General features: G+C 40.9%; 5 protein-coding genes across 5 annotated transcripts; 2 read left to right on the top strand and 3 right to left on the bottom strand.

The window, feature by feature from the left end:
- Window positions 1-12,739: 12,739 nt before the first annotated feature.
- Window positions 12,740-27,023, bottom strand: smad2 (SMAD family member 2). Its single transcript, XM_083983563.1, has 11 exons — window positions 26,878-27,023; window positions 23,686-24,213; window positions 18,595-18,684; window positions 17,706-17,899; window positions 17,275-17,409; window positions 16,993-17,067; window positions 16,819-16,872; window positions 16,469-16,681; window positions 16,087-16,224; window positions 14,566-14,710; window positions 12,740-13,134 (listed from the first exon to the last, which is right to left on the bottom strand). The coding sequence occupies exons 2-11, from the start codon at window positions 23,940-23,942 to the stop codon at window positions 13,011-13,013; spliced, it is 1,425 nt and encodes a 474-aa protein (XP_083839689.1). The 5' UTR covers window positions 23,943-24,213; window positions 26,878-27,023; the 3' UTR covers window positions 12,740-13,010.
- Window positions 27,024-28,836: 1,813 nt separating this feature from the next.
- Window positions 28,837-30,177, top strand: LOC310994382 (N-acetyllactosaminide beta-1,3-N-acetylglucosaminyltransferase 2; the record flags this gene model as incomplete). Its single annotated transcript, XM_083983047.1, has 1 exon — window positions 28,837-30,177. The coding sequence occupies one exon, from the start codon at window positions 28,837-28,839 to the stop codon at window positions 30,175-30,177; it is 1,341 nt and encodes a 446-aa protein (XP_083839173.1).
- Window positions 30,178-32,514: 2,337 nt separating this feature from the next.
- Window positions 32,515-35,467, top strand: LOC310995113 (heat shock protein 30-like; the record flags this gene model as incomplete). Its single annotated transcript, XM_083984042.1, has 2 exons — window positions 32,515-32,561; window positions 34,921-35,467. The coding sequence occupies 2 exons, from the start codon at window positions 32,515-32,517 to the stop codon at window positions 35,465-35,467; spliced, it is 594 nt and encodes a 197-aa protein (XP_083840168.1).
- A 2,543-nt stretch (window positions 35,468-38,010) lies between these two features.
- Window positions 38,011-38,601, bottom strand: LOC310995112 (heat shock protein 30-like; the record flags this gene model as incomplete). Its single annotated transcript, XM_083984041.1, has 1 exon — window positions 38,011-38,601. One exon carries the CDS (start codon window positions 38,599-38,601, stop codon window positions 38,011-38,013), a length of 591 nt encoding a protein of 196 aa, XP_083840167.1.
- A 23,172-nt stretch (window positions 38,602-61,773) lies between these two features.
- Window positions 61,774-125,734, bottom strand: epha5 (EPH receptor A5; the record flags this gene model as incomplete). The annotated part of the gene is made up of 19 exons (XM_083982888.1): window positions 61,774-61,885; window positions 62,816-62,980; window positions 64,364-64,557; window positions 68,459-68,608; window positions 69,815-69,956; window positions 70,041-70,108; window positions 74,087-74,148; window positions 75,269-75,454; window positions 76,591-76,716; window positions 78,151-78,218; window positions 81,724-81,826; window positions 82,007-82,076; window positions 82,317-82,406; window positions 83,359-83,483; window positions 90,880-91,218; window positions 91,309-91,464; window positions 108,868-109,588; window positions 119,123-119,187; window positions 125,635-125,734. 19 exons carry the CDS (start codon window positions 125,732-125,734, stop codon window positions 61,774-61,776), a joined length of 3,042 nt encoding a protein of 1,013 aa, XP_083839014.1.
- Window positions 125,735-144,179: the final 18,445 nt, after the last annotated feature.

Genomic DNA, 144,179 nt, shown 5'->3' with positions numbered 1-144,179 from the left:
AAAGTGTGTACTTTTCTTATTTAATTAATTAAAACAATCGTCAATGAACTTTAAATTAGTCCAGCATAAAATAATCATTTCCACCGTGTGTGTGTGTGGTTGGTGTGTGCATGCGTGTATGTGTTAATAATTAGCAGGCAGTAAAGCGGCTATGTTAATTGCATTCAGGATCCTGCCTGGGGAGAGAGAGAGGGGAGGAAGAGCAAGAAAGAGAGAGGGTGAGGGTGAGAGAGGAAAAGAAAGTACAAGGGAGAGGAAGACAGAGAGAGAGAGAGTCTATCTCTCATCTCTTGTTCCTGAAATAGAGAATTCCCATGTATTCTGAGATAAAATGGAGCGTGGAGCCCTCAGGAGCAGGAAAACACACATACATACCAGTCTGTCTCACACACTCTCTGTCTTTCACTCACTCACACACACATGCACAGCCCCTGGGAGGATGGAGCTAACCTTAATTAGCCTAACACTGTGGTGAAATTGATTGAAATGCAGAACATCAATTATTAAGCCTAACTGTTTTCATAACCCCGCACACACCCCGCCATGTAGCACATGCAGGGGGAGGGGAGGAATAACAGGGAGGTGGAGGTGTGTGTGATGATAAGAAAGGACAGGTGTGAATATACATTTGTGTCTGTGCATGTGTGTTGGTGCGTTTACGTGCAACAGTAGTATCTGGCTAAGAGGACTAACTGGAAACATGAGAATATAACCCCCCCCCAGTGTATACACTGTAGATTTTACAGATACACATGTAAACAAATGTAACTCTTTTGGCAATACACACTGAAGCAGCTCATGTAATCAAACACAATTACTTTCCTAGGGAGAGGGAGTAAGAAGGAAAAATGAAAAGAATGAGGGAGGAAAGGATACGACAGAGCAGAGAAAAGACTGGCAAAGTGATACATCTTTTGGGGGGGAAAAAATAGAAAACAAAAGTTTGTCAAACAACAGGTTGACAAGGAAAGATGATCTTTGCCATTGCATAGGGACACACTGAGGAGAAGAGCCAGCACTAACAAAAAGGCTGTAAATCGCCTTCAAACCGTGCAGAACGCAGCTGCAAGGCTCATAACTGGATCTAAGAAAAGCGATCATATCACTCCAATTTTATATTCCTTACATTGGTTACCAGTTAATTTTAGGATTCATTTTAAGATTTTAGTACTTGTTTTTAGAGCCCTCCATGAACAAGCTCCCTCATACATCACTGAGCTACTGAGACCCTATCCCCCCTCACGTTCACTAAGGTCATCAGATCAGAAACTCTTGATGGTCCCCCGCACCCGTTTTAAAACACGAGGTGACTGCTCTTTCCAGGCCTGTGCCCCTCGCCTTTGGAATGCTCTACCATCGACCTTGCGCAGCATAGAGTCCATTGAAGGTTTCAAGAAAGAACTTAAAACCTATCTTTTTAGACAGGCTTTCAACTGATGTTGACGTTGTGGGGCCTCTGTAAAGTTACCTGTAATTGTGCTGTTATGTATATTTTTGTTGTGATCTCTGTACTGTATTTTATTGCATTTTATCCTTGTTGTAAAGCACTTTGTGATTTTATCTATGAAAAGTGCTATATAAATTAAACTTACTTACTTACACTAATGTTGTTAGCTACACCTGTGCTTTTCCTGCTATGACCTGTCGAAATGTCCACCGTGAAAATTAAAACCATCAATAAACATGAATTTTAATTTTGCAAAGTAAAGTGTTTTCATATTTCCAGCTAAGCCTATAGCCCATCAATATAGTGAGTATAGACCCTTTCAGAGAGTATAAACAAAGACAGGTGTGGCTCATTAGAAAACGCTCTGCTACACTAAATTGAATGGAGCCTTAATTAGTATCCTTGGTAACACCTGTATTTGTTTATACTCTCTGAAACGGTCTATACAAAACGCAGGCTCAGTACTGTAAAACCTCAGAGAGTGGCCTGTTTCTGAAATGACCCCAGCTGTTCTTCAGTGACCTTTTGAACCCAACTCCAGTGCAGGTCATTAGAAGGTGACGGTGATGTCACTTTAACCACAAGCACACTTCCTGCTGGTTCATCTTAATGGCCGTGGTTGGAGGAATCATTTTTGGTAAAATGTAGAAGTCACAAGTGAGCAATAAAAAAAAAAAAGTGTTTGCACTCCACTTCCAAATGATTCGTGGCAAACCCATCTCAAACCACATGAGTCTAAAAAAAGCCCAACATATGGCCATTAGCCTCAGAGATCGGGTTAGTCAGAAGCTTCACTCTTTTTGATTCCTCCATTTCGAACAGTAAGCAGCTGAATGGTACTGAAGTGAATTAGTTGTGGGATACTTAGTGGCTTTAACAGGGACACCTCCAGGTCTAAGCCATTGATTACGCTCCTTTAATATTTCACCATTAAACTCAGAAGCATAATTTTCAGTAGGAACCAATAGGTTTGTTTTTTGTGTGACATTTTTTTAGTTTGTTCAATGCATTTTGGTCAAGGGTCAGTCATTTCCAATGCAAAGAGCACTAGATCATTGGCACTGTAAACAGGATTAAGATGGTTTATCAAAAAAGCGCAATATGGGGCGCTCACCCAGTAGAGTGCAGCACATGTGGGCATAGACCTTACCACAGCGGCCCGTGTCTGAATCCAACTTAAGGCCCTCTGCTGCCTTCTCTCTCTCTCTCTCATCACCATTAAGGCATTAAAAGCTCAAAAATATATATTAAAAAATATATATAATATAATATATATATATAATATATATATATATATATATATATATATATATATATATATATATATATATATATATATATATATATATATATATATATATATATATATTATTATTATATATAATATAATAAAGATAGCACAATATTCTGTCTATCAAAGAGAAAGAGAAATTCACATTTTATGACCTCTTAATATCTGTCAGTCAGGAGAGTTGGTTTAAGCTAACCTGTGTCACAATGAAACTGCACCAAACATGTAACCCAATAACATTGATCGTAGCACTCTGTTTTTTGCTCCTGTGAAGCGAACCTCATTAGCAACAGCCATAATCTGCCTGATAGGTTTAATCACCACAGTTGGAACACATACACATGCACTGGGGTGTCTGCAGCAATCAGGATTACACGGTATGTAGGCACACACTTATTACACAACTTGCACACATCCTCATCAAATTCTTTACATTTCTGTAATACACACAAAAACCTTTGGTTCACTTTTGCATGTTAGGGTTACATTCTATTCATCAAAATGAGAAAAAAAAATCTAAATTTGGTCAAATGCTACAAATATAAGCTGAAGTGCTGTTCTGTGCTGCGGGGTCGCACCACAGAGCAGTGGACAAGAGGAATGTAGGGTTTGATGTCAAAGAAAGAAGCACAGGAGTCTCAATATTTTGTCTTTCAACTTAATGCCAGAGGTAAAGATGAATCAAACAATCTGCCAACTTTGTCTGATAAAGGCAGTTTTTGAGCATACACACTTCATTTCTTGGGAAAATCTAATGTCTACTCTTCACAGACAAAGATAAACATGCTCTGAAGGCATCCACACACTGCTCATAGAAGAATCTAAAGTTGTCCCTAAATTCTCAGTCAATGGCATCTCATTGATCATCCAATCATTAAACAGCAGAAATACAATCCATGCTTGGTTAAGTTACAGTACTTACACTGACCCCAGCCCATCCAACACTTTTTAGATAATTTACTATACCGTGACTAGGAGCAAATATCAACACCAGGCAGGTGTCCAAATCACTTTTCACTCATCACAGTGACCCAGGGTCAGAAATCTGAAGTGTTGTTACAGCAGCACAACACCAGCAGCCTGAGAGTGAAGCATCGAGTTCAGCCATCGTTAATCTTATTGTGTTCACCTGTGTGCCTTTCCTACCGTGACATGTCCATCAGGAAAACAGTCCTGATAAGAACTTTAATCAGCTGTAATAGGTAAACTCACCTGTGCTTGTGTGTGTGTGTACAAAGCCTTTAATTAGGAGAGCTACGGAAAGCTTTTCCCCACTGGTCCACATAAATAAAGCTGGCAAGATGGATGGTTCATTCACATAACACCTTTTTTGTCCAGCTCTCACAGTAGTAAAACTGGTATTGTGCATTTCATTGATAAACCTAAGACTCCCAGCATCCTCTACTGTGCCCTCTCTTCATATGACCACAGCATGCCCTCTCTCCCTGACTCAATGACTCCCTGACCTCCAGTCTATCTTTGCCCCCATGCTGCATCGCCACGACCCACTGACTCAGTGGAAAACTCATTTAGGCCTAATTACATGGGCCCGGCTTCTGCCTCTCTCTTACTTTCATTCACTCAAGAGGCACTTTCTTTTTTTCACCCCTTCTCTTTTCTCCTTTGCTCTCTCACTGTCCTTTTCTCTTTGCTCTCTCATTTCTTCTCTCCTTGTGCTCCAGTTACCAGATCAAGGTAGCCCTGCACTACCAGCCAGCCAGAACACACACACACACACACATACACAGGACATCCAACACTCTACTCTGGACAAGAGGCCACAGGTACACACAAACAAAAGCTTTTAGATGCTGTATTGTTATTTCCTCAAGGTCAGCCATAGGTTAGAGACCAGTCTTAATTAGCTGACATAACTTATACATGATTACCCCTCTTAAGGCCCTATAGCAAGCAAACACACACACACACACACAAAATGTGCCTTTCTAAGACCTAAAGCCAAGTAGTAAAGAGGGATTGTCCACACACATATCTCCTGCCCCCTTAGCATGACCCTCTTAAACCTGTCCTGGAAAGAAACACACCAACAGTACAGAATACACACATGCATGCATGCATGCACGCGCACACACAGCAGCATGTCTAAGGTTTAGAATCGAGAGGTCACGTAGGTGAAATGTAAGGAAGCCTGGGAGGAACCTTACCCCAGGACGTCAGACAGCACAAAAACAACGTCAGAAACAAAAGTCATATTAATGATAGATGACAGTCAGGGTCAGCAGGCAGGTCGTATGTCAGGACCTGCGTCGCTGTTTCACCAGGAATCGAAATGGCAGACAGTGAGAGTTAAGTGTGTCTCCAAAACTACTCCCCTGTGTGACAGGTAGGAATTTAACCTATTCTTAATTATAATGGCAGATAGAGAGATGGACAGACATAGATAACAGATATATTTTAAAAAACTGAAAATAAAATTGATATCTAATACTATATATACAATAATGTGGTAATAACCATACCAACATGAACAAATAATAGATAACAGCAGTTCCCAATAATATATCTTCTGAGAATGTTGCCCTGTTCATCTTCAACTCAGAAACCAATGAAATCCCATAATTACACTCTAATAATCTACTCTTAATGCGATATGGTATTGACAGAAAAATTGTGTTCTTCGGGAGCAGATGCTTACCAGTAAAGAGATTTGAACCTGCAATCACTCTCTTGGATCAGACAACCTCATCTTCATATAGAAATCCATAATACTCTGTGGCCTTAAATGCTCATGTATGCTATGCTGTTGTTGACTGTAATTTACCAACCTGAATTACTCTCATAGTTATTGGAAAGCATTTTGCATTTGCAGCCATTGCTCGAGATGGAACGGTTACAGCACGTCCAATCGATATCCAGCCCATAAAGCAGACGCCACAGTCACAGGAATTAACATGCTCGTGTCTATAAACCATTCAGAAATATAAACCGAAATCTGCTTTGCAACCACAAGAGATAAAAAATGACTGCCACCATTACCAGTCTATATTACACTTCCAGAAAGTTTAGGTACACTCAGGATATGGTATTAATTTGTTTGGGAAATGCTTACTGCTCTGCACTGTAATAGGGCTCTGGGGAACGGATGAGATCCAAGGCCAAACCATAAGGAAGCTGGGCAGGCATCAACAACAACAACAACTTAATGATGCACTGGTAATGGAGCACAAGTGAGTCACTTAGAAGGAGTACTCACTGGCAGGCAAAAACACACAGACCCAGTAGGTGTGTACCAATGAACAAGCATATGCCGCAGGAACACGTCCACACAAACAATCCAGGGACTGCTCGCGAAAATGAGCAATTTTGCTAAATTTGGTGCATTTGCATCATGATGATATCAATTAATGTGCTTTTTCTCGACAAATGAAGTGAATGAACAACAGCCATATGCACATACAATCTCTTAACTCTCAAAGACTCTTCACTCTAAGTACACCAAACCTTTTAACTGCAAAGGTTTTTAATGTGTTTTAATGTCTCTGAGATGTTTAACTGTGAGTCCATCATTTTGCTAAGTAGCCTGCTGCACTGTGCACAGAAAGGAGGGTTAAGGGTTTCACTTGCTGAAAGTAAACAAATCTAAATAATTCAAGAGGAGAAATTAAGATTTGTTATTTATTTGTTATTCATCAATTACTGTCTCGGGGTTGTGATCCGATCCGAGTTGGGGGTGTACGGCAAAGGAAAAACTGAGGCGTAATAGACTGGCAATTATGCTTCTATTAAAAGTGGAATTACAGCAATATTGTTTTTTATCAGACCCCTATCGTTGAGTTTTGATTTTTACAAAAAACAGCAACAATCAAAAATACTTTGACCAAGTGAAAAATAAATAACCTTTTAAATACAGGTTACAATAAGTGTCAACCTGGCAAAGAGGAATTTACCCCAAAAAAAGATAAGAAACTGTCTTCAAAAGAATATAACATTGATATAAAAGAGTAAAAGTATTGGATCTGTAACAATCTGAAGTCAGGTTACAGGGGCAATAAAAGAAGCAGGCTACATTCATTTTTTAGGATATAAAGTTTGTTCCTTGTGTTTACATCACATCTGAAACATTTGATATAGAATAAATTATATATAGCCTAATATGTTAAGTTGAAAAAAACAACAACAACAAACCCTGATATGCAGGAGAGTTTAAAATGAAACCGTTTGTTCATTATGCTTGATAAAAAAAACATATGTGTATATCAACACATTAACAGATTATAATAATCCTGCTGGCTATTTGAATTAATATCACTGACACTCACACAAATATTGTTGAATCTTTCTGCTTCATGAATACAGGGTTGTTTTCTCACTACGCTGAGGCCTTGCATTAGTGTGCTTCTATCGCCCTCTAGTGACTGTTCAAATGCATTGCACTACACTGTCCTCCCATGGACGTAACATGAACATCTTCCCTTTCTAGTTTGAGATGACAGGAGTAGCCCTGTGATCATTTCAAAATTGGGCATCCATAATGTATCTATCAAATGTAGGCCTATGCAAATCAGGCAGGGATACTTTGAAAACAAAGGACCTAACACTAATATATTGTAAATAAAAGTGTTTTTTCCCTTGTGTATTTCGAAAAGAAACATTAGAGCTGTGTGAAATCACATCTGACCCAGACATTTTGTGCCTCTCATTAAGCTTGAGTGCCAATTATGAGTGGGACAAACTGGGGTTATTTCAAGTCCAGTGGTGGTGGACATTGAAGTCAAGAAGTGTTTGTTGAAATTTGCTGCTTTTTCACTTTGTGTGTGTGTGTGTGTGTGTGTGTGTGTGTGTGTGTGTGTGTGTGTGTGTGTGTGTGTGTGTGTGTGTTAAAGTGAGAGAGAGAGAGAGAGAGAGAGAGAGAGAGAGAGAGAGAGAGAGAGAGAGAGAGAGAGAGAGAGAGTTGTTTTGGCCTTACCTCATTTAGAAAGTGTGGTAAAGTTAGGCAGCTAGCAAGCAGGAGCACAACAAACAGGCAGCCACCCCACGGGCGTCGTGTCCTCCCAAGTTTTGCTGTTAACTCACTCACAAGAAGAGAAAAACTTCACGTTATTGCTTGAAGAAACAAATTAAGTCACAACCAGAAGAAAATAGTCGTGTTTGTGGTCAGGTAAGGTTACAGCTAGCTTAATATGAAATGAGCGCGAATTGTGTGCTACACTGCTTCCTGCCGAACTAAGAACTAAGCCCCGCCCCTCTACCTGCGCGCCAAAAGAAAAAAATGTCGGAACAGTTGGCAGCGTTTACTTGAAGTCTTTTTAATGATTTTTTTTTAAAATTATCTTTAAATTTTGATTTTAGCAATATTAATAATTACATTTTAAATTCATAAAAAAAAGGACAGTAATGACTAATGGTGAGTTTTCTGTAATGCAGTTCCAATCGGTTCCAATAGACTAATTTATATTATTTATTTACAAAGATTTATATACCTCAGTGAAGTTAGTTTTAAGTTGAATATTCAACAGACATTTGCTCCCAGTAGCCTACAGTGCCAGTAGGCACCATGGATCTATAATAAGACCATGCTCTGCACACTCCAACATTTCAAGTGCAGGCTACAGTACCTACACACACGGAGATGGCTAGGCTACAGCTTGTACCGACTTCCTGTTTTAAAAATAAAAATGTGGGATTATTGAGAAGCTATTGAGCTAAAAAGCTAATAGGCTATTTACGTATTAAAGAAATATGAACAGATGTAAAATGTAAAAACAAGAGTTGTAGCCTATCTCATGCAGCCAGTGGAGTAACATGATCCAACACTGTCCAAAATCTGTCCATCATTTTTATTAGTTTTTATATGTAAATATTAGCATTTTAGCTCAATAGCTTCCACAGCCTTGTGATCAATTGACTCAAAATCAGTTTGGGATCATAAACAGGACAACACAAACAGGACACAATATTCAGTTGAATTAAAACAGCTTTATTAGTGTACACTGTAAGAAGTTGTATGTATATGTAGAATAGTTGGAAAGTCTATGAAGATCATCATCAGTGTTTGAAGAAGACAGAAATCCTAACAGCTTGTCGTCTAATGGAATATGCTCTGCTGATAGCAAGAAAAAGCGTGTATGGTAAAATAAAAGAAAATCTATACAAGAACACCACTAGTGACATGTAGAAACTTCACTTTCTCCAAAAAGCCACCCTCTTGGAAATTCAGAGATAGGCTTTTTATGGGGCTACACAATTGTCATCACAAAAAGAAAAAAAAATACATTATGTGATCTGTAAATAGGAATGTGGACCATCAGTATGTGTGGATGTAGCTTAAATGAAACCTAATTTGGTCTCATGTTCCATCTCCAAAACACAGAATCTTTAGAAAGTGAGAGAAAGGTGGTTGGTTTTGGGGTACAATGTTAGGTGGCACTCATTTAAAGAAAACAAGTAGATACAAAGGCTTTTGCTGGACCCTGGCAAAGTATTGAGAAGAACAGTATGTCTAGCCATCAGAAAGTACACCATGTATATTTCTTAATGGGGAAATATGTCTGAGTAGTTAGTCCAAACAATCTGATGCCGCTGCATAGAACAAACATGTAGGTTAGCATTGACACAACAACCGTAAAGGAGTCACTACATTTTTGTTTTCGCTTTTGTGTGACCTTGGCAACACAAAGTCAACTTTTTCCCTAATAAATGGGGAAAACAAAACAATAGACCAGCTAAAAGACAGGACAGACAGGTGGACAGATAGATAGATACACATACAGAGAGACAACATCACTGCATTTGGCTGGTTTTGTTTGGTTACGAGTATGGTATTGTGTTCCTAAAAAAAAAAAAAACCGGTATAGTTGATGATTGCCTGGGTCTAACCAACCAAAAGACAGCTTGTTCTGCAGGGCCATCATTAGCTTTTGAGATTTTTCAAAAGTGTCAATCTATAACTTCACGTTATCCAACATGTGCGCGTTCATTGCACATTTTGTTTTCTGAAGGATCTACAATATGTATAATTTAACATCAGGAATTCTGGACTCCTCGTCTCAGCCCTTGTTTGATAAATGAATCCTTCATTATGCCTTCATTTGGTCTTCGACAACAGATTTCCCAATGTACATTTCCCCCACATGTTGCAGTAGTGAGCGATGAAAATAGAATATGTGAACGTGTTTACATGCACCAGCATCACTGTGCACCAAGTTGTTTTTTGTTTTGTCACAGTTTGGAGAAAATTAAACAAGATATCTGGAATGTGGCAGTATGAGTCAAGATGGTGGTGCAAGTATACACCTCGTCCCATTTACACATATTTACATGTACGACTTACAATCCCATTTTTTTCCTTGGTAACATTCTGCTTATGTATTCAGTGCTAGGGTACACATGAGAAACACACTTACAGTACAGAAGCCTCATCTGGGATATAATATCATAATACCTGTGTGCATGTAAACACACTCACTGTAAATTAACAGTGTACAACCATACTGAGAAATGAACCAGTTGTGGTGCTGGAATTGGCAGCAGCTTTTACACTATGTACTGGAATGTCATAAGTTGCTCAAATAAGACAGAAATCAACAAAATCACTTTCTAGAGTCAGAGATTTTGAGCTTAATACCAACTGCTGCGATACTGAAAAGTCAATACTATATTGCCCAGGTGATGGATTAAATCCTAACATCTCCAAAATATCAGAATTCTGGTTATTAAAACAGCTTCTATAATAAGCATGTTCTTCATTAAGATTTACAATGAATCAAATCTCCAAAGGACATTGGCAAGTTTTAACATTACCATTAAGCCAATAAAATGCAATACGAAGTGTAGCTATTAGGTTTTCATCAGCAGTTTTTTTTCTTTTGATAGAGTGGATCTGCAGTGTACAGGCCATACTGCAAAATACATGCATTCAGTCTTTGGGACAGCACTATCGTAATTCGGGTCACACCACTAGAGCTGAAGAATTAGTAACAGTAAGGCAGAGAAATGTCTTTTTCAACAGTTTAACAGCTGATAAGATTCCTTTTGAAGAAAAGAGGATGGTTAACCATGATGACTTGACCGGTCATTCAGCCCATTCAGCACACACACCTGGCACTGAAGAACTGTTTTCAGTGGTAAATGTTATATCCTATGCTACATACTTCACAAATCATCATCAAGCTGTGATCATTTCAAACAAAGGGCATATTCTAAAAAAATATTGAATTCTAATAAAAGGAAGAAAGCTTTTGAAGATTTTAAATATATTTATATATAAAAAAATACATGAAAATACAAAAATGTAGCTAAAAGAACGTGTAAGGAAAATAATAACTGTGTAGTATAACTAGCTTGTCAAATACTTAAAGCTTAAATACTTTGAGTTGAAAAGATTTGGACTCTAAAATACCCATTGTAGGTACCAGCTGGCGTTTAGATCAGGGCAAGGAATCTCATTAAAATCAAATGAATGAACTCACAATAAGCCAATTCAGACAATATGAGGACGAAATCTTAATAGCGAATATCCTAAAAATATGAAAGATTTTCTTTTAATTCTCTTAATTTCAAGTGGGATTTGAAACATTCCTATCTGTACATCTCAAAACATATCTTGCTGTATTTTACATCAAAGGCATCTCTCTTATGGGTGCATGGTTTCGGGCAGTGCAAGTACAGTATAGGGGCAGTTTTTAAAGTCCCAGACTGCAGGACTTTTCCTATTAAAAAAGAAATTAATAGTAATCATTAATGGAGAAACTGTGCATCAGTTCAAGCAAGTAATCAATAGAGACTTGCACAGTTTCCACACTGGCGGAACATTAAGTGATAACTTTGTCTTTTGTCTGTTAAACAGCAGGGGGTGACACTGAAGCATAGATTCTTAGGTTTACGCTGAGTCCTAATCATGTATAATGCTGACATAGGACTCCCCTTCATATTCAAGATATCATTTTTTCAGAAATGCAGAAAATGTAGGAGAGGGAGCAAGAAGGAAACGGAGACAGTGCATCGTGTTGGGCCTCAAGAATGAAATGTACTGTGGGAAAAACTCCTTTTGCACCTGTTACCGTCAAAAGATTTACACTGTGTGAAGTTCCAAAGAGGTGACGTGTCACACACTGTTACTCCAAGGTTTCCCTAGCTTACTCATTCCAGTTATCTGTGCTGTCTAGCAACTCACCACACTTTAAAATAAAAACTCCTCACAGAAGGATAAAATAAAAAAAAACATCTTAGTTCTGATCCACACTCAAACACCTGCCCCACTGCACACTCATCGTTGAATAGGACCAATCGACATTAAGCACAAAAAAGGAAATCATTTTTTGCCATGTCAAAACAATTGTGTTAAAATAGCTAGTTAAGATGCATTAACTGCAAAAGAGTGTCCCCTTTTCAGTATAATATACGTGTGCATGTGAACAATGTGAAGATGGGGTTCGTAATTTTAAAAACAAACATCGGCTTTGTTCTCCCAAAGAGCCGAAGACCGTGCAGTCCGTCGTAGTCGGGCCTGTGGTCACAACAACAACAACAACAACATAGGACTGATGGGGAGAGAAGCAGGAAAGGTGGAGATAAATCTGGACTGGAGGTTTTGGTCACCGAAACCAAGAAATGCTAAGAAATTCATATCCAGGCGTGAAGCTGACTTTGGTTGGGCACGTTGCCTGGAGTGGCAGTACTACCGTTAGTCAACCTTCTGTAAAAGCAAATACTGATGCCGAGTCAAAGCTTGTGCTGTGGCAGGTAGGTAGTGAAGAGCCAAGGTGGACTAGTGGTTGAAGAGACTGTCCTGTAACTAAAAAGGTCTCATGTTCAATCCCAGAAACAGCCATTGCTTTGTCGTTAAGAAGGACACTACAGCACCGTCTTGCTTCAGTCAAATACCAAAATCATGAATGCAGTCTGGTCCATTCTATCACTCTCTGGTCATGTTGATATTGCAGGGTGATTTCTATTATTATTATTATTATCATTATTATTATTATCATCATTATTAGGTCCATGATTACTGGAATGTCAGCCTGACATTGATCCAACGGAGCCAAAGGTAATCAGGTCCAGTGTGACATCACGGTTAACATTCCACTACTGTCCATTAGTCATGTCATACTCTCATCCTCCAGGTCCATTGTGTGTGTGTGTGTGTGTGTGTGTGTGTGTTTGTGTGTGTGTCTTTTTGTGTTTTTTTGTTTTGTTTTCAAAAAGTTGTTAGTACATCAGTTTAAGACCGCATGGTTGTCTCCTTTAGGACACACTGTTCGAACGTTGTGTAATGTCTGTTTGACTTTTGCGTCCGCATCAGCAGGACCTTGTTTATGACATACTGGAGCAGCGCACTGAGGGTGATCCCATCTGGGTCAGCACCTTATCCAACCACTGGAGGGGGCCGTTGAGATGCAGCTCGATCCAACAGGGGGTGCTGGTTACTGTCTGACGCCTGAAAAGAGTAAAGGACATCATAAGGATAAAGGCAAACTTCCCACTGTGGTTAAAAGTGGCACGGCATGTGGTATGAGCTGGACCTTTATATATCATAATATTAGTCAAAATCCTGGTAATGTGTACAGATGTGAATGTGAATGTGAATGTTGAATGCGAGCAGTGGAACACTTTTTAAAAAGAGATTTACAGCGAATAATTCATAAAGTAAATGGGAGCTTGCATTGTCCAGGTCTGACCACACGATCAAATACAGCTGACTCCTCTGTGGTCCTGCCAGGCTTGGCCTGAGCTCCACAAACAGCAGAGACAGTGACTGTTAACCAGACGGGCTACACAGCAGCTTAACCCTGGCCACTGAGGACAAGCCAAAACACCCCCACAAACACTGCTGTCTGGCTCCTGGGAGGGTACAACACAAAAATCCAAGCCAGAAGCAGAACAGATGTTTGGTTGGATGGATGGCTGGACGGCCACAGAGACAGAGATACAGACAAATGCCCTGTAATCTCGCACATTTTGCAACAAAAGCAGGAGTATAATAGAGATTAGGGTTTAATTTTGTCTGTGGAGGGGAAGTGAGAATCCAAAACCTGTAAGCAAAAAAATACAAACTAATCTCTTGAGCATCATGGATCATGTACTCTTGTCAAGGATATCTTTTCATTGCTTTCTCAAAACTGAAACTGCTGTCAAATGCAGTTTCACAGGTGAACTTGTAAGAATGAGGTTTAAGCAATTTTACCATTTTCTCACCGGGTTCTACTTAAGTTCAGTCCATTTAGCTGAAGGCATGTGACAGGAGCCCATGAGTCAGTGTTCAGAGCAGATGACACAGATGCTCTCTACACCAGGCAGCATTTGGAGAGTCTCCAGGCTTTGCTCAGATCTGGACACAGTGGCTTAAGCTTAGCCAGTCCAGGTTTTTTAAATATTATGATGAGAATGTTGCTGACATTCAGAGAAACCAGCAAACCTAACCCGACGCACCTTTCAGCGTATTGTAGGTGTGTTACGAGGATGTTGAAATACTTAACAGCTGACCAAAGAAAGTACACACCTAATTCATTCATAATTCATTCATTTGAGACAGAGCAATTTGAGGATATAGTGTGTATAGAGGAGGAGGCTCGTATTACCCGTTTTACACCATTTAATTTAAAATAATTCTAATTTACTACAGGAGAATCAATAGTCGTTCTCTTCAAATCTATTTTGGTACAACCCTGACCAGACACCGTCAATAACGGCCACTGCACAGAGAGCAAGTAGTCATTATGTCATCAAGCTTCTGGCATGACCCTGGTTCACAAGGACACAAAAATGAATTTCGCTGCACCACGTCCTGGTCTGACCAGACTCCTGCAACCATCCATTCATGGTGGGATGATTGTGAAGGAGAAAATGATGTGCTTCGAGCGCAACACACCTGTACTCTGCTCCCCAGCCCTTGACGAAGCTCATCCTGATGGTGCACATCCTGGTTAGCTGGTAGACCGCCTCGAACCCCTGATTGACTGACTGGGCCAGCAATGCGGCAAACTCTTGGTTGTTAAAAATCTTCAGATTGCAGCCTGGAGAAAAAGAAAATCGAACATAGAGTGCATTTAGAGAGTGCTTAGATCCCTTCAATTTAAAAAAAAAAAAGTTGTTGTGTTGCAGCCCCATGGCAAAAGGAAAAAAAAAATCCACTCAATATCCCATAACGAAAAAGGGGAAAGAAACTGAATTTAACAAGTGTTCAATAAAATATTAATAAAAGGAGAGATTAAATTTCACTTTTACATGACACACACTAGTTTACATAAAATTTCACAGTCCCAACAGACTAAAATCGTCTTGTACTAGGCTACATGTTTAGTTCAGCTCTAAATGTGGGTTTTTTAACGTGGGACTCAACTGAGATTTCCTCATTTTAGAGCCAGCCTCAAGTAACTGCAGTATTTTGGCACCACCGTGTTGGCTTCATCTTCCCCCTTGGTGCAGATTGATGAGGGAAATTTAGATTTTTCTTTTCGGATTGTAGCATAGGGTTGAAACGTATCAAAATGTGAAACTAGAACTACCACCTCACAGGTGTGTATGCCCCTGCCAACAAGCCAAGTTGTTGTTGCTATTGTTGCTGGAAATATTGTCAAAATCTCCCTTCCGTTCTGAGTTACAGCATTGAATTATGACCAGAGGTGTTTTTGCAGAACATAATGGGGTCACAGTGAAGCTGACTGATGACCATTTGGATAAAAGAATATCATAATTTCATCTTCAGTTGTGGCTAAAAAAACATTTTTTTAGAAATTCTCCTAGAGGGGACCAAGCAAGTCTGGTCACTTTTTGGCTGTTTTATCAACAGGAGGAGGGTGGACAATAAAAACACAAGTAACTAAATACTTTAAAAAAAGCCTAACAAATAAAAGTACCTAGGAATTATTTTACAGCCTCACTGTGTCTTTGAAGATAACTTAAAAGCAGAGCCATTGTGAATCTTAAGGTGTGGATGTATTGTATGCTGGTGATAATTTTCCACATGCCCCCGAGAAGTCCAAGATTCTTGTGTTTCCTTTCAGTATGGTTCTGTGCCTCAGTAATGATACTGTACTGTTCACAGTGCTCATTTGGCCAGAAATGAAATGCTTAAAGTTACATGGGTACAGATGAGTCAGCATGTGTGGGTGAGAGTCTTAGAAAAACTGTCACATTGTGGAGGGCATTAGTGCTTTCTACAGAGCAGACCTCACTCAGGACTATTTTCATCAGAAAGGAAAACCATTATGTAGCAAGAGGTATGAACGTTTGTTTGGCGATTCTGTCTATTGTTCCTCGTAGGAATCCTGGCTGATAAAAGTTTCAGAGGAAGTCAATCCATCAGCCCTAAGAATAAAACTAATCAGCGAACCCAACAAGAGGCTTTGTGGAAGATGCTTTGCAAGAAACATAAGGTGTGTGTATAAACCTGGTGGTATCTTGCAGACTGTGGCAGGATGCCAGCCGTATCGCTGGTTGCAATTGGGACTCTGGACAAAAATGGCACTGTCGCTGAGGCACTCGGCGAACACCTCCCCTCCGATGTAATACAACCTCACACCGCGACCTGCGGAGTGTGAGACAGGAAATAATGTGACGATAAGGGGACGAACAGAAAGGGAGGAAGACATAAATTGTGAAGGGGGGGTTACAAAAGGGACTAAACAAGTATGTTTGCTCTAACAAATCAGTGTAAAGAATCAGAGAAAAACAACACTGGAAACCACTGAAACTGTTGCACTGTGCAAATCCTTTGAACCTTTTGTGATGATAACTGATAAACTGCACATTCACCATTTGCACCATTTTACCTATATGTCTCCTTGTCATTTCAACGGTTGCGTTCCTGTTGACATTACTGAGAAGCCCTAGACAGAAACGTTCAGAGTTGGAGGGGTCGGTGAAGCCGTCCACTGTCAGAGACGGCTGCGAGGCGTGGAACGTCTCTCCGACCCGCTGGTTCAGCTCATAGTAGGCTATAGAGCACCAGAAGGCTGGTTCACTGTAGGTGACTGGCTGAAGGTCTGGAGAGAAAAAAAATAAAGGAAGTATTTTACATTTCCTATGATTAGAACTCCTACAATGAATCAACCAACTTATCACTTCTCCTAACTTTCCAGGGACTTGCAATGAAAACCGATTACGCATAAATCAGTCTTACCCAGGCTGTGACTGACAGGCGACAGGGTGCTTGGTGACATTTCTGCTGGTGAGCCTTGGAGGGGAAAAAAAAGAAACAAGAAATATCACAAAAGTGTTGCGTTATTATCTGAGCCCTTAAGTACATCTGTGTCAGGTCAGTGGCAGCCTGTGCATTATCACAACTCAAAACTACCTGATTCCATACTTTGATTCATCTGCTGGTCGCTGGTCTCTCCATCCTCACTGATGTAGCCAGGTGGAGGAGTCTCTGTGCACACAAACATGAGAAATTGTGGTATATTATGAGACGGAACTGAGACTTATGCATGTAGGATCTCGTGTACATAGGAAAACAACCACCAGGCCGGCAATCTTACCTATAATTAACCCAATCAATCTAATATAATCAATACATCCAACTGGTTTACATGAAAGATAATGGAAGTCAAGTCAAGTGCCTGCCCAGCATACAGACCTGGTATATAGTTATTAGGAGGGTCTATGCCAGCTGGGAAGTTGGTATTTTCAGGGATGGAGTTTGTAAAGTCATCTAGAGGCGGAAGCTCTGTCAGAATCTCTGTATGGCGTGGCACCAACACTGGAGGCAGCACTAGAGAAAGAAGGAGTGTCATTGACAAAGACAAATAAAATTTGTTGCACGAATCAAATTTGTATAATTAAAAACAAGCAAATGTGCACAAAGGTTCTGCATCTTCCTCACACACAAAACAACAAAGAAAACTGAAATGCAAGCTTAAACTTGAATACATCAAGACTGATTCCTATAGCCCAAACTGAATGAAAGCAGTCACCAAACTCATTACTCACATCGACGCTCAGTAAAAACCCAATCACGAATACACACATACACTCTCTCTCATACACACAATTCTCAAGGATCATTACCGGGCGTCTCCACTCTCTGGTAATGGTAGGGATTGACACACACTTCATCCTTCTTGAGGTTGAAGGCGTACTGGCAGGTGTCGATGGCCCTCAGCTCGTGGTGGCTGTGAAGGTCGGGCCATCTCCAAAGGCGGCAGTAGATGACGTGGGGCAGGCCCTTGCGGTGGGACACCTGAAGACGGCCGTCCAGTGACCTGCGAGGGTTGGTAGAGAAGGACGGCTCACAGCTCAGTGACGTGCGCGAGTCTTGACAACAGACTAGAAGCTGAGAGGGATACTTGGTGAACCACTGTGCTTTCTCTTGGATGCAGTTTTGGCAGTGTAATAAGTATACAAAGGCTAAATAAATACAAAAGGGACTAGGGAGTAAACAAGAAACCCATTGGACTGCAAGGACGCTGATTATGTTTTATAGCTAAAAACCTTGTTTTATGAGGTTTCTCAGCACAGTTTGGAAACAGCCACTGCACAGTCTCTAAAACTCGTAAAAACAAAAAACACTTATCGTCCTTGTCCTCGCTGAATTATAACTGAGTGGCTGCCAATTGCGGAACAGAAATGTTTAAGGTAGTAAAAGAGGAAGTATCGCTATTAAAAAATCAAAGCACTTAAGTAAAGATCAGTTTAATGGTGGTCACTGCCCAATAGCACACAGGCAAGGAACATCATTTGTGTTTAATGTGATATTTTGCTGATTACATCTACTTCTAACAGCTGAATCCGGTCATTACATATCATTATCACACTGTTGTACTGAGAAAGGCAATAAAACAAACAGCCGGACAAATGCATTACCGTTTTCACTGTGTAACTTTTGCAGCAGTGAAGAGATGTACTGTAGAACAATTATCCTCTAATTGTGTATTTGTGTACATGTGAGTGTATTCACCTGCTGTGGTCATGGTATCCGTACATGCCTGCAGAGTCCCACTGCTCTATCGTGTGGCCTGAGCCTAGACCCCATAGATCTGAGCAATTGCTACAGACACACAAACACACGCACGCACGCACGCACGCACACACACACACACACACAAAAGACATGCGTACACACAAAAGCAGGCACAGGACAAGTGCAAACAAAAAAAAGGAACAAAAATAAAAAGCAAACAGATGGTAAACATGAGATGTCTTATTCCAAATTAGTAGGATGAAATCACAGATATTTACAGCTGGTCTCTTATTGACATGAAGAAAGGCTATTAGATTGGCCTTCTCTGTCTTCAATAAGAGACTATAACTGGATGATAGGTGATCATATGACAACTCCAAATCTGACAGTGATGTGGTGCAATCAGGTGATGCAGGGAGCTAGACGGGATTCAATTGCAGCAGCCTGTTAAAACTTTTAGATGAAAGGTGATAGCAGGGTGACATAATCTTTGATTTCTGCTCTCCCACCCACATCTGATCTTACTCACATCGTGGAGAGATGAAAAACGACACCTCTAATCATTTTACTACTTTTTTTTTTTTTGGACTTTGAAGTCGAGCAAAGCTTTTGACTGCAAAGCCTGACTGCACCTGATATTTAATCTACACATACATATGATTCACATTTCTGTGTATTATTGCTCAACCATGAGGAGGAGGTGTGATGTGAAGCAAACGTGTCACACGGGGGTCACACGATATGTGCATCTACACAACAACAACAACAACAACATGTGAATGGAGAAATAAAGAAATTCAATAGACCACACAAGATGTGTCAGGACATGACAACAGAAAGAAACAGGTACAAAACAAATGTGTGTATGTAAATGCCATGTGTGTGTGTGCAACTGAAGGAAACATACATCCTGACTGTTGCTAACTGGAGGAGAGGAGAGGAGAGGAGAGGAGAGGAGAGGAGAGGAGAGGAGAGGAGAGGAGAGGAGAGGAGAGGAGAGGAGAGGAGAGGAGAGGAGAGGAGAGAGGGAGATTCTGTTGTCTGATTCGTGCAAAGTGGTTGCCAGACTTGTCTGTACAAGACCCTTTATCTGGATACTTATCATTCTACCGAAAGAGTTTCTACAAATACAAGTTCCAAGTATCCTATCTCCAGACACAGCTAATGCCTCGTCTTCCTCCCTCCTCACTTAAAAAGGTCACCAGAACAATCACTCCAGTGTGTCTGTCAAAAGCGTTCTCTCAGAGTGAGACTTGTCTACTTATCTCCTCACCTGTAAATCACTCTGGATGAAAAGCTTGAATTTGTAAATTAGATTTGTTTAGTTATCTGTTAAACTGGGTTACACACGCAAAACATCATGAGGATATTTTCACTTCAGAGCTGCAAACTGTATCGTACACTTCTTGTCATCCAGATTACCTAGGCGTGCTATCTCTAGATGAGCTGTTGCACTCTTCCTCTATCACACTTCCTAACCTCCACCCGGGCAGAGATCTACAAAGCCCTACACCTGCTATCTCCTGACAACCCTCCAGACGCTGCTCTGACATCCTCCACCCCTCCTCAACGAAAACAAGAACTACAAGAGCAAGAGCAATTTATCTCGGATTTTTATCAACCTTTGCGCCTCTGTGTTCAAAGGGAAGTGAGCTATACATCAAATTGCCTAGAGTGCCCTCGACCAAAAAACTGTCAAATAATACATCTAGATGTACGACTTCCTCTAATATCCAGCCGTTTTAGCCAAACCATCACTTCTTGAAAGACAAAAATCGCAGACAGCCATATTTTCATTTAACTCCAATACCACCGTTTGTCAAGCGATTAACATAAGACGAGCTACATTTCTCTTGTAATAACCACCAGTGTTTTATTGTGATTGATGGCATAAAGATAACATTCAAGAGAAAGAAAACATTAAGCTCTACAGCTACAAACCCTGATAAAAAAACAACTCTTCCTCTTCATCTCGGGACAGCAGCGGTGTGAGCGAATGTCTAACAAGAACTAAACCACCATCGCCTTATCAGCGCAGCGCCACTTCAGAAGCTATCTGGTCTACATTCCTCAGAGTGAAGAACCAGACACGGCATCAGATTCTCTCCTCTCGGATTATTCTTCTCCTGCTCTTTTTTCGCCTTTTTGTCACTTTTACTCCAGCTCTCCATCCCTCTCTCAGCTACACTCTTAACTTCCCCAATATTTTCTCACCAATCCCTGCATCTTACGGTGAAACTTTATTTTACCACCACTACATATGCTGCAGTGTCATCTCAGAAAGAATATCTACAATGGGTTCACACATTTTTGTTTATGTGTATTCTACTCCTGCCTGCTTCATACTTTATTTACAAAGGTTTAGAGCGCCTACATGTATCGTGAGCCAGCGCTGATGCTCTCACCGGTTCAAGGCTAGAACTTAAACATAGAGGCGAATTATGAAGCGTGTTGCAGCAGAGTGTAAATGTAGACGGCGTGCATTCAGACAATGTGATTAGATTTGTCTGCCCTCAGCACAAAGTGCATTTTGCTAAGAAAGTAACCACCCACCAGGAAACCTTGACGTCCAACATCAATAGTCACGGAGGATGAGTCCTTCCATGTTTAAAGAAAAGTAAACATGTCCTGAGATTTAGTACCTCCTCTGCAAAACCCAACAACTTCTCACCATGTCACAATGCTGATGCAAAACTCATCCACTCGGATGAATGTTCCCATCTTTCATCACCAAACCCAGGTGTCATGATCAGGAATAGGATCCTTAAATGAAAGATCAGGGTTCAAGACACCCAGCTATCCAGTTCAAGTGTCTTTGAAAAGGACACCAAATGCAGCTGACTTGTGGCTGACATGAGTGTGAGCGACTTTTCTCTCTGTGGGGGGGGATGAATTCTATTATTGATACTTTATAATTAAAGGAAGCCCAGACAGACACAGAGAAAGGGTGGATTACATAGAAAATTTGAGAGGGGAAGCTCATCAAATGTTCACAGAGCAGGCCTCAGTGATCTCCCCCGTTCTGCCGATCCTCGGTACACTGACTGACGTTAATCACGGGCTTTTCATGGGGCTTCCCTTGTCTTTGCCACTTTGGTCACGATAAGGTTTCACCTGGTCTGGTGACTTGGCTCATGTAACTTATCATGCGACACAGGAGAAATCTATACTGACAGACACGTGAACCACTCAGTATCTACAGCACAGCACTGGTGGATTTTGGTGCAGAGCAAACTTTCTTCAGAAAAATACTCCACAAAAACAAATTTAGTGAGTTTCTTCTTGTACAAAAATGAAGATGTACTGCGACCTCAGGCCAAGCTTCTCTTTGTTTTAATAGAGTCTTTACAGATGTGATAGATTTCTTTCCTCCTTTTTCAGAACATTTGCCAACACTTACAGATAATCAGAAGCCACTCTTTATATTAAATGGTATCTTGTAAGACATTCTCCAGTGTTTGTATTTTTGAAGTATTATCTCTTCTTTTTCTATTGCTTTGTCTTAGGTCTCTACTTCAATTTTTTTGGAAACACTGTGTACCTTAAACGTCTGTTTGATGGTGGGGGTTGGTGTATGCCCCAAAGCTCGGGGCAAACATGCTATTTAATGCGATGTTCAACCGTTCTTGGCCAACAGCCACCGAAACCCCTTCAGACTGCCTCGTTTCTTTGTCTCCTTTAAGATTTTGTAGGATGATTTTTACATCCAAATAGAGACGCACCATGAGCATTTCATAACCGATTCAGGCACAAAGAACTTCATTAAACAGAGTGGCTAATGCCAAGTACCAACCCAACCACTTAATTAGTCACTCATGCTGTTGCCAGGAGGTACAGTACACACACCTGTGCCATCAAAAGACACATCTTATAATTGTTGTATTCCATTCTACATTTTCCTTTGGCGCAAGGTCTTTATTTTGCCAAGGAACTTATTTTTGAAATATCATAATATCCTGATAAACTCCATTTGAAGACAGGCACAGATACTGATGGTGCAGACTACTGGCGCATCTCCGCACTTAAAACTAATTCAATACGCCCACTGTTGGAGTGTTATAAGCTCTCGAGTCGACTAATTGAATTCCTTTTGATCAAATTCCTCTGATCTTAATCTAATTGGCACTTTCTAACAAGTTGTGTCAACCTATCTAATCAATGTTACAGGATAAAAGGTGACGCTGAGACTTTTTGTAGCTGCAAAAGACGACGGCGTCGACACGATCAGAGCCCCCGTCACACCTGCAGTGACTGCTTGGAGCGGTGCGAATGATCAACCAACGCTTCGCAGTGTAAATGTATACATTCAACACAAAACAAGTTTGGCTGGCATCATGTGTTCAACATCTGTTTCCGCCAATGAGGTTTCACTTCTCTCGCCATTTTAACCTATGGCACAACGGAATAGGGAAGCAGACCCATTGTTGCACAACAGAGACTGCAAGCCTGCGGGTGCCTGTTACCCCTCAGCTTACTTTCATGTGTGTTGACACACCTCACTGTGCTAATCTGTATTGGTTGTATTGTGGTGAACCAGTGCATAAGAACAGCGGATGTGTGAATATGAGCACAGCCTGAGGTGTGCTTAAGCTGAAAGTCGATGAATAGAATCATTCTGATCGCCACTTCATCATTTACGATTCATAAACGAAAACATTTCCCATTTGTGGGTCCAAGTTTCTCAAATGTGAAGCTTTGCTTCTTTTGTTTTAAATAATTACAATTCATAATATGAACTTCTGTTTTGGGCTGTTGTTAGAAACACAAAGATATTATCTTGGGGGTTTCTGATATTTCCAAAAACTTCACTGATAAATAGCCGTATCGGTTCTGTTAAACCATTGGTGTAATCGGCAGAGTAATCTAAACTGTGTGGATGTGTAGTATAAGTATGATGCGTATCTATTCATCTGACCTCATTATGATGTTTATTGCCTTTAGTGAGTTTACACAACTTTGTTACCTATGCAGACACATGGTTGTTACTACCCCTGCAACAGTGGTCATGGTATGTCTGTGTGTGGTACAGAGCGAAGCTAGAGAAACACAGAAGAGAGGTTTTTTTGCGTGCATGTGTCCTCATCTCACCTGGGTATGGTGACACACTTTGTGTTGCTGTTCTGCGTGCTGATGGCTTTCTCGAGCTCGTCCAGCTGCCCCGTCTTCTTCAGCTTCTTCACCAGGCTCTTCACAGCTTTTTCGCACCATTTCTCCTCCTGTCCGCCCCCGTTCTGCTCCCCTACTCCTCCTATCCCCCCTCCCGCTCCCCCGCTACCTGCTGGAGTCTTTTTCCATCCTAGGAGACGTTTCACTACCGGGGGAGTGAAGGGAAGGATGGAGGACATGGTGGCCTGTGTATGAACCCTAAGTATGTTGTGATCCCTTTCTTAATCTACTGTGATGAGAAAAAGGGGGGGACGGGAGAAGAAGGGTAACACAGGTGATGGGATGTTGACGTAATTCCAACTGGAGATTCAAAAAAATAAGCTATACGTTGAATATAAACCTGTATTTCTGAGTAAAGTCTAATTAGCGCTACAGTATAGATCTTGAGGACTCTTTAGAAATATCAGATGGAAACCACAAATCATAGGAGAGAAGCACATCCAAAGAAACCTAAGAAATGAGGGGGAAAAGAGACAGCACGCATTAACACTTGTGAGTGAGAGAAGACAGATGACAAGATACAAAGAAACATTCATTTCTGTAATGGTGAGACCACTCGTGCCCACACATCTCGTTTCATGAACTGTTTTTCTTTCCAGAGCCGTGACTATGATATCTATCATTGCCCCCCGCGGCTAAGCCTCCTACTACTGTATGTACCGAGCTGTATGTCAGCCAGGCTGGCAGCCATAGCATTATAAAGTGGAAAGTTTTAAGAATTAACCGATTGTGTTTTATATTGAACGTTTGCTGGGCCATTTCTGATTAATATAGCCTACTCTACTACTGGTGCACACACTTGCTGTGCACCTGTGCCTCTAAACCTTAATATTGAAAAATAAGCTCTTCTGTTTGCACAAGTAGGTTTGTGTTATCTTGCAAAACCACTTCCAAACAGTAAGTCTTCAGATCCGGTGACACAAAGACTTATGTTAAGGGGGGTGCAGATGCAGATTGCACAAGTCATCTTACTGATAGTGTGCAACAACTGTTTACATATTTAACATCATGCCATGGCAAAGTGTTTAAATCTCAAAATTACAAGTCAATATTAAATGAACATGATTCTAGTTTCCTGCGCACTTTGAAAATGGTTAAAGGAAGCACATGTATTCTTACAAAATGTGATAGAGATTAAACAGCATTTTACCATACACCAGTCTCGGGTCATAGGTCATTTAAGGTGCTTAACCTCACGAACTCTATTCTTACAGCTATGGCTCTTCATAAATCACATATGTTTGAATGTTCAAGGTATCCCAGACATTGTGCTTTTGAATAATTCACTTCAAAGAGTGGAGGGTGTAGATTTCTTTATTCTTTTGTAGATCTTTAACAAACTAACAGAGGACAACATAGGATGTATAGGCTTCACATGTTCAAAAATCCTTTACTTCTGACAGGAGATAAATTTACATCTATGGTAGGAAATCTATGTCAATATCTAATACTAAACTAATCCTATATTAAATTTATCCTATTATTGAAACCACTGTTCACCCTGAGCAGTGTCAAACTGTGTTAAACCCTGGTCAGGAGCTTAAGGCCTTACCAGATGAAACGTGCTGCCCTATTCACACCCACGGCAGATCATGTAAGTTTCACAGATCAGTCCTGTAAACTATCAATCACTTCAGCAAGCGAGCAATTCACTGTTTTTTTTTTTTATAATTCCATCAAGTGTAGTGATGATATACAGAATTCAAAGGCCACAAAACACTTCACAGTCAGTTTTTTAGTGCATGTAATATTATAGTACTAGCCTATATTATGATTCTCATGTTATTGCCAGGATCCATTTCCCAGCCTAATGAGGAAACACACATGCTCAGACAGAGCAAATTAAGAAAGAGGCCCAGACAAAGTGCCCTGACTAAATCATTAAGTTAAATCTGAAAACTTCTTCTGCACCCAATCCCCTCAAAACAAAACACAAACATTTTTTTGTAAAGTGCAGATTAGTGCTGCGGATTTATCGATCACTTAGACATCAATAAATACAGCGAGAACCACTCAGTGATGCAGGTTTTTCAACTGAGCTGCCAGGGAGGAAGGGATAACTATCCTCAGCATGTTACCCTGAAAGTCCAAGCTCCTTCTAAGAATTAATTTCACAGGCTTAACCCTTGGACTGCTTACTATTAGTGCAAGTGTATGAATGGCTTTTAAAGTGAGTCAGACCATTCCTGAAAATAATTAACTACAGTCTTAGACCCTGCAGTTCATTGATATTGTCTAAACACCCAAACATGCTTCCCATTAGAGAACATCATACACTACAAAAATAATAGCTTTGGGGAGAGAGGCTTTTGATGTCAGCAGGAGAGTCAGAGTCTGGGATAAATAAATAAAAAGTATGCCTGAATCAAATATTGTAAGTTATTTAATATCTTGAATGGACTCCTTGAAAGGTGTCTCTTTGGCAAAATAAAGGATTCCTAAAATTCACAATTCTGGTTGCTACTTTCACTAAAGCTTGATATGTTGTAACAAACTCTTAAAACAGCAAAAGCTGGTGGATTGGTGCAGAGAGGAGGGAGGGGGGACGAGGGTCCTAGCTATGTGGGAGCCTTTCAAAGTGAACAGAAAGTCTTAATGTAAGGAACAAAAAGCACAAAACGTGCTGATATGGCCACAACGCATGTATCCAGTCGATGTGCTGACCACGGCTATCAGGGCCTTGTGGGCAAAATATCAACCTTATTTAGTCTGAGCCGTCTTGTCTTTTTTGTGAGAAACTGGGCTGTTTGGGTTACTTCTTCTACGAAACCATACACATAACAAACGCACGGTTGGAAGAATAAGCTAACGCTACGAACTGCGATTCACACTTAACAGCCAGTGGCTGTAGACTTGACAAGGCACAAAAAGCCACTTGGTTTCGCCGCCTAATGTCATTTGCTGTGATATACGGGTACAGTAAAAGATATTCAGGTTTCTTTTGTCTCGAAATGACTGATAGTCCCCCCTCCTTCTCCTCTCCTCCTCCTCCCCTCGCCTCCAAAAAATCCGCTAGCAAGCTTGCTACTTTGTGTCACAGACAAATAAATAGGTCTGTTGCATGTTTTCTCGCTTGCAAATCAAATCTGTTTCATTGTTAAAAACACAACTTACCGCACGAGGAGGTGAAGGGACACCGAACGGTCACTCGGGTACCTGTCAGAAAAGCCTGTCTGTTCATTATAAATGCATCCAGAGAGACTTTAAACTGTATTTTCCACATCCGAGCCGCCGGGATGATGATGGCCCCTCATTCAAAGCTCAACCAAACATGTATAGCAAAACATAAACGGCAACGCGACGCCACCACGCCCCGCCTCCTCTCTGCCCTCCTATTGGCCGAGCCCCGGGATTGAGCCGATAACCTGTTGCCAGACGGGCGTCCTATTGGCTCGAGGTCACGTCCGTCATACGTTGTTACGTACGAAGGTATGTCGGTGATGTTTATCAGTGGGTACCTTGATTGTCCTTTCAAAATTGCATAATACAGTAGTCAATAGAACTGATAGAACAGAGTAGAATAGAATAAAGACACATGCAGCCTTATAATAGACGGGAAATGAAAAGGGAGCATCACTCATTTTGTTACAACGTTTCCTACTTGTAGCTATAGTGTATTGTGCTGTAGGCTATAGTTTAATACCCCCATCTCTGTGCGGTTTCTCAAACTATGCACATTTTGAATATTAAAATTGAAGATATTAGCGGTAGGCTATAGGGTTGTCAAGGATAACTAAACTAAAGGCTGACTATTAAAACACATTTTAAAACCTGTGTTTTAAAGATGTTTTCATTCATAATTTATTCAATAATTGGCTAAATTTAAAGGATACTGACGCCAAATGCCAAATAAATGGGAAAGTTGTCATCGCCCATCATAAATCAAATGAAGTAGGCTGCTTAAGTAGGCCGATCCTACATGCTGTTCTCATGTTTCTAATGACACTGAACTGCTAAAACGGATGGCCATAAGTTTGCGTTTGCATCATTCTTTCATAAGTCATTTGACCGCATCATGCAAATACACAGATGTCCACCTGCAGCACCTGCATGCAAACAAAGTGTCTGTCAGTGCAGACTGCCAATCTGTGGCAGCAGCAGAAGTAGCTGCGTGGGTCGATCCCGTGACTGTTTTCCTCGTCGTCCATCATATTGTCAAGGAGGCAGGAGCGCATGCCCTGTGCTGTGCGCACAGTGCCTCACCTGAGACCTGTTGCTCAGCTGCGGATGATACTTCGAGAACGTCCGCTGTGGATCTAAACGATGCTTCACTTCCTCGCTCATCGTTTAATGGACATAACTGAGTAGCTTTTTGACCTGCTATGCTACAGTATGACCAGCCTGTAACCAAGCCGGATGAAAGAACAAAAACAAAGAGTGGACACCACAAGCCAGTGTGTGTTTTATCTCAGCCGGCTTAAACAACGAGAGGAGTTCACTCACTTGTAAGTAAATCTTATACTTTGGCCTTTATTCATTGTCTGAAAAGGTCTAAACAGCTGACTTGTGTAAGAATGACTGCCAGTAGAGTCCACAATAGCATATAATGTTACAACTTTATGCTGGATGGCCTATGAGGGAAAACAGACACTTCAGATATATTAGCATTATCCAGCTGTGATTGTCCATTTTTACACAGTGGTTTTAAGTTATTGAAAACACTTCTCCCCAAAAAAGAAAGAAAGAAAAAATAGGTGAAGTCCTAACCACAAATGTAGCAGTATTTACCCAACTTTTAAGGGTGAGGGAAAGAGGGAGTTAATATGCATATTACATGTTCCACAGTGTGTCTACAGGGGCTGTGTGCCTAGCGGCAGGTAGATGCAGGATGATGCTGTGAGCATGTAGACAAGAACAGATAATAACCCCCACAGGACCATCACCAAGGAGACAGAAACTCCACAGGGAGTGGAGTGCAGTGTTTGCCATAAAGAATTAGGTAGACTCATGCCACTGCAGTGGTCTGAATTCAAGGAGGAATATGTTTTCTCCAGTATGCGTTTAAAAAAAATCTTCACATCTGTTATTTTTTCTCTTTGTACAGGTGTGTGTCTGACTTGTACACTGCAGGCAATGGGCAGGTGTTGCAAATGCAACAGGAGACTGCTGTGCATGTGCCTGCTGCCTTGCATGATGACCGGCCACCTTCTGATTTATATCATGGTGTCCATATTCGTCACCATCTCCTACACTCCTCCTAAAATAACCGTCCACTACGTTGCCCCTGGGATCTCTCCTAACTCTTCTGCTTCACCCTCTCACCCACTTGGCCCTTTCTGGAACCTCCGTCTGGTGGACAGCGCGCTGTGGAACCGGTTGCAGCATGCTTGGGATCGTCAGCACAATCCAATACTGCGAGGGAACACGACGGGGGTGACGAGGAAGTCGGGAACTGAGCTTAATTTAGAGATCGAGGATGAATGCCTCTCCAACTGCATGTCAAACAAGTGTTCACTCCCTCGTACGCAAGATTCAAACGGCCTGCCTGAACAACTGATATCATTTATCAGGTCAATGCACTGCAGAGAGTATCCACTCCTGATCAATCAGCCTGGTATGTGTAGGGACAACAACAGATCCTTTGTTTTGGGCACTCCCATGCTTCTCATAGCTGTTAAATCTCAAGTGGGGAACTTTGAAAACAGGCAGGCCATCCGTGAGACGTGGGGACACAGTGGTCTGGTGAAGGGGTTTTATTCTAAGGAAGCACCAGTGCGCACAGTGTTTTTACTTGGAAGGCAGGACTCGAGTACAGGTCCTCATCCAGACCTCAATAACCTCCTTGATCTTGAGAACCAGAAATACAGGGATATCTTACAGTGGGATTTTAGAGATAGTTTCTTTAACCTGACTCTAAAGGACTTGCTGTTCTGGCACTGGCTCGAGGAGTACTGCCCCACTGCCATCTTCGTGTTCAAAGGCGATGATGATGTCTTTGTTCGAACAAATGTCCTATTGGATTACCTGCAAAGGGAGCTGGAGGAGCACAATGAGTTGAGAGAGCGGACAAATGAAACTGACATGAATTTATTTATCGGGGATGTAATCAATAACGCAATGCCAAACCGTGAACCGTCCACTAAATACTACATACCTGAACGTTTCTACAAAGGTGGTTACCCACCGTACGCAGGTGGAGGAGGGGTGGTGTATTCCGGCTCACTTGCGTTAAGACTGAGAGAGGTGTCTCAGAGGGTGCGCCTTTTCCCAATAGACGATGTGTATCTAGGAATGTGCCTGCACAGACTAGGGCTTGCTCCAAGACATCACCCGGGTTTTTTAACCTTTGATCTCCCGGAGGCAACCAGGAACAATCCCTGTGCTTATAAATCTGTTCTGCTGGTTCACAGGCGGAGTCCTAAGGAGATGCTGGCACTATGGAATCAGCTCCAGAATTTCCCCCATCGTTGCTGAGACTCATTTGACTGCCAAATAGGGATTCATTGAGGACAGAATGAATGCTGCCACCAAACACCATTGAAAAAAAAAGAAGAAGAAAGACATACACAAAGTGAATGCATCTTTTTGTCAAACAGGTAGTCCCCTATGAGTTTTGTGTAATGTAGCTTTCCTCCAAAGAGTTATGTAACTCTGAGGGGAAGACTGATCTACCTCAATGGGTAATTTTATTTGAAGGGGTTTGCACAGTTTGTTTTTAGTCAAAACTGATATTAATTGAACCAATTAAAAAACAAAAACCTTATAAAGAAAATATAGTAACATATACATATTCATCAGAAAGTTTGAAGAGAATGCTTTAAAAGATTTTGGAGATATGTTTGAAATCAAAAGTTCCAGATAACAGTCAAATACAAAATGTCCCACGTCTTCTTGTCTAACATTTAAAATATAACAGATCCTGGTGAAATTGATCATTTTCACAATGAAAGTAAGTTTGGTAATAATACATAGCAGTGCCTGGCTTTGACTGTGGTCATCTCTCAGCCAGGGAAGGTGTCATTTTTAGAAAGCGTGGTTGCTGTTGTTTGCACCTCACGAGTCCTGCTGTGTGCATGTGTTGTCATGGCAAAAAAGGGACACACCTACTGTACAGGGAGGTACCACTGACTTGGTTTGGAGGTGTTTATGTCTGTCTCTCTGTTGACAGATTCTGTCAGCTCAACGTCGTCAACGCATCCTGAGTTATATATGAAGATTTACAGGTCTGTAGTCGACACCAAAATGAAGTGAATTCAGTTTTTTCCCAGCGCACATTCTGATTATAGAAGTGAGGCCCTTCAGATGTGACTAATTGGTTTTCACTGTTGTGTAAACATGTTATGCAGTGAATGATTTTGTCTTCAAATTGGGGTGAGGTATTGTTGTGGATGAACATGAATGTTATTTGTTCCTGCCCTCAAGGATTGCTATTAAAATGTAAATAAACATGGATGAATAAATGTTTGTCGCTAAATACATACTTTTATTGAATGTAAGTATTTACTTATGGAGTTATAGTCAAATTAGACTTTGGTTTTGACAACAAAACAGAATGCGTTGTCAACCTCCAATTTAGAGAGGCAGACGTGAAGGTAAAGCCTTATGCAAATATGCATAAATTACCAGCAATATAGGCACAGCTGAGTGATCAGATGTAAGTGAATATTTATTAAGTGCATTTATTAAGTCTGGTGTTAGGAGGGTTTGTGTGGCCAGTAGTGTAAGTAGATGGAGCATTGTATGATACAAAGAGGAAGTCTACACTTGTCCGTGTGAGTGTTTACTGTAGTGTACTAGAGGCCCACCAGTAGACACTGAACAGCCAATTTGCATGTGGGTTTTTAAACAAATGTGATGATGAGGTTTTTGAGCTAGGCAATATAAAACATATTGTAATGACTTGTTCTGAGGAACAGAATAAACTATTCTATATAAACTGTGGTTATAGGAGCATAAACCGCTTATATTTGGTATACCTAACCTTTTGAGATTTATTTAACATAAAGGAAGCAAAAACAGTATAGGCTTAAGTAATTGTAAATTATGGAAGAATTCTCTTCTCTTCTCTTCTCTTCTCTTCTCTTCTCTTCTCTTCTCTTCTCTTCTCTTCTCTTCTCTTTATTGTATTAAAGTCTCGTCTTGTCTGGTCTCCACCATTGATTTTGGTACTAATAGGCAGACAGTGGCTTTGAAGTAATGCAGTTGTAAAAGAAGTGAAGTCTATCCGAGGACAACAGGAAGAAGATTACTGAGCTGCTGAACCCTAATGAGGTGGAGTGGACAGATGGAGGAAAGGTAAACTCAATTTTAATGTAGTAATAATCAAATTACCTACAAATTACATGGCAAAGCTGCTCTAAACAGTTTTAATACAACCATTTCTGCCACTACTACTACTGCTACTAATAGTAGATGCTACAATTAGACATGGATTGTTTGTACTACAATTTTTCTCACGAATATATCAAGCATTGCTTTATAATACACGAGGCACTGATTACTGTATTGTGGTTGAGTTGACACTTTAAAAATAATAATATGGGCTTGAGTGACATCAACAGGGAGGGTTCCTGAAGACAGGAGAGCAATCCAGTGACATCATCAGTGCTGAGTATCAGCTCCACCCAGTGGAGAGCTGTGGTAACAACAGGAAAGTTCCTGAAGACTCTGGAGCTCCTCCAGTTAGAGGATAAAAGCTGGGACAGTCCCACTGCTGAGACACTAACAACACAAGCAACACAGAGGACAAGAGACACTTTAACAGTGTTTGATCTGACAACAAGAGGACTCAACAACAGACACACACTGAAGATGCTGTGCTCTCATGGATTCCAGTCTGCCCTCAGTCCAAGGTCAAGGTCAAGGTCAAGGTTTCTTTATTAATACCAGCTGGTAAATTTGTTGTGCAGACAGGCACTCAGCAGTCCCAGTACAAAAAACAGCCGCACACACACAAATCACAAATATAAAAGACAACATAATCAAAATACATGGTCAAAGTCATAGGAGTAGAAATAGAAAAGTGCTTCTACATAGAAAAGTGCTTCTACATGTCCCTAGGGTCAACTAAGTTCAATATGAACAAGATCACCTTGTGGCTTTACTATTCAGCATTACAATTGCTGTGGGTATGAAGCTACTTCTGTACCGTTTTGTCCTGCCCTTAGGGGCCACAAAACGACAGCCAGAGCGAAGGAGCTGGAACTCGCCATGCAAGGGATGTGAGCAGTCATTACGAATAGCGCTGGCTTTACGCTGCAGCTGTGTGTCATAGAGGGCTGCCATGGTAGGTTGAGGCTCACCAATTATCCTACCAGCCCATTTGATAATCTGGTTCAGGGAATTTTTGTCCTGCAATGACAGATTACCAAACCAGGACACCAGGGCAAAAGATAACACAGACTCGATAAAAGCTCGATAAAATAGCCTGAGCAAAGTTTTGTCAATGTAAAACCTGGACAATTTCCGAAGATAAAACAGACGCTGGTGTCCCCTCTTACACACTGCTTCACAATTCTTGTTGAAAGACAGTTTAGAATCGATTACAGTCCCCAGATATTTATAGCTTTCCACACATTCCACAGATTGGCCCTTAATGACTGTGGGATCACAATTTGGAGTCTGTGCCCTAAAATCAATAGTCATGTCCTTTGTCTTGGATGTGTTGAGCACCAAAAAAGAAAGATCACACCAACTAATAAAATCCTGCAAGACTGGGCCATGGCTGGATTCATTGTTATGCAACAAACTCACAATGACTGTGTCGTCTGCAAATTTTAAAATGTGCCTGTTTTCATAGACACTCCTGCACATGTTTGTGTAGAGAATAAAAAGTAAAGGGGAGAGAACACATCCCTGAGGTGAGCCAGTAGAGGAACATAGTGACTCAGATAAGATACCATTCACTTTGACTCTTTGTGTTCTATCTGTTAAGAAATCTAAAATCCAACCCACCAAATTCTGGCTCAGCTGAAAGTGCTCGATAAGCCTTGTGGCTAAAATGTGAGGTTGGATGGTGTTAAAAGCTGACGAAAAATCAATAAAAGTCAGTTTAACATGGGTTTTGTTTCCCTCCAGATGTTTAAATAAAAGATTCAGCAGGGTAAGTATGGCGTCATCAACACCTCTATGGGCCCTGTAAGCAAACTGCATAGGGTCAAGTGCATATGCTGTTCTCCCTAGCAGTTCTGATTTGACAAGTTTTTCGAATACTTTCATTAAAAGAGAGGTGAGGGCGATCGGTCTAAAATCATTCAGAGTTTTAGGTCTGCTGACTTTAGGGACAGGGATAATCTCTGCTTGTTTCCATAACCTGGGCACCTTTTGCTGACTCAATGACACATTGAAAATGTGATGAACAATAGGACTCAATTGTTTTGCACATGACTTCAGTAAAATACCACTGATTTTATCGGGTCCAGGGCTTTTATTGGTTTTTAGAGAGAGGAGACACTTTTCCACTTCTCGCTGTTCTAGTGCAAAGTGTTGATCATTTTTAAGACTATCTCTCAGACTCCTCCCTTCCTCACTGAAGTCGAACTGGTCAAATCTTAGATAGAATTTATTCAGAGCACTGGCCAAGTCACAATTTGACCCAAAACCATCAATAGTAATGTGAGTGCTCTTTGTTTGTTTTATGCCTGCCATTGTCTTAATACCAGACCAGGCCGCAGAAAGGTTATTCTCTGCTAGTTTGCTCTCTACTTTGGCTTTGTATCTCTGTTTAGCCCGTAGGATTTCAGTTCTCAGCTCTCTTTTAGCTACTTGTTGTTCAGCAGGTCCCCCGGAGTTGAAGGAGAGCTTCTTCTGCTGTAGGTGAGCCCTGACTTCCTTGGACATCCATGGCTTGTTATTAGGGTACACCTTGATAGTTTTTGTGGGAATGATCATATTCTCACAGAAAGTCACATAAGAACAAACCACATCAGTGAGTTCATCAATGTCTGTACAAGAGTCTTTAAACATATCCCAATCAGTGCAATCAAAGCACCCTTGGAGACAAGAAGTCGATTCCTCCGACCAAATTCTGACCTCTTTAGTCTGAATTTTTTCACTTTTTAGTACAGTTTTATATGCCGGGAGAAGAAGCACACAGTTGTGGTCAGCAGAGCCTAGTGGAGGCAGCCGAAGTGATTTATAGGCTCCCTTAACTGTACCATAACAGAGGTCTAATGTCTTGTCCTTCCTGGTTGTGCACGTAACATACTGTCCAGTCAGCTTCTACTGGCCTGTACGCTGCAGTCTGTGGCCAGAGGTCAGACCTCTGCTCCAGCAGCAGCATCTACTGCAGAGAAACCTACAGGAGCTGATGGACAAACTTCAACACAACATCCTGGAGGAGAGCAGTGTGGCCGTGCAGCCAGTCTCCTACCAGCTGGACAAAGAGGGAGAGCACTTGAAGCTGAGCCTGGACACTGGAGGCTTTTCCCCAGAGGAGCTGTCTGTCAGGCAGGTGGGCAGGAAGCTGAGAGTCAGCGGGAAGACAGAGAAGAAGCAGGAGGACGGGAAAGGCTCCTACTCTTACAGACTCCAGGAGTTCAGACAGGAGTTTGATCTGCCTGAAGGCCTGAACCCTGAAGCCGTCACCTGCTGCCTGGCTCCAGACGGGAAGCTCCACATCCAGGCAGCCACAGCTCCATGTGCTGAGGAGGCTGAGAGAGAGCTGACTATCAAGAGGAGCCAGGAGGAGGACACACAGCAGACACAAGACAGCAGCTCAGAGACACACAACAGCTCACAGGACAAAGATCAACACACGGACTGATCACAGTGTTGATGTGTCAATGAGAAATATTTTATATGGATGACTGATGATCATATGTTTGTATGTTTGTATTTGACCATGATTAAATAAATGTTTTAGAAACTAAAGGTGATTTCTTTGGGTCTTTTACACATTTTTTTTCTTCATTGTTTTATCCTTTAATTTTCTTTTGACACAGACATGATCAGGTAAATCCTGCAAATAAGAAGAAAAAGCTGATGGGAAGGGATCTGATAAAAATCTTATAAAATATTAACTTAAAGCAGAAGTAAGTGATATATTTGTGTTAATATAAGTCTTAAATAGTTATATCTTCCGACAGCAATCACTTACATAGAGTGTTTGGTCTGAATCACGGGTCTGTCAGTCACTCTGCTCTGCTCTGAGCCGAGGAGAAAACATTTATCGTATCCTACAGTTTTTATCCAATGAGGAGAGAGAACGGCATGCAGGGCTGTGTGTGCAGCCAAGGGACGCCGTGAATGTGGTGACGTAGCGACGAGGACTGTTATGGTGCGTTCAAGGAAACTCGTTTTTTTCCGACCTGTGAAGTCGTACCAGTTCGATCTGGTACATAGACTGTACAAAAAGACGTACTGGTACGATTTCACGGGTCGGAAGTTACGAGTGGCCGTTATAGTGACTTTCACCGGTAAAACAGGTCGGAAAAACACGAGTGGGTTGCCTGGAACGCTACAAAGTCGTAAGTTGTGACTTGAAGCTGTAATTTATGATTTCAAAAGCCTGCCTGGAACGCAGCATTAGCGAAAACGACCGGATCACTCACTTCTGCTTTAAAGACTTACTGTAATAAAATATGAGACAAGCATACATAATCTAAAACAAGATTATTTCAAAAAAAAATATTTAAATAATTAATTGATTTTTGAAGGATAATCAGTAAATATATTAAAACTTCAACATTCATTGTTTAATTTCCATTCTTTATATTTGAAAACTTTTATACAAATACCAGTCTCTATTGCACATATTGTTCAATTTAAATCAGCTATAGCTGTTCCCTTTTGAGAGAATCTTAAAAGATAAATGAATTTTTAATATTTTTTAAGAATAATGAATACATACCTTTAATATGTTTTACATAATGTTGTATACATGTTGTATCACAAACAGCTCTTGTCTGGCTAAACAAACAGCAACGTATAGAACTTGAAAGTGTAGAGGACACGTTTTAATGTTAGACCGCAGTAAGTGTGACATTTAATTCTAAGTTTGACGTGGATTTGATAGTGAATCATCATGAAGGTTTTTGTGACTGGACACTTGGGATAATGTCACATTTGATGTCACAGATGACACTCAGTTCCTGTTTTAGTTTATGAGCTCCTGGGTCGTGTTTTGAAGTTACACCACAGTGTGTTCATCATAGACTTTGTAGTGGTCAAGTCACTGCTCTTGAATGTAATGCTGTGTAAATCAGTTTACATGGCTCAGACCATTTTCTCTCAGATGAGGTTTGTGTTTTAAAAGTCAAAAACAACTAGTTTGATAATTCTCCAATACATGAACTGATAGTGAAATGACTCAGTTACCTTGTTACTTTCACAGTTGATTTGACCAACTGTATTCAGTAGATATAATGTTGCATTTTTTCTAAGAAAAAAAGATAAATAACCGTCATCTTATATTATTTATCTCACACTTGCTCATGAGGAATATGTGCAAAACACATTAAAAAAAGACAATCAGAGTGGACATACACACCCCATCATTTAACTCATAAAAAAAAGCAATTTCTTTCATACTGAATATTATTCCAACAACAAAAAAAGGTGGGAAGTTTTCCTTCCCATCAGCTCTTTTTTCTTATTTGCAGAATTTACCTGCACATGTCTGTGTCAAAAGAAAATTAAAGCAGAAGTGAGTGATATATTTGTGTTAATATAAGTCTTAAATAGTTATATCTTCCGACAGCAATCACTTACATAGAGTGTTTGGACTGAAACACGGGTCTCTCAGTCCCTCTGCTCTGCTCTGAGCCGAAGAGAAAACATTTATCGTATCCTACAGTTTTTATCCAATGAGGAGAGAGAACGGCATGCAGGGCTGTGTGTGCAGCCAAGGAACGCCGTGAATGTGGTGACGTAGCGACGAGGACTGTTATGGTGCGTTCAAGGAAACTCGTATTTTTCCGACCGTGAAGTGGTACCAGTTCGATCTGGTACGAGTTCACCGGTCGGAAGTTACGAGTGGCCGTTATAGTGACTTTCACCGGTAAAACAGGTCGGAAAAACACGAGTGGGTTGCCTGGAACGCTACAAAGTCGTAAGTTGTGACTTGAAGTTGTAATTTACGATTTCAAAAGCCTGCCTGGAACGCAGCATTAGCGAAAACGACCGGATCACTCACTTCTGCTTTAAAGGAAAAACAATGAAGAAAAAAAAAAACATGCGTAAAAGACCTGAAGAAATCACCTTTAGTTTCTAAAACATTTATTTAATCATGTTCAGATACAAACATACAAACATATGATCATCATTCATCCATTTAAAATATTTCTCCTTGACACAACAACACTGTGATCAGTCCACGTGTTGATCTTTGTCCTGTGAGCTGTTGTGTGTCTCTGAGCTGCTGTCTTGTGTCTGCTGTGTGTCCTCCTCCTGGCTCCTCTTGATAGTCAGCTCTCTCTCAGCCTCCTCAGCACATGGAGCTGTGGCTGCCTGGATGTGGAGCTTCCCGTCTGGAGCCAGGCAGCAGGTGACGGCTTCAGGGTTCAGGCCTTCAGGCAGATCAAACTCCTGTCTGAACTCCTGGAGTCTGTAAGAGTAGGAGCCTTTCCCGTCCTCCTGCTTCTTCTCTGTCTTCCCGCTGACTCTCAGCTTCCTGCCCACCTGCCTGACAGACAGCTCCTCTGGGGAAAAGCCTCCAGTGTCCAGGCTCAGCTTCAAGTGCTCTCCCTCTTTGTCCAGCTGGTAGGAGACTGGCTGCACGGCCACACTGCTCTCCTCCAGGATGTTGTGTTGAAGTTTGTCCATCAGCTCCTGTAGGTTTCTCTGCAGTAGATGCTGCTGCTGGAGCAGAGGTCTGACCTCTGGCCACAGACTGCAGCGTACAGGCCAGTAGAAGCTGACTGGACTGAGGGCAGACTGGAATCCATGAGAGCACAGCATCTTCAGTGTGTGTCTGTTGTTGAGTCCTCTTGTTGTCAGATCAAACACTGTTAAAGTGTCTCTTGTCCTCTGTGTTGCTTGTGTTGTTAGTGTCTCAGCAGTGGGACTGTCCCAGCTTTTATCCTCTAACTGGAGGAGCTCCAGAGTCTTCAGGAACTTTCCTGTTGTTACCACAGCTCTCCACTGGGTGGAGCTGATACTCAGGACGGATGACGTCACTCAGTCGTTCTCGTGTGTTCAGGAAGTTTCCTCTGTCAGACTCTCATGTAAACTCTGTTACTGTCTATAATAATTTTTATCTGTTTTGATATGAAATTAATTATGAAACTTGACCACAAGTATCAAGCTGTTCCTCTCTAAAGTGTCTTTGGGAAATTGTCCATCATATACCGTAATAACAATCATTTTTCAAAGTTAATCTGCTTATGACTCTTCCAAAGATACCTGCTGTCAGTACTCTTCGATGCATTTCTATGCATTTTTCTGTATTTATTTGTTTGTTGTGTACAGTAACTGAAAAGTTCCTGTAATTACACCCCAATAATAATAATAAAATAATTACAAATTTGGATTTATGTAGAATTTTAAGTAACACACATTAATATTTCAGGGCGAAAGTGTTCATAAATGTTTGAATTATACAAACACAAAGCCCTTCGTTTTGTCTGATCCTGTCCTGTAATGTGCAGATCTGTCCAGCAGATGGCACGATTACCTTCCATTTCCTTCACTCTTAGCAGCCTCACTTCTCCTGCAGTCACTTGTAACTTTCCAGCTATCTCAGCACTTTGCCACTAGTTGTCATCCTAGTTCATAAAACTTAGACACTAATGCACGAAGAAGCCTCACTATTCATTGTCATTCTGAGTTACACAAAGCTTCTAATGAATGGGGTAACCGCTAATTTTTCAATTAATCAATCTATTAATAAACTACTCTTTCATGATATCACATTTTTTGTGACAAAAGCTGAATTTAGTTGAACTTGACGGCTCAATCTTAGCTGGGATTGCAGTACCGTGTACTAATAACGTGCTGTCACTGAAAATATGATCTCATTCACTTGTTAATAATAATTGAACCCGCTCATCTGCCAGATATCTCTTTCACTTATCTAGACGGTGCACAGAGAAGACTGATTCAGGGGACTGTGCAGAGAAGTAGGGCAAGACGAACAACACAGAAAGCTGGATTTAAACCCACAGACTTCTTTTCAACATATACCAGCACTCAAAAAAAAAAAAAAAAAAAAGATAGAAAAAAATATCAAGGCAGGATGATGAAACCTGGACGGGCAAACACAGCGCTTTGCTGCTCGGGGATGTCGTGTCAAGGCTAGTGTCAGTATTTTTGACACATAAAGAGAATGTATGAGTTTTTTTGGGGGGGAGAAAGAGAGAGATAATTTCAGGCGTTCACCTTTGGATGAACTCCCCAAAGTGAAGGCATGATAGAAGTGAGGAGGAGGAGGAGGAGAACGGAAGCTACCGAAACCAGAGGAAGGATGAGGAGGAGGATAAGGAGGAGAAGCAAGGCTCAGCTCCATGTAAATCATCTGCATTGTTCTCCTAATGCTGCTTGTAGGCACACACACACACACACACACACACACACACACACTTTCAGAAGCTGTCGAAACAGCCTCTTTCTCTCTCACACACACAAACACACATGAAGACTCAAAGAGAATCTCAGCCACAAACTTCCTTGTTCCTGTCTTAGTTTGTCCCTCATGGTGATGGTTTTTAATGCGGCATAATCCCCCTCTTTCCCCAGAACACATAAAAGAGATATCCTTCTATCTGTGTAAGTGGTTCTGACGGCCACCGGCTCATCACAAACACACAGGCACACATAGACACACACACGTAGAGCCTCCAGCTCATCAACATGCAGTTATTCCTTTGGCGCTGGATCGCAGGTTGTTAATTGGCTGCCAAGCAGAATGTGTCTGTTTCTCCCTCTCTCTCTCTCTCTCTCTCTCTCTCTCTCTCTCTCTCTCTCTCTCTCTCTCTCTCTCTCTCTCTCTCTCTCTCTCTCTCTCTCTCTCCCTCTCTCTCTCTGTGTGTGTGTGCGTGTGTGTGTGTACTGCAGAACCGGGGTTGCTTAGACATTCCCGTCACGTCTCTGAGCCTCGATTAAGACGTTGCTCTAGTTTCGAACAGACAGACATGTGGGGAGGAGGGGAAGAAGAGGCGTAGAGAGAGGGGAGAGAGAGGATACAGCAGGAGGGTGGGAGGGGGAGGAGGGGGAAGGGGGGGGGGGGGATGAGAGAACGCGGGAGAGAAAGAGAGGTGATGAGGCGGGACTCAAGAAAGAGGGGGAAAAGTGAAGGGCGAGTGAGAGAGAGGTAGTGAAATGCTGCAGTGGTTGTGATAACTCTCCTGTAACTGCCACAGAGTCGCAGGAGGTGCTCAAGTTGTGTCCATCTTCTGCACAAGACAGTGTGACTGCATTTTGTCATCAACCTCACAAACGAGGAGCATCTACTATTAATAAGTCAACACTATGTTTACATCAAAACATGGAAGCAAGAAAACCACAAATCCCTGCTCTACTTCCATTTTTGGTGAATTCAGCGACAATTTCTCTATGTTCTAAATTTGCCATGGTCCTAATGCAATGGCTACACAGAGTGGTGGCATAGGAGCACCAATGACAGCATCAGTAGTGTCAAAATTCCTCCATATGGCATCTGTTTGCGTTGATACGACCAAGCGCTCTATAGCAGCTGTAGGGATTATGACCCTATAGTTCATTGGCTGCTAAAGCAGAAGAGCTATACGACAGCGACTGGCTTTCTGATTCACCTCTTGATCATCATCGTGATGCGATGGTGAGTGGAGTGTAAAAATACTGCAGGTAGTGAGCTCAGTAAACCTGTGTCTCAGAGTGAGCTCTGTTGAGTGTTTTCTTATTTAAAGAGTGGGAATGCTACCCTCAATATGTCAGACTGTTGAGACTGAAAACCTACAGTGTTTACTCACCCAAACATATGTTGTTCTAAAAATATTTGCAGGCACAACTGCTTACACACACACACACACACACACACACACACACACACACACACACACACACACACACACACACACACACACACACACACACACACACACACACACACACACACACACACACACACACACACACACACACACACACACACACACACACACACACACAACATTAAATATAAGTGTTTCATGAAAACAGTGATGATGATGGGATAGTATACCTTCTAGAGTAACACTTTCAGAGAGACAAGTTTAAAAAAAAAATTCTGTCTTGTTGAGATTCATGGAATACTTGGGAATACAATAAAAACAAACAGGGTGAAAAGAAAAATAAATCTAATGAGTAAAAATATGACATATGAGTGATGAACAAAACTGTTTGTACAGCTTACTGGAAATTAAAAATAAAGTGTCTTTACATAAAAATGTTCTGGAGGAAGATATCACATAAACCGCTGCATAAAGTGGAGTGAGAGAGGAGGTCAGGGTGGTTGGGCAGCTCATCAAAAGGTCAGACTTAAAAACAACAGATCACAGTTTGCTCCCTGTTTCCTACCAGCAGCAGATGTCAGCCACTTTAACCTTGGTCGCCATTGTTACCTGACTAAATAATTTGGTACGGTTTGGTAATAACTGACAAATGCTGCCACCGTGCTCATAGAGGCATCAGATTAGAAAAGGGAACAGTGATACTGTATTTCTTTTATACACGGATGCCCATGAACTTTGAATAATTTTGTTTTCAGCCACATTCCCCCCTTTATTCTTATAATAAATGTTAATTGTGGTTTAATTTCCACAGTGATATCTTTGGAAGAAATTGTTCAATAAAGTTTTGAGAAGATATGCACTTTATCTATAATAATTTCATGAAAAAAGGGTGAAAAAAATATTTCATTCCAACTGTAAGGGCAACCGTGTATATGAATTGTTGCATCACAGCCATCATTGTCTGTAAACCTGCATAATGAAGCTTCGCCTAAATTCAATCAGACTCCATCCATTCATAATTCTCTCCCTCTTCCCCCTCTCCTTGTAATCAGCTGAGTGCCGATCAGATCTCGCCATGATTACAACCAGTCAATCAAGTCGTCTTTATGACGCCTTAAAATCTGCTCTCCTCTCTCCTGCTGCCAGTTGTTATTATTTAAGTGTATTTGCTGCGACCCTCCATCACCCACTTCACCTCCACTCTTCATATGGCTGAACTCATCATCACTACTCATCACAATCAGATCTCCAGCTCTCCTCTTCTTATCTTGAGACAACCACCAGTGTCCAGACCCCGTGGGGTTTCCTGTATGATATCCATCCCAATATTTTCACAGCTTCCTCTCCTTTTCTCACATGATGACATCATGATGGGGTGCATTTATCACTTTGCCCTTTACTGTTTTGCACATGGCAATAAAACGTTATTCATTAACACAAATGAGTATGATTGATGTGGTTATGTCCTCCTGACTCATATCCGCTCAAGTTTGGATACAGTATGTCACCAACCCTCAAAGTCAACAACAGACATGAAATCTTCAGAAAAGCAATCCTTTTTTATATTCAGCCTCTGGATCCGTGCGTTCTGGGTTCTGTTCCTTTTCTATTTCTTCTATCTGAATGGATGATATTTGAGTAATGGATCCAGCATATGCAACAGGTGCTGAATGATGCAATGCTTTGTAATGCTGCCGATGAACATTGCATTTTTGGGCTCACAGGCCTCATGGCGTTAATAACTATTTGCCAGACCAAAATTTATTCCCCAGAAAAAAGTTGAGATAAGTGTAAATGATGACATAAACATTGTATTCTTAATTATCTAGCAGGCCCTTGTGTTGCTGTGTTGAGGAACAATGAGGACATCATTAAAGAAAAACTTTTGAAATAGAAATTCAGAGTTGGGAAAAAATACTTTCACAACCAGTAGCCCCTCCTCTTTTATAGCTTCATAAGAGAGAGAGGGGCACAGAGATGAAGTGCAGGGGGGAAAGTAAAAAAATAAGAATATCGAATAGAAAAAGAATCTTGGAATGAGAATATATGAAAAAGAGAAGAAAGAGTGGGCAAAACATAGACATAGACACAAACACACACACACACACACACACACACACACACACACACACACACACACACACACACACACACACACACACACACACACACACACACACTCACACTCACCCTCACTCCCTCACAGGGAGGGAGAGGAGTGATAATTTGAAGGTTACAGAGTCTGAACTCTTGGTTTATGCCCTAATGAAGCCATGAGAGACTGTTCAACATTTCTAGGTCGCACATATGCACTGAGTCACACAACACACAAAACTTGATGTTCCCAATACTGTACACACACACACACACATATACATATACACACAGATTTCTACTGCGTATCGCCGGTTACGCAATCATGCCAGAAAGAGAGAGGGAGAGGTAGGGAAAGAGAGAGAAGGAGGACAGGAACCCTAGGCTTATCAGACACCAGCAGACACACACACACAAACACGCGCACACACAGCTGTCTGTCACACATCGACATCGGCCATGTTGCTCTTTCCCAGCGGCAGCATCCAAATGGCTTGTTTCGATCTGGTGCTGACAAGTCATCATCTCTATGGATAGACGGATTCCAACTACAGAAAGTGTTGATTGTTTGTGCTCAGCTGCTTCGTCGCAGATGTAAACACAGAGCTGATAGTCGAGCGGCATGAGGTCAACGGCAGCACCAGCTTTCAAAAATCTTAGCCAATTAAAACCGACTATTAACAAGGAATGAACTGAGAGAAATCAAATCACACTCTCCTGCCTAATTGGCTCATTTGTTTCCTTTTTTTTCTTCTTCTTAACTTTCTGTTCTTCACTTAAAGGTCAGAGGGTTAATTAGGGTAGAACCTGCTGGCTTGGCTCTTTTGTTCACCGGCTACATGTGTGTTTTTCTCTGCTTTGGTGACCTTGATTATTTTCCGTGTCAGTTAAAGTGACTGTACTTTTGTGTTTTGCCTCTGACACTGTGCCTTTTGGTGTGTGTGTGTGGTGCACTATGGACTAAGTGATCTCAAGGTGCTATCATGTTTGTTTGATGGAGGATAATCAAAAAGGTAATAGAAACCAGCCTGCTCTCATCACTATTGATTCATTTGCAACACACACACACACATGCACACGCACACACACTAAAGCCCCTGGTCTCTAAAGAGGAGATGTCTGATACTCCCACATCAGCTATCAACCACCTTTCATGTTTTAATGGGCCTGTTTAACCTAATCCACACTCGCCTCTCCATCCCTCAGCCCCACCCCCCTGCAATTCTTGACATCAGTGGCAGTAAAAATCCATAAAATGAGTCCTTCACTAGAAAGTGTTTGTTTGATGAAAATCAAACCAATAATCCCACAAAAAGACCCATCCTCCACCACCACAAGCCTCCTCCATTGTCTAAATCCATGAATCTGAGGCTTAGCCAAACCACAAAGAGGTGATGGAGACAGAGAGGGAGAAACACAGAACAAGACTTCCACTACAAATTAAACTATGGCAACAGCTCTGGATAATAAGCAGAATTTAGCAAAAATGTTTTACGAGCTGTTGTTGATGGGTCTGAGCAAATGTCAGAGTTTCTTGGTGAGAAAAAATATGACTCAGGTTTCTCACTGTAGTAAATAAACAAACAGAAACACATTAATGGATCACAACCCAGTCTCCACTGCGGTGATGGAGGAAAAAAAAAAATCCCAGCCAGTGATTAATTTGGAGACTGTGGCTATTTTGAGCCCTCCCTTTATTCACAGATCCAGGAGCTGAGATGACCTGTTGTGTTATTGAATTTAATGTGGAATGAACACTGGGTAACAGGTGCTTTCATTTAATTTGTGTAAAAAAAGAAAACCCTGTTTGTTTGGGTAATTTCCAACACTGCATGGTTTGATGCTACTGTCCTTTGATTGATAAAATTAGCTTTTCATTAATTTGGATGAACTGACTTTTGATAATTGTTCCACAGTCGCAGACTTCCTTTCCCTCCAAGCTGAATGTTAATGTTTTAGTCCATATATTGTAACACTTTGCTTCCCACAGTCTAGCTGACAAAACACCCTGACGACACAAACATGTTTATTTACATTTTACATCTATACATTTTGCATGTTTCATCTGTTCACGTGACGATATAAAGCGCCTGTTATGTTCGCCTTTTCAAAGCGTATCATTTATTTTTACACGAGCATCATGTTTCCCTGCTCCTTGTGCGCCTTTGTTCCCTACATGCGTGTGCCTTTGTTCTCGGTAATGTGTATTGTTTGTCCGTGTATCTGTATGACAATGATTAGCTGTGATGGATGATAGTGACCCAATAATTGTGACAAGGACACAACATTAACATTGGAGCAGGGACAATGGCAGTGCAGCTGCGTGGCCACTGCATTATTCAGACAGGATGGATGGATGGAGAAGAAGGGGAAGGGGAGAAAATGGGGGAGTGGGAACAAGAGGGGGCAGGAAGGAAGGATGGGATGAGTTGGGATGGGAGTGGAGCTACGTATGGAGCGATTTATGGAAAGAGGTAGAGATGGGGAGGGTGGGAAGGGGGGAAAGAGGTAGGGTAGATAAATGCATATGGGTAGGGGGTGAAAAGGAGGAAGCACAGGTGTAAAGGTTTGGGGTGTATACTACGAAAAACAAAAGAGGTGGATACTGTATATCTGCAAGGGCTGTGTGGTATGTGAGAGCTATCAGAGGAAAAGGCGTCATATGCATATAATGTATAAAGGAGCCTACAGTATATCTGAATTCAGCAGCGAGGACTCATCATATGAAGCTGATAAATCAGTGCATCTATAAAAGATTGATATGTAAACAAGTTTGAAAAAAATTGTATACTTCCTTGCCCATAAAATAATTACAATATTATGCAAATAATATATAATTAATATTACAAAAAAACTGTACACCATGTAATTACACCAATCAAACAACACTTCATGTTGGTGTCGTATTTGTGGGGTCTGTTTTTACACAGAGACAATAGAAATATCTGTGCATTTCATATTTATAAAAACACATCAGTTCTAATTGTGTGTCATTGTCAAATTCTCTCGCAGAAAAAGGACTCGGTGTGTTAGTGTGATAAGCTACGGCCACTGTGGCAACTCATTATTCTACCTATTCACCAGCGGTGGGCCGACACATCAGGGGAAGATGTATTAAGACCACCACACACACACACGCATAATACCCACTCCCAGCCACCCTCCTCCCCTCCCATTGAAACTATTAGTGGAAACACTATGGGGACACATACATAAAGGGCTCTCATTGCCAGACTACTGATCTGTACTGATCTGTAATCACCGCTGTCTTTTAACAAGGAATAAGGTAAACAGGGCCCCGAGGAGCGGTTTATTGATCGTAAAGCAGTACCTGTCCACTCCATCTCAGCAGCGGCAAGAAAAGTTTGAAGTGAATGCAGAATATTATATTTACAGTGCTGTCTGGCCTTCAGTTTTATGTGTTTTCCCTTAGTTTAAATGGTCAAAAGAGCCAAAAGTTTACTTGCTCTTTGGGGGAGAATTTGAAGTAGTCTGAAATGGCAAACATTGACTTTTTTTTAAAATTTATTTATTTATTTTGTTTGTTATTTTGGTGTTATGGACAGAGATAGAAGACTTTTGGCCAAGGAGGCCAGGAGGTTCAATATTGCAGCTCCTGTTTTTGGTCCTATCATGTTCTATTTTAAGTTTTGCTCTGTGTTAAAATTTGTTCCGTCTTGCCTTTGGTGTCAGAGAGCTGATAAAATATGCATGGTTTGGACTTTTCACCTTTCCGATTTTTATTCCTTGTATAAATCAAAGGAAAATGGAGCCTTTTATGGTTGGAGCTCATCCATGTTTGATGTGCAGCCAGGAGGGAGACCTAGATAATAGAAGCTATCAGAGACATACAGCGCTCTGAGTGTGTGTGTATACGTGCGTGGGCGCGCGTGTGTTGTGTGTGCGTGAATATGTGTGTTTGCACTTTTCCAGATTCTGTTTCATTCCCTGGCATTAATGGACTTGAAGGTATTACGACATACACTTTCAAAAGGTCTGACACTGAGCTAAATGGGTCCACATATGCATGCACACACATCCACATGTGTGTACTTTATGACCGTATTAAAATTTTTTGACTGCAACAACATGAGAGAGAATCAGCCTCTGTACCGAATGAGGTCAAGCTGTCGAGAATTTCTTTCACTGTGTCAGACAGATGTTAAAAAGCAGACAGACATTGGAATATCTTCTGAAACGTGCTTGTCTCGACCTTATACATCATTCATTCATTCCTTATCCATTCAGACAAATTCATCCATTCAAAGTAATTCAAACATTCATTGATTTTTTTTTTTTTTTTTGCCAGGGAAGACTACAAAATAAGACAAAAATACCTCTAGGGGGAACGTCACTGAAGGAGACGCACAAAGTGATCAAACTACAACCAAGTGATTCATCATCGTAGCTGTAGATGATGACTGATCATCGGCAGGGATTATCGTTATAGAAACTTCACTCATATTTCCCCACGTGCATCTTGTCGTGGCCTGTGGCAGCTCGATCTCACTGTGGGAGAAAATCAATAGTCGTTTTAGAAACATGACTTAATAATGACTTACATACATAATGAGCACCACTGCTGGAGAGAAGGTCAGCCCAAGAAACCTTTCCTTTGAGATTTATGTTCTTTTGAAACTATTTTGCATTAGCTAAATACATTGTGCCACCTTGGGTTTTTTTTTTCTCACATATCCTCTGCAAACTATTAGATTCTCAATCAGGTAAGACACAAGTGACACATATTAGCTATACCATTTATCCTTATGTGGGAGGGCTGTAGTCAATCCTAGCTGACACTGGATGAGGTCAGGTACACAATCGACAAGGTGTCCATCTAGGGCTGTCATAAAGACACAAACAACCACACACACACACATACACATTTATGGCCACTGAAGAATTGCCAGTTTATCTAGCCTTCGTGTTTTTGGACGGGGAGAACATGCAAAATCCACCTCAGGTCCACGGTTCAAACCCTGTGACGAGACACGCTGTAATGATGAGTTAAGGCTGACAGTTGTCTTCCTCCTCAAACCTTCATTTCCTTCCTTACAATCTCTGATTGAGGTAACAAGGTAGTAAAGGATATTGTCTTCTGTCCTCAAGATTTCTGATGGCATCAAAAATAATTGAGGTGAATGGAATTGCATTTGCGCTGCTCAAAGCATTGAACATTTATATTTGAAAAATTATATTTGAAAAAGACGTGCGGGCCTGTTACGCAATTGAAACAGCATTAATATTAGAAAGGTACTCAGAGCACAGACCTCAAGGCCATTGTGAAATAACTTACACCAAACTTCACAGACAAAATTGAATTCATAGGGAATAATCCAGATGGGCCCCAAAACTTAAAATGGTTATTCTCTGGCCCGTACCTAACGCTCCACCAAGTTTGGAACAAATCAGGACAGTGCTTTTTGTCAAGCAAGCAAGCAAACTATCAAAAACATAAGCTCCTTGGCAGCAGCAATAATACTATTTCCATTATATTGATGTGGTGGCAGGCTTCCAGATGAGGACGTCTCAAATCATAACAGTGAAAGTATCTGCATGGTGGGAAAGTACTTGTTGCAATCATATAGAAAAAGTCAGTATTGACGTCAAGTACAAGATGAAACATAAACCAGTCCTGAGGTGTTAAAGTGAAACACTTAGTATGCTCAGCCCTCCTCATGCATTCACATTACCACTTTGTGCATCGGCTGGTGAACGTATGCCAGAATTCAAATTCATCGTATAGGCATAAAAATGCAAGGAGAAGGGTTTAAATGAAAGATATTTCATTATAAATATACATGTATGATGCATTACTACATGTATGTGATATCAATAAATATGCAACAGACAGACACAGACACAGAAGCACACACACACGCACGTGCACACACACCCACTTATATTGAAATACAATATCCAGGTGATGCATTGCAGTCATTAGTTTGCAATGCAGAGCGCAGTGAATATTAAGACAAATGTGCTGCTTTTCACAGACACCATGACATTCTCACAGCCATTAACTCCAGTTTATACATATCAGAGAAAAACCACACATTTCACTTTGCTACAAAAAAGTGGGGGAATCGCCAACGTTACATTTTTCTGCTCGACTGCGAGATGACGAATTTTGATCGAGCTCAACATTTCATCTCATCATCTCCACTCTCAACACTTTCTGGGGTTCACAAACCTTAGTATGAAATTAACTGAATTACACTGAACTGACTGGACTGTAATGAACAGACATTAACCTATTACACTCAACCAAATTTAACTGAATTAATTGAATATGCAGATTTAAATCTCAAGACAATGAATGAATAAGTTAAATACTTAAAAGGGTGGTTCATTTTTCAATAGGCCCCCTGCCCAAAAAAGCAAAAAGCGGAAAAAAAAGAAAAAAAAAAGCAGTTACCTGATCAAACTGTAAGAAAACATCTGGCCTGCTTTCCCTCAGGACTTGGACTGTCTTAGTGATTTTCCTCCCTCACATGCTGAGACATGTTACTGCACTGCTACTCTGCTGCTGAACTGATTTAACAGTTAATAAATAGCACATTACATTAATTTGTGACACTACTCATCACATTATGTTTGCATTACGCAATAAAACAATTGTGCTAGTGTAATTTCTGGTTATTAGCTCCATTAATTTTGCAGCTGTCAAAGGAAAGAAGTCCTTTGTGTTATCAATGTGAATAATAAAGCATGAAGAACTGAGCTATTGAATTTGAACAGTAACTGGTTGGTATATGATTATTTCAATAGGAGTGCATCTTTATCACAGCAAAAAGTAAAGTGTTCATTTGTAACATGTTATCCCTAGCGCTGTTACACACGTTTTGCACACATGCACGCGCAAATGTATCCATGCGCGGCGGGGCTGATTATGGAGAATGTATGGCAAGCAGACGCTGTGGAGGATAATTCCCTTCCAGCTCTCAGTGGGTAATGTCAAAATAATTATCAGAAGAGACAGCTCAGTGGGCAGGCGGCACCTCTTCATTATGGAGCAAGGTTGAGGGGGCTAACAACCTCCAAATGTGGCTCTGCACACCATGCAAGGTCTGATGTGAAACTCTTCAAATCTTTTTTTTGCTTTTATCCTGAGTTTTTGCTGCTCTTTTTCTTCTTCTCTCCTCATCCATGATCCCTTCACGCAAAGTATTATGTCGCAGCAGTAGAGCTCGCTGTCTTCGACATCTCAGGGAGCGTTCGCTGCAAGAGTGAATATCTGTTTTTTTAACAAGGTAAAGTCAGTGCTGCTGAAACACAAGCCTGACGAGGTAAATAAATGTTTTATATGCAATCAGGGCGTTTAGTATTATATTTTAAATAGATATATTATATCTTTTGGAGATGCATCTGCTATACTATATACATTGAAGTCAAGGACTAGTTTTCTCATGTTCTTTTTCTCTGTTTTAAAGAATAGTAGCTTAATATTTATGTTATTGGTTAACAAATGACAGGCTGCATCATGTAATAGCAGTATATTCAAATATGATACACATTACATATCCTTTTTTTTAGAGAGAGACTGGACTTTGAATCTGTCCTTACATGTTAGCGATGATTATCACTTTTTTTTTTTTACATCATAGGATATGTATTTTCATAAGGTCGTTGCAGTTGATTTCATCACCAAACATAGAACATGGGTTTCAAGAGAATCATGAATGAACTGGTGTCGAATAAAGATGCTTGATTTTTCTTGTATGGAGAAAATGGGAACAAAGGGCGTGTGACCTCAGTGAAGTCTATGTGTATGTGTCAGAGTGACAGACCTCAATTGACCAGAGAAATGGTTTACTGTATGGTGTGTATGTGTGTGTGTTGTAGTTGTTATTAATATATTACCTCCCCGTGTCTTAGGTTAACTGCATTTTCATCTCACCTTGACCGACCTTCCACACACACAAGAATGGATGCACCTACACAAACTTAAACACACACATAGAACCATTGCACCAGAGGGATTTCACATTAGGGACATTTCTGCTCACATGATTGACTGCTTCGAATAAAGGACCTTGGAAAAACATCTGGGCAAGTGACAAATATGTCCCTCTGGCTGCCTCTCTACGAAGGAGAGAGAGAGAGAGAGAGAGAGAGAGAGAGAGAGAGAGAGAGAGAGAGAGAGAGAAACCTATGTGTGTGTTGTGTTATCTCAAGTGTTACACAAAGACCTGCCAGACTGCTACCGCTGGCGAGGTTTCTCTCTCTCTCTCTCTCTCTCTCTCTCTCTCTCTCTCTCTCCCTCCCTTCCTATGTGTGTGTGTGTACATGTGTGTCCTTGCCAGCCACTTGACATCACACAGCCCTCTCATGGCAGGCTTCTCGGATCAGTAGCAGAATGGATAAGGCTATTTACCAGCAGCTTATTTGGTCCGGGTCAGACCTCTCGTAGCACTTTAATGGGTGTTGAGGGTGGCCTCTATGTGGAGAGAAAACAGCTTTATCTGTCCATATACACCTGGAGCTCACATCTGCATGAAGTGATTTAAAATAAATTACAAACTAGGAGGTCAGGAAGAAACATAATTCAAGGCAAACATGAGGAAAATGTCTGTTTGTTTTTTATCTTAAAAATGAAAAAGATATGAAAATTACATAAATAACAGTATCACATCCTGAAACCAGCAGGTCATAAGCATAGATTGTTCAGATATATTCATATGTTCAAAGACAGTCAGTTAATCAGCTACATAAACATGTTCTGAATCTTAATTTACATACTTCTATACTACACTCACATGTGGTATAGCTATTACATAGGCCTTCACTACATGCTATTTTGATGATCAAAAGATTTTACTGTGACTGTCATTTGGCAAGATATCTGCCATCCTCTCTGTGCATGTAATTTAAAAATAAATGTTTTGTTTTCCTGTGTGTACCACCTCTTTCATGCTACCCGCACCAGCGGTGTCCCCCTCCTCTGCTGCCATTTTCACAATGAGTCTCTCCCTTTCTGCTACACAGATTGTGACTGAGAGGTGTCCAGCGTTTCACTCTCAACTTTTTGAGTGCACCATGTACTTATAGTTTAGTAGTTTTAAGGTTACTTCAAGATAAACAGTGTGTATTGTTATGTACTGTAAATGAGATTTTAATTAAAGGCAATAAAAATCAAATAGCTTTTTTTAACAGCAGTAAACACAATATACAAGCAGGATACTTGTTCAAGCGTCACTAGGGATGGCGCCTTCTTAGAAAACACTACAAAGGTGTATAGTGACCATAACCCTGCATTATAACATTGCCATTTGGAGGAAAATCTCTACCTTTTATGACAATCTTTAGAAAAACTGCATACAAATACAATATAAATCACTCCTAAAACAAACATCCATGCACAAAAACTACAGTGCAGTCCAAACAAAGAGGCAGAGAAATGCATGCACACAGACATATGCCTCCACTCTCACATGCTTATACAAAAACCCATACATTCCCAGTCACCCACACATTTGCACCTAAACTGACAGCTAAGGTTCTGCTGAAGGTCATTCATAATGATTAAAGAGGCGTCTCTGCAATGATTTTCAAATGACCCTTGGGATGCCTCGACCACTGACACCTCTTCAAAAGAAAATTACTTTATTGTGCCCTGGGATACCTGACTTTAGACTGACACAGTGACAGTCTAATAGACAGCGAGAGCGTAAAGAGTGGCAGACTGGGAGAGAGATGTAAAAGGCAAACAGAAGGCCAGACAGGAAGCTCTAATAGAGTCATAAACTCAATGGCACACAGATATGGAGATGTTCAGTACAAGCGTGTAACAGTGGAGCAGACGGAGCCGGTCAAATCAGAGAGAGGAAAACAAGAAGGCGGGGATGTGAAGACATGCATGCATACATACAGAGAGACAGCCAGGTTAGCCTGAAGCCAGAAACCTGTCCATCCATCCAAGAACAATTCCAGTCAGCACCAGTGGGAGTATGGCCCCAGTGCAATCTGAACACACACACATACCCTCACACACACACACACACACACACCCTGCAGCTCCTTTCACCAAGCCGCTGATACAGAGGTTTTGGTAATAGCCGTGCTGATGGTGTGATGGCTAATTTCACCTTCATACACTTTATGTGTGTGTTGGTGGAGTAATCACCTTGAGCCACGCAGGCAGTGGATTCCCCCAGAGATCAGATAGGCTTGATTTGACATCATCACACACACGCACACACAGACACACTCTCATTCGGTTATGATATTTACATACAAACTACTGTGGAGACAGAAGAACTGAGCCTTCAGTCACCTTCACACATGTTTCAAGGTTATTGAGAGATGATGAAAAGATGTGAATTAGGTTTTCCTTATGCATTGCACATGGGATTAGGCAGATGATTTTCTACTGTAAAAGAAGAAATCCTAATGAATGTTCATTACATCCTTTGTGTTATCCGTAAACAAAATCAGGCAGATTAGGCAGTTTATAATACACTAATTGCTAGCAAGACTCTATCATTATTCTTTTGTATGAATGCAGCCACACAATAATATGAGCTGCTGACATCAGCAGCTTATTTCTCTGCATCTGACAGACACATCATTGCTGGGGTTTGCATCATCTGGTTTTAATACATCGTGCATTTTACAGCGCCTCACTGCTCATTATCACTGTAACCCAGCAATGAACTGTAGTCTACTTGTGCATAGCCACGATGCACCACTGACAATGAGTTTTACCAGATAGCTCAGCACAAGAATGGGGACAGTGTTATTTAGGGTGACTTTCTTTTCTTTCCTCCCCTGATCAAAAACCGAGCAGTGTTCATGTAGCCCATCCATCTGTCTCCGTCTACCCCTCCCTCGCTCAGTGCAAAGAGAAAAACGCTAACTAGCTCCCTTGTTACCCAGACAATTGGTATCTCAACCAATAAACTCTGTCTAATTGCGCGGCTGTCTTTTAGCAATTAAACTGTTTGGCTAAAGTAGCTCATTACATAGAACTAACAAGGGACATAAACATAGACAAAACAAACAAATTCTTACAAAGTACTTTACAATAAAGTTCACAGCCTGTTCTATGTTCTGTTAACTGGTGAAGACAAACAGCAACAGTATAAAGCTTCAGCGCACACACAGCTGTAGACAAAACATTTAATTGCTCACTGACATATTATATAGCGTACTCTTCAAATTAGAAAGCTGTTTTAGTTCTTGACAATTGTCACATCTTAGGTAAACTAAAAACACACATGGCATTGTTGTTGACCAGCCATGCTAGTGGCGCTTCATGTCAACATGCAAACACATAATGATTATGATGCCGAAAGTTAGCAGATTTAAGTGTGTTAGCATCCTTATATAATGCTAATTATAATTAACACAAGAGATACAGGGTGTGAGTGCTGTTTTATGAAATGTTGAGAGCAGCAAGTCTGTTTGAGAGCGGGTGTCCGCGGCAGGGTATCCAAGTCAAGTTGAGTTAGTAGACTATGTTAATATGCCTTAAAATACTTGTAATAAAGCTAGTGAAAAAAGCTACGGCTCCAAAAGGGGAAAACGCATCAGTCACTTCTTGCAATGCTTGAGGCATGGTCAACGGTAGAACTTAAGTGTATTTCCAGATGGAAAAGAGTGAGAGCTTTTGTTATTGGACCACAGAGTGCAGGTAGGGGGAATAATGGACCAGAAGCCTAGTAAAAAGCAATTCACATTTAAGCTCTAAAAACATCAGGAAGAAAGACAACTTTAATAATTAGCTATTACCAATTAGCGACCAATACAGCTGTGACAAATTGTTCTTATGAATAGTAATAATATAAATAAATTAAAGTTGACAAATTAAATATTTAACCTTAGCTCTTGAGGAATGTTTTAACTAAAATTTCATGCAACCCTTTCAAACTGTCCAAATGTCAGCTTCAATGAAGTGCAGGGAGAAAAGTAAAGTAAGTAAACAACAATCCATCCATTGGCTGAGATGTTTCCATGTGGAACGCATAAATGGAATAATGATGAACAGTCTATTACCATTGCTTACGTCATCTATGGTCAAAACCTGCTTCCGGTTTTGCTGGTTTGGTGGAATTGTACGTTTACGTTTCCATGGTTCTGAGTCGTTGTCATAGTTGCGGTAAACGCATGGATCTATGAACACGCTGGCTTTTAACCATAGAAAAAGCTTTTAACACGGATGTCAATTTGTGTGATGATCCATGCGTTTTACAGATTTTCATTGAAAAAAAAAGAAAAGAAATCCATGCATTTACCGCGACTACCGAAACCATGGAAACATAAACATAAAATTCCACCGGAAGAGCAAAACCGGCAAAACAGGCTTACGTTTTTGACGTTCGGAAAAAGGTGGATAGGCAAAATGCTAACATGCTAAAAATGTTACATACATTGTGTGCATTCACTGGCACTGCCACTATGGTTACCAGCCAATAATGAGACACATGATTGATTTTTGAAGTTTTATTGCAAAAATATAGAATTTGATAACACACTACAAAAACATCAACACAAACATAATACATGACGGTCTCAAAGACAAACCAATAGCACATCAATAGCTAAGTATTTTTACTGTGCTTTCAATGAATCACAAAACAGTTATTCAATTGTTTAAAACCTTATGAGTGAGTTACCAGTAAAATGATCATTGTCTTTGACCTGGGGAGAACCAAATAACTGCATACCTGCTTCAGTATGTTAACACTTTGAGGAAAACTGAACATTTCCCCCCCTAAGACCACATGTGTCATATCCCAATGTACCTATTTTCCACTTCCTGAGAAGTTAACTATATAGTTGCAAAGTGGGCGGGGCCAGAGTTACAGTAACAGAAAAGTATTTCCCACTGCTAAGTTGCGTTTGAAAGTTTATTCTGAAAATGGTTTATTTGCCTCACTGTGGTTTGTCAAATGGCACACAATATTACAATACCCACACAGCCCATTAGCTGTTAATATGACAAAAATGGTGGCTACAGATGTGAATCGAACCTACTCCAAACAACATGGGGCAACCAGGAACAAGACTGTTGATGTACAGTCATTTAACATTAACTTTATCTGCACAGTTGCTCTTTGAACTGATAATTCTAGTGGAGGAAAAACAAAACAAAACAAAAAAAAAACCCAACAACATGTGATCTACGGTATATATCTCAAACTACTGGTCAGAAATAATATCACTGACAAAAACATTGGGATTAGTGTATTATGGTGGCCCCAGATATAACCTCATCCACTTTTCTGACTTCTTTCTGAGGTTTTCAAAGACAACAGGAAACCTTTTTAATTTTGTCATGATTAAGTGTCTTAAAACCACTGAAATGTCAGTGCAACCTTTTATTGTTGTTATATCCCCAAGAATTTGTGTATGCAAATACAGTTATTTTTTGCTAATAATATCAGGTATTAGGTATTGCTATGTATGCAGTGCTTTCATGGGGCAGATTTCAACAAACCCCAATGTGTAAAAGGCGCAAGAACTTTCTGCGTATTCTGGTGTAAACCAAAGAGTTGACCCTCTTCTAAAAGTCAATTTCAAAGAACAAAGTTGTTGGTTCAAATGTCACACCAAATATGTTATAATGTAATTTGACTTTACAAAATTGGTTCCTACAGACACACTTTACGTAATGGCTGATGGAGTTCCAACTGACAGTTATTGTGGAGAAACAACACATCTATAAATTGTTGCTGGTTGGCTGTACTTTGTTTTTTCCAGCTGAATGAGAGTTGCTTCAAAGGACATGGCCAGGATAAAATCACACCATTTGCAAAACTGAAACTTTCTGATACTTGTTTCCAATTTTTTTTTTTTTTTGCTCATTGTGGTACTGCTGAAACGCCACAAATACTGTCCAGACAAAATATTAGACTGAAGTTTGTTGACATCGAGGGCTAGTGCCATTGACCTCTGAAATTATATGATCTGCTCTCTGTCCCAAAAGATTCCTGTAAAACCATGTGCTTGCGTTCTGAAGGTGAATAGTTGTGCCGTACACAAGGAAATGGTGCTCTACATCAGTGATGCCCTAGTTTTCCATGTATATATACTGTATATATATAGATATATGTATATATTTATAGTTTTGATTTGTTTCTAAAAATATTACCAATGCCTTGTGCTTAACTGTCAAATTATACATTATGGGAAGCATTGAGAATATGTAGTGATATAATCAACATCAGGGCACACATGATTATAGCAAGTATATAGTAAATTATTAAGAAAAACTTTGACACTAAAAAGTCAGTCATCTATAGACATTTTAGTTCAACAAAAGGGCAACAGATTTCTCATAAAGTGCAAATTAAATTAGTTCCAACATACACATTGTCTGACATTCTTCTTATTGCCTGTAGATATTGTTGGCAAAAAGTAAATACATACTGTAGAAAGTTGGGCACAAGAGGGGCATAGCATTTTGGCGGGGAAGGAAATAACGGTGCTCGGAAGATGAGAGGCACTTATAAGGGTGTACTTTTCACCAATTGTTCATGCCACAGGCATAGGATTTTAGGTCAAAAGTTTAACTGAAATGGGCGGTTGTAAAAAGCCAATAAAATCACATTTGGGAGGGATCAAAACACTGTGAAACTTCATCAAATGCCTGTGGTACTCATACGACTGAGGAAACTTTAATTGAAAACATGCTGGGTAGTAAATTAAAAGCACCCTGTCCAATTACTTTTCAATGTACATGCCTTATATTGTCTACTATAAAAAGTGCACCACATTACTGATGCATTCCCCCCAAAAATTACAGTTCTGCATAGCCGCAATAGTCCACATGTACACGTTTCACTGCTGAAAAAAAATCTGTTGCATTAAAAGTAAGAACTGCTTGAATAATAAAAAAAAGTATGCAATGGTTTCAAAAAAAAGAAAAAGAAAAACAATACAAAAACATGGATCTAATGTTCCAAATGGCAACTGTTCTTCAATATAGAATATTAATGTACAAGGTAGAGCAAAGCCTCCAAAGTGATAAATGTAGACTATAGAGACTATGCAGACATTTATCTGACAAGCAAACTTTCACTCTGATGGAACACTTTCATTTTTAGAAAACACATGCTCATGTTGAATATCAAGTGTGACCTTTCCCCACTAGCATTCTTTTATAAAACCAGTCAAGAAGAATGATCTTGATCTTGACACCATGCGGGAAAAGCTTGAGCACCACGTGAGACGACTTTCTACCAGCAAAGAACCAGATCTTCCACTTTGACTCTACTCGAACTCAGAGGGAGGTCTGAGTGCTTAAAAGACAAGCATGTTCTCTCTAAAAAAGTGAATACCCCTTTAAAACCTTACATTCTTCTTGTGTGCTTTTCTATGCTTTTCATACAGTCAGGTGATACCACCTCTTATAAAACTAACTTTACAATCTCATTTCATGTCCACTCTTAACGTCACTGCACGAGCAATACACTGTGTAATAACCAAGAAAAATATTAGCATGTCATCTGAAAGGAGGATATATACGTATATGTCTACTGTTAGAACTCAGTTCCTGCTTTAGAACACAATGGTGAAAAGGGTCAAGTTTTAGCAATAAAGCACTGAGTAGTAATGTGTAACATATCATACCAAAGAGAAAAGCAAGGGCCTGATCATTGACATCATTGTAGAACTTTAAACCATACCATACACCAGAGGTTCAGATATCAATCCCTGTGCGTACTTCTCATTCTTTTAGAGAGGCCCAAATCAAAATGAAAATATTTTTAGGTCTTGCACCAAAACTTGGGAGATGAAACACAATCACCAACATTAAATATGGATATCTGATCTGTCTGCATACCCATTCGGACCTTCTTCGTTGGAGACAGATGTGCTGGTTGCCCCCACTTGACAGTGGCCCATGCCTACAGTAAGTAGCAGGAATGCTGATTTAGAATATTTGTCACTATTTACTAATGTATACTACTCTGAGATGCTTGATCAATACCAAATTGTCCACATGATGGTGGACAGAAGAACGATGCTCCCTGCTTTAAATATATAATACATTATATACATGAAAGACATGTAGGCAGAGCTGCTCAGTAGTCCGAGAGAGTATAATGACGAAACACAAACTGTCTACATCATTTTTGCTCATTTTGTTAAACAATTATAAATAAATAAATGATTATCAAGTTGATCAATATTGCCTCCTTATTCTCAGCAGTCCTGTTAAGAGTGAGGTTTATTGTAGTGTGACAGATGTGTGGGGCAGGCAGACTCTGCAGCATGGTGAACTGGACAGGTTGTTGAGGGTTCTCTGCGGTACCTGAAGGTTGTTGGTTCTAAGTGAAGGCTCCATGAAGATCTGAGTGCACTCTTGTGTGAAGGCTGCGTTGGATCCTGGTAGAGGTTTCGGTAGAATCTGAGTGAAGGTTCCATTAGAATATCAGTAAACAGTCTCACTAGTATCAGAGCAGTCTTTTCCAAGAGGAATCTGAGAAGCAGTTTCATCTGGATCGACTAAATTCTCCTGGAATGAAACTCCTTGGATTGAGAATTGAATCAATCCTACCAAATGTGCCTTTGAACACAGTGTGATATTTCCATTAGAACCTGCGTGACTGTCGTAAGTGTGGATGACTGATGTTGTCTGTTAGAAGGTGGGTGAAAGTTCGTCAGGATCTTAGTGAAAGTTCTCCTGTATCTGGTTGGAGGATGCAGTAATGTCTTAAAAAAGGTTCCAGTTGAATCTCAGTAAACAGTTCAGTTCGACAGTGAAGCTGTGTTACTGATCTGTGTTGCTCGAACCTACATGAAGGTTCCTCAACACTAACACTTCCATTGAGACATAAGTGAAATATCAAGTACATGAGGGAATGGTCTGGGTGAGTTCTGTTGGAACTCATTGAGATGTCTGTGGAGATTGGTACAGATTTACAGAAAAGAAATTACAGAAAGCTGAGTCTCATACAATCTGCAGCTTCATTCAGAGGCAGAAGCTGGTTTTTAAGGACCAGAATGGTTCTATTGCCACATTCTATCCATATTTAACAGCATTTACATATCAAACCATGACAGGTTGATGCTGCGACTGAGCATTGTATTCTCTGTAGTGCTATACATTCAGCCAGAAGGACAGATGTAGAGAATATCTCAGGCCTTTTTTCCTTGCATCTCTTCACTCTTTTCTTAAAGGCTCAGTAAGACCCCAGTATAAATTTCAGCCTCTATATACAATGAAGGTTGTATTATGTAGTCTTCTCTTGCATTGCTTTTAAAGACAATGAAGTATATGATGTTGCGTTTGGACCTTCCGTGAGTTGTGTAGCTGGATCCCACCTGTCTTGTGGCATGTAGACCTGCTTTAGTCCGGAGAACAAAGACCAAAGCACATCAACATGGCAAAGCAAAAATTGAAACTAATGACGATTTTAGTCTTGAGCCATTAATACATGTTTACACTGCCTGAGAGTGGTGTTCAATTCAATGATGCCTGACAGAACTGTACTTCCAGAGAAAACTGCCGTAGAATAAGCCAGTCCTGTTCAGATCCGCTGGGCTCAGATCTCCTGAGGCAGGCTGAAACGTTTCAGTTCGAGCCTGCTGCATGAATCTCCCATGTTTGTGATACAGCCAAAAAGTGCTGGTTGCTCCCAGAGCCAGATCTGCAGTCCATGTTTCATGCCTGATCCGAGGGAAATCAAACAGTGCACGAGATCTCAGAATCCCCAAGATTCAGATGAATGGAATAATTAGAATGAAAAGTCTTCACTTGAGTTTAATGTCGTTCATGTCATTTATCCAACCGTTTTCTTCCCTTTGTGTAGCACCACTCAGTTCAGTTCAGTTTGGTTTAAGCGCTGCAATGTCAAATATCCCGCGTGACACCACAACCAAACTCCACACAAAAGAACCACAAAAATGTGGATCCTCCAGTTTAGATCCATAAACACTGGGTGTCTTTGTCCGTAGAAAGTGCTAAGCCGCTCTAGGTCCAACAGTAAATCGCCACATACTAGGTCCATATATCGTGTGCATGTGTATGTCTGTGTGTGTGTATGTCAGTGCATATGTCTGTGTGTGTGTGTGTGTGTGTGTGTGTGTGTGTGTGTGTGTGCATGCCTGTACAAATGCGTCAGATGTTTACAGTAGAGTTGGTGTTGTTCATATGGACTCTCATCTCCTGAATGCTCGTGATGATTTTTTTCTGATGTCCAGCCAGATTGACGCCTACTCTCCGCAAATCCCTGAAAAACATCAAAGAAACAACAAAGCCTTATTTATTTGGTCATATGTTGTCCGCTAATGTATGGCCAGTGTTTCTCTGTAAAGCCCTTTTGTATCCTAAGCCCCAGATCTTATAGGCAGATTATTGCAATTTGAGTCATATGATCAGAGAATGACCATGAACAAATGTGTGTTAACAAGATAAAAGGTTATAATATGTCTTCTGAGAAGTAGGCCTACTATGTCTTTAGGTCAGATTGGAGGCTATAGTGAGTTTCTATGGAAAAATGATGCAATAGACTACAGTGAGGCCAGCTAGCTTGTTAGTATGCTAACGGCGGTAACAAAACATTAAATGGCCTCGCCCCTGGTGATTAGTGAAGAAATTATGTTAGATTCTGAAGTCATGAGGTTTCTTGTAGACTGTAAATAGAAGAAAATGGCTGTTGATGCTAATGTTAGCAATGTAGCAATTGCCAAAATGGACAAATACCTCTTTGAACAGGTCGCTCCACCCAAAGTATATGTATGGAAGACGTTCTACTGAAGAAATTATCCACATAAAAATGATAACACTGAGTGTCTGTGTCTTATCCTGAGTAATTAAGTGAGTCATTTTGCTGTTGTTGTTGCTTTTTGATTTTTTTTTTTAATTCATTTCGAACATGTAGCAAAAAAGATTAAATGCCAATAATTGAAAAACAATTTAATAAAACAAAAATACAAACAACTTAATTTCTAATAATATAAAATGTCGTAAAGGAGTAGGAAGAAGTTAAAACAATCTTGCATTGCTATTAGCTCTATGTACAAACTAAATTCCATTATACAGTAGTCTTAGCGTCAGAGCAGACATCTTAGAGATAGAAAAAATGAGAAAAAACAAAGTTATCTGTGTTGATAGGTTAATGTCATAGTGCTTGTGTATGTCTGCATGTGATTGGACTTACTCTGACGTCATCTGAGCCACTGTTTCCAGTGAAGAGTAACCTCCCTCCATGAAAAGCTCAGTGTAACGACCCATCTTGATGGAGTCGAGCCATTCCCCCACAGTCTGAGTCCGAGTGCTGCAGTCCCCATCTACACTGGCGTGCTCCACTAACAGGTTGGAAACCCTGTTACATGGAGATAGAGAAATAGAACAGTACAGAAAAGAGGAGAACAAATGAGAAATTTAATGTATCATTGTCTGCTTTAATTTGATCCCTGATTTTTTGCTTGTTATGCATAATTATCATAAATATAAAGGAATGGGATTCACTATGGATTCATTCGACTGCATTTTGAAGCTCAGCGCTTAGCTCCTGACAGCTACCAGTGAGGCTTCATAATGCTAGTTATGCACCATCACGCAAAGCTGAAAATGCTGTCCACTCAAAACCCTTTGTCATTCAGCTCACACTTCATGCTAAAAAATAGAGCTCTCCATGCTATCAAAAAGAAATGTTCATGCTAGCTAACGACATTCTCCACGCCATAGCTAGAATGGACTGTCGTGTGGGACAAGAGCTGTTGGTGTCCCCTTTAATCTGGCTAACTGTCATATGTTATTGCATGGTATGTTAGATATGGCAATGATTCATTAAGTGCGGCTCCTGTGTGTGTTTGTGGGTGTGTGTAAGTGGAAAAGAGAGAGGCGAACAAAATATCTCACATTATTTCATTATCTCTGCAAAGAAAATAAGGTAATGAGGGAGTCTGACTAAATGTGTGCTTCAGAGCACTTAAAGCAATTTCAGGCCATTATACACTAATGCAATGCATGTACATACTGGGGAAATACTAACTGAATGTTCAAATGTTACGATAATCAAAGGACACCCCACTGAATACAATTCAGACTAATGTGTAAGCTGAAGAAATTCAAACCACTTTCATTTACTTCGCTGCCCCTCTTTGCTGGCATGCAGCAGTCAGACATGACGTCCATCCTGATTTAATTATGGGTCTTCACAGTGAACGATGATGAGTCTATTAGCTGGCAGTGCAGCCTTTTATGTATACACTTAAGAAAGAACAGGTCAATTAAAACACAATGCATTTTCAAGACTGAAAAAAAAAATGTCACTGAAGGCTTCATACAGTATCCTTGGGCCAGATTACTGTACATGTCTACAACAAAATTAATTTAAGACAATGTTCATATTCATGTGCAACTATTGGCCATCAATTGCTGTGATTCAAAAACGTTAATTTAGGGGCGGTGCGTGGCGCAGTGGGTAGAGCGGCCGCCCCATGTAGAGGCTACAGTCCTCGCCGCAGGCGTCCCCGGTTCGAATCCCGCGTCGGGCAGACCTTTCCTGCGTGTCATTCCCCCTCTCTCTGCCTCCCCATTTCCTGTCTATCTCTACTGTCATCACTATCGAATAAAGGCAAAAAGCCGAAAAATATACTTAAAAAAAAAAAAAAAAAACGTTAATTTAATCGTTAAACCAATTCTTTATTAAAAAAAAACAAAAAAACATTTAAACATTCCAGACGTAATATGGTGTCCTCACCTGTGTGAGGAGTTGACCAGCTTTTTTAATGAGCTGGGGTTGCGTATGAGTTTGTCTAGTAGACAGACGATCTCATCAAACTTGGGGCGGTTGCTGCGTTCGCGCTGCCAGCAGTCCATCATTAGGTGGTACAGAGCCTCGGGGCAGTCCATAGGACCTGGCAACCTATAGCTCTCCTCTATTGCTTTTATTACCTGCAGAAAGACAAGGGGAGAAGTCAGTTTAGTAAAAAAAAAAAAAGGAAAAGAAAAAAAAGCCATATGAGGGGGCACAACACCTCAGGCCAGTGTGAGGGATCCAAAGAAAATAGCCTTTCCTTACTTGATGAGTAGCAGAGGTGGAAGGAAAGACTAGCACCCAATTTACACTGGCAGTATGAAAGGGTTAAGGTTAACAGCTCAGAACCAGTCAGTGCAGTGAAACCCCCCTTCCCTACTGAAACAACGACTTATTTTGTCCCTAAGCTGAAACATATCTTGCAGATGAAACAAAGAACACACAGACTTGAACTTAAAATATAATAAAAGTCACAAATCATTAGCTAAAACCTGCCACACAGGCTCTAATAACACAATGCATATCAATGACAGAGTAACACTGAAACTGCTGCCATCAGTTCCCTGAAGTCATCACTGGTTAAAGCAAGATCATTATCATGAATATTACATGGAAGACTGATCATCAGCTCCTGAGCATTAAACTTTTTTGTTGGCATAAGAGACCTAACAGTTCATATAACCATGAAATAAAGATGGAGTCACTGAGTCTTAATTAATGTTGAATGATTCAAGCTCACTTGGCGACGACAGAGGAAGAGAAAGTGTGAAAGCGACAATGAGTCAGGCTTTGGAGAGGACGCTACTGTCTTTGACACCTGAACAAGTGATAACTTCTCAACAGCGGCACCGTGACGCTCTGTTACTTTTCTTCCATTATGAACTTTCCTAAGTGTGATTCTGAATTCTGATACTCCAGTCTCCAGGGATGTTTCTGCTATCTGTCTGACCTGACCTGACCTGACCACTAACCTCCATGAAGTTTGCAAACAAAAACGGACCCCACATAAGAATCAATAAAGTAGAAAGCATTATTTGTTTACTTGAAATGCCGCATAGCCCAGTGAATCATTTCCTCAAGTAACAAGATGCAGCACTGAACCACAGAAATGTTATTTTTTGGGGAGAAGGGGGGGGGGTAGTTAGATGAATAATAAATAAGCCCCAACTCTCTATCTATCGGACCCTGCAGTGGAACGCAGGCTTGAGTTTTCAGCCTAGTTCTGCCAGTGCAAGACACTGGAGGGAATTGATTTGTTGAGTTCATGACAGCCCTTACTTGTGTCAAATTCACACAAAAGACAGACGTGATAGCGCTCCAATACACATGTGTGCATGAAAGCGCACGTACGCACACCAAAGAGAGCAGCGCGGCATCAAATCATGGCTGGGTGCTGAGAGGGAGAAGAACTACGGGTAGCAGACTGGCAGGGAGGGAAGATCAGAGGAAGAAAAACGAGAGACCTGAAAGGAGAGGAGAAGGCGAACGAGACGCAAAGAGAGAAAACAGAGATTGCAATTTTTTGAGAGACAAAAGAGAGGACGAGAGAAAAAGGAGGGAGAAGGAAAGGGAGAGAAATGGGAAACAGAAGGAGAGAGCTTAGAGAAAGAGTGTGAGAGCCTGCACTTTCTTGCGCAGATCAGAGAAAATCCAGCATAACGCTTTCAATTAAACATCAAACGCCTTCTCCTCTCCCTCTCCTCTCATCCTCCTCTCCTCTCCACTCTTTCCCGTCTCTAGCCTTCTCGACACAGACGGCCTAATAACCAAAAGGAGGAGGAGGGAGGAGGGGGTCTGAGGCGGGGGATGAAGAGGTCACCGGAGGGCTGTGCGTGCATATGTTGCTTATGTGTGTGTGTGTGTGCATCTGTGGATGGGAGGCAAATGTATGCGTGTGGCGTCGGAATCAAACGCTACATTTTCTCACTCATCTCCATGTGACACGATTGCAGATCTCTCCATTAAAGTGACCTCCAGACCTCCTATTAAAGGAGGTGCTACCCTCTCTTTTCTCTCTTTATCACCCTCATCCTCTTCATATGATGCTCTCTTCCTTCCTCTCCTCTCTGATGAACAGACACACACGGGTCATTCAGGTACTTGCTGAGCTAACCCCTCACTTATTCAGAAGTTTACGATGTCGCGTCTGGCCAGGTATTTCAAAAACGCCAAGAACCTGGGCTTAATTGGAAAATCAATGTCTGCATTTTCTTCAGAGGTGAGCTTAAAAACCTCAAAGACTTATGGGTGATCTATAGGATAAGCAAGTCGGCTATTTTCCCCGACACATTTTTCTGCTTAGCGCTGCACCTCCATGTGTATTCAGCTGTTTCATCCTTTTGCTTATGCACACCTTTCTCTACACCCCACCATGTTCACTGTTGTTGTCCACACTTTGCAGTAATAGATTTACAATAATAGGTTCCTACACCCCCCCCCCCCCCCCCCACATACACACACACACACACATCACGACTCCTATCAGCCTCCTGACACCAAACATGCATATTTTGCTTACATGTGTTTTTTACTTTCAACTTCAACAACTCTCTTAAAATTTTCCTAAAAGAACACAACATTGTATGCATTACTGCAGTATTATGTGTGCAAATTGAAATGCTGGACAAACTGGTACTGGTAATGTACATTTACAGCACTGTTAATTCATTATGCTAATATGACTCCAACATACCTTTATACTCTTCGAAAACATTGGTAAACATGAAACAAATACTTAGAAATCTATGATGGTGTGTGTTAACAAACTACATGAAGAAACCCTTTGGTCTCATAAACAATGATGGAACTGTGTTTTCCAAGGTCAGTCCATACAAAACCAAACTGCTGGATCTTATGAAAGTTCAGTCAGGAAGACCATTTCATTGTGCATGCCTCCTAAGTCCCCTGCAGTTTTCACCCTCCATCGCTAAGCAGCGCCATCTCATTGTATTTCTCATCCAATCACAACTACGCTATCAACTCATCTGATCTGAAGTTTTTGTCTCATAAGATGCTCCCATCCTTGAGCTCCACTCCTCATCATCACCTCTAGTGTCACTGCTGCAGGGGAGGTTCCTCTAATTGGAGGGACCTTAAACCTATGGCCCTTTGTCATGGTGATCCACTTCCCTCTGGCGTCTAAGCGTCCGAGTCTGTTCCCTTCTGATCACAATAAATTCCACTTTACTTCAAATATCTCAGACTCCTTTGTTCCTCTATTAGTCTGAAATAAAAACCTGTGTAGAAGCGTAAAAACAACAACTTTCTGTTTTTTTTAGCGTGTGCTGGACCCTCATGAATCTGGGCAGTTGCCAGGCAACCAGTCGAAGTTGTTGGTTGCAACCAAGAAATAATCTGGCACATGAATCTCCCTCCTAGGATTAAAATGGCTAAAGGGCTAGTATTTTTTACATTGTAGTTTTTGTATTCAATACATGTCATCTAATAAAATTTCTTAAAGCAGAAGTAAGTGGAATGTTTGTGTTAATATAAGTCTTGAATAGTTATATCTTCCGACAGCAATCACTTATATAGAGTGTTTGGTCCGAAACACAGGTCTGTCAGTCACTCTGCTCTGCTGTAAGCCGAGGAGAAAACTTTCCTTGTATCCTACAACCTTTATCCAATGAGGAGAGAGAACGGCATAAAGGGGCGGTCCTCTCTGTGTGTGCATTTCTCTGCGCGTGCATTTGGTGACGTAGGGACGAGGGCGGGGACTGCTAACTCCATCGGCTGACAAGAAGTTAGCCAAAACGACCGGATTGCTTACTTCTGCTTTAATTTAGATCAAAATCATTCAGATCAAACCAAAACATCTACCACTCCATGACAACTGCGCAAAATCTGATGAAGATCATGTGAAACAATCATGCTCCAGAGCAGCTACTACTGTAAACGGACCTTGCTAAATTTGCATGCAACGCCATTAGGGTGAAAAAGAAGTTCTATTATTGGTTTGAGTGTGAATACATGAAAAAAAGATAAACTATTGGAAATGTAAAAAGTACATCATCCAGAACACTGTTACACTGGACTTACATCTTGATTGGACATCTCCCAGTAGGGTCTTTCTCCGTATGACATCACCTCCCACATGACTATCCCGTAGCTCCACACGTCGCTGGCTGACGTGAACTTCCTGTATGCAATCGCCTCTGGAGCCGTCCAGCGAATGGGAATCTTCCCGCCCTAAAAAAAAATTAAAGAAAATTAAAGAACATTCACCAGATTGACTGTGGATTCAAAGAAATCCAAGAGAGACGATGTTAACTCTTGGAGGCTAAACTACTTTCCGCATGTTGAGAAGCTTTAACATAAATAACATTGATGTGTTTACTTCAACAACAGCTCAGTTGCGCACTTGTGTAAATGACCTTCCGCTGCATAAATACAGCTGCACTCATTCAGATTTTTTACATTTTGTTACACAAAGATGGAAACCAAGAACAGACCTTAATTGAGACACTTCTGCCACATGTGGTCCGACCCACAATTACGCTAATGAACACCAATTTAGGAACACATTCATGATAGCAAGTTTCACTTTCTCCTACGAATTTCCTGCTTTAACTGTCGGGGGGCCCTGAGATTCCTGTGCGCCTTTTCCCCCCATCTTCATTATCGTGCTTTCATTGCAAAGATAGTAAAGTTCACAGGATGACTGCTGAGTTCCAGAGCAAAATGTGTTTTCAGCTGATGAGTAGTGAAATTAGCCTGATGCAGTATTGATGAACAGAGCAGCAGGATATCTCAGGGTCTGATTATTTGAAGGGTGTGAATTATGTTATTCTCACTGCTCTGTCAGGGAAAGAGAGCCAGGCAGTGCGACAGGGAGGGAGCGAGAAGAGATGTAGCCTGGCAGTGAGAGGTGAGTGACAGGATATTTGGCGCTAAGGCAGCAAGACTCAGTGCTAATTGAGTGTTGCGGAAACTGAGCCGAGTACTAATTGGGCCTCCTCCTGCAGGAAGCAGCCCGTCTCTGGCTGACAGGACGCCACTCAGCTTGGGACACACAGCTCAATTTAAAAGCCGCTGCTGCTGTCTGTGAGTGCGTGCGCGTTTATATGTGTGTGTATGCAAGAATGTGTGTGTGTATTCGGTTTGAGCGAGTCTCTGTTGTGTAACAGTCTCCCATTTAATCCAAAGTTTAAAAACACCACTATCTGTGCACACATGGAGATACACACTGGATTAAATATAAATGCCTTCAAAGAAACAACATAGAGTGTCCTCTAGATGTACCTCCTGCTTTCTCTCTCACTCCAGTCCTGAAACCAAATTAGCTGATTAATTGTTTATGACCAATAACTGAAAGCTGACTACTGTTGATTCATTATTTTAGTGATTTTTCAAGGAGAACTGCCAAACACACTTCCTCAAGTTTTCAAATCTTACCCGTGTGGTGTATGCAGCCTCTGGGTCGTCCTCCAGGACTCGGGACAAGCCGAAATCAGACACTTTACACACAAGGTTGCTGTTGACCAGGATGTTACGAGCTGCTAGATCGCGGTGGACGTAGCCCATGTCAGACAGGTACCTGGATCCATCAGCACAGAGGAGATGATTCAACATTTTGCCCTCCTGGCGTGTTCATTAAAATATAATGTGTTTGCATGTTTACCTCATTCCAGACGCGATGCCACGCAGCATACCAACCAACTGAATTACAGTGAACTGACCATCATTTTTCTAAAGAAAAGAAAAGAGAAACAGGAAATAGACATTATAGACATTTATGTAGTTAATAAAGGTGAATACTGTATAGGAGGATAGGGACAGGATTGAAGAAACAATGTGATTTGCCTGCCAACTACACTAAATGTTGTCAAATCATAATAATAATAATAATCATTTATGTGCTACTGCTATCACTTATATAGCATAGTCAATGTAGAGCTTCCCCTTAGTGTCTAAACTGCATTACAATCCTGTATGACGTACAATCAATGATTAATCCCCATATGGTTTGGCATCAAAAATGTGTCGAAGTGTGACTTCCCCACACCTGTTCTGTATGAACCCTCTTGTTCTGCTTCCATTTCTGTCCCGTCTTTTTCTTCCAATGAAATTAGCACGCTAATCATCTCATCATTTTCTGATACCGAGTCGGTGTAGTGTCCAGTCGCTGAATGAGTAATGCAGTTCAGAGGACGTATTATAACCCCTTCTATTGTAAACACAACAATTACTGAAGCTCTTGGGAATACTGATGAGTAAAAACTTAACTGGTTAATTGGATCACCCAGCAAGATAACACAGAAGAGCAAAATAGAAGACATGACCTCTGCAGTGAGGTCGCTGCAGAGGTCATAATAGTTGAGCATTCTGCTAATGTTGCCCTGTAGCATGAAAGCCACACAGCCACTGACAGCCAATTACAGTAACCTACAGTAAAGCAATGAAAACAACTGCGCACACCCAACTATTTCAGTTTCATATCAGTGGTGAGATTTTGGGGGTAAGCACATTTTTGCAGCTGAGTCTCATTTACTTCTAATTGCTGGAATTATGATTTCCAGCTAATTATCACTGATGTCTACCATTTGCACAATCTAATATCAGTAGTAATGGTCATCCGGTCTGATCTCCCTGTCTTGTACCACCTGTCCACCTTCATAGCTCAGGTTTTTCCTCCCATGCACACATTGTTCTTGTCAGTAGCTCTTCTCCTCTATGGACAGACCCAAACCAAAATTAAGGATTCCTCTAATCCTGACCACGGCCCATTGCCGCTCTGAGTCACACCATGTTTTATGGAAGCACTGTCTCTGCTCCAGCAGAGCCGTTCCCCCCCTCGAGCAAGTCACAGGCACTTTCTCATTCTTCTCTTACAGCCCTGACCGGGGGAGGAATTTCACGGCCATCGTTGCTATTGCTTTAAAAGTGTCACTGCAGCAGTCCTCGCAGTTTGAGTTGGTCGCGGACATTCTTCGCTCTCTCTCTGAAGCTGAGTCGCTTGATGAGCTCCACTCCTTGTCATCAGGACATGGTCACACCCATGCCCACAAAAATGATGTAAACTTTAGATACAGTATTTGAACTTTACTATGATAAATGATCTTTCAGTTTGACCATTAACCTGCTGAAAGTTAAAAGTTTCTCTGAAATAACAACAAGCATGCATCTTAACTGATGCATGATAAGGGACTGCACCTTAAGGCATGACTTAATTATATTGAAGAGTGAATGATTTTCATGTAAATTTTGTTATTTTTTTGTTTCTTTTTTAAAATCAGAAAGTCAATTTAATTGTAAGCATCAAATGTCTCAATGGCCCCCATGCCCCCAAAATGTTTGTGAAGATGAAATTCCTGGCCTGGCCATGACTCAACGCCTCCCTTGTGGGACCTTCAAATTTCCATACTCCTATATTCATAATTAGGTCTTTCAACATCCAAAGCAAGAATTATGTTAGAGCAAAGGTTCTTTGGCAAGGACAGAGTCTGGTTTCTCTCCACCATGCTGATTAGGAGGTACAGTAGTCCTTTAAAAAACTTGACTGGCCAACTAACCCTGTGTGCTGGTTGCTGGACATAGTGAGGCATTTTGCTTAGGCAAATGCATTTGTAGAATAAATATGTATTAACTATAGTTCATACACCAAAACCATGATTTAACCACCACCCATTGTCGTGTTTTTCCATATTCTGTGGTATATTGTTTTCTTGTCTGTATACAACATCTATTGCACGTCTGCCCGTCCTGGGTGAGGGAGCCCTCCTCTGTTGCTCACCCTGAGGTTTCTCCAATTTTTTCCCTGTTAAAAGGGTTTCCTTGAGAGTTTTTCCTCAGTCGATGTGAGGGTCTAAGGGCAGAGGATGTTGTTATGATTCTATGTAAAGTCCTTTGAGACAAACTGTTTTTGTATATGTAAGTGCTGTGCACAAAAATATAATAAACTGGGGTTATGTTTTATTTCGTATGTTTGCTTTTACTGTGTATAGACACTACCAAGAATGATTGTAATGCAGAAGAACAGAGCATAAACTAACTGTGTACAATCCTGCTGAAAACACTAAAACATAGTTATGCTCTTTCTCTCCTATTGAAAAACTCTTCCACTCTGGTCCCTCTTTAATTTTCTCCCAATGACAGCTCTCACTGTTAGTTTAAGCCTCAGCTCCTTCCAATCCAAGTGTAAACTATCCAATCTTCCCTTCATCCTCCCTCTATATTTCCACTGGAAGACGATGTACTGCTGCTATGGCTCTGCTCTTGTCTTCCTCTCTCGACCTCAGTTTCCATCAGTGCTACAGCTAATTTCCCCATCCATCCACAGCAGAACATCCCACTTACATGTGAAATGAGATGTTAAGCCAAAGATGTGCCTTATGAGCCTTACGGTGCATTGTCCGTAGCTGTGACGCTTAATCCAGGAGCCATCCCCGGCCCCTGGTTTTCTCACGACTGTGTCATTTACACCGGCCTCAGTACACCAGCCATCCATGTAATTACTTCACAGGGTTTTCTGTGCTGCTCCGCCTGACGGTCCCTCACCTCCTCTGCCTCCCCTTTGCCATCCAGGATGATTCCCCGGAGCACAGAGGACAGTCATGTCAGCAGTTTCCACAGACGATATAGCATACCTCATCCCTCCCTCCCTCAGCATCCTCTCATTCCACACGGTCTGGGTGCAAACATCCTGTGCTGGTTTTTGATTTTTCCATTCTGCATCACCTTTCAAGCAGGGTTATACTTCCCAAACACTTCCATATTGTTCTCACCTTTCCCTAAACTTCAATAACTAAAATGTGCTTTCACCACCTTGCACCTGTGTGACCTCACTTTCTTTCATCTCTCCATTACCCATCTGCTGCAGGATTCTAGCCCTTTTTTCATGCAGGATTTAGCTTCCGTCTGCCAAACTGAGCATCATGCCATTGTAACCAGTGAGCAGAATGAAGCGCTCTGAAGGGGGATCACTTAATTCAGAGATTTGCCAGCCTCCCTCTTCAATACAGTCCACCTTCTCCCCTCAATGAAGTCCAGATTGTCTAGACGGTACGGACAAGACTCAAGCCAGAGTGCTTAGACGTCTCTTATATTTTCTGCCAAAACGATCTGTCACATAGAGTGGGCTACTCAACATTTCAAAATCTGACCCACACAGACACGCTCTGAGCTGAACCCTTTTGATTATTCCGTTTTATTCATTGCCACTCTGCTCAATGTTTTTTTTATCAAGTATTGAATAACTTTGCTTTCCCCTTGAGCCAGTGTCAGTGTTACACCAGTCACGATTTTACACAAACACTCATAACTATCACATATTGTTCTTTGACTAATTTCTGCTTGAATGTGTACATGTAGAATGATGAGCTATTGAATTGGAATAATAACAGGGTTGGCGGACAAATCCTGATCCTCTTTGCCCACAGCCGTGTGTCTCTATTACAAATAACCCTGAAAAATGTATTTTCCTTTCCAGAAGATTAATGTTGTATGTTTTTCCACCTCTATGATAATTGTCCTCTCAGTTTGTCATATCAGCAAGTAGCGGCTCTCCACTCCTGTCTGTTTGCCACTTACTTCAGTCTGCTGAAATAGCTCACTCCATTTCCTTTAATAAAGCCAAGTTTAAACATTTCAGTTGTGTTTTTTTTTTTCCTTTTTTTTTCTCCCACCCTGTCATCAATCTTTTGAATCCGTGTCATCCTCCCATCCTACCTTGAGGAATGTGTCCAGTGATCCATTCTCCATGTATTCAGTGATTATCATCACTGGCTTGCCTGAGGAGCAAAGCATAAGAGCACACTTAATTGCAAATGCTAGAATACACATTAATAAACATACCTAAGGATTGTGTTGAACCCCGACTTTTCTCTTATTAACTTAACTGAATCAAACTTAGATTTATAAAACTGTCTGGCATAAAGAAGTGTGTAACACTGGAAAATCAGAAATATACACTCCACTACAAGCAAGGAGTTCAAAGCCATTTGGTCTTTTTAGGTCTCAGTGGATTTTCAGTATTGATTAATTTGATGATTATTCAGCCCATTAATCAAACATATTTCATGTTTGTTTTGCCCCCAATTTTTTTCCAAAGACACACAATTCAGTTTGGGATTTTTTCTTGAAAACTGAAAAGAAACTGTTGCAACAAAAATCTGTTGCAATACAAATCAATACCAGATTAATTTCCTATACAGGCAGCAAAAAAAGAGCTAGAAATCATGGATGTCGTATATTTCACAGGACAAAGCAGATTATATTGCTTAGCTGATTTAGCTAATAAACTGGGAATTGATCACAAGTCAGTATTTTTTTTTCTGAATACCAGCTCTGATAAGCAGAGTTGGTTATGCAGCTGTAAAATGCCATTTAAACCAGCACTACATCAGGATTTAGTTATCCATTCCTGACTGATATTCCTGGCTGATGTGAGGCTTTTGTATCATTTTCACACACTTCTACGTTTATCATCTGCTCACTGCCAAATTAGACCCATTGGAGATTTTATGAAAAATATGAAACTACACTGTAACTGTAGCACACACATGCGTAACATCAACTGTGAGTCAGAACACAAGGCAGAAAAGTACAAGAAGTGAGCTTGATAAACCTCACCCGAGGTTGTCAAAGTGCGTGTGAATCTGATTGATGGCGTATAGCCGAGTCTGATGGATGTTGAAAAACCCTGACAAAGTGCAGCTTTTAGACTGAAGAAATCAGAGTCTGACAAGTAGACTTGAGCGTGACAAGTTGAGCCCGAGTTTCTACATATCAGCAAAACAGCTATGACTAGTCTGCATTGTGACATTGTGTTACAAATCCTACAGTACAGGGAGCAGTTTGGACTTGCAGCACCAAAAAGCTAAAAATCTGACAGACATGCTGATGACTCACTCTTGGTGACCACGCCTTCCAGACGGATGATGTTCGGATGGTTAAACTGGCCCATGATTGATGCTTCCCAAAGGAAGTCACGTCTCTGCTGCTCTGTGTAGCCTGCTTTCAGGGTCTTAATGGCAACCTGGATCTCTCTTTTCCCAGGCAGCCTCAGTGGTCCACTGCACACCTCTCCAAACTCCCCTGAGGCAAATAGACAGAGCTTGAGTGTGGCTCCAACACCTTGACCTGAAAAATTCTGATTGAATGGTCAAAACAACCCTGAATAGAAGTTTTTAAGGGGCTATTTGGCAAGTTTCTCTGCTGCTGAATCGTTGCTTATCATTGTATATATTATACAATACAAGAGGTTATACTGTAATATGTCCTCTTGGCAGCACTGCACTGTATCTTCAGGCTAGATTGGAGCCCACAGAGAGTCGCTATAGGAAAGTGAGGCCTGGGCTTGCTGGTTAGCACAGTTAGCAAAAAAGTTAACATTAACAATACTTTCCACCTGTGGACACATAGGAATTAAATCCTACGCTAAACTCTAATGTTCCTATTATCTGGCAAGTAAACAACTGTTGGCTATGTATCAAGAACAAACCAATTACAAATAGTCCCATAAATGATCATTAAACATAGAATTAAGTGTTGATTGATGGCTTAAAAGCCTTTTGTGACAGAGGCTATTTACACTCCTAACAACTGCTGCCCTTGCCAACCATTTCTTTTCCTTTTTGGGATCAACTCTGAAGTGAAATCATTCAAGTATAAATAGAGGGCAGGCATCACTCAACACCACATTCAGAGCTCATTATCACGATAGATAAGTAGATACGAACAATACAAGTGTGCTGCACTGAATGGCCCATGTCATTGCTGTACAGCTTGAGTGTTTGTGAGGCTAACAAATGCCACAAATCAACATGTTTGTCAGCAGAACACAAACACCATGTACTGTATACCTGTGTGAACCGTCATTTTCTGGTACAATGTTTGGCTTAATTGACTGTTTGTGAGCGTGCCTCTACACAATGTCATGCAATTACGAATGTGACAGATTTGTGCGGGTTGAAGAAAATACGAGGCACCACGGTAGAGGTAATGAGAAAATGGTTAAATCTAGACTCATTACTGTTATTATTGTATTCTGAGTGTGTTTTTCATAACGAGGATTTTACCTGGGCATGCTTGACTGAACAACTTCACTTCAGCGGTTCGAAGGGAACAATAATGGATTCTGTGATACATTATTTTAGCCAAATCAACCCCAAATTGATGCTCAGAATAAGAATGAGTGTCTCTGTGAAGGCATGCGCACTGAGTTGACTCACCAGCTCCGATGATCCTCTCGATGGAGATGAAGGAGACGTCAATCTCCTGGGCGAATTCGTGCACCGCCTGGTTGGGATCTTCATAGGTGAGGGGGTCAATGTAGGTACGCACCCCTGGGAACTTAACTGCAAAGGCATATGCATGATGCCATTACCATTTAGATGTCATTTTAAGATGTTAGTATCTAGTCAGTCTTGTATCCAGAGGCCGATGTATGCATACAAAACAACTTAATAGTATTAGTGGCCTGATTCTCCGACCATACCTAGACATTTTGTTACAGCATATTTAATCAGTGAGACAATGGAATTTTCTATCAGTGTCTGTCATCTTATTTGTCACTAGTAAAATATAAAAATCTTTCTGAATAATTTAACAATGTGTCAAAGCAAACAGAGCGGAGATGCTGGTCGAGCCGACCAGCGTTTTTTACTTTCGGTTTCGCAACGAGTCATGAGAATAACGCAGCTGAATCTCCGTTTATGGTCGGAACTACGACGGTATGTGAACCTCTTTGAACCTCTGACTTTAATTCTTGATGAATGAAAACATGAGTCCGTCTTGCGCCGGTCAAAATAATTTTACGGTGCGCGCGGAGGCTCATAAATGTAGTGTGAAAACGCTTCGCTTTTCCAAAACTCCTCGTTGTCCCTTTAATAAAGAAGATATGACTAAGTGAGGACAGGCAAATTTCAAAGTTAATCAACATCAAATTAACTTCCCAATATAAAGTCTGCAAAAAGAGTCTCAATTGTCTCTGAAACAAATCTATGTGAATGAACGAAGAATTTATAAAAGAATTCAAGCACTAATCAATATAATTTCTGATGTTTTCTTATATTAAGACATAAGTCTTTACAGTTTCTATTCTAACATTGTTATGATTCACGTAATTAGTCACTTAATTTGTTGTTCTTATGTGATTAAATACACCGAACCCCTGAGGTCTTTATGATTATTCTACAGTTTGAAAACATCACACCCTACTGAGAGTACTTATTCAAACTACTTCATCTTGACAAAATGCAACGATTCATCCCTTTAATTTATCCCTTAAAGATGAAGTCACTTATTTGACAATTTTTTTTTTTTTTTTTTGAATCTCTTCATTCGTGGTGTAAATCAGTATGGCAGATTGCCACACGTATTGGCACACTAAGTGTTTCTGCTAACTTCTCGACAGCTGATGTTTCTGTCAAGGTCGGCTCTGATGCCAACAGATGGATAGCGAAACTGTGGCCAAATATATAAAGCTGTCACAACCTATAAATCATCAGCGTCCTCTACCAACCTATCTGCCATAGAGAGGGTTTTGTAACTGTGTCAGTCAAAGAATAGCTCCCAGTACAAAAGACTGTCAGCGGCACTGGTTTCCCCACACATGCACGTGGCCCTACAGGGATGGACAAACTCGTAGAGACGTGGCCGCTGTCTGAACCCTCGACTGTACATGTAGTTTAAACTTTGGATGAACTCGCCCACACACACACACAGTCAGATATACTATATATATCCACACTGACACACAAACAGAAAAGGTTTGGGCTTTCTAAACTTACTGTGACCATTGTGAAAGTGCATCTTCTCTTCTTCAGGATCCTGTTTCGCTTTGCTGTAGCCGCACCTCCTGAGAGGGAAGAGATCCAAACACATTACTGTCAGAGTCATGTCATGTTGCAAAGGCACCTTGTGTTTTTACAGCTACAATTGTAGTTGTAGGATTTTTTAACATCAGAAAATATTCAGCTACAGAGGCGAATTGCCCTTAAAATGGTCTAGATTGCATTATTTAGCAACAAATGCATCATTTTTTAAATTTCTGGTACAAAGTAGCACAAAATATTGTATGGCCTTTTGCATTTTATCCATGGTTTATCTAAAAAGAGGCAAACAGTGACATTTACAAACATAGACAAGAAAGGATGACAGGGAGAGATCATGGTAAAGATAATATAGAATGGTCCAGACACAGTGAGGCAGACGGCACCCAACACAACACACCATCACAGTTGGATTGAAGAGCAAGATAAGCTTCTTCTTCTTTTTTTTTTTTTGCTAAGTTACATATCAAGGTTTTCAAAAAAATATTGCTGAAAATGCTTAAAAAAAAAAAAAAAAAAAAAACTACCAGTCTTTAAGATGAAAGCAGCGGACTGCAGTTTTCAAATAGTTTCATTTTCCAAGAAAGACCTTGTCAACAGATCAACTTTGACTTCTGACACAGGAGAAATCAGTCTGCTGCACTTTTTGATACAGGCCATGTCCACAATAAAATATTTTTTTGTCAAGTTGCTAGAAAAAGAAAAGGGTCATAAAAGAGAAATTCTTGAAACTGCTGCCTTGTCTATATCTGCATTCTATTATATTATGTGACATGTGTCTGAACAAGTGTATTTGTGTTTCCCTTTATGACTAAAACATGTATTGAGCTCTATATTGTGTGGATGTGTGAGTATATATGTCACAGTGTATGGCTCTGGAAGCTCCTGTATGTCAATATTTAGACATGGATGGAAGCATCAGAGATAATCAGAGATAACCCAGATTAAACATGAGGATTGATTTTAAACCTGATCCTATATGAAAGCGCGCACACATACACAAACACACACTAGCAGCTACACACATGACAGAGCAGACAGATACCCACAGTCAAATTACTATGTTTTGTGCAGTAAAAGCAACGATTTATATTCAACCTGTGCAACTAGGAGTCAATTTTTCAGTTTTCCATTTTTCAGTTCTCGAAGACAAGAAGTGCATGGAGAAATGAACACGAACACACACACACAGACACACACGGGTCATGTCCAAGTCTTTCTCATCATGGTTCTCTGTAGGATAGCCAGGCTTGGCTGGAGGGGTTTGGTATGGGCAGCTGGATCGTCAGGGGGAGGGGGGTCTGCTGGACTGTAAAGTGTGTGTGTGTGTGTGTGTGTGTGTGTGTGTGTGTGGGGTAGCACATGTGTGTGTGTGTGAGGGGTGTATGTGGGGGGTGGGGGTGCCTGAGGGTGTTTAGTTTTGCCGGATCTGTTGAGTCAAGAGGTTTGAACACGCTCAGTGCCCAGCCGGCCCTCTAACTTCCTGCATGTGTGTGTGTCTGTGTCAACTCATGCATACATGCATCAGTGCATATGTGTGTGTGTGTCTGTGTGTGTGTGTGTGTGTGTGTGTGGGGGGGGGGTTGTGTGTGTGTGTCTAAATGTGCGCTGCAATTGGATGTCTATATATGATTGTGTAGTCTGGAGGGTGATGCAGGAGGAGGGGAGGTGGGAATACAGTGGATGGAGGGGGTTGTGGTGCTTGTGTCCCAAATCGACCACCGGAAAATTTGGCATTCCTCCATCTCTCCTCCCCCACACAAAACCAGTGATCCTCCATCCTCATCCCTGTTGTGTTAAACCAAACTCAGCACTGTCTCTTCCTGATTTGCCTTCTAATCCTGCTAAACCTCGGCACTGCACCCACCATCTATTCATGTGATCAAGAACCACATGTTCACCATCTTTGCGAATGCATTTTTAATGAAGGTTGAAATAAATTACTAAAACGATGACCTAATGGTTAAGAGATGGTTCGGAAGCAACAACGAGCAACAATATGTTTGTGTGGATGCATGAAGATGCAGATGCTGCGTTACTACAAATGTGTAAATGAAGAGTTGTTACAAGGACAGACAACAGAACATGGATATGAATCTGAATTCACACTGGCTTTATGAGGCCGCCCTCAGCTTTGTTAATTACGGTTCAGTAAAAGGACATGGAGATACAGAATATAGCCTGTAATTAACTTAATAAGATACATTTCAGAGGGAATTGTGTTTAACAGAGTGAAAATCAGGTCGAGATGAGCCCACCAAACTCATACAAATAGATAAAAGCATTCAAACTACTTTACAGACATGAAACTGAATAATTTCCTCAACACATCAGTTAAATACATTCAGCTATTCTTTTGACTGAATATTTGTACTCGTACTCAGCGTTAAGTGAAGGTCATAGGAGCCCAGAGGCCTTCAGGTAGCTACAACATGAATGTAGCATTCAGTAGAGACCCAAATTTAGGTGAGAAACAGGGCATAGTTTCATTTTTTGCTAAGTGCTGCTAGTTCTACGTACAGTAGTGTTAACAGCTGCTGACCAGTCTTGCCAAGAACTTCAGACATGATTGAATTTACAATATCAAAAGGTGTTATAAAACCGACTCTACTTCCTCATAGCAAAGTGGATCTTGACAAATAAAGGAATGTAGTTTGATTTTGAAATTGTTAACTTTCTTCTACAATGGTAAATAAAAAACTACTAATGCTATTGGCTACGTACGTACTCATAGCGGGAGCAAGGACTTACTAATAGCTCCTTTAAGGAAAATGTGCTGGCCCACATGTATCACCCCTAAAGCTACATTCCAAAAGGCATCCCGTAATAATGACCGATTACAAAACTCCAACCGCAAGCCTAGGATGTAATCCCATAATGCTGCTGAACAACCCTGGAATATATGGGTCAGAAATGGGATTTGATATTTGTCATTTTTGTTGGTCAGCAAAGGGTCAGAGATGGATAAAGGGAAGTCCTCTGTCTACACAAACATAAATCCATGTGTATGCAGATGTCTGTTGTGCTTCTAAGAATAATAATAAAAATGATATTTTAAAAATTAAATTAAATTTCAGTTTTCCTTCAAAATCTCATGTACTGTACAGGATGGATCCTGTCTTTTTTAATGCAGCTTGTTGTTATTCCCTTGTTTAAAGAAATTTAAAAAATCAAATAATAATGTTGGTCACTGCAAACACAAGATATTAATGAAAATTAATTTACTAATGTGTTCAACTATCTGATTAGTGTAACTAAGTTTGATTCAACAATTACAATGCAACAGTAACAGTTGGTACTTCTGAATTGGGCTACATCCAGGGGATGTAATTGGTGTCTTCACTCGTTTTCCTATTTTTACTTTATGTTGGCTGGCACAGTTGGTAGCATTCTGTGTCTATCCACCCACACAACCTTGTTCTCATCGGAGATGTGTATAGGCTTAGAGTATGCACCTGCATGTGTATTTATATCCTGTACATGTGTTCCTGGTTTCGGTTATGTTTCCTCAGGTGTGTATTTATTTCTTACCGTCCGCTGAGCAGGAATCCAGCTACCACTGCCAGTAGGACCAGCGCCAGTGTGACGGCCACCGCCACTATCAAAGCCTGAGCGCGCTCACTTGTGGCGGTTACTGCCAAACAAAAGGGGATAAATAAAGAGTTTGACACACACAGTGCAGTGTATGCGCACAGACTAAAAAAAAACACCTGGCATCTGTTGTTGAGGCAGCCTCCAAAAGCAGGTGGGAGTCACAAACAAGCTGAACTTTGTTGTATGTGTAATGCTCTCTCACTCTCTCAGGTGTACTCACAGTAAGGGCTGGTCTGGAATTCAAAACGCCGGCTAAATGCGCCGTAGCCTGCTGAGGTCCTGGCTCGCACCTGCAACACATCACACAGTACACATCACATCAGTATAAAATATCACATAATATGACATATGTTTAAATATATGATTTTATTTAAATCAAACAAGTCTTTTATTCAACAGCTGGACTGTAAATTCTTTCACCTCTTTGAAACCCAAACTGTGCATTTTTTTTTATCACTCTTACATACCTATTTGGATGTTTTTTAAAATTCCATTATTATTTATCAGTGTATTTTTTATTCATATTTAACCTGGAAGATGTAGACGGAAGAAGGCTTCAGGCCCTCCACCACCATCTCAGTCTCCTTCGATTTTATTATAGTGTAACTGGAGTCTTGCTCCTGTAGTGAGAGAAAGAGAGGGAGTGTTACTGCAATTCAATCGCCTGCTTTACATATGTTTTGGTTTCCTTGATTAGACTGGTTTTGGTGCTGCAGTAATCATTCTGCCACCTTAAGCATCTCTGTGTGTGCTCACATTTTTCGCTATTCTTCTGCACATTTCTGTGGCTTAGCTACCTGTAGCGTGGTACATTGTGTGTGTGTGTCTCTGTGTGTGTGTGTGTGTGTGTGTGTGTGTAAGGATCAGTTTCCCAACTGTAACAACATCAGGTTTAAACGCAGCTAAATGCCCCCTCCATTAGCCAGAGGCCATTAGCTAACCACTGACCACAATCACTGCTCAGCTCTCCTGTATAGCTTTATTCTGACCTTCCCAGAAAAGAAGACATCAGAAGATCAAAGAGAGGAAAGAGGAAGGGCATGAGAACAACAATCTGAATGAAAGCATCACATTTCTCTTTCTATTCAATTTCAACTTTGATTACAAAAAACAGTTATATCTCTGTTGCAGAGAGTCGGGTTAGGGGGAACTGATTTAAAAGGCATTTTTCCAAGGCAGGTTTGTTTGAAAAATGCTGGAAACATCATACAATAAAAAGGAGTAAAGCAAAAATCCACTGGTCGTTGTCATGAAAAATCATCATATTCTTAAATGCACTGAGATTTTCAGCATCTTTGAAAGTTCATAGAGAGTCAGCCCTCTGGTACTAGTCAAAATGTGAAGCAATGGTATTGATGTAGCTTTTCAATACCATTAGATTAAAATAAATCCAAATGGTCATAAATGATAACCATCATTATCACAAATAGCATGATTTGCAGTTTGTTGACAGTAGGCAAATACAGTGTGGGTTATATATTGTTTACAGGAAACACAAATTGTATGAAAAATCTCTATGGCAAAACAAACAAACACTTTATAGATAGTGTACATGTTTTTTTTCTCCTTTACCTTTTCAAAATACTTGATCTCATACTCCAGGATGATACCGTTGGGACGATCGGGCTCGGCCCAGGAAAGGGCAATGCTGCTCTTCTCCGTGTGACCTTTCCTCACCACACTCACTGGGGACGGTGCTGCACACACACATACGCACACAAAGATATAAATACAACACAATGCAGACACTTGCAACCAACTTGAAAAGAAGAAAAGACTGCAGTTTTGTATGACGCAACACCGTGCAGATCTTTAGCTACAAACTATTTAACATGAACTCCTAATAAACAGTGAATTAGAGGAAAAATTACTGCTGTAAAGTCTGCTGGGTACAGTCATCTATAAGATGATGCCTCTTCCTTTGATGTTTACACGCGAACAGCTAATTGTATTGCTTGCTGTGATTGTTGTACATTATGAAATATTAAAGTAGAGACACATCATCAAGGAAGAAAAAGATGGCAAAGATGGCAATGTGCAGAGGTGGTTTTCCACATTAGAATTCACACTGTTTGTACAGTAGCATTGGTCTTTGCTGTTGTGTTATTTCTGTAATGCTGGGTAAGGAAAGAAAATAAAATAATAATCTGACATTTTCTGTTATATTTCCCCAGGGTTTCTGGTTTGGAATTCAAGTTTGTTTGTTCCCAAAGTTCCTCTGAGGTTGTTTGGCTTGGTCCATTCGGCTTTACCTCCATAAGTCAGACTATTTTTGGTTCAAAGGCAGCTCTGCCTCTGAAAAAATGTCCGTGATATGGCAAAAAGGTGCATCTGCACCTAATCACACCATTGCTAGACTAGCTAGAAATCCATGATCACTCCTTACATCTGACTTTCAGTATTTAGAGTACTAACGTCTACCTACGAATGCAGTGGCAAAGCATCAAACAAAAAAGTTCCATACAGATTATATCACATACAGTTAAAATCACTAAATTCTTCATGTTTTGGTTGATGTTGGAAATATTAGCAGATTTCCAAAGCTGCAATACCTCAGTGAAGAAAACGAAGATTTTGTGAAGTTTGTATTTTCATGAAAGGACTTCTTTTATAATTTATTCTGTAAATCATGAAGTCAAGTGAGCTCGGTTGTGTGAGTTTGCATCAATCATCGAACCACCGTGTTGTAACCTGAGCTCTTGGCCCATCTCTCTGAGGGACAGTTGGAGAGTCTCTGACACATAAAGAGCTTTTAACCAGGCAAAATGCTCCCTCAGGCAAGTCTGTGTGTGAGTGTAAGCTTCTACTGCGAATGCTAAACATCGTTTAGGTTTCAATAGCCTCAGCAGAACTCCACAGGGAATAAATCATCGCTACAAACACAGTAACTGTATCCTGAGTGGATGGTCGCACAGAAGTGTTATCTGCAACATCTTAAAAGCCTGAAACCAGAGACTGAATCACTCACACACATACCCACACACACACACACACACACACACACACACAAAACGCTTAAATGGTATAAAGGCTGGGATGTGATGATAAAAGTGAGCACCCCTTTTCCCAGCAGCTTAACGGGTAACAATACACCAAACTCTAAGTTTAAATCCTCCAAAAATGGCTGCAGTTTGCCATGCTATATTTAATTAAAAGTTTGAGGGTGTCACATGAGGTTCTGGATATTGTAAAGCTCTCTAGTGTATGAATTCTGGGTTATATAAATGAACTTTATGTGACATTCCACGAGTGAAAAGATGTACATTTGAATGTGGGCCACAGCAATTAAATATTAGAACCAACTGATCTGTTTTTCTAATTAATAGTTGTCCGTGCCAGGCACAAACCAAAATGTATACAGTTTACAAGGACCAAAAAAATAAAGAAAATCAGGGAGTGCTAGGTAAGAAACACTGTAACTCTGCTGTTTCCATACATTTAACACAGGAGTCATTTGCTAATTTCCAACCGTTACTTCCCAGCCTCGACACTCTCTTTTCACCAAACATCACAGTCTCAAAACGTCCATACATGTATACATATAAGTATGACACCCAAAGTGGCACCCTTCACATTCCTTAACATTAGTTAACAATGCAACACCTTTTAGTGCCACATCTCAGCTGATGAGACTAAACAAACAAGTCTTTTAAAAATCTGACAGGTCTGAGAAACGCTGAGAGAGAATGGGAGGTGATGGAGAGGAGGGAAGGGGGTGTTGAAAGAAGAGGAGGTGGGGACTGAAAACAAGCGGATGGGTTGATAAAAATGGAAAAAAAGTGACATCAAATATGAGAGAGAGGGGGAGACATGGTGAAGGAGTGTAGACGGGGACCCAGCAACACTTTCATTTTAGGAACAGCGCCGTTCCTGGTTTTAAACACTTCCCGAGTGTGTTAAATCTGCTAATGAACACATATGTAACAGTAACACAGAGCACAGATGAGCATAAATGCCTGATAATGTACACCGCTTTGCCCGATTTGTCCACTGATCACAAAGGAGAGAGAGAAGTCAGAGTTGTTTAACAGACGAGTGAGGCCCTTCAGTGTAGAGACCGCGGCCTCAGATAAGACCAATGCTCTCACTGTGTTGAACATAAGCTCCTCAGACCTCTATCTGTCGGAACCATCACCAAAATCAATACACGCCTTCAACTATCTGGTTTATTATCCTTTAACCACCCTCGGAGAATAACAGAGTTAGACCATGATGTAAGAGGAGGCAGAGAGAGGGAGGGCTAGAGAGAGAGAGAGAGAAAAGAGAGAGGAGGCAGATGGAGAGAAGGATGGCTATATTAAGGTTGTAAACTAGCGACGCTTTTCCCATTTCTTTTGTTTGCAACTCATCATCCAGACCTGCCAGCTCTATTAACTGTCATTCTCAGCCTGTCCGACACTTTCAACAAGTGACAGTCGTTTGGCAGCCTATCAAGGACCAACATACAGTACAGTACAGCGTGATGCGTTCCTATCAGTTGAACAAACTCATATTTCAGTTTAGTTCATAAAAGCCGTGACAGGGAGAGTGTTGAAAGTACAGGGCGTCTCCGTCTACGGCCAAAGGGTATAGGGCGTGGACCGGGAACATGTCCAGCTGGGGATCTCTGTTGTTCCAGCACGTCTGCACTACATCTGTCTTCTCACTGATAAAGCTATAAAATTCATAATAAAATACCTGTCCTATAAAACAAAAGACTTCAATCAGGTGGAGGGGAATCTTCTTATAATATAATTTCACTCTGGTCACCAGGGACAGTATTGACATGATTGCTGCTCTTGTTAGGAATAAGGAAGAAGTCCTGTGCTTTTTGCTGTTTTCTTTTGCTGAACACCTGCTAAGTTGCAGTGCTCTTCATTCTTCTACATGACATATTGATGTTTCTTCTCACAGCTATCCAGGACTGTGAAAAATCAACATCCTTTAACCCAAGGCCATTGACTGACACACTCAAAACATAAGATATCACCAAACCCCAAAAATGAAGTCACCCACTTCCTGCCTTATTGTGCTCCCTGACAACCTTCACATCTGTATCCTCTCTGCTCTGATCCACTAAAACATCCTTCCCTATTAGCTTCAGTGCCATTCGGGTCCAGCATCTGAGCATAAAATAAAAGTAAGACCCACAGCCTGAGCGCCAGACTGTGCACTTTACCACCCACAATGTAATGTAGTACGATTCATTTGATTAATAGCCAACAACAGCTAAAAAAAAAACAATGTGTGGGAGCATTTAGTGTGTCGTTACCTCGCAGCGCTCCCACACTGTGAGCAACATTTAAAAAAACCCACAACTAAACGACCAGGAATATAGACATAATAGAGCTGAGCGACCACAGAAACACATTTAATGAGTGTATTTTCATAAAGCTTGGGCTGGATGTTATGGTTATTGACCAATAGTTATCAATTCAAGCCCTCGCAGTGGTAAACGAGGAAATATTTAAAACATAGATGCCTTTGGATTGAAGGGAAGGCTCTGTAGTCAGTTTGGTGATTTATTTTTAATTTTTGAATGCATTTCTTCAATTTCATAGTGGTTTCTAGCGAGCCATCTCATCAAAATTATATGCACTGGAGTGAAAGGCAACATCAAAGCGGTGTAAAATACATGACTTGCCGTTTTAAGAACTGTTGCTGCACTAGACGCCGAGCGCTTTTGAACACCCAGCCCTCTCTCAGCCTTCCCTCTTTCCTTTACCTATCACAACCTCTGCATCGTTTCTCTTCCACAGTTTGTCTTCTCTACCTCCTGTCCTGTTGTTCCGTCGTTCCCTTTCCTCCTTCTCGCCTGCCTTTCACCCTTTCCTCCTCACGAGTACCAACACTTCATTATTCAGCGGGGCTTCACAGGGACACTGTGAAATCACCTTTTTCACGGATCCCTTATCAAGTGTGACACTTCCCACACATCAAACGGCAGATCCTCTGACTCTTTCTCTCTGTCTCCGTCTATCTGAGCGTCCCCGTTGCCCTCGTCTCTCTGTACTTTTGTCTCGGTACCTCTTTGCCTTTTTTTTTTAACCCTCACAAGCAACCACATGGTCATAATACGCAGCCATGCACAACACAACATGAAAAAAGGCAAAAACACAGATGCTTTCAATGCTGATCAAAGTCCTCATTGGGTAATTACATCTGCAATGCAGAGGCGAGTCCGGATCAGAGTATGTTAAGCTGCTCCTTACAATTATAGCTTCAGGATTATTGTTAAAATGATTATTCTCATCGCTTTGTTTCGATTTACATATATGACCTGCAGTGGTCTAAGTTCTCCCCACGCTGCAGTGAACACAACCTGATGGGAGAAACAGTCACATCAAGTAAATTAAGTTTGGTCTAAGTGCCACATCAAATAAACAGTGGTTGGTTAAATGTTGCATAAAGAAGCTGCAGCTCAGGGCCTCTTAGAGCAGCGGTTCCCAAACTTCTTGCACAAGGAGTCCTTAAAATGAAGCAACTGTCTCATCAAACCTGTTGTGACATGTTTCATATGTCAGTGATTAACAGAGTGTGCTCCTGTTCTCACATTATTTCAGCCAAAAAGAGTTTTGGAGGCCTAAAGAGAGATAACTATCTGGTGCTGGAAAGATTTGGGGAAAAAATAGCAAACAATAAATTGAAAGTATTTTTCCTCAGTTGTGTTAACCAATGAGACTGAGCAAATGCTTCATACTATATAGAAATACCCTAATTACTTTTTTACTTTAATTAAAGCATAGACTTAACATTTAGATTTGTTTAAATGCATATTGAAATCTTCAGGATCTTCTTCAATTTGAACTGAAGATAACAAAGCTGAGATTTACAGTCTTGCAGCTGCTGAACTACTTCACTGCATGTCCTTGTGTATATATTGTATACAATATTTAGAGTTCACTGCGATGACTATAATTTGAATATTTAACACGTTTGAATGTGAACACTCATGCTGGCACATATGTGATGAAATCTGTACTCCAGACGTATTGAACAGCTAACCATCACTACTCTTCCATCTGCTTCACAACTTGTAAATCCTCCAAGAATTAGCATTAGTTTTCCTGTCACTGAATTGATGCATTGGCTTGAAGTCTGTAACGACTTCAGGTGGAGAGGAGGTCATGTGGATGTTTGTCCTGGTTGTTGATCAACAGTTTATAGCCTAATCATCACCTCCATGATTAAGATGTAAATTTATCATCCTGATGGTTCACATTAGAAATATACTACATCTATCGTATCTTAGTCCATCTTGGAGGAGGGAATCCTCTTTAGTTGCTCTTGAGTTTTTTCCCCCCCAATGTTTTACCCTGTTTAAGGATTTTGAATTCAGGGTAAATTTGGGATCTGTGATATAAATGTAATTTGACTTGCTGCTCTAGATGAGTCATACACTGTTCAAGAAAACTCAAGTGATTTTAGAGATAAATAAAAAAGAAAAAGACAAATTGACCCCACTACCCCCCCTCCCCCCTCCCTTAATTAAGCCATTTAAAGTCATCAGTAGCTCAGCTGCAGAATTCAAATTAGTCAGAAATAAATGAAGCTATTAACTAAGCATGCTGCTTAAAAGTTGCTTTTACAGTCTATGCTCCTACATCCTGTTTAATAAATCTTATATCTCTATTTTTATTCTACATTGTGTGGATTTGCTTTAACCCCAACATGTGCCACAATTGCGAGTTAAAATAAAAACACGCCCTCGTGCAGCACGTGCCACATCCATGCCAAAGAGCAGTGCATTTTTTATCTGCCTGCGCCTCTGCCAGTCTTGTGTAATCTATCGTAATCCCTAATCTCCACTTGGTCCAGTGACTGTCTAACTTTAATCCAGCTACAACTCCAATAAACTGAATGTGAGTTGTGTAGTCTGGTGTAATCCACTCAGTCTGCTGACAGCAACAGTGACAACACAATTGAACGACCGTCAGCAACTGTCAGACAACCATCTGCCTCTCTCTCTCTCTCTTTTTGCCTGCCTTTCTCTCCCCTACACAAACAGTACCCGTACTATTACTACTCCTAGTACTACGACGACTTCCCACTATTCCTTGACTGCCAGTGAACCATCTGTTCAACAAATCAGAACAAACGCACTCCTTCAAAACTGTTTTTCCTCTAGCTTTCCCTCCAGATGGAAGCCTTGGGGAGGACCGCATTAATCTCAATTTTTTTTCTCATTTCATTAAACTGTGCGCTACCCATTTCATTACAAGCAAATAAAATAAAACTACACAAGCACATACCTCCTGTAAAATATAGACATGGGCTCCCACAGCAGATATGAACCCTAATCTCCATTTAAAGAGAAGCTAACAAAGCATCCCATATTTACAGCTATGGTCTGTAGTGGGCTCTTTCATTGTCCAATATTAGAGTGGTCTTTTATGTTTGGCCACTGTGAGGCTCACTTTGGTGCTGCTGGTTTAGTGCCATGGTCAAGTATAATCATAGTTTCTCACACAGAACAGCTACAAGTGCAAAAAAAGACAGAAACAGCTTTTTTCTTTTCTTTTTCCGTTTCTTCTTCTTAGTAAAATATTAAGTATATAAATAGTCAAATATAAAACCACAAAAATCTAAATGCAAACTTGTATGTTTTCAGCCTGACTCATCACCAATTAGCATGCAGAACACCTGCTACCACACAAGACATCCATCACACATCAGCCTGAAAATCAAGAGCTTTCTTTGTGCCACAGATTCCTGCAAAATTTCTGGAAATCTTGTTGATGAAGAGTACAATCTAATTGGGGCGACCTAAAAAAACAAAAAAAATTTTTACTGAGCAATGCTCCTTAATACAGCCATACAATCTGATCATCTGGTGTCTTTTCTATCAAACACAAATATCCGCGCCTGGTGTCTAGGGTGCAGGTTGGTCTGTGGCTGTTTCAATAAGGAGGGAAAAAAACAGTTGTGACAAAATGGTGATGATTCTGTTGGGAAATTCAGAATAGGCTTGAGTAGTATAAGGGGAAAACAGCAGTGACAGGACAGCTGTGGGGCTGATTGGAGCACACATAGGGAGGCTGATTGTTAAAAAAAGAAAGAAAGAGAGAAACTGAAGCGTATTGTCGTTTTTGTGACAGATCTGGTGCAACATACCTGCCTGATTGGTTGTCACATTAAGTGACACATACTGCTTGGCGTGGTCTTTGGCCAGCTCTGACACCCCGTTGACAGCCTCCAGCAGGAAGCTGTAGTTGGTGTGCGACTGGAGGTCGGCCACCATCACTGAGGTGTTTGACAGGCCGACGCGGCGTGGCAGGAAACGCACATTGGGGCCACATTCTTCCAAGCCCCTTCCGTCTGGTAAAACCTGTCGGCACAGGATGTTGTAGCGCACATCCTTCCTGCCGCCCGTCTCCATGGGGACGGACCACTCCAAGAAGACGCTGGTCTCGTTGACATTGGAGATGGCGTTACGTGGACCAGAAGGAGGGCCTGCAAGAGATGGAGATTAAATGAAGAAAAACAAATACATGTAGTGATGACATTGAGGAATTTGGTGAACAATAAAAGATATATCCTCACGTGTGCAGGCCATATTTGAAGGGTCTGAGTCTATCTTGTAGTATCCATCCTCACAGCTGCAAGAAGTGGCTCCCATCTGCCTGGCCACGCTGTGAGGGGGGCATTTACTGCAGGCCACAGACTCCAGCAGCGAGCGGTAAAATCCCACTTTGCAGACTGAACGGAGGGGAGGAGAGTGTGGATGGGGGTTGGATAGAGAAGAGATGAGATGATAAGAGTCGACATAGAAAGAGGAAAGGGAAGGGGGTCATGAAAAGGGAGGTAAAAAAAAGTGGGGGAGAGAGAAAGCAGGACAGCATGGTTACTTCCCTTAAAAAAAAAAAGGAGGTCAACATCACAGCGGTAGAAAAATTTCCCTGGGCGGTTGTGGTTGTTTTGAGGTTCCTCATCAGAGATACGACTGTAGAGTTGGAATTAAAAGAAACATTTGCTGCCTAGTTTTTGTCGCACATTTGTATTTTTCTCTTGCTTCTTTTGAAGTCTGATTTCTTCTTTTATCCCTCTTGGGATTATTTCTTTTATCCAACCAGTACAACCCTGCTCTCTTTTTAGTGTTTCCTTATCTCAGCCAAAGGAATAAAAAAACAAAAGCAAAAAAAAAAAAAAACTTCTTCCTGTTTTGGGGGTTTCCTTCTTATTCATACTCAGTCTTCAAGTCATTTCAGTGATCTGTAACCAGCACCTGATTGAGAGTTTGCACTTGTATCCGTACAAGATTGTACCCGCATAGCGACATACATGCGGGCAGCATACACCATCCCAAAAATAATAAGTACATTGGACGTTGCTCACTGTCGATTGGACCATTCTATGACTTTGTGACATGCCAAGCTACAAGATGAGACTGTTGTTCACTCATGACGGACAAATATGGACACATGTGCAAACACACACGTAATCTATGTACTGTACTGTCTAGAGCTAAACTTCAGCTCTGCTTACTACCTGTTGCCAACATGTTATATCGAATGTCATAAGTAAAATATGTTATATCAAAATGTAAAAAACAGAAAAAAGCAAAAAGAAAAGAAAAGACTATGATATGATCTATATACTACTTATGCCGTAACATATTATGTCAAAACGTGATAAGTAAAAGAATGTTAAAAAAAAAAAAAGGAGAAAAGATTATGATAAAGATTTTATTCTGTGGGTAATGGGGGCGGGACTAGATAAGCTTTTGCTTCTCCCGCTTTCCCTTTCGGCCATGTGCATTGTATTATTGAACTAAGATGAAGTGTGATGATGATGATTTAAATTGACATGCCCGAAATAAATAAATTGATTGATTGATTGCATCACCATATACAAACAAATACATAAAACAACCACATAGATGGACGCAATCTGTCTTTCACTCACACAAACACAGACTCGGATGGCTGATCTAAGTGGGGCAGGTAGACAGGAGGGTGACGCACTCGGAATGTTAACGCCGCGAACACATCAACAACCTCTGTCGCCATGGTTGCGCCCCCAAGCCAACCAATCACTTACTTATCACAGCATCATTTTCGTCCTGCATTTGCTGTCGCACTCAGACAGATACAAACCGACACATGCAATATGGGATAATGGGATATTGGACTTTTGATAAGCACAGATCCATAGAGTGTCGAGTCCTAGGACAAATTTGTGTTTCATTTATTGTTAAGGAGATGACAGGTGAGGAGAGAAATAATGGATAAGAGGGGAACGAGGCAAGGATGCCAGAGAGTAGACAACAAAAGAAAGAAGCTGTGTTATGTCTGTGTTTGTCCTCTAAGGGTTCCAAGGTTTCCGCCAACTGTTCCCTACCATTGCTGCGGTAAATCCCATTCCAAACTGCAGCTGTGATTAAGACCCACATAATTAAACTTTAGGTAAGAGGACAGGGGGATGAAGAACAGGGATAGAGAAAAATATAGGATGGTAAAAAAAAAGAAAAGAAAAGAAGATAAGATGGGAGAAGGAGAGAAAGCAAAGTTTACGAGGCGAGATGTGGGGAGAGGACGAAACAAAGGGAGAGAAAGGAGGGGAAGATTTGCGCGTGTGTGTGTTATGCGTTTGTGTGTGTTTCAGGCGTTAGGCGGCGGTGGCTCTGATTCACCTTGACGGAACCTTGGCCCGTTGTCATGGAACATTAGGTCTGAAAAATTCTCCCTCTGCCCTGGATCGCTCTGTGTCTCACCTCTGCTTCACACACACACAGACACACACAGACACGCACAGGAAGCTGCACATGAACACACTTGGCATGTAGGATGCCACACAATTATGCCACCTAATTATGAGTTGAGGCTCAAGACATTGCTTTTGAGGCATCCATGAATCTGGCCTAGTTTTGACTGAGTAGACTAAAACATCTGATGACATAATTCATGCTCAGCAGAGCACAGACACTAATGTATGCCTTTAGGGTTTATTTTATTCAGATGCGACAAGACGGTAAAAATGCTTTTATTCCGCTGTTTCAATTTGTTGGTTCATTTTTATTAGGAGTGGATACATGCAGAAATTAGGATCCACATCTATTGTATTGATGTTTGCTAACTGTAACCAATGTTTTGTAATGAATTCCCAATGGCTGCATTGTACCCGTTGCAGACTATAACGATGCACTCGTACCTTATCAAAGTCTAAATGTGGGTTCAGCATTCAGGGCAGTAGGACACACCTGATCCTTTGTCTGCTTCACACATGCACACAGACGCACACACACGCACGCACGTTTTCTGGTTGCATTCAGATTTATTGCCGTTGTCTGGCGTCTAGCTCTCCTTGTCTTCATCCTCCAAACCCCCACGGCCAAATCAATAAAAATGGGGTGGCAGCTCATTTCACATATACAGACACACAGGCACACACGCACACAGTGAAGTATAGCAGAGAGCGGCAGAGAGGCGAGAAGAAGTATTGGCGAATAAAAAACTGCTTTGAGTGTATTAATAACTTCAGATAGTACATTCAGATATCGTGCCATTGTAACTGTAATTGCTTTTATTTTTTTTCTATCTATCTTTTTATTTTTGGTGCTGAGCTCTCTACCGCCTGGTGCGTCTCTGCTGCACTCCCCAAAGATCACCCGTCAATCAAACAGTATGGTGTGGGCACAGTGTGGTACTATAATGGCTCCTTACTTAGATTTCCTGTTGATCAAGTTTTGGGTTTGTATATATATTTTTTGTGTTATTTGCACGTTGGCCACAGACACTGCCAACTGTCAGTGCTGCACTACTCTAGCTTTTCTGTTTACTCCACACAAACTTGGAACACATCAGATACTGTTCACTCACTAAATGGGGATTTTTTTGAAAGGGAAAGGGCATTTTCTGGCATTTGGAATATGTAAAATAAAACATAATTTATTAGAGCTGGAAAAATCTTGCTGTAACATTGGTAGTGATACAGAGAATGAGCAACAAACAGACATTTGCATAGACATTAGCTGAAAATGTGGTGTCAAAGATTAGATGAGGCGTTTTGATTCAATTAAAATAATGCATAGGAATGTCTCCCCCCTGGAAGTTGCAAATGATTATGAAAATGATATAAACATTTGCAATTAAAATGTGCAAATTGGTGTGAACGAAGAAAAAAAAAAGGCACTTTAATGAAAGTAAATTCCAGTTGACTAATAAGCACCAACGGAGTAGATGGAAAGGTGTTTATCATTGTTAATTCTAGCTCATTTCCATCTAGGGTAAATAGATTATCCATGCTCCATGCGCTACATGCATGCTCAACAGGCAAAGTGAACACGGAGAACATGTGTGGAAATTAGCTACATGCATGTATTGTAAGATATGGCATGGCAGCATGAGTGCAAATGACTACTTAGTTGTATCATGTTGCGTTTTTGACTGTTGTTGCCTAATTATGTGTCTAAGGATATTACCGCAAGCAAGCAAAAGGGGGCATGAAGGTCACTGCAGCCAGTAGAAGGCTGAAACTGGGATAAAGCGATTAAAATGTCACAGAGAGGAAATAAGAACATGTGTGTTCAGTGTGGGGATCCAAGAGCAAACCACAACTTGAGGGCAGCCTGTAAGTCCGATGTGGTATGGCTGTCAGGACCAAAATGAAGAAGCATACATGTTGGCTGAATGTCATTTAAATGCCAACCGAATTATAGACATGGGAATTAGTGATTGTTGCTTTAATTTGAACTTTATTACCACAGTGAAGCTAGACCTATTTGAGGATATTATACAGCCAAAACATTTAAGCTAGTTTTAATGTTCTGGATTGATAGCACTATATTGATATGATATTGGCCATGTTAGTGGTATGGGTCATGTGGTGGTGATATTCCATCGTGTTTAATTAAATGTTAGCATGCTAAAATGCTAAACCAAAGAGGGAACATGATAAGTATCACCTGCTAAACATGTTTTATTGAGTCACTCGGAGTATGTTAGCATAATAATGTCAGCATTTAGCTTCAAGTCCAGCCTGCAGAGCTGCTAGCAAGGTTGTAGATTCTTAGTCTTATTTCAAGATTAAACAATGAACAGGCTGTCAGTCATATAAACTGTAAATATGATCAAATAACCGCTCTCGATGGACAATTTCCAAATTTCATGCAAATTCATGCAAAACCGTCAATCTGAATGTTTTGGCCAAGGGTGAGCTTTAACTGCTACCAAACACTACAACTTTTAATCACACACAGATATCCTCACTTAATGACATTATACAAGTTATTTTTAAACATACCGGTAGTAATTCATATTCAGTGTATAATTTCTAGATTTAATTTAAAAATCATTCTTCGTCATTAGTCTCATTAGATGCTCTCCAAAGAAGGACGGGTGTGCGGTTAGATCTGTGGATCAGGTGCTTCAATGGTTTAATTGTCTTGAAGGGGCACACCCACTCATGAATACGTCGTTATAACCGATTGCACACACACATAGACACACAGACACTCAACCACACACACACATACTTCCTGTGGCGAGATTAGTTATGGTCATGGCTGGCTGACTGAAATGGCTCATTCCTCATTGTGAATGCAACATGAATAGACGGCGTTGGTGGTATTAGAAAGAGTGTGTGTGTGTGTGTGTGGGTGTGGGTGTATGTGTGAGTGTGTACGTGTGTTGCCCTTGGGCGAGCTGTCTTTCTGATGCCACGCAGCTCTTAATGCACAGCACAAAGGGTAAAAGGTAATTAATATGCAATACACACCAATGTGCCCGTATGCAATTGTGTGTGTGCATTTGTGTGTGAGGTTAATACGTAATTAATATGCATCACACACTGGCATCCCAGGCAATTAAGGATCCAGCGGTGTCCGCTGATGCTTCTTAATGAGCGTCCTCTTTAATTGGAAACATTTCACTGTAAACATGTTGATTTATATGACTGGCTGTCGTTTGGTGGGATTAAAGGCAGTAAGCGATTAAGGCAGAGTGGGAGATTCACACTTGTCTGGGGGGTGGGGGTAACCGCCACATAGGAGAACAACAAGAGGACACTGAGACTAGAGACAGTATGGATCCAAATATTGCAATGCATTCCCACTGATGTTTAATAAGATTCTCTCAAGACTCATAGATCAATAATCATTTATCACAAAAATTCAGACACACTATTAGAGCTCTTACAAAATCACAAACAACTCTTTGCACAGCTACATTTGCACAGTTTTTCTTCCATTGCACAGATTATGCATATTTAATTAGGTACATTTTTTTCTATGTATTCTATTTCAGTATTTTATCTCGTAACATACATGATTTTATATGGATGTATATATTTTTTCTTTTCTCTGTTTTATTTTGCTCTACTAATGTATGCCCTATATGTATGTCTGTGCTACTGGACACTAGAATTTCCCTTGGGATCAATAAATTATCTCTAAGTCTCTGACAGCCGTCACTATCAGTTGTTTAGCTGACCAAATGTTGTGTGAATTGGGCTTTAAGGTGCAGACACTGAAAACTAGAAGATTTAATGGAAACTTAAAATGGAGTACTTTAACATTGTGGTGTTGTTCTACTACCGTAAGTAAAAGCCATGCGTTTAAAGTACAGACACATTACCAGCCCAGTGTACTCAGTATGAAATCCACACATACTGTAATGCACACAGTTACTGTAGTTGCGGTATGTCAACTAGAACTTCACAATTCAGACAAAATAAGAACAAAAGAGCCAACTGGCTCAGACTGTTGTTTGCACATGACATCCACTTATATTTTCATCTTTCCTGCCACTCTTCCAAGTGTACACAGATTCAGCAGAACTGACAGAAATGTAAACTTTGGCAGAAGAAACAAAAAGAAATGGTGAGGCTGATTTTCAATACTGTGCCTGTGTTGTTATCAGATACTATTGTGAACCAATAAACCAGCCGAGGAAACACGGTAAATATCCTGTTCCTGTATTTGTCCCAGAGCGAGCTACTGGCCTAAGGAACATAAACACAGTGTGTGTGTGTGAGCGCCTATTTGTGTGTGCATGCACTGGGGTTTCATACCTTTAAGTATAATGTTGGTATTGCTGTGTTTGTGTGCGTGCCTCTGCCTGTGTGCATGTGTATGTGGCGATGCACGCTGATATTTGTGTATACTTGTGTGTGAACACAAACAAAGCTGGAAGATAATACCATAATAATATACAATCAAGTGAATGGGGTTTTCCTGTCTGCTGGATGACAGAGGAGGTCATTGTCTAGCAGCCATTTATTCTCACAATCTGACCACAAGCACAAACCAACAGGTCAGCGAAGGTCACAGCCGCAGTCCCTCATAAACCAATTTATTGCACCGGTGAAAGTCAAGAGGGGAAAATTAAACATTAGCCATACATCATCATGATAAATCAAGTGTCAACTTATGCTGACCATGTGTTGGGAAGTAATTCAACCAAGTGAATAACAACGACACCAGACTACATATCATATTACTATTCAGCATTTAGTTGACACTCATTTACTTGGGGAAAAAATGGGTCTCTAGCAAAGGACCAACAATTGTGAACAAAATTTTGCAGGCATCCACAAATTAGGTATGTAAGGGTCAAGATCTGAGAGCTACTATAATACTCCTGAGACATGTGATCTCAGCTAAAGGTGCAGGAGTAGACGTGATGTGATTGTGCATGAAATTGGTTGTGAACCTAATAACATTTCCTCTGAGCCATTTGAATACAAGCATACAAAACGTTTCATGTGTCCGTGTGTGTGTGTGTGTGTGTGTTTGTGTGCACATTCATGTGAATTTTCCAGCTGAATTATCCAGACGCTCGCTGCTGCTTCTGTATGAGCTTTGATTCCATTTTGCACCATTGTTCTGATTGCATTTTTAATGAGTCAGACACAACAAACAATGATCAGGTAATTAGTTAATTAAGAGACATTTACAGGTGTTTTTTTCAAGAGATAATTTGCCTTTTATAACAGAAATGAATTCATGGATAATGAATAATACTGTATTGTGGCTGGATTTCCAGAATTCCCAAACACAGAGTCCCCAAAGGTCAAAGTTTGAGTTTATAGATATATAAGCCGCCAGAAATGTATATTATTTTTTTAATAAAGAAGGTGCCTATCAAGGCTACTGTACAACATATGTATAATGCAGTTTTTCTAGTCTCTGTATCTGTGGCATTAGAGGCAACATTGAAATACAAAATGTCAGTCTTCATTTTCAGTACAAGAAGACAAAAAAAGTTAATAATATTAACCAGTCGTAAAACTGTAATTGTTTTCACATAGGGAAACCGTCACCTGACCTACATATGTTAGAAGTGCCCATAACTACAAGCCTAACCAGTCATACAAGACACTGCTGACTTGGCCACTGGAGACGACCAGGCTTTCATGGAAAGAAGCTGGCTCTGCTGAATGAAGCATTTTATGAATATTTCACCAACTGCAGGATTGTGTGCGTTTGTGTGTGTGTGTATGGCTGTACCTTGGTGTGTGCGTTCTTGTATTTATAGCTCTGTTAGGACATTGAGAGGAGTGTGAGGGTGTAAGACTTGGTTTTAGGGTTCAGAATCAGAATGGGTCAGACTCAGATTTAAGTTCAGCTTGGGGCAGTAAATGGGGTTATGAATCTATTTATGATGGTAGAGGCTGAAGTTGGCAGTCAAGACCTTGCACTGTGTCATTAAGGGTCCTCGCAAGAATAGAAAAAAAAAAAACATGTGAGGGTGTGCACACGTTAGCAGGGGGAAGGGAGGAAGCACTTCTGGGAAAGTCAGTTTACCCAACAAGCACTCAGGAAGCACTTTAGTTGTCATGACAGCATCGCCACGTTGAGATGATGGGGTGATGGAGAGGGGGTGGGGAGAAAGATGGAGAAAGCGAGAGAGAGATGCAGGAGGATGGTACGGAGTGGGAGAGAGTGTGGAGAAAGAGGTCTGTAGCAGCTTCCAATTGAACAGAATCTGAAAAGATGAATGGTCCAGTTGATTCATATTTCAGGAGATGATGGAATCAGAAAAGACTTCCTGCCACTTTTCGGCGCCGTCGTTCACCATGATGTTCAGTCTCAGGAGCAAATCAGGGATGACAAAACTTCTATTTTTGGAAGAGCAACTGCACACTCTTAAACCCGTATGGCAAAAAACATAGATACAGGAGAACAGATATCATGACTTGTAATGTTATTGGCTCTTTTTAGGCCCAGTCAGTTATGACAAAATTCCAGCTATGTTTTTGGCAGATTCATATTCAGCTAAATAAACATGGAAGGGTCATTTTGTATAACAAACTCTCTTGTATTGTGAGGTATTGTGAGGTAATAGAAACTGAGCTTTTCAGTACAGTGATGTTTCACAGATGAGTTTGATTGTTGGAGAAAATAATGTGAAAATATACAAAAGCTTATTACTTACTTATTACTTTGTCATAACCCAAACAGACAAATGAATTGAACTAATGACTGAATAGATCAAACCAAGGCAGTGAGGCAGCACTGGAGCTCAGATTCTTATTATCACATGTGGATAATCATGTTGAACTGGCAGATGCCAGTATGATCATGTGTGTATCTCTGTGTTATGCAAGTGACTGTAATACCCTTGTCAGAATGCCACCATCCACAAGCCGCACACTGCAAAGTGTGAGCCTCTCGTTCGCTATCCCATAATTCCCTGGAGGGGGAAGGCAGAAAGCTTCCTCACATTACTACTCCAGTGAGTCAGTTTCTGATGGCAGCACCACCAGCGTGACCAGATCGAGTTTGACATATGCTGCAGTGACGTCTGACAGGCAGGCAAACACAGAGGAACATCAGGGGAGCCCTGGCACTGAAACAAAGTATCGTCAAGGGAAATCCAGCTGTACCCATGACACACTTAGACGACGTGCACGGAGACAAAATGCTCGCCGTTTTTATTGTTCCACTAGTAAGCGGCACTTTATCGTCCCGAGCGTTTCTTTTAATTGATAATACCAACAGTCGTCCTCGTTTTCATTTGCACTCATCTTGCTGTCATTCTTTTTCCTCGTCTCTGCCAACTTCCCCCCTCCCCCCTCGGCTCCCTCTCTTTTCCTTCCCCATGGCTTCGCTGCCCATCTTGCACCTCAAACTCTTTTTTCTTTTGTCACGTGAATTCAGTGCTGCCTGAATCCTGCCTGAAAGCTGTCAATCCAAGGCTTTAATTCATCTTCTCAACATGGCATTCAGCTCTTATCCTGTCATTCCAACGTCCAATTTAGTCCTCATTTCATTATTCCAACACTGAATACAGTCCTGACTCCATTATTCCGTCTTTCCAGTATGCCATTTAGCTCTTTTACTATCATTACAATATTACACTCAGCTCAAATGGCATTATTCCAACGTTCAAGGGGAACGAGTATTCCTCCCAACAACCCATTCAGCCTTTAATATATCATTTCAACGATTCATTTAGTCTTTATTCCATTAAAGAAATATTATTTCATCACAAAATCCCATCATATAAAACTATCACTTTTACCCCTATTCCTCTGATACAGCCTTCCCATCCCACTCAGCACTCACTCAACTCTGTGTGTACACAAAGAAAAGTATTGTGGTTGTAATAAGGCTGCTGGAGTACTCTTTTCATGTTTTTACACATGCCCAACATCACATCCTGTTCCAAATACTTGGATAAGCTTTTTTGAGAGACAGGACTATGCTTGAGATAATACGCCATGTAAACATGTCATTCAAGTTTCTGATAAATCTGGGCCATTAGGACACGCACATTGTTTAGTAGTCAGTGAAATAAAACAAAAGAGATGAAATATGAGTGAAGAAATGATGTGACGATAAATCATGCTACTTCTGCACAGTCCTGACAGCTATTCTACAAACCTGGCTCAGTCAAATATTCTATAAAAAGGCTGAACTACAGTCCATATATATGTCATTTCCTATACAACCCAGAATGAGACTCAAAACTGGGTCTCTAGTTATTCTGACATCCCTCTCGGCTCCTCCATAAAACCCACCACTGAACTCAGACATTGCACTGGTGCCACATTCAGCCATTATTCCTACATTCCCTCTCGTCTTCATTCAGCCTAAGTCACATCTGTGAGGCTGAAGTCAATCTACAATCCCCCCCTTTCCTCCTCATCTCCCTCTTCATCCATCTGCCCACTTCTATCCTCACTTATCCTTCCTCTAACGCCATCACCCCAGAAACAACACTCATCCATCTCTGTGTCTCTGCCCTCCCATCCTGTGGTGTGAAATCCTCAATTTATCTTGTGTCGCCCTGTTTAGCCATCAATTTTCCTCTCTGTGCTCCTCCCATCCTTCCATCTATCTATTGGTCTATCTCCTCTCCTCTGTCTTGCTGGGCTGACAGTGCTGCAGGCGATGACCAATTATCCCAGTTAAAGTTGTGCCTACTTCTATACATCTAACGCAATCACATGGAGAATCTTTAGATCCCGTCTGACACAATATTATGCCTGGTGTAACAAGACAGTATATCTGCACGCTTTGAATGCAAATGTATTTACGTCTTATGCATTTTTTATTTGCCTTACTGACACTTGAAACAAAAAACAACAAATATTACAGTAATATTGTACATTTTTTTGTCTCTAGAATTTCCCCACCGTGGATACTACTCAAACCGCTGCTGTATTGAGGCTGAATGTTTTCCATAAATAGAGAGATAGTTTTGACAGAGGTGTGTGTTAGAGGGAGGGTAAAAAAGACAGGAGCTGGATTGCTGATGGAGAAAGATAGACAGATCTTTAAAAAGGGGGGAAGGAGAGAGAAGCAGAGTGAGAGGCACTGGCAAGAGTGTAAAAGACAGGAAAGTGCTAATGTAGTTGGCAGCGATAAAGAGGAAGAGAAGTATGGGGGGTAGATGGATGGATAGATGGGCGATGACTGAGAGGCATTCAGGGAAAAGATACAATGAGAAAGGAGAGAGGTGCAAGAAGCAAGAAGTAGAGATGTGAGAGAGAGATAGAGCAGCAGAAAGAGAGGAGGAAAAAGACAAAGAAGATGAGAAAGTGGTGTCCATAATGAGTTCTGTCCTACATACACAAAGGCTGCGTTAAATCATGCTCTACTAGGCAGCACACCAAGCCAATACAACCAGGATCCACACAGACTTACACATTTACTCTCAAATACACAAATTGTACTACACTCACTGTGACCTGCAACCCACTGATTCACAGTCTACAGTGAGACAAGCGTGCTTAAAACATTAACTGAAAAGGCTGAACAGACTATCAAATAAAATCTAGTTATTACTGAAGCTCCGTCTCATGTTTCAAAAAAACAGCTCTACGCTTAAAAAAAAACACTCTGACATTCACAGAGAGGGCAAAATATACATAATGGGGAGAAAATTAAACCACTACATCCAACGCAGGTTCTCCAATCCAGCACAGCAGATGTTCTCCACATCTTTCTCATCTGAAAGGCAACCAGAGAGCAGCCCGAAAAAAAAAAAAAAGGAGACACTGAATATAACTCCTCACAGTATGGAGTCCAGGCGCTCTTTCAACAACTCTAAAACACTTCAAACGTTAATGTGAGTGAGTGAAACGCACATGAAAAAGTGTTTGCTAAGGCAGTGAACGCATATGGTTACAAAGCGGAGAGAGAGGAAACCCTGCCATGTTTCCCTCTGTAGACTGTTTCAAAGGCTGTCAGTTTAAAAACGGTCTCATCTGCATACGAAACCACACACAAAGACATCATCCTGTAGCTTAGCTTCATTAAAGGTGGAGTGTATGATGTTGGAGAAAGACTGATGGTATTTTAACTGTAATCAGCAAAACAAATACACCCCCTTACTTCAGAAACTCCGCTCCATGAAATAATGGAGGCGGCTTGCCCGGCCAACAAAACAATGGTGGAAATCAGGATGCCTTATAGCTACGCCGTGGAAGTGGATACATTAAACAAATGACAATGGAGTTTAGGGAGAGTCAGTCGTTCTGATTGTGCAAAACTACAGAGACCTTAAGTATCCAACAAAAAACTCCCTCATGCTAGCAAATGTGCGATTGTAGGTCTTTGTGGCTATAAAAATCTCTGCAGGTTGTAGGCCTAGGTGCTAATAACACACGATACAGAGCAAATTGTTGCGACTGGTGCTGCAAGCTAGCTAGCATACAGAGAAGGTAAGCCTCATAGCATACCAGCTGCAGATAGTGGTACATCACACGAGCAACTTGGCAAACTAGAAAGTAACCTAACTAACCAGTAAGGATTCACAAACATCGTCAGAATATTCTGTCATGTGCTTGCCTTAACGTCTCTACTAATCTCTCTGCCAGTCTGTTTGCATTTTCAGTTAATCCAATTCAAAACTCTTCAGTTTGGTAGCAAAAGTGTAGACTTCTCCTTCTCCTGGTAATACTTATATTCCTTTAACATTAGGGATGCACATTTTGAATTTTTTGTCTGACCGATAACCAATGCTCATTAACCAATTATTAACCATCAACCAATAAGATTAAAATGCTCGTGGGGGCAATTCACAAGGTTTTTTTTTTTGCCATTATAAAACTCAGCTGAGCAGCGCCACATCCACTGTGCCCTGGTTCCGCTGATCATACTTAGATGGCGGGTAGATCGTCCAATGTTAAACTGTTTTTATAGCTACAGTACAAAGTGCAGACAAACACCAGGCTGAAGAGAGAGGAGAGAGAGGAACAGAGCTCCTCTGACAGCTCGTCTGTGGAGATGCAGGAGAGCTAGGTGAACCGGCTGGAGGCAGTGCCTTCCTTTTTTTTTTTTTTTTGCATCGCCGTTGTTACAGGTGATGCACATCTACAGTATGTCCGCGTAGGCTACAGTACGTTTGTTGTCTGACCTTCCTTCACGGGGACTGCGGCTCATACTGTAAGTCCTCCTGTGTAACTTTTTGCTACAAAATATGACTGAAGGCAGGTGGAAGTCTGCACGTGTCGACACGCCCCCATGAGTTGACGACATAAGGAGCTAATAAAAATAAATTAACCGATAGTATTAGTTGGTTAATTTCTTATCGGTTAACGGTTAAGCGGTTAATCATCCCTATTTAACATGCATTGGATTTACTGTGTCTGACTCTCAGTACCTTCCCTGCAGCACACACAGACTGGGTAGCCAGTGGGCCATGGGGAGATCTTCAGAATTTCTTATTTCACCTTGATTAGAATTTCATCCACCTTTGATTACGAGGAGTGTGCTTGACTCTTGACAGTTCACTGTTGACTTCATTTTGCTGTACTTATGACCACGATGATTACAAAAAAAGTAAGAAAAAAAAAAGGAAAAAGTCAATCAATTTCATTGTGTGCACTGGAGATGTTTTTATCCTGAAATGTTAAACCAGTGGCAAAAATTTGCATATCACATAACTTCATCTTCCAGGACAATACAACTCATTAAAATGAAAGTCTGCTCTGCAACCCTGAAACTTCTGCTGCAACAGGACAGTGAAAACAGGCCATCAAGCATACTGAGAGCTTCTTACAAGGCATGGCGGCAGGGTCAGACTTTATAACAGTGTCATAAAACACCCTTTGTGAATAGGGTCTCTAAAGAGACATTACTTTCTTGCTGTCTCTTTTGAGCTCAGCCTACACAAGGACAGACTATGTTGTGTTTTTAATTCATGTCTCTTCTTGAGACAAAAATGAAGTACAGTTGCTTCTAAAACTCCACTTATGCACATTGAGGTCTTGCACATACAACTGACGGCTGCCTAAGCAAAGCAGCTATGTTTTGTAAACCGTATGCATTATTGTTTTTGCTATATCTTCCTTTAACTTCAAAGAAGAAGAATTAAAATATTGTCTTCAGCTGAAGCTTTACTTTTCAAACCTTTATTTATTCTCGAAAGGACATTGAGGTTTTACCCTCATTTGCAATGTCGTCGAGATCACAGCAATATTCAAAGCAAAACACAATGCACAGCATAGGATAAAACACAGTTACAAAAGTTAAATACATCTGATTCATTACAAAATTTAAAAACAGTTACAGACTGTGGTAAAGAGGTTTGAGATGTTATTTTTATAATGTTGATAGGATGGAGGGGCATTAATTTTAAGTGTGAGTTGAAGATCGTTCCAGGAGGCAGGGGCATCATAGCAAAATGCAGATTTACCAAGTTCAGTTTGTACCCGGGGGACTTTAAAAGTAAGCCAGTCATTGGAGCGAGTTGAATATGAACCTTGATTTAAATCCAACAGTGTTGTAATGTATGGCGGGAGTTTTTCAGTAATGGCTTTAAAGATGAAGAGATGCCAGTGATTGTTGCGTCTTTCTGACAGGGAAGACCAACCTACTTTTGTGTAGTGCTATAACTATCGCCGGTAATGAATCTAAGAGCAGAGTGATAGACCACATCTAGAGGTGAAAGAATTGAAGGGGCAGCATTCCTATAAATAATATCACCATAGTCCAACACTGGCATAAAGACAGCTTCAACAATCCTCTTTCTGCAGATCATAGGGAAAATAGATTTATTTCTGAAAAAGAAGCCAATTTTTTGTCTAAGTTTGCTAGTGAGGTTGTCTATGTGAAATTTAAAAGTGAATTTTTCATCAAGCCAGATACCTAGATATTTAAACTCAGTGACTCTCTGAATAGTAGAGCAATTTAGCGTAGATAGGTGCAGGCGGTTATATTCTGTGTTTTTGGATCTAGTGAATAGCATGTATTTTGTTTTATTTGAATTTATACAAGTTTAAGTTTGATGAGAGCTTTCTGCAAATGATTGAAGGAGTGTTGAAGGTTGTCCATAGCAAGCTGTACAGAGTCAGCAATACAGTAAATTATTGTATCATCTGCATACAGATGGGCTTGACAATTACTCAGAGAGGGGACAATATCATTAATATAGATAGTGAAAAGGACAGGGCCCAGAATTGAAACCTGTGGCACCCCTTTTGTTAGCTGTAAATATTCTGACCGAGCAGCACCCATTTTTACGCACTGCCATCTTCCAGACAGATAGTCACAGAACCAGTTTTGGCTACAGCTATACAGTACTTTAATCTAAACTCCACAATGACTAGTTGAATAGTTAGATGCCCAAGTTTATCAGGTAGAGTTTTACCATGGTGCATAATTAGTTTAGTATGTTAACATGCTAAAATTTCTAATCAGTATCAGGCACTATGCAAAGGTAAGGCTGTATACAGGAATCTAGTCATAAGGTAAATATTGGACAGATGGCAGACGATGAACTATCAAGGTACCAAGATATATAACAATCTATCTGGTAGTCGTGGAGATATTTCAGTATGATTCATAAATGTCTGCTTGTGGCACTAAAGGGAAACTATGAGGATAACCAAGGTCATTAGAATTAATCCGCTGGGGATTAATGTCAGGACAAAATGGCACAGGGATCTATCAGGAAATGTATCTGTCGGGACCAAAGTGGTGGGAGGACTGACCAATCAATTGACCTACACTGCCATTGCTAGATCCACACCATGATTATGTTAAGAACAGAAGATAACAAGCAACAACAACAGAGAGTTTGAAAAATAAGCTTCTCTTACTAACAAAGATGCTTACAGAGATCATTAAATTCAGGAGACTGCATTATTTTTAGATGAAACTACTGCTTGTGTAGTGCACTTCTTAATATTTCCCAGCAAGCTTCAGCTGACCTGACTGATCAAACCAGATTAGTGAAAAGGCATAAGTCTGTAAAGCCTAATTAGCTGTGCCATAACTGGGCAGCAAGCTAATGAGTGGTAATATTCACATGTTCCTACATCTTCACTCCTTCACATGTGTGTGGTATTGTGCTTGTACCTACTTAGCATTCTTTGCAGACATTTTGTTGATACAGTACAGAATGAGGTCTCAGGTATTATAGTGAACAGCAGGATGTTTTACAGTCTTGTCAGCCACAGATCTGTAACAGACTGGGTGACTGCACACAGTCTGCTGCAGTATGACTCCAGGCAGGCCAGTGGCCTACTGACAGCTATTTCCTAATGATCTCCCCACTGAGACTCCATGTCTGATGATTAAAGCTAGAGATGATTTGTTACATAGCCACTCCATTTTACCGTTTGACTGTAATGAACTGATTGAGGTGTTGGACACTCTGGAGTTATTGTGTGTGTGTGTGTCTGTGATGACTTCAATCGAAATTCAGATGCATATTAAGTAGGTGCTCCCTGAATGCACCACTGAGCTAGTTTGAAATTGGTGTGTCATACGAGGTTTGTGGCACAAGAATAATACAGTGTCTCTGTTGCATTCTCACTGAAGCCAGTTGGACAAGGCTTCAGACCACAAAACCAACATTCCTGGTTTCGATATAGAACATAAAGAGGACAGGGAACTATTCTGTGCTATGGACCAGGGTTTATGTAATTCACATTTCTTGTCCACCACGTACACACACTCACACAAACAAAATTAGAAAAAGCAAAAAGTTTGTTCATTATCTGAGATAGAACATTGCGCGAAGAGATGAAACACTCAAGGGCCACCAGATAATCACACGTTTCAATTTTCTGTACATCACAGCTTCACGCCGCTACGATAACCGTCCTCTGGAATCTTTCTGAAATATCACCACGCCACTCAGAGCCACTCTTGGTTGCACAAGTAGGGTCTAGTGTGCAAGTCTGAAAATCGAGTAATTTAAAGACAGCACAGAGGAAGATTGGAGAGGAGTGAAGGAGAGAAAAATAGAGAGGCCCTGGGTGCCCGTGGAAATGGCAGTTAAGGTCGACGGTGGGAATGTTTGGGCTCGAGACGGAGCAGAACAGCGGCTGTATGAGAGCAGCAAAGTGCTGCAGGGCTCGGGGGAATACCCTGCACTAAGCCGGAGAGAAACACACACACACACACACACACACACAGATGCACACATACACCCAGTAAGAATCACTCTGAGTAAAAGAATAAACAGATCCATGCACACATTCTAGCGCACAATACTAAAAACTAACATTTGCATGGCAATAAAACAAAAACAAACACACAGGAAGAGCACACATGAACGCACGCTCATCTAAAAAGAGCAAAAATGTGAAAACAGGAAAATAACATGAAGAGTGAAAAACAGCAAATTCTCACATTTGAAAAAAACTAGAATCAGATTTTATTGGAAAAGAAACTACTTCACACACACATACATACACTCTCACCTTTACAGGATCCGTTGATTTCCTCAAACCCCGGCTGGCAAACACACTTCCCGATAGGCACCAGCCACTCTCCCTCAGTGCTGCAATGCATCCTGGGTGGCTCGTATAAAGGCAGGGAGTTATTAACGCAGCGGCCCACTACCTCCACCAGCTGTGAGGCCTCTGAGCCTGGGATGGTGTCGGGGAACTCGGCGAGGCTCTTCACCAGAAATGGGCAGCGTTTGTAGAAAACTCGCACTGAGACTAAAGCGATGCAGGCCCCCAAATCCTGAAACGCCAGGTAGAAGCCTTTCCGGATCAGAGGGCCTAAATCGCGGACTTCAGTGTTGAGCTTCATGACGCGGTCCCCGAGGTCCAGCTCTGTGAAGCTCTCGTCTGCCGCTATGGTGTCGATTTTGATGTACCTGCTTTCCTTCATCACCCTGTCTTCCTCCTCCGTCATCCCCGTTCCGTCTCTCATCTCTCCTTCTTCCATTTCCTCCTCGTACCCGTCCGTTTCGTAGTAATACATGTTAAACGTTTCTTTGCAGGTGCCGACCCCGCCGGGCAGGCTGTTGCAGTCCCTCAGAGTGAACTTCAGCTCTATGAAGACCCGCTGGGCGCCCTCGGTCAGGATCCAGTTGGTGTGGAGCCAGTTGTTTTGGTTCTGCTCCATGACCCTGCACACTTGGTAGGTGTGAATGGGGGCGTAGTCCTCGTCTACCTCACCGATCTCCTCCCACTGAGGCAGAGAGAAGGTGGAAATTAATCAAGGTTGAAGGGAAAATAGGTGAAAGATGAAAAAAACAAAACAATTTCACTCTTGGACAACAGGGAATCAAAGCTTAACACTTCTTTTGGCAACACAAGCAAATTGTACTCAGAAACGTTAAATTGAAAGTGTAAGCAGCTTTTTTCTGTTGCAGGTCAAATGTAGCAAATTGTAACTTCTACACATACACTTGAATTAACCCATATTCCCCACCCGGGGATTATATCCTTCAAAATTGTCACAAAATGAATCTGAGAGCTCTGGAGATGATTTATGGGAAAGAAAAGTTATATGTGAAACACAATATGCCTTGTGTTTGTTATGAAAAATCTGCCAATTTTTACATTTCTGATCCTTGAGCAGTAATTTAGGTCAATGAAACAAGCTGAGAAAAATAAATAATCTTTCAGCACTCACATTGCTTTGGTTTTATATAGGCTATGCTTAGTACACTCTTTATTCATGTAAAAGCCTAATCGGAGAAGTAAATGTTTGATCGATGAAGTTTTGTACAATGTACAATATTTCAATCTGAATCACTGAAGTATAGAGCAGCATAAATGGAAATATTCAAAAAGTAAACACTGCTGATTGACAAGATTGAATATTTGAGAACTTTGGCAAGAAAATGGTTTTGTGGAGAAATGTGGTTCGAATCCTGAAAGCAAGGAATCAAAAAAAAAAAAAAAAACAGTGTCAAAACTGAGGTATGCATTTTTGGATGGCTTCACAATGGTGAGGAATTTTAAAAGAGACGGAGAGACTGCCTTGGTGTGTATGTGAGTGTCAGTATAGATAGAAGAGGAGTAATCCTCATCCCTTCCACCTCATTTCCTCTGACAATGAGATAGGGTTATAGGGTATCTATGCATTTCCCATGAATGAGGGGTGGAGCGCTTGTCAGCGAAAAAAAGAATTAACGTGCACTTACAGGTGTGGTTGTCTATGCGTATAGCCATACTGCTATCAAGTGTGTGTGTATGTGGGTGTCCCCATTATTGCCAGTGTGTGTGCATATATGTAAATTACTCCTTCAGTGTTCAAAGCTCCTGTGTATTTGAGCATCTGCATCCATGCCTGTGTGTGTATGTGTGTATACAGTATGTGCATGTGTGTGTGTCAGACAGCAGCATTAATTCCCTCTGCCTGTCTCCTGGGACGTGGCTATTATCTGCATCACTAGCACTCTCCCATGGCTAATACAGGCGCTTCATCATGTCACTGTAATATGGCCAGAGGGACCAGACTATGATCTGGTGTTATAGCCTAATAGCCCATATTAATCAATTCTCGCTGTAGCTGTTGTATACAACCTTCTGTCTTTGCCTTTTCTCTCTCTTCTCTCCATCTTGCTCAGCATCTGTCTTTTTTATTTTTTCTATCCCATTCCTGCTTTAGTCTATTTTTCTTTACAGTGATTATCATTTAGTTCCTGAAACATTAATGAATGGATGCAGGCATTGTCAAGTATTATTAGACAGCTACGAGTGTTGTTAACCGTCTAGTGTTTGTGTGTGTGTGTATTTGTAATCTTGTACTTCTATCATTGTTTTCAGGCCTCAAATGCGAGCACATGTTTAGAAAGTGACATTTTCAATCATCAACTCATGGAAAAGCTGTTTGAGGATTCAGACACGGCTTAAGAGTTAAGGTTAGATTTAGGATTAGGTTAAGGGGTTAAATGCATTGTGTTGATGAGGGTCCTTGCGAGTCTAGACGCACAAACATATCTGTGCATGCTCGTCTGTGACAGAGCCCCTATCTCTCCCAGACCCCAGCCCAGTCAGTCCCAGTGCAGACATTAAGCCTCTTACTGGTTAGATCACACAGATCCAGCAGCCTGCTCTGAGCTTTACACAGCTTAACACAGAGACACATATACACACAGACACACACCAATCATTATTGGTAGCCCAGCAGGGAGCTGAACAGATGACCTTCTCTGGTTTTGCTTGGAACCAAATGGGTTCAGTGTCTGTGGATGACGCGGGCTCGCCATTGTTGCCACTGGAAATTTTCCCACTCTGCAGCTCGACTGTATTAATAGTGTTAGTGATTACAAATGGAAATGGGACATGACACTTGCATAAGCTAACTCTCTAAACTGACTCATCAAACAGTGATTTACCATGAGCCATTAGTCTGCAGATAAACACCCTATATGACTCCAGCTTCGAAAAACACACACTGCAAACAGAGGTTGGCAGGGTTCAAACTAATGCTCTCCATTAAATGGGGTCCTTGCTTTCCTAATGTGATGGATTTTATTTCAAAATAGGAGATTTTCATGTACAATGCACAAAATAAAGGGCTTTTTTTTTTGCAGATGAAGTTGTGATTGGTACAGTAGGATGTTGATTAACACCCACTCCTGCACCATGATGTGGCCACTGTGTGTGTGTGATTTTCCAGGAAAAATCAGCCATTTTCTATGAAGTTCAAGTGGCTATTTCACGGGATCTTTACAGACCACAGTATGTGGTATTAGGTGGGTAGGTGACAGAGGTCAAACACAAAGCCTCGGCGCACAGAGCAAACACGCCAACGCCTGAGGGTCAGGACCACCCATGCTGATAATGCCGAGTTGTTGTAGAAACAAAAGCGTGCTCTACACAGCGCACTGTTTCCAATCCATTTTTATTCCTGCTTTAGCCGTTCATCTCTCGTGATTATGTAAAGCAGTTCACTGCCCCTTTGTTTTAAAAAAGAAGAATGTGATATTATAATCTTCCGTGCTCCCACATCACCTTTCAAGCAATTCACACAACCCCATCTCAGAAGGGTCAGTTCACTCAAAGTCCAACAGCAAGACACTTTTTCCCACTTATCCCTTGTGGTATCTCGACACGCAGATACTTTGAAATGGGTCTGACAACTTCAGCAGATAATTACACAAGATTTCAGCTCCATCTTTCCTTAAAACAATGTCCCTGTCACTCAGAAACTCCCTTGTCATTTCATATCGCAACCGCTGCTCTCACAGACTGAGTTTCTAGAGTTTCTTGAGAAATTGAGTAACCAGGACATTGTTTTCAAAAAGAACTGGGTCTCTTGTGGTTTTCAAATATATGCTTTCCAAAGCTTTGAATAACACGAACCAAATCCTTTGTAATCACGTGGCATTAGAGTGTTTTCTGAGGCATAAATCTCAACACCCACACGAAACCAAAAACGTCTGAATGGCTTGATACCACGAGCAGATGGATGCAAGAGTTTTAGTGAGTTAATTTCATGCTTTATTGTGAAAGATCAAAAAACGGGTCGAGAGCTTTGAGTCCCAGTGGAGGTGAATGGTCCTAGTAATCATAGGATCTTAATTTCAGTCCTTCCAGACCCCCTTGTGCAGCCCCTTACCCTCTACTCTTCTCCGCCTTCTGCCCTTTTCCTACTTTGCTCCCTACACTCCACGGCCCCTATAGGCATCCTTCTAGCTCCTCATTAGTGCGCGTTTGTTTTGTTGACTCTCGTGTGTGCGGGTGTGCTCGTATGGGTCCACGTGTCACATCCGTCAGCAGACCCCCTGTGGCTGTGCTGAGTGCCCTCCTGGCTCCAAGTCTATAAAGCTGTCTGCAACTCATTATTACCCCCCATTACCACTGACTGTCATGACACTATAATAGATCTGTCCTTCTCCTGCCATGCCCATGCAGCATCCCCCCCTGACCCCCCTTCCACATTTCTGCCTCCATCTCATCCATCCTAACAAACCCTCTTCTCATGCCTAATTCCTCTGCCTTTTCATTTCATCCATGTCTATCATCATTTTCTCCATGTCCTCCATTCTTCCTTTAATTATCCAATCTCAAGTCTAACCCAGAAACACTGCTCGACCACTTCCCCCACTTCCTCCTCTCTCCTCCAGCTTCTGTCTCCTCGTCTTCCTCCTTGTCCCTGATTTCTGCTGTTCCTCCTTTCTCTTCTTCAACTTCTCTCCTCCGCCCCTCCCTCCTGTCATCCTTCTAGTTAATCTCCCTCCATTGTCTTATCTTCCTTCTCTCCTTTGTCCCTTTTACCTCTCCTTGTCCTCCCTCCTTCATGGTACAGTAATGTGCCGGGGGAAAAAAGAGAGGCTCCGTGGAACAGCACAAGAGCTGTGGCTCAACAAATCTCTAAACAAACACTCCTTGAACTGTTCAAACAGCCGCTCTCCTTCCTCATTAGGGACAGATTAGTGTCCCATCACAACAAGCCGACTGTTAGCCATCACTTAGCCATCATTGAGTGTTTTTTTTGTTTTGCAGTGTGTTCAGCACCTTTGATGCTACAGTAACCCTTATCTATGGTCAAGTGAGCATGCTGAATCACACATGGCCTGCAATGGAAGAGAGCTCTACATCTCGCTGCTCAGTCTGCTGAATCAGTGATTAAATCAATTTAGTGTGCTTTCACTTTACTTTTGCCTCCTTCTTGCACGAGTGAAAGCCTTCAGGCACCAATTCACATTGAGTGTGAAAGATAGATTATTGGTGAACAGAGGTGTTGAAATCTCCATGTTACGTCTGAAGCACTCGAGTTGTTGTTCAAACTTGTTTTTGGAAAAGATCTGAATCAGAACCTCCAGGATTACAGAGCAACAAGGCTGTGCGTATTACCACCAGCAAATTTGCAGGAAATACTCGAGCTCATTTGAATTTCTGCCAGATGTCCTGAAATCTACTTCGAGCATTTCTGTTTTATTGAAATCACTATAATACAAGGTCACTGTGACTTTGAACCCTTTGAACCTTTGCCCACCCAAAATCTCTTGAGTTCATCTCTGACTCCAAGTGAACATTTGTGGCAAATCTAAAAGGATTCCCTCAAGGTGGTCTTGAGATATCACAGAACATATTTCGTAAGGTCACAGTGACCTTGACCTTTGACCACCAAAATCTAATCAGTTTATCTTAAAGTCCAAGTAAATGTTTCTGCCAATTTCCTGAATCACTATCTCGATATAATAACATCAGTTGGGTAAAGTGTTTCCAATGATCAGGCGAAAGCAGCACGAATCAATACTTTGTTAGTTGCAACTTTCTCTGAGACATATTCTCAGTAACCATTCAAACAGATTGATGGGTGGGAAAATGGTGGGCTACTTTGGCATCGTCATTTTTATGCAATGCCAAGTCTTTCTACTTCTTCCTCTCAGACAGGCTCAGAAGGAGATGCATGTGAGCCGTCAGCAGCAGCTTTAGTGTTTTCTTCTGATTTAAGATTTAACACAAGAGTTTAAGTGACGCAACGCGGCACAGAGGTTTTCATCAGTCGCCCTTTGTCAGCGCTAACTTCTTTGTGGCCGCGGCTTAGTGTGTCAGCGCCGTTACCGACCCAGTAACCACCGCCTGTTAGCGTTCAGATGAGGACAAGATGAGAAAAGGCTTTTGGACTTGCCAGACTGATGGGAGGAAATGGAGACAGATGGATTTGAAGGCAAAAATAATCCTCGTTGTGAGATTCATTCCTTTAATGACACCTTCCTTCCTGACTTTTCTTGCTTCATTCTTGTCCCTTCATGATGCAGCAGATAAAAGCATCCACCTAATGTCATATGATCGGCCGCCCACCCACCAGCACTCCTCCGATACAATGGGAACAGGAAGTAATGGAGGTATTAGATGACAAAGGGTTGACAGCCAAATAGTCATAATGGGCAGGCAACCAAAATTCCTCTATGTATATTTTTTTCCATATCTTCATCTTCACATCTAGTCCCTCTTTTTTTGTCAAACACAGATGCAAACTTGCTGCAACTCACTGAAATTCCAATGACACCTTTAAATACCAGCTAAATGTCTCGTCATGGAGCTTCAGTGTGGAGTTTCTGATTACTTTATTGAACTTTGGCAGCTGTTTGCTTCATACTTGTTTTCTGTCTTAGTCAAAAAAAAAAAAAAAAAACTTTGAATAATGTCCAACAGTCTGTCTGTTCCACAGTGTTAATTAATTGCATTGAAATCTGTCTACAACCATTGAAATCTGTCTACAACTATGTAATCTGTCGCTTCCATCCAAAACCCTTGTCAACCTCATCTGCTGTGCTGCTGTCAGACACCCACAATGAGACACGGGGAGGAGACAAAAAGTAATTATGCTCCAGAGACACTTTAAATGCCACACACTCTCTCCTCTCCCTTGTCTCTTTCTCCAATTTATCTTTGTCTTCTTGACTCCCCTTGTGCCCTCTTTCTCCCCCCCTCTACCTTCAGCAGTGATTTTCACTCCTCTACTTCAAAACAGGAGGAGACAGAGGACTTGTACTGTGGAGGTCACAGGAAGCCTGCTTTCTCCTCTCTCACACTCTCCCTCTGTCTCGCCCTGTCATGGTCTGACTGTCTGCAGCTCTCCATCTCTATCTGACTCTTCCCACCTCAGACTCACACCACATCTGTCTCCGTGTTGCCAGATTACCCTGCTGGCGGGGCCCCCTTAAGGCAAAATTTTAAACTTTGGTTGTCTTCTAGCTGAGATGTCTTCAAGCCAGATTTCCAAATTGGTTTTTACTCCATCTGTGAGAGGGGGGTAACACTGGTGAAACTGAGAGAGGAGAGAGAGGTATACTGGATATTTTAATTTATTTTACCTTGGAATTTATGAATCTGTCACTGTAGTTAATATGATTACATGGTTTGAATGACTTGAAACTGGCTTGAATGGCTGAAAGCTACAAGGGTGACGCCTTTGTTTATTACACAGTAATTAATTCCTGTAGCTGTCATTGAGTGAAAGACACTCCCCCAGGATAATAATTGCCCCACACCTGAGCACAAAAGATGCTGGAGTTTTGGGTGGGGCAGCTGTGGCTCATGAGCTAGAGAGCATCATCCAATCTTCATTGAGCACATTTAGATTTCATAAAGGACGCTCACAGTGCAATGACAAAAAAAACACGTTTTCAGTGATGAATGAAATATAATAATTCTCAGTTTCAAGCTACTGTATCGGTGTTATTGTTTTTTGAATTGTGTCGAAACATTTCAAGTTCAGCCGTCACACTGTTCACCTGTTCAGCCAAACACACGTTAAAATGACCATCCTGCCCATATCTGCCCAATCCACCCTTAGGGAATTAGACACTCTCCACCATTCCGCCATCCATTTTGCCAGAGGCGCACCATTCACTACTCACCACTGCGACCTATATAACCTAGTAGACTGGACATCCCTCCACACCGGACAGCTCTGCCACTGGCTTTAGAATTAACTACTTTGGCTCACTTACAAAACCATACTTGGTATATCACCTCTCTACCTCTCTTCCCTTCTGCAACTTTCCCAACTGAGCTAAACACCGCCCCACGTCCCACTGTTTTTACTGTTTTATTGTAATGTATTTATTTATTAACTGTTTGTTATTCTGAAGTTTATATAACCTTGTTTTTACTTTTAGCACCCCTCTCCCCCTCCTCCTCCCCCCTCAAAAAGCCTTTGCTCTTTGGTTCAGGCTGCACTTGTAAATAAGAATTTGTTCTTAATTGCTTGCCTGGGTAGATAAAGGTTAAATAAATAAATTGGAAATATTTTTTTCAAACCTCGTATTTTACCTCATCTCCTTCGAGCTTAAAAGCATGTTTCAAGAACTTTGGAACCATATGGATGCTTTGGAAGGAGCACACAAAGGAGCGGGGGGGAGGGGGAGATGGCGAGATGGTGAGATAAGGAAAAAACAAGAGAAGCAGATGACAAGAATAAGAAAAAAATGACACTTTTGAGTCAAACAAATGTTTGGAGGGCATGGAGGGTGGGAGGAACAGGGACGTGAGCTGAGCCAGATAAAAAAAAATGAGCAGAGGCGATGATGGGGATTGAAGGGAGGAGGGGAAAACGAGGGATGAAACAAACCATCTGGAGCATGAGGCTATAAAAAAACAGAAAGAAGAAGAAATAAAAAGACAAACCCTTCAGTGGATTCTCAACATCTTATTTAGCTACGGTCGACTGCTGCTGCCAAGTGTGAATGCGTCTCTGTGCGTGTGCAGAAGATGCGAGAATATGCCACAGATTGGCCACCGTTGTATAATTAGCAAATATGATAAGAATTATAATTGCCAACAGGAATAACTTCTGTTGCCAAATGCCAAACAAGGAATAGATTATTTATTTTGTCTAACGAGTTTGTCAATTAAGTGTCAGACAACAAGTTAAGTGGGGAAAAAAGACATTTCAATCACCAGAAACCGCAGCCGAGTAAAAACAAAACAGCTAATACGAGACAATACCATAATGAGATCCTTACCATCTTTCATTTTATCTCGCTCCCTGAAAGCAGTTATTTATGCAGTTGCATTGTCGAAGCCCCACACACACACACACACATGCGCCATAATCACATCTTCATTAATATGATTGCGCATACTGCTGCTTTTGTCAGCACTATCTCTCCCATCTACAAAGAGCCACAGAGTGGGCCGTGATTTGAATACCAGGAGCTGAGAAAGCGCTAAGGTCAGCACTATCGTTTTTTTTTTTTTTTTGGCGTGTATAGCTTCATATTCGTTAAACAGGAGCTGCGACTGTATGAGGGATTTTTCCACGTGGATCAAATGGATGCACAAATGAATTTGGGAGGGAATTATGTTTTCCCGAGGAAAGGTGACAGATTGTGGTGTGAACGATTTTCTCATGAGGCGAGGCAGTGTTGAAACTCTGAAATACATTATTAAATGATTTTAAAAAGCAGCTATTTTTCATCAAAACACACTAAACAATACCACAGAATAACTATTTTCCAACTCTAGTAAGTCATTCTCTAATTAGCCATCATCCTGGGAATACTTTGGAAATGGAAATCCGGCTCCTGGCTTGAGAATAATATATTCCATGGTGACTTTCAATATCTTATTCATGAATTCAATTTACTCTGGTAATGAACTGAGAGTTCTTGGAAATGAAATGACCTTTAACCTTGATAAAACAAATGAAGTACCTGCACTTCAGTGTAAAATCATGAAGTTACCAATGTGTTTCGTCATGCTCATGGAAACTGAGTTTACCTAAGAAAAATATGCTTAAAAGCTGCTGCCCTTTTGTCTTATTCACCCTCTGGATATTCCATCATTTTTATTATTGCTGATTAGTAACTAGGTTTAATGAATTTTCCAAAGCCCTTAAAGTTTATACACATATTTTTTAATTCTTTGGGCATTTTTCCTTTATTTGATAGGACAGTGTAGAGAGGCAGGGAAGCAGGAAGAGAGACTGGGGGAATGACATGCGCTAAAGATTGTCTCAGTCTGGAGTCAAACTGGCAATCAGCGCTTCAGGCATAGGCTACTGTATGCCAACATGGGACATGCTCTCTAACCACTCGACCACTCAGCACCCTACTAAAGGATTAGGGATGTAAGGATATAAGGATTATAATTGTTTCAAAAGCCACAGCACAAAGCCTTGAAGGCATTCCTCAACAACAACAAGAGCAAACAAGAACAACACCTCATTTCAAAAAAAGTGATTGGCAACTACAAGATTAAGCAAAAAAAAGAAAAGAAAAAAAAATGTTATCCAAGTAATGGTCACACTTACCCCATTCTTAGGGTAGGCCACCCATCCGAGGTCTCCCATCACAGAACGAGAATCCAGCAGGTTCACTGTTAAAAGTCAAACACACAGTCAGTACAAACAATCCATCAAAAACAAAACAAAACACATAACTCAAAGTTTTACCTTCTTCTCTTAAATCCATCATCTAAATGTATTCGTTCACTAATGATAGAACCATTTACAATCACCACAAGTTGTTCAGCTGATGAAGGTCGAGGTTTGTTCCACATGCATCACAGAGGCTGATTGCTGAGTAGATTCAAATACTTTTTATAAAGGAAGTTTCATGAGGATTAAAAATAGAGCTCTTGTTTTGATTTGCGAGGAAGTCATAAATGAAAAAACTTGCACAGCTAACAGGGATTCTAATTCAGATAGTTTGTGAAACAAGACTAAATAAAAGAATAAGGAGCACCTTCTTCACCTGGGATGACCTGAACAACTGTGTCTACAATCCATGGAAATGCAGGTTAGTGCATCTTTTTGTCCAATCACCACCTATGACACATCCCCTAATTTAATCCCCTAACTTCTGCCACATCTGCAAAAAGGTGAGGACCAACCTCACTTCCAGGTATTATTGTGCCATTACTGACATTATTTTGTACCATCATCCACTCTCCTCATGTCTTTCACCCACAGACCACTTCCCATTTCATACGACAGTTTTTTCAGGTAGCTTCTGCAGCTCCCTGTAGTAATCTGTCTCTGACTCACATAGCCTCTACAGCTCGGAGAAAATAAATTTCACATCGAGCTTTCAGCAAACAGCTGCACATAAAGTCACGCTCTGTTGTGAGTGACAAGTCAGTGCTCTCAGTGCAGTAATCTTGATTTCTTCTGACATACTATCATATGGTTTCACTGATTGAACATCATGATACTAGAATGTGATTTACTCTGTTGCAACCGACTGAGAAAGACTGCAGAAAAAATCTGGAGCAGTCAAGTTATTATTGGCTATATTGCAAATGCACAGGTTGAAACAACATCAAAAATATATTGTGACCCTTATATGGATGATAAATCTTTCCCTGAATCTTGGATTCTGAAAACCAGTGTTGTTGGAATTGAATGGAAATCACATATACAGTATGAAAAGCCAGATGTTTCTTTAAGAAGTTTTCTGTGGCTTCATGTCTGAATGTAGCTCTCTAGTAAAACTGACCCATTAAAATCCCCCTGTCTCAGCTTCTCAGTTGAAAGTTGTACCTGATCACTACACTCAAAACATGTTTTCATCTTTAAGTGCAGCTCTGACGACAGTGCTGTCCTGCGATGTTCTGTCTTATCCGCCCTATACCGGTGTGTGAGGGAGGAACTGTGACGTCACATTCAATGAAAATCAGGAGAGCACGTCCCCCAGCTGCATTGTTTACTTCAGTGGCTCTGTGTCTTACAACAGAGTCTGGTTCACTGTAACAGTAAATGAGTCGTACAGCACCGACATGACGGCTTGAGGCCTGTCCCGCACGTAGACCGGTCATGACTCAACCTTTGTTGCACAAAAATCCCTGAACAGCATTTCCACAGATACTGACTGCAGTGAATTTGCATTGTATCTCATTTAAGGCTGTTAAGTTTGCAGCACCTTCTGAACTCGCCTGAGTTCACCACCACACGAGTCACAACATGCACGCTCATAAACGGCAGTCAGGTTTTGTTCAGGCCGGAGTTCAGTTTTTTTTTTTATCTCATCTGTGATAACGTTTGGCTTGCTGTGCATCTGACACAGTGTGTACTCAAACAATAAAAGAGAAAGACCAACTGAAGGGTCCTTCGTCACACTACAGCTGCTTTTTCCTTGTCATGTAATAGGAGTGGATTAAGAGGCAGACATTTGAGCATTCAACTAATAGAAGCCAAGTAGATTTGTTACATGCTTGGTGGTCCAACAGTTAAAGATGTTGCATTTATGCATCTTTTACACTGATTACATTCAACTGCAAAAGAAAAGTATAAGGGACAAGGAAACACAGAGACACAGACGGATGGAAGATGCAGACAGTCTGGTCTGTCTCAGTGATGATGACAGTTTTAGCCAGAAATACGATATCAATAATATTTCAAAAAGCTCACTACAGTTTATAACAGACAATACTCATGTGGGAAATTAGACTGTGGAGCTGCTCAAGCTTCAAGACAGCTGACAGAAGTTTCTTACATGCCAGCAATCCAAGCGAACGTCCAACGGCCAGATTGTTGAGCATTCATTAAAAATCAGGCATCTTTTACCCAGATCACACAGTATATAGTCACTGTGATGTTTTCATTTGATGATGATGATCCAAATATAAAAATATACTTTAAAATAAAGGCTGTAATAAAAATTCATGGATTTAAGACATTTACTTATATCAGGATGACTTGTTATGGTTAGTCTCCATCCAAATAATTGACATTGATCCCATCTGGTCATATAGTCCAACTACTTCTTATTAGATGCACTGCACATGTTGTTACTCACTCCACTTTCAGCCAGTGCCCAATTTAAAATGTAGAAAATACATATATCAGCCAACCATGGTCGGTCAAGATGCCAAACATAAAATGTAAACACACTCACAAGAGAGACACCCAACTTTCAACAGTGTCCTCATATACATTTTCCAATTTATTTATGCAAACAGCTCCACCATCAGCTTAGTGGTTGTACTTTCTCATACGATCCCTAGACATAACGTTTCTATAGAAATAACTGGTGCTGTCTTTCCCAAATTTCACAAGAAAAGGAGATGATCTCACACTTTTTGGTCGTTTGAAATTTGTGGATTGGATGTCAAGTCTTTCCCCGACTGGACCTGATGAATGGAATTACCAATTTTTAGGTTGGTAAAAAAAACAAACAGTAGGAGCATCGACTACACCTAGAAAAAATTCTGGGTACTGAAGTTGAACTATTTCAGTTACAGTAGCCTACTTCTTGCTGTTGTTTGAGGACGTTCTCGAGAGTAACATTACTACAAACATTCATAATCTCAAAATGCAATCTCATTGATATTGTTCAGACAGTAAACCTGCTGTACAGTCACAGGTTGTGTGATAAGTCAAGTTGTAAAACATCGGATCCTCATATCAACCTGCTTCAATGTCAGCAAAGGATAAACAGCAGCACTGAGGAAGTGGTGAAAGCTTAACAAAAAGCAAGAGCTAGTTCAGCAACTCACACACACACAGAGACACAGAGACACACACACACACACTAGTCTTACTGTCTCCACTGCTCTACAGAGAATAATAAAAGATGTCCTTAGGACGCGATTAGACAACTAATTAGGCCATAAAGAAGAGATAAGTGATGCTGAACTAGATCATAAGGGATGTGTTACCTCTTTCACTCTCTCTAAGGATCAAACCACCTTACAAGTTACTGCTCAGCTGTGACAATGATCTACACAACTTATTATTAAAAGTCAGCACCGCTGAACGAATGAAGCGATTTAAAATCTTGTAGTGACATTACTTCAAGGATACTCTGAGTATTTCAAACGTGTCGAGGAGTAAGTGGATTTTGTTCAGCTCAGGGATTACTGATAAAATTCTCCTTGAAATGACGACTGAATATTTGATCTGGGAGGCAGAAGGACACCAGGGTTTTTATTTTCAGTTGTGCACTTTTTTGGCATTCAGAGCAGGTGACGGGTTTAAGTGCAAACTTGACCTCAGAGATTCATCCCACAGTCTTGACTAAAACCACGTCTAGCTCTTACCTCTGAAACCAGTCTTTAAAGTATAAAAACATGTCATTATCTCAACACATTTACCTCTTTAGCCCCCTTTTTTTCTGTGCCTGTGCTTCATGATATTTGGTTGTGGCATTTACATGCTAGCTTGGATGGCTCCGGGCTTAATGGCGTGTCTTCTTGCTCTCACACAGATACGCAGGCAAAGATAATCACGCACTTCTTTCAGTCCATTTACTACAATTTACCCAAATGTACTGTCCTCATTTGAACAACACCATTACCAACAAAAAAAGCAAAGTGATGGCTTTTAAACTCCGCAATGTGTAGGCTCACACACCCAGGACTATCCTCATTAGACAGACGTTATTATTAATCGAACACAGTGATCTCTAAAACAGATGTGCGGCATCTGGGTCTGCATCCAGATAGCCTCAGAAAATTGATCAATTTAAATAAGAATGGATTCGCTTTGAGAGAGGAAATAAATCAACTTGCCACAGTTTGTACAGTTTTCTCCAACACCATTCATCAGTGGTGGAGTCCCACCGCAGGAAAACTGTCGCCACTGTTAGAAGAATGATAATATCTCAAAGGAGGGATCTGGGATTTTTCTTTGTTCCCTGGTTTTATTAATTTTTTGTCCTACAATTAGTCACCGACCAGGAAACAAAGTTGGCACATACCTGCAAATGAAATCAAATTTAGATAAATGGGGGATTTTTTCAAAAGCTGGCTGGATGAGGCAAGTCTGCTGTGTAATGTGAGGACACATTGCCCTGCAGACGCTCAGCATGTTGCCTGATAGGACGCTCCTCTCATATTAAGGTAAAAATTGAGATGGGCAAGTGGCCAAAACCCCCAGTGACTCCTCGAGGACGTTTGAAGCAAGACAAACAATAGTTTAATCTTTCTCTCTCAATTGCAATAAATTAGCCCAATGACAGAATAGCGGCTTTTTTAATTATAGGCTTCTTCTCTCCTCTCCAATTATGCATGCGATGGTGTGATTATCCATTGCAATGCAAATATGTGCCAAATTAGTCAAAAATTTGCGTGGAACGGATGGCAGCCTGTGGCAAAACGATTCTTGAGGTGATGTGAGGTGTTGAGCTGTTTGCTGAACAAGGCGTTTAGTTAAGCAGACGCTCTCGGTCAAACAGTCAAATTTGGAAGAGGGGGAGAAAGACAGAAAAGAAAGGGAGAGAGAGAGGGAGAGAGAGAGCTCTTTCCAAGGAAGGGAAACAGGTTTTTTTTTGTGCAGAGCTCGACAAAATGAAACAACAAAGACAGCAAATGTCGGACCAGTTTTATGATGTGGAAGATTAAATGTGGATGTTTTTAAGGATTTCTCTCTCTCTCTCTCTGACTCTGTCTCCCTCTCCCTCGCTCGCTCCTTATTCACAAGTAAAAACACAGACTTATGATCCTGGCTGCATTGATTCACAAATAATCTCACAGCCTGAAGCTTGACTTTAACAAGGCTGTGTTTTAAACAAAATGGGAATTGAAGTCGACTAAAGAAAACAAATCTCATGAGTAAATAATTTTGGACAGATTTGAAATAAAACACTCCTTTCAGGTGAAATGGTAAATGTTTAACTCCTTTTTTTGTGGCAGTTTACTTTTATCAGACGCTGACCACAGCAGAACCCTGGTGTTTTCATTCAGCCAGGCGACAGAGGTTACCCACACTTTCCCTGTGAACTTTAACTATTTCATACGTTGCCGAAGGTTTCCCCGCACACCACTGCTGGACCCATCCGTGTCCCGCGGCCACACATTGGGAACTACTTTTGTGAATCTAAACTTTGACCAAATAAATCTGCCATGTGAAGAATGAGGAGGTTGATGAATGTCCCCTCTTTCCCGGATAATGGTGTCTAATAGCCCCCAAACAATGGCATTCATCTCTAGCTATTAAAATGTTGCTCAGTCTGCAGACAATAGCGTGGGAACAATATTAGACACACTCTTTCACTGGCCTGCTTCTCTTTTCTTATCTTTACACCAGGTTACAAATGTCCACATTGGACTCAGTGAGGGGGGAAATGCAGCTGTGCATTAGTCCAATTGAAATGAAAACTGATTAGTTAACAGTTTGCAACCAGCAGCAACGCATATGGAAATAACTGCACCAAATGATGTGTGACACTAAATATCTGAGGGAACACAACTGAGACAACTGAACTTATTGGCTGAGACGTTGGAGCAAACAAAGGTCCACATCTTTACAGCCACATCAGACCTTAAATAACCTTATAAGAGAATAAGGAGGGGGAAAAACCATTAGGTCAATTTAAACCCCCCCCCCAACACACAAGCCAAAAAATAAAATATAACACAAAAATGCCATGAATACCTCCAGGTCATTCTCAACTCAACACACGTTACACGCAGCACGGGTAAAGTGCTTCAGATTAAAAATGAGATTTTCGCAGCGCAGTGCGCGTCTGTAGCCGCTGCCAAGTCCTCACAGGACCGGTGATCTGGAGAGACATGTTCTGTTCAAAGGTCCTTTTTTATTTCAGCTCTTGCTGTTTGAGAACAGACTGTCATTACCGACTTGGGGGACATTGCTGTCATAAACATTATCTGCTCATATTAATTTTATAGGCGACCTCGTTTTATGTCAAAAGGAGTCGCAAGCGTAAAGGCAGCATGAAGGAGACCGATGGTCTGGGAAGGGGGGGCACCAGAGGTAGACTACGGACCTTTAAGCGCCCGAACTTGTCAGTGCCAGTTAAAGCCCTGTCGTGTGCTAAAAGGCTGTGACATTAACCCACGATGTCTCCCTCGCTGTGTTTTTACCTTCGTTGGCGGGGATGCACCACGCTCCGAGCAAAGCCAGACTCCAAACCCACGTCCATGCCACCAGCCGAATGCCACAACTCCAACAGCAAGATTGCATGGCGCATCCAAAAAAAATAAAATAAAAAACACAACCGGTAACGGGGAAGGGGTGGGGGCGGGGGTTTCTTTTCCTAAATAACAGCAGTTTCGGTCAGCATAAAGCGGGATACCGTACAGAAACCATCTGTATCGCCGTGCGTCCGCTCGGAGAGATGGGAGCTCATGTTATGCTGGGGGTAGACGGAGGTACTGAGGAGCTGCGTGCGCTCTGGGTTTGGGGAGGCGGGCGGGCGCACCGAGGGGGGGCGGAGTGCAGCGCCCGGCCCCTCCAATCACAGAACCTCCACAGGTGAAACCCCGATTGCTGCTGCTGCTGCTGCTGTTGCCTGACTCGTTTTCCTCCCGAACGCTAATCAATTACTCTGCGCTCGTTACCGCTTTCAAATGTAACTTCATTAGTTTACGGCGCCTATTAACCTGCTCCCTCTCGCGTTGCCTTTCTGCATGAGTGAGACTACATGAGTGGAAGTGTGATGAACAGCGCGGGGCTTGTTACTTATTAAGCTCGTTACCATAATGCTCCAGGGGCGGAAACGGAAAGCGGCTCGGGAATTTGCTGTCAAGCGGCCCCGGTTTGATATTGACACAACTTATTTGTCAATTAATCAATTAGTGTTAATTTGCATTTGTATAGAATTGCATTGTAATTTGTATTGAGTAAATGACAGAACTCTAAGTTGTATTGATATAATAATCACTTAACTATTAATTTGACTTAATAACCTGCTTTATCAGGATTATTTACATTGTAAAACATTTGACAGTGTTTAAGGGGGCAACACTCGCATTATAACCATGGTAAACTACAGTAAATGCACTATGTCTGCACAATATCACACAAAGCATATAGATTCACATTGGTTTTTGTTTGGGACTTGTTTCGGAAGTGCACAGTGTAAAATGTTGGAGCTTCACACCTCTGAGATTCCACCTTGAACGGTGAGAACACAACACAGCAGGTGCACACATCCCTCTGGTATGTGGACCCAGTAGCTGGTTGGTACAGTAGATCATTGTAGATGGTGGACTCTCTCTGTCTATGTGTTAGGTCACAGACCAACACATGAACACACAATGTTTTCACGCATGTAAAACCTAAACAGAAGAAAAGGACAGAAGAAAAGCATCTAAAACTATTCCATCCTGATCATCATTTTCATCTCAACTGTGAAGTGTTGTGACTGTACAGTTGTGCCTCTTCACCATTGCCCCCATCATCACACGTGGACCTCTCAAATAAATCTGTTATCTTTGCTCACTTTGCAGTGTCAGCCAGCAAACCCATTGTCCTTTTGAGCACACTTCCTCTGCACTGTTGACCACAACACTGAGTGCTTGATAGTTGCTAGATGATGGCAACTGCTGCTACCTGCTATTATGGATTACACAGCCATTTGATGCAGCTAAAATGGCCTTTTAAATATCTGAATAAAAGCTAAGAAAAGGTTGAGGAATTAAAAGGCCAAGCAGCCACCCTGAACTCTCTGATGGGCAATCCCTGCCAGACATAGTCAGTCATTAAAAACCATTGCAATTATATTTTTATGCTGCTTTCTGCTACATGGTAAAATGAACTTGGAGGATGGCCCCTGTTTTTTTATTCATCATTATTGTTGGACTTCATGGACGGCCTCAGGCTACGTGATGACACAAAGTGTGAATATGGGGTGTAGTCTTGCCTCACTGTGAAAATGTTCAGACTGTACTCATTCATATTCAGTGTAGAAAATATGACGTGCCCTTTCTTTGTCATCTTTGCTTAATGACAGTCGACAGTCGAGATGGATGAGACACAAAATAAAAGGTCACCAGGACAACCCATTGGGGCACCAGAGGCCCTCCTATTTCTATTCAAGACCAGTGACCAAGGTTTTCAAATCACCGGTTTGAAACAATGAAGAAGGATTTTGCCAACAGAAATAAGGGCAAAAAAACAATATTGATGTACAACTTGAAATTTTAAAGCAGAAGTAAGCGATCCGGTCGTTTTGGCTAACTTCTTGTCAGCCGATGGAGTTAGCAGTCCCTGCCCTCTGCATGCACGCGCATCCCTTGGCTGCACACACAGAGAGGACCGCCCCTTTTTGCCGTTCTCTATCCTCATTGGATAAAGGTTGTAGGATACAAGGAAAGTTTTCTCCTCGGCTTACAGCAGAGCAGAGTGACTGACAGACCTGTGTTTTCAGACCAAACACTCTAAGTGATTGCTGTCGGAAGATATAACAATTTAAGACTTATATTAACACAAACATTCCGCTTACTTCTGCTTTAAGTGTTAGGAATAGGAATTCTAACTTCAATAAGTGTTCATGTATTGTTATCTAAAGCTTAAATCACAGATGGCCTCTGTTAATGTGCAGTGAACCAAATCACTGAGAACTTTCTACATTCCCTGAGCGTAACAAGGTCAACATTATGGCTCTACAGTCAGAGGACTATCACTGTCAGTTAATGGAGTGGACCAATGATGGTGTATAGAAACTCAGGGGCCACTCCCTTCAGAGGATTTATGCATTGCCTCGCCACTTGTGTCAACACTTACACTGCGTCAGAGAGCGCCCCCCCCCCCCCCCCCCCCCCCCCCCCGTCCCCCGTAATAGCTTTGACAGACTGTAACTTTTATCGTTTTGTTTTTGTAAATAAAAAAGAACAGGTAAGGGCCTTTTAGGGGCCCTGTCAATATTGTTTGCTACCATACTATTTTGATTACCAGTGTGCAATGAATCTTGGGATACGTTGAGCTATAAAGAAGCCAGTCGTTGCCAAGGCCGCATTTCCCCATTGCATTTGACGGAGCCTTTGAAATGGAAGAGCTTTGTCACGTCACTGTCACGAAATTGGTTTTCAAACACAGCCAGATCCGGGCCCTGATCCTGGACACAGCCAGAGACAGTTAAACCCCAACAATTTTCTTTTACAACGTATGCACAAAGGTTCCTTTACTAAGAGCCTTCACAGTGTAGGTGCACCACTGACTCACTGAAGCGAAAATATGTGTTAACCATATATCAAGCACAAACATACACATACCCTCTGCCAGCTCTTCACACGGTAGCTGTGAATTTATTCTTTGTCTATTTTCTATTCAAATGTGGGCTTAAGTAAAATATTCTTTCCTTGCGAGGCTCCTGTGATTCTTCAAAGTGTGTTAAATTAATTTTTATTTATGGGATCATGAAAGTGTAAAATGTTGTTTGATGAATTTGTAATGGCATTTGGCTTTTATCTCTATTTCTCCCCAATCCTCCTTTATCTCATATCTCACCATCAAACTCAGCCTCCGTCACGTTTCTTTACCTATAGGCGTTTGAGCAAATACAATACACACTGTACTTCTGTGTCTTTTTCTCTCTTTCTTGTTCTTCTGCTTATCTTTCTCTCATTCTCACCATTTGTGCTATTTTTTCTGTCTTTTTCACTCCCCATGGTGCATTTAGATTCTTTGATTGCTGAGGGATTCTGGGTGATATTCCTGTGGCTAACCCTCCTGACACTGACACCTCCCACGCTCCTTGTGTACGCACACAGATACATACATGCATTCAGCACTAATTCATTCCTCATTCGCCCAGAGTAGAAACACACGTTCAGACCCTCAGTGACCCTGCTGTGACCTTCTTCATCATCCTCAATTGATGCACTGATCCCCACCTCCTCTTTTTGCATCAGATCTGAAATATCACCACTGTTACTGTAAATGATCAAGGCTGTTTGCCAAGCGCTGCCATAACTGTAGGTGTAATGCCAGGGTGGTGGTGGCGGCGGTGTATTGTAGATGTGTAGGGGTCTGATCAGCGCTGACAGCGGGTGTGGAGGTGGTTCTGGATGCGAGAAAACGTTGTTGTCTCCTGGAGGTGTCGTCGGCTTAATTCTATAAAATGTCTGCATAGGAAAGTGCAAGAAAAATCCACCCCCTAACCGTCAGCCATGGTGATGTGGCTTCTCTTTTTGTTGCTTGAGGATTGTTGAGATAAGAGCTACTGGCACCTACTTAAAGGGACTGACATCAAAATCTAATGCAAGGTAAAACATGGAACACAGTACTGACTGATGTGCTGCAAATGAATATAGAATATAATATATAAAATATAATTGATGTGGATATGAAATAAGATGTTAAGACACATCTGAGAGGAAAGTCCACAGGAGGCCAGCAGGCTGCTATCCATTTGATCATGACAGTTAAAAAGTGGAACCCCAGAAACAAAAAGGAGTGATGTGAGACTGTAGAGGATATACAGTACTGTGTTAGAGAATCAAACTGAAACACTTTATCTCCTCTAAATACATGAAAAACACCAGACACCACACATCACACTTTGAGATGTACATACAAATCCTCTCCAATTTATTTCAGGTTTTGTTTTCCCACAACAATGATGTGGCAAAAAAAAACATTGGTTGAGGTTATGGAGACACTGTGCTCATTATAACTAAAAACATACAATTATGAGGCTTCTTTTGAAGCAAGATACTTTTAATTCTCCTCACTGCATCCTGTATGACAAGGCTGGATGGTTTCCTCTCTCCTAAAGGTGTGATTTGCATATGCATGTGTTTTTTTTTATAAGCCTTCTTGAAACACCGATGTCATATCTTGACCACGTTACACATGGGTTGACTATTGATTAATGATCAGTGCTTTTTCCCCCCACCACCCACCTAGAAGTCACTGCAAAGCACTTTTAAATAAACTTGTTAACTCTCAGTCATTTTAGATTTGTAATCTTTGACCTTTCAACTGGAAATTGTATTTATGTTTGTCTTAATTTGGTGTTGTTTTTTTATGTGGGCTTTACTCTACTTATCTACATGTTAAAGATGTATATTTTCTACCCCAGACCTCCATTCTGTTACTGTTTTATGAGTTTCTGATTCATATGTTCCACATCTTCACAGCACAAAACTGAAACGCCCAAAAATCTGATGTAAAAGGTCAAAATGCAACAACATATTACAGCAGTGCCCAAAACCGACGGCTTGGTCCAGTCAGATGTGATGATACCTCGGGGGCTGAACAGTCAGCTGTGATTTTGTGTCTGCCCACTCATGACAGTAGGGGAGGGAATGGGGAAGCAAGGTCATGGAGGGTCAGTGGAGCACACGCAAGCACAGACAAATGTGTGTGTATGTCTCTCACTTCCACACACACACACAAATTTTGCAGCAGGGAGTACCTTGTTGGAACAGTGGGGATGAGATGGAAGGACAAGAAGTCAAAACTGTATCAGCTTTCCAAATGATAAAATCTCACAAAAGATGTTGTAACTGGAAATTACATTTCACAAACCTCTTTTTTACTCAGTAAAATGCAAATGTAATACAGTGAATGTGTCCCTATATTCACTGTTATTACCGAAACATTACTTTAGATTGTCTCTCCATTAAATCTCAATTTTGAACGTGAGCCAATGCTGATACATTTCCATTACAATACAATTGAGAATATTAGTGATAGTTACATTTGCTTCTTTAAGCTGAAGGTATTTTCTTAATCCCTTCCAATCCATTCAATGTTGGTGGTCAATGTTGGTTTAGAACATTGGTTCCCAACCTGGGGTCCGGGCCCCCCTCAGTGCGGCGTCAGAGATCTCAGGGGGTCCACAGAGCTTTGTCTGTTCTGAGGTTTTAAGGTTATCAAAATGATTTGTGCATATTAAAATTTTAAAATCCCAATAACACACCCAACTGGATAATCAAAATGATGTATAAAAAAGACAATAGGAACAAAAACATACAACTGATTAGCAAATAAAAGTTTGAACCACTTCCCCCCATCCACAGGGGTTGTGGATGGGTGGCATGGGGGCCTAGCTTGTCTTCCTCCAAGGAAAAAAGGTTGGGAACCACTGGTTTAGAATACCTACTGTCTGTTACCATTTCCATAACCGCAGATTTATGAAGCAATATATGTTTTTGCTATTGCTTTTTATTGTCTGTTGTCAGTATTTTTTTTGTCAGCTTCTGTTTCCTACTGATCCGACAGACTGTCCCTGGGGAGAAATGGGCCTCAAGATGTAGTTGAACCCCGCCCCCCCCCCCCCCTCCTCCCACACACATGCCCACACTGCACCCCCATTCCCAAAATAATCAGCTTTGGGGCTTGACCAGCTGGCCCCTGATCCAAGGAACTTTGGGATTTTCCAGAATGCCATGACAATATGTGGTGAGACATTGCAACACATTTGGCCTCCTGAGGAACATTTACAGTAATTCGTGTGGTTTTAGATGCGTTTCCCCTCTGGGGCTCTAAATCACATCGACTAGGTTCAAGCTGTTCAACTAAAGTTCATTTTGCTAATCATGTCTTCCTCTTCTCCATCATTTATTACATTGGTGCATATGACAACTTTATATCATCAGAACAGCTGTCAATGTTGTGAAAATTTACCTTTTTAATTTGCATTGTGTTCTCACAGTTTAGGACCTTAATGACTTGTGCTTGGGAAGCTTTGCATACAAATATATATATACCGGTATATAAACTATTTTCAGACCTGATTTGAGGTGATCCGCAGTGAATGATGGACACTTTCCATTTGGCCACTTCTATAGCATGAAAAGCATGTGTCTAATTAACACCATGAATGATGGCTTCATTCCATTTAGATGTCCCAATTCCAAGGCCCTGCCATTGTGCATGCTGGCTCACTGGCATGGCTCGCTGGAGCACTTGAATGAGAAAGAGTTGTCATTAATGTTGCTACCTGCTTTTTCTGACAAGTAAAAACATATTCATGATAAAGTTTGTTGTTGCACACAGAAAATCAACGTCCAGACAGATGCTCTGGCAACTGGAGAAGATTCAGGAGATGGCGTGAGCCTCATTATGTGCTCAGATGTCATGGTAAAGATGCTCCTTGTCAGTCTATCATAACGCTGTAGCAGGAGTCAGCTGCTTTGATGAGGCAATACAGCGAGACTTACAGCACCATACTGCTTTAAAGACACAGGTAAATACAGCAACTGTTATGTACCCAGAGACTGGCACAAGTTCCAGGGAGACAAGTTTGTCTTTCTCTGGTCCATTTTAAACAACTTGCACTCACTTAGACAGTTTACAAACTACTTGACAAGTTGTAAACCCTCAAACAAAGTTCTGGTTTTTGGATTCTCTGGCCTTTATTTGACCCCGAAACATGGAGCTCTTGTTTTGGGCTTACAAAGAAAGAAAGCACAGATAGAAATACACTCACACACACACTGACACGCACATACACACACATACACAACCCCCTGGGCATCGTTAAGCCCTGCTTAGCAGCTCAGTGAGGCTGGCAGGCAGTGCTGCTGATATTCTCTCTCTATTTTGGCTGCTCCCCTCTGCACGCTGCTCCAAATCCTACTGCTCTCTTTTCACACATTTTATCTCCCAACTCAGGACCTACACAGAATATATACTTGATATGGAAAAAAAGAGAGTGCAGGGGCTGAGGGATAACTTATCCTGAGTGCTATCCATGGAGAAAACAATGCCAGAGGACTGAAGATGAGCCATAGCATACAGTAAACACTCAAAAACCACTCATGGTTTGATTTAGACTTCCTCTTCTATTCAACAAAATAAACATTTACTTCTTTTTTAAAATAGTTTATGTAATGTTAAAAACATGTATTATCCATCTTTGAAAGGTAACAGTATACACAAAACTACACTGTAGACAAGGATATATATTGAAAACGCAAAAAGGCTTTCAAGGAAGTAAAATACTGATTTGTTTGTTTCTGGTTCTCAATGTCACTTCTTACAGATACATATGTATATATATGCTTAAGGTTATATTGGATTCTATTATATAAGACCACACTAAAATCATATTACATTAAGTAAATGGTTGTGAATACAGGTTCTCTAGAGCAAGATCAACTGTTCATTAGTCTCTACAAAGGATGTGTGGGCAGGGAATTAAGCTGAATGTTTTTTGTCTGTCTGAAAAATAACAAAACACAAACAATGGAGCAAATAAATATATATACACAGAGACAAATCTCTTGAGCTGTTTCAATGGAAACAAACAAACAAACAGGCAAAAATCAGATTTTATACTCAATCCCTCTCCATAGCTGATGGACAAGTGGGATCAAGCTGATCCTATTAGAGATGCTTCTGACCCTCATCGCTTAATATTTACCATGCTGAAATCCCACAGTGGAGCCATGTTAACTTGTCAACCATGTCTCTCTCTCTCTCTCTCTTCTTTTTATTTATTTATTTTTTACAGTTTTTTTTGGGATGCATAAACAAAGCCTCCGCTTCCCCTCAGGTTCATGCGGCTCCATTCACCAGAGACAGTGTCTGCGGTTTGATTACACGCAAGTCAACTCGGAGGAGAGACGCCACAGAATTCTGATTATCCCACAATTCAACGGCTGCCATTTTGGAGTTATATAACACAGTCAATCCCCCCCTCCACCCCTCCCCCCTACCCCTCAACACTTTGGCATCTTTTTCTATCGATTGCTTCCATTTCCCAGAGGCATGCCCTGCTCCCTCATCCTTTTTTATCTGTTTCATCCTTTTTGTCTACCCCCAATCTACACCCCCCTACCCCACACTCTCCTCAGCCACCACCCGCCCGCCCCCCCACATCCATCCTTGCACTTTTCTGTCACTTTGCTTTTTCTCTCCCTCAGCGTTTTCTCCAGGAAGACATGCAGTACATTCTTGCCCTCTCATCTGTTCTTCCCTTCTTCCTCCTCCCCATCCTCATCCTCCTCCACTCTTACATTTATTTGTAAGCACATCAACTCTGCACCAATTCAGCTAATGTGTTTAAGGCAGAGCCAGTGTTGAGTTTGGCCTTCAAGCTTTAACATTTTTGATTTTATTTCACTGTGGAGTCCACTGTACAGCTGCTAAACATCTATGTCTCTGTAATCAAGCTGTTTAATCAAGCTGAATGGGAGTTGTGAGAGCTGTATAAATGAAATCACTGGGGGGCTCACAAACGCCTTAAGGACAGTTGGCCCACAAAAAAATAGAAGTTCATTCATCCATCCACCCACCCAAACACACACACACATTCCCATCTATAAAACACTGCCTTTCCCCTTCCTATTAACCTACAACTTCCACATCATGTTGGCCACACACACACACACCCTGGGGGTTGGGGACAATTCAATCAATTGTTTGTCCAGTTCAGTGGTGTTAGCAAGAAAAATGCTGGCGTCTCTCTTTGTTTTTTCCCCAATTATGTCCATCTGTTGTCTGTCTCTGGGCAAAACACGAACAAAAATGTATTTGTTTTTAACCAAAATACAGTCGACACAGTTTCTTAAGAGAATTATCAAACATATAGCTGAAGTATGTTTCATGGGCTTGATATTTCCTGGTATAGAGATAAACAGAAATTTCCATTCTGTATAAATACATATAACAAGTGCAGAATAATATGAATTGCATTACTGAAATAGCTGTTTGCAGTTGTCAGTGCCCTCTTCCTGACATGTGAATTCAATGGGCTAAGCAGAGCACACTGCATTGCACACAATCATTACAGCACCAATAGCATTGATCCAACTACTGAGCAACTGAGCTGAACATTGATAAATCCCATGATCAGACCAACAAGCTAAATCACGACATCACATTTTAAATCTGGAGAATTCATGGATGCATATCTGAAATGTAAATTCTATAATAAGCTATCCTCTATTTCGGTAGTGCTACTAAAACTGGCACTTACAGTAAAATGTAACACTCACACTTTGAGCTTGTAAGTGAGAAAGTGTGGAAATCATCCCTAAATTAAAAATGAAGGGCGTGAATGAGGAGGTGGATGCAAAAAAAAAAGCTTTGAGACAAACAGTTAATCACAACTCGACTCTTATTATCATCATGGCTACAAACAATAGACATTTTGACACAAAATATTGGCTTTACAAGATCTTCTTTACAAGCTAATTTATCTTCGCTTCCTTTATCAATCAAGTCCAGCAGAAGAATGGTTTGTGTACCATGAAGAAATCCGAAGGATCAATATAGAGCCAAGGAAGTGAAACATGTCAATATCATCATGCGTGTACTTCAGACACGTCTGTAGCATTCATGTTTTAAATTTAAACAGTACTGAGATAGCAACATCATAACCCAACTAATAATGTAAAAAGTATGTATTTCTCTGTGCCCATGACTTACAGTAGCAGAGTAGGCCTAAACCTGCCTGGAGTAATTTTCCTCTTCACCCGTGCAGGTTCATTGACCAATTAGAAGTCAATATTCTGATGATGTGTTACAAGCAAAATCAATATATTTCCTCCAGCCAGTCATGTGAAATTATTGTTCACCAACCTCAAACTCCTGCTGCGTTCACATACATGCTTTTTCCATACTTGCCTTCTTCCTCCACGTTCTCCCACTGAGAAGCATACCAACCCCCTGCCCACACATGCACATGCACATGCTGCTTAATTTGAATGTTACATGGGAAAATAAATGGGTCCCTATAGAGCAATAATAGACTAGATGGTGTATGTGTATGTGTAGATGGCCATAAAGGAGGGAAAGCATGAGTAGAAGTTCCCTGGGGAATAAACACATATATATATAATACTTCTTGTTACACACAAGAGGAAACAGTTATATTCTGGAGCTCACTATGCATTTGTGTGTTTGTGTGTGCAAAAATTTTGTCTGAGGTTGGGGTCAGGAGAGTCGATGGGAGACACGATGGAACCGAACAGATGTCACTGCTGATTGAACAAGATGTCACACAGGGGAACCACCCACACATTGACTTGTATATGTGCGATTCATTTTTACATTTATCACCTAACCCTAATTACTCTGAAGGAAAGCCCCACCTTCCTCTATGAGCCGTCGGCAACCTCACAACTTCTCCATAATCAATTCACAAACACCGCTGAAGATGTGTGTTACACTTATTAACACTAATATTATGCTAATTCTTGTTTACTGAATTGCCTGAATTGCAGGGAACAGAAAAAAGCACAACTGCCATATGTTTGTATAATTTTAGCTTTTTTTTCTTTGGAAATACACAATACAAATGGTGGAACTGTAAAATGCTGAAATGACACATTTGCTGGTTTGCTGGTTCTTGAACCTTAAACCTTAAACCTCAGCCATTGTGAAAACTGAATTACTGCCAATCACATACTGTCAAATGTGAAATACTGTCTCTTTCTACTCACCATGTTGCCACTTTTTCCAAAAGCATTGATGACTTATTTGCATATTGAAATACTGAACTTGTTTTATAAGACCAGACTTTAGTGAATCAACAAGGTAGAGAATTAAAGGACTGACAAGAGACATTTTTGAGGTTTCATCGAGAAGACACCGAGAATGAACAGAATGTCACTCAGAAAAGTGAATTAGGCAGTGAAGACAGCCCTTAGCTCTCCTAAAACTGTTCCTCAGACATAAACATGTTGGCTAAACTATATATCCTACATAAACACACCATCAAATCTGATATAACAGCACCTAGTCTTATAAATAAATGTATAAGACTTCACACTAAGCTTTACCGCAAAATTAAATAATGAACCCATGAAATTCCCCTCAAAGGGTGAATTTTCCCAGCTAGGTGGACGTGCAGTTCGCGTCATGCAGAGAGCCACCTGAGCACAACAGACTAGAATTTGCCACAGTCTGGGATTTAACTGTGGTCTTATACACAGGATTGTCTGTCACTTCCACAAGGGAGCCATATTTCTCTGTACCTTGCAAAATTGATTCTTCACGCTATTGTATAGCAAAACTGCCGCAATAATTAAGGCTTCTATAGCCAGGTCAGGGGCTATCTCTCTTAGCAGATTGACTTCTTACATTGCTTTTGAAATATTTTCTTTCTTCTTTCACATATTATACAGTATGATTGAGCTTTTTTTTCCCCCTTTTTTTTCCGCTTTGGATTGTGGTTGTATTATTTAAATCTACCTTACATTGCCAGAAATAAGGACAAAGACATCCAGCTTTCGTGCCTCAGCACATAGGTTAAACTGCATTTCATTTTTTTTTACAAGAAAATATTAAACCTGTTCTTGAACTAAAATGGGAGTGGGAAATACAGCTTATTAAACAGCTCCTCGTGGCTGTGCAGGATGCAGCCGTATATTGCCACTTTGAAGGAGGACATATATACTGCGCTGGTGTCGCTGCCTGATGCCCACAGACACAGATGGTTTTGTGACTGTATGCTGTCTGCCAGGAGAGAGCTGGCACAGCTGGTAGACACTGCAGAGGCTCTCTAATAACAGCTTGTGTATGGGCTCACTGGATGCTCACAGCGCATCACTGAAAAATTAAGCCTGTTGTGCTCAATAGGTCATTCATTACTTTCACATTTACATCTTTTGGCATTCAGTCGTTCTACACAGAAACTGTTATGTGTCACATAAAGAAATCTGGTTATTTTATAGGTGGGGATTGGCACGGAAATACTTCACACCAAGCTTAATGACAAAACTTAATTTCAGCTCTAATTTCAACTTCTGCAGCAGCCTCCTCTCACTGGAAAACAGTGACACCCATTGCTTTGTAGCGGTGGTTTATTGACCATGTCAAGGATGCCTGAAGGTCAACATGATACTAATTTTCATGTTTCAGATGCCGCCTATTTGCCATATGCCATGACACATTACATTACCCATATTTTATGTTAAATGCTGCTACTTGGGATGCAAAACAAATTTTTACTTAAAAACCCGACGTTACAACGCTATCTCGTCTCATCAGACCTCATCATTTACCTGCCAGGGGAGCAGTGGCACAGCTGGCGACACTGCAGTGGTGCTGGGAGAACAGCTTGCAGCCAGACATATAGGACAGCAATGAAAAGAGACATAAAAATACCTTATGGCTTTATGTTTCTTTCATGCGCTGGGAGACACTGTGGCCAAAAAAACTGCTGAAAGCACCAATTTCAGTCAAACACCTTCGTTCGTCCAGATGAATGGAGCGGATATTGTAGGAGAGCTAGCGAGGACAACAGCAGTTATTTTAAGCACAAAGCAAATTAATTGTTAGACGTTACATAATGAAAATACAAGTTTATCACAGTAATTAATGTAACCTAATTAATCTCAAAAAATGAGGAACAACAAATGAGAGCTCGGTGACCTACATCTACTTTTTAGAAAGGGGGCTGAGAGGGTTTTCATGCCCTTGTACGATGATGCACTAAAAACACCTCATTTCACTATTATTAACAGTATTACCAATGCTGAAATGATGCATAAAAGAACAAAGTTTCAAAGCTGCGTGAGTCCACATTGCTCTCTATTCCAATCCCCTGCATGTTACCTCTTCAAGGATGGGTGCTCGCTATCTGACTAATGCAGGTTTATGAGAGGTGGCTGAGAGGAGCTCGTCTTCCACTTTACCATCCAATATTTTCTTGATAAAGAACAAAAACAACAAATAAACAGAAAGGACATACAAGGTGGTTGTTACGGTGCATGCGTGTTGCTTAAATGTGTATGTGTGTGTGTGTGTGTGTGTCCTGAACAGGATAAGCAGTTTAGAAAATGGACAGATGGATGGACCCACTTATTCTAATTCAGGGTTCACATTGGATTGAATTGGAGCGTATCCCAGCATACACTGGACAGATGACAGAAACCCACTCTTAGCATGTCAGCACTCCATTATAGACCCTTACATGTAAAACTAATGAAAAACTGAATTTTTCTATCAACTTGCCACATTGTCACAGAAAGAGAGGAGAAGCGGATTAAATGCCTCATCAACAATTCACAACAGCTTGGACCATCTGATTTGTCTTGCATGACAAATGTGTTCTGCACTACAACTTCACAACGTTATCAGAGGACCAGTTATGCAGAAACCAATCTCCTGCCTTTCTCTGTAGCACCAAATAGATGTTGGACAAGTAAGGCACCTTTAGTCAATATAAACCATGATAATATCTGACATGGTGACAATATTCATTAATACTCACATTGTTGAGAAGTTGTAAAATACAGAGACAAAGAATGTTGATGCCTGGATTCTTCTGCCTGTACAAGCGACCTGAAATACTGTGGACTTCATTTATGCATTGATCTCTATTCTACTTTAAATAAATCTTAGGTCTCTCATGTTCATCAAAGATGGACGTCCATAAATCTGATTATAAATCATAGAAAAAGGAGCTCCTCATAACTTCAGATCGTATCTCCTAATCCTCAAATTCAAAGTTTTATTGTCTGTACAGTACAAACAATGGTCAAAAGGTAAACAAATAAGCCATAAGATAAAACACAGAGGACTAGATAGTTTTACTTTTAATATTCAGACTTTGAGTTAGAAAACTACCATCAGTTTTTATCGGATTATCTGGGCATGGGAAAAGTTGATTGATGTTGTGTGGAATCTTTACCTCCTCTCAGATACTGAAGCCTGACACTCTGATTGACACCACTGATGACATAAGCTGAAGTCAGTGACGGTCTCAAAAGTAAATGCAAATGAGCGATGGATGCCTTTAGATATAGACATCAAACAAACTTAATTTTCATATCTGACAGAAGAATAAAACACTCAAATACAAAACTTGCTTTTATATACTGTATATTTCACATACACAATTTTGTATCTTTTCTATTCCTTTTTTGGTCAAATAGATATACATGTATACTGCATTTTATTTGATATTTATAAAATACAACTTGAGTTCAAAAAGTGAAACCAAATAAAGTACATTCCATTCAGTTTCAGTCTGTCTGCCGATCTGTTCCTCTCCCACATACAAGCAACCCGACCAACAAACATGAGGCGAGGGAAATTAAAACTTCAAAGGAGTAAATGCAGAGGGGAGATAGAAAAAGAGAGCAACCCCCCCTCTATGGTATAATGACCCCCTGGTGGTTGCCACATCTAGTTAGTCTCACCATCCATGACAGCTTAGTTAGGCGGTTTCTGTGTTTGTGCGCAGGTGTTTGTTTACATAAAATATATGTTGAACGACTGTTCCAGTGACATTCCTCTCTGTCAGATTGGATAATCTATATGAAGTCTGTGCATGTTTTTGTCATGGTGCATTCCTATACTTGCCTCTGCATATATTTCAGTGCTTATATCTCTGCGTGGGTACATCTACAGCAGCACAGGTATATGTGTCTGTGTTTGTCTGGCAGCCACATGCTGTTTATCCTGGTGATGCAGCTCTCTCCAGTTGGGGGCACAGAGACTTTTTTTTTTAACCAGAGGATCACAGACGTGCCCTGTCCCTAACAATACACATTCTCATCTCCATAATCCCTCCATTTCTAAAGGGAAGAGAGGGAGTGAGACAGTGGCGGGTAGAGGGAGAGAATGCAAGAGAGAGAGAGAAAGCATGGGGGGGATATGAAAAGAAGAAGATAGAATGGAGAGGAGGAGAAAGAGGAGGAAAGGTATCGGAAGAAGCTGAAAATGAGGGGTGTAACGAGGAAGATGATGGGGAGGATTTAACAAAAGTGAGGGAGTGGTGTTTTGCAAAAATAAACAAAGTGGGCGAGAGAGTGAGAATGGGATGCAGGGGAGAAGTGGGTGAATGAAGAAAGGGGAGAAAGGGACCCATACTGTAGATGAGAGGTCAAAAGAGAAGGGAGAAAGGATGGAGGGATGACAAAGGAAGTGGGACAGACCATGGCTGATGATGAGGAGAGAGAGGAAGAAAAAAAGTCAGTGTGTTTGGTGACAGCTTTACTCAGGGTTGTGAGTTTGCACTCATCACTCTGCCAATGGTAATACACACACACACAAACGCACACATGCACTCTGCCAGACAGGGAACACTGGTGCACAGGAAGTGTGATGTCAGTTGACCCCAATATAAACAAAGAGCCACCAGAGTCACACACACACATACACACACACACACCCTTGGGGCACTTGGCAGAGTCTGAGCTTCAAATTGCAAACAGCCTGATACAGGAAACAGCTAACTACGATTAGTGTGTTTAAACACACATACATTAACACATCTAGTGACATACTGCCAGTGCACATGCTACCAAAGGCACACACACAGAGAGACACACAGAGAGGTATTTCTGAAAACTGAGTCATCATCTGAAATGCTGGGGATACATGAGGTTTTCTCTGAGGGGGTGTCAACCTACCTCTACACAGAGATCGGGGGGGGGGGGGGAAAGAACTGGAAACAGAGAGAAAGAGACAACAAAGATGGAGAAAGCAAGCCGATAATGCAGCGAGCAGAAACTCCAACCTGTCAGATGAAGTCTAAACCATCACTAAATAGCTGCAGGCTCTAAGTGAGAGGTATGTGATTATTCAAGGCAACTGTGCAGTGATGTGAGGAGGTAAGTTTTTAAACTGTGTTTTTTTCTATTTTTTATAGCTATATTTGACTTTTTAAAAGTAACAAATCAATTCTCTCAAAGATGTTGCTTTCAGTGGTACACATGTCATATTCGTTGGCATTCTGCAGCATGTATTTTTCTGACTTATTGATTAGACAAAGACAAATACTGTATGTTGAGGAATAAAGTAGTCAATAAAGAAATGTCTCTATTGAAGCTACAGATGTTCCATTGTCTTTGCAGTTCCTTATCTACACATCCACAATGAATCAATGAACATGTCAGTGCAGTCTGTACAGAGGAATCAATCAAACAGGTAGAATTAGGTGCATCACTGTTGATTTTTGATGCCTGTTGACTACTTACTGGTGAGAAAAGCAACATTTTGGCACAAACCATTTAGTAAAATCAAAATAAGAGGGAAACTGAGATACATCTCATCATTTTTGTGAAATATTATTGACTGGATGGAGATGGCACATCTCTTTCACCAAGATTAGGTTTATATATAAAAAAGGGAATATACGAAAAAGTAATTTTAGGAAATGTAATTGCTGGGATCTAAATATTTATTGACAACAGAAGGTGGATTAAGTGGATGTTTTGAATACAAAGCACACACGACTGCTGCACCAGAGACAAGGTTTCACATCCACAGTCGTGTCAGTGGGGAGGTTCAGGCAACAAAAGCATTTTGGTTTGAGGTTTGGGAAAGATTGGTGTTGTTTAAATATTTATAAATGTGTTTCTGAATGTAACTATACCACAATCTTTTTCCTGATCTGATTGCAACCATGTGTTGATGGAATAATGCTGTAATCACTGCAAGTGGATATTGCAGCAGATCAGATAAGTTATAGCCGAAAAGGAGCTATAATGTCTATGTCTGGTACATTCATTATGTAAATGGGAACATCGGATCCCCTGCACACCCCCACCCCCAAAAAATGAAATAAAATCTGTTTAGTTCAATGTAAAAATAATTCCTTGGTGTCAGCGTAGCCCTTAAATATCCTCCAAGAAAACTTAGTGGTTAAATCAGCACCCTTCGACGATACAGTGGCAAATCTTCGAAAATGAAACTGGCCGAGGTTTCTGGAATAACCTCTCCTTTACAAAGCGTATTACATAAAAGCTGTTTTCTCACTGTCTATTAAGTGCAAGACATGCCCTGCTGGGGTAAGACCCTGCAGCTGAGTTTGGAGGGCAGCCAACTCTATTCTACAACCCATGTAATTACTGTAAGTCACATTTCCAGTTCATTTGTTATAGGCCACAGTAGATGTAATAGAAAACATATTTCCCTCCTGAGGTCTGAGGAAGTAACTAGATGGATTTGAAGTGCCGCATTAACAGTATGGCACGCGCTTATGTGTATATATCAAACAATGAGAAATATCCCGAAATGTCATTGGCAGTTTTGCATCATTTTCACCAACTAAAATTGAACCTTATTCTCTGTGTGTGTGGAGTAAATGACAAAAACAAGAAGAAGAGTGGACATCCCAACCCAACTTAAAACAAGACCTCACCAAGACCCTTCCATTAAGTGCCACTATTGATCTTTAAAGGGGCAGTGTCTCCTGCTATTGATTTTAAATGGGTGTGCTGGTAGCCAGAGGATCCTCTAAAGTTTCAGCTGAGTGCGAATCTGAGGGTTTTAAGTAAAGGATGGAAGAAACAGCACTTCTAAAATGACAGGCGAGAAATAAAAGGAAGGTTGGATCTTTCCTGGTGACCTTGGGTGACCTATGTGTTGCTGTGTGACCTTTTCAAACAATTCATGACCCCTGATGACCCAATCTGCCTCTCACAGCTGAAATACTGTGCTGTACTGTAAGTTCATCTCAGACAGAAGGAAGGAAATAGAAAACAGCTGAAGTGGCCCATAATGTATTTAGGGATTAATTAATCACAAAAGATTAAGACTGTCCTCCAAAAGAAAACGGTCATTTGTGCTACACTCGTGATTACACTTTATTGTTAAGTGGCACCACAACGTTGTGTTAGACAGCATCAGTTGTTTCAACTAAAGCCCAAAATGAAACATTGGATTCAAATGACAAAGGCCTGACTGTAGTAGATATGATGGCAACAAACAAGGACAGTGGATGAGGTTATAACAAAAATGTAAGGTCTGCATAGGGAGGAGGTTTGGGGAGGGA

The sequence above is a fragment of the Trachurus trachurus genome (assembly GCF_905171665.1).
Source record: "Trachurus trachurus genome assembly, chromosome: 12".
In the NCBI taxonomy this organism is placed as follows: Eukaryota; Metazoa; Chordata; class Actinopteri; order Carangiformes; family Carangidae; genus Trachurus; species Trachurus trachurus.
Note: the sequence above shows the minus strand (reverse complement) of the source record. Positions and strands in the feature narration are given on the sequence as shown.

Excerpts from the sequence above, each read along its gene's own strand:
- smad2 (XM_083983563.1), bottom strand. The coding sequence starts at position 23,942 with ATGTCCTCCATCCTTCCCTTCACTCCCCCGGTAGTGAAACGTCTCCTA. Across the intron at positions 17,410-17,705 it reads CCAGAGAGTGGAGACGCCCG|TGCTGCCTCCAGTGTTGGTG; the intron begins GTAATGATCCTT and ends TTCTTTCTCTAG. Across the intron at positions 13,135-14,565 it reads GGCTGGGGAGCAGAGTACAG|GCGTCAGACAGTAACCAGCA; the intron begins GTGTGTTGCGCT and ends TACTCTTTTCAG.